The sequence below is a fragment of the Peromyscus eremicus genome, chromosome 2 (genome assembly GCF_949786415.1).
Source record: "Peromyscus eremicus chromosome 2, PerEre_H2_v1, whole genome shotgun sequence".
Lineage (NCBI taxonomy): Eukaryota > Metazoa > Chordata > Mammalia > Rodentia > Cricetidae > Peromyscus > Peromyscus eremicus.
In genome coordinates this window covers 25,313,938-25,458,116 of record NC_081417.1, presented here as the reverse complement: position 1 = coordinate 25,458,116, position 144,179 = coordinate 25,313,938, and positions in this window count along the sequence as shown.

The following is a 144,179-nucleotide window of genomic DNA, read 5'->3' as shown; positions in this document are numbered from 1 at the left end:
CATTATGATTTCGATGATAGGTGCCAGAATACCAGCAGATCTGATTAAGTCTAACACAGTCATGCCTACTCCAAACTAACGAGAAATGAGAGAGTGATCTGTGAAGGTCTCCTTTTTTTCTGCAGATGAGATGGTTATCACTTTGTTGATAAATGATTTTTTTCCTCTTGGTTATGTTTAGATCTTTTCCTTATAGGGTGACTTTTTTTCACTTAAAAGAACTTATTTATTATATAGTTCATGGTGACATGCACACACAATCAACATATTTTGCATTGATTACAAAAATAAAAACATTTCATATAAAAAGAAAAAATGTTTAAATAACTGTTTCATGAAAAACTGTTCCTGACTGGCTAATGCCTTTTCATTAAATGAAAACTTGGGGCATTTAAAAATAGATATCTTTTCATTTCCTATGTAAAATTATCTCTTGTATATACATGATATTCATCAAGATATGTGAATATGTGTAATAATTTAAATGGTTTCAATTTATCTAACAACTTACTGTCATTAATGCAACCATAATAAACTGTAATGAATAAGAAATTATTGAGTTAAAGCATTCTCTAAATTGTGTTCAGAGAAAATTATTACAAATCATGGCAGGACTTTTTTAACTTGATTTATTTTTCTTTTATAGAACATTAATTTTTTTCTCATGTAATATACCCTAATTACAGTGTACTTCCAGTTCTTCCCCACCACTTATATGATCCAGAGCAACCCCCTTTCTGTCTTTTATTAGAAAACAACAAGCTTCTAAGGGATTGTAACATAATACAATGTAATATAATATAATATAATATAATATAATATAATATAATAAATAAAATAAAATACAGCAATTTAAAACTGCCATTAACAGTAGTTGTTTCCCCATTGAGATTCCCTTGGAGAAAACTAAAGTTTTATTTGCAAGTGGTTTTCAATTAAAGGTCGCCTCTGTGTGAGGAATGGGTTGTGTACCCACTTCTCACTTCAGTTCTAGGACCCCATCTCGTACAGACTTGTATAAACATGCTGCATCGTCTCTGAAAGTTCTTATGTGCATCAATCAGGCTTATACAGAGGGAATTATTTTCTTCATGTCCTTCATTCCATCTGTATCTCACACTCTGCCTCCTCTTCTGTAGGCGTCCTCAAGCCTTGAGGGAAGGTCTTTGATGGAGACATCACTTTTAGAGCTGCATGTTCCAAGATCTCTCACTCCCTGTATGTTTATCTGTGGGTCTCTATTTGTTCCCATCTGCTACAGGAGGAAGCTTCTCTAATGATGATGGAGGAAAGCACTATTCTATGTGTATAGCAGAGTGTCGTTAGAAATCATTTTATTGCTATTGGAGGTGAAGTTTGTAAAAGTCTTTTCTCATTCTATACACAGCAACTTTGTCCTAATGGAAGTGTCCTTCATTGTACAGAAGGTTTTCATTTTCATGAGGCCCCATTTATTAATTGTTGATATTAATGCCATGTTAATGAAATTCTGGTCAGAAAGACTTTTCCTGTCCCAATAAGTTCAAGACTATTCTTTATCTTCTATCAGGTTCAGTGTACCTGGTTTTATGTTGAGGTGTTTGATCCCTTTGTTACTGTTATTTTTGTGTGTTGAGTAAGAAGTATGCATCTATTAGATTTTTCTATATACAATTGTCCAGTTTGACCAGAAAAAAGAAGATGCTGTCTTTTTTTCCAATGCGTATTTCTGACTTCTTTTTCAAAAATTAGATGTCTATAGGTCTGTGGATTTATGTCTGAGTCTTCGATTTGATTACATTGAGAGAAGTCACTGCTTTTGCATCTATTTTATGATATTTTTATTACCATAGCTTTGTAGTACAACTTGAAATCAGGGATGGTGATACATCTGGCAGTTCTTTTATTATTCAGGAATATAAGTTTTTAAAGTATGTTCTTTTGACCTTGGTGCATAGTTATATCCCCTTTCCATCTTCAATTGTGTTAGTTTGTGTCATCTCCCTCTGCCTTTTAGTTATTTTAGCTAAGGGTTTGCTATTCTTGATTTTATCCAAGAACCAACTCTTTGTTTCATTGATTCTTTTTATTGTTGTTATTTTTTCTATTTTATTGTTTTCAACTCTGAGTTTGATAATTTTTTGCTATGTACTCCTTTTTAGTGTGATTTTTTTCTTGTTGTTCAAGAACAGGTCTGTTAAGTTGCTAGTGTGAGACCTCTCCATTTTTTATAGGTAGTTAGTGTTATCAATTTGCCTCTTAAAACTGCCTTCATTGAGTCCCAAAAGTTTGGGTGTGTTGTGTATTCATTTTTATTCCATTCTAGAAAGTCTTAATTTTTTCCATAATTTCTGGCTTGATCCAGTTTTCATTCAGTAGTGAGTTGTTAAATTTCCATGAGTTTGTAAGCTTTCTGTAGTTTCTGTTGTTGTTGATATCCAGTTTTAATCTGTGGTGGTCAGATAGGATGCAAGGTGTTATTTCAATTTTCTTTTCTCTGTTGAGACTTGCTTTCTGTTTGAGATATGATTAAATTTGTGGAGAATTCCATCAGGTACTGAGAAAAAAAGGTGTATTATTTTGTGTTTGAGTGAAGTGTTCTGCAAATATCTGTTAGGGCCATGTGATTTATAGCATGAGTGAGATTTAGTATTTATCTGCTTAGCTTTTTTCTGGATGACCTGCCTGTTGGTGAGAGTGGGATTTTGAAGTCCCCTACTATCAATGTGTGAAGGTTGACATGTGGTTTAAGCTGAAGTAATGTTTCTTTTATGAACTTGGGTGCCCTTAGATTTAGTGCATATATTTTAACAGTTGCAATGTACTCTTGATGAATTTTTTTTCTTTACTGATTATCTAGTGTGCTTCCCTATCTTTTACAATTAGTTTTTGTTTGAAACCTGTTTAATCGGATATTAAAATGACTAAACCTGCTTGCTTCTTACATCTTATCGCTTGGAACATCTTTTTCCATTCTTTTACCTCGAGGTGATGTCTATCTTTGATGTTAAGTTTTGTTTTTTATATGCAGCAGAAAGATGGATTCTCTTTTGTTATCCACTCTGTTAGTCTGTGTCTTTTTAACTGAGGAATTGAGACCATTGACACATTCAAAAAAACACAAGGAATAAATAGTGCCAGAGTAGAAAATCAAAATATGGAAACAAACACACACACACACACACACACAAAAAAAAAAAAAGACCACGATTATCACCAACAACAACTAATAATAGAATCAACAATTATTGATTACCAATTCCTGTTATTTTGTTGTTATTGTTTTTGTTTGTTTGTGTGTGTGTGTGTGTGTGTGTGTGTGTGTGTGTGTGTGTGTGTGTGGTTAACCTCTACAGTTTGGAGTTTTCCTTATAGCACTTATTTCCTTATTTGCAGGGTTTGGATCTTTAGATAGACAGTGCTTTGGTTTCATCATATAATATCTTATTTTTCCCATCTATGTTGATTGAAAGTTGTAGCTAGAGATTTCCTGCCTGGCCCACAGTCAGGGCAAATCTCTCTCACCTGCCAGTCCCACAGCCGCTCAAACCCAACCAAATAAACACAGAGACTTATATTGGTTACAAACTGCATGGCCGTGGCAGGCTTCTTGCTAACTGTTCTTATAGCTTAAATTAATCCATTTCCATAAATCTATACCTTGCCACGTGGCTCATGGCTTACCGGGATCTTCACATGCGGCTTGTCATGGTGGCGGCTGGCAGTGTCTCTCTCACCCAGCTTCCTGTTCTCTCAATTCTCCTCTCTGTTAGTCCCGCCTATACTTCCTGCCTGTCCACTGGCCAATCAGTGATTTATTTATTGACCAATCAGCAACACATTTGACATACAGACCATCCCACAGCAGAAATTTTTCTGGATATAGTAGTCTGGGCTAGCATCTGTGGTCTCTCAGAGTCTGCATCATATACGTTCAATCCCTTGTGGCTTTTAGAGTCTCCATTGAGTTACGAGGTGTCATTCCAATAGTTCTGCCTTTATATATATATATATCTTGGTCATTTCCCCTTGCAGTTTTACTAGTATTTTCCATATGTGTGTGTGTGTGTGTGTGTGTGTGTGTGTGTGTGTGTGTGTGTGTACCTTTAGTATTTTGAATATTATACATCAAGGGGACTTTTTTTCTGCTTGATTTTTGGTTTTCTGTATGCTTCTTGTATCCTTATGGTTATCTTCTTCTTTAGATGGGGAAATTTCTTCTATGATTTGGTTGAAAATATTTTCTGGAACTTTCATATGTTTTCTTCTTTCTCCTCTTGTCCAATTATTTTTAGATTTGTTATTTTTCACAGTATTTCAAATTTCTTTGTGTTTCACACCAGATTTTTTTTTTAACTGAGGTATCCAATTGTTCTATTGTGACTTCAATGCCTGAGAATCTCTCTTCCATCTCCTGTTTTGGTGAGGCTTGACCCTGAATTCGCTGTTCAAATTTCTAAATTTTTCATCTCTCTATTTCCCTCAGTCTCCATTTTCTTTATGGATTCTATTTTTTTCAGGTCTTGAACTGTTTTATTTATTTCCTTCCAATGCTTATGTTTTCATAGATTTCCTTAAGTGATTTATTCATTTCCTCTTTAAGAGGCCCTATCATATTTATAAAGGTCATTTTAGGGTCCTTTTCTTGTGCTTCTGCTGTGTTGCAATTCTCAAAGCCCATTGCAGTAGGGCTGCTGGGTTTGGGAGGAGACATATTGTCCTTATGGTTATTGATTGTGTTTTTGCACTGGTCTAGTCATCTGGGTTCGTGAAGATTGTAATTCTAGGTGCTGATGTCTTGTCTTTGTTGGGTGGATGTTTTGTTCATTGGTTTCTATTGCTCTCTCTCTGATTCTTATGAGGGTGTGTTGACTGTGTGTTGACTGGTAGAGCATTTTCTTTTCAGGTATCTTGATAGGTTTGACCACTGGGTGTTCTAGATAAAATATGTTTCTGGGTATTGAGACTGACACTTAGGATTGGGGATGAACTGAGGTATTTACACAGGAGTGAGGAAAACAGGGTGCTCCACCAGGATCTGTTTGGTTCCCTGAAAATAAGTACAGAGTGTGAGGAAAGGACACAGCACCTAGTCTGCTATAGAGTTGGGATGAGACTAGAAGACGGGATTTAGAAGAGAGAAGGGAGAGTGAAAATCTGCAGTTAGTCTACCTGCTTGTTGCTGGCTCTGCAGCTGGGGTCCTGCTGTCTCTGTTTCTGGGTGTGGGTGGTGGGGAGCAGACACAGAGTCAATGACACACACTTCGGGAGGTTTTCAAGCAATCTCTCTCTCTCTCTCTCTCTCTCTCTCTCTCTCTCTCTCTCTTCATGTTTAACAATCTTTAATTCAAATGCAAATGTTCAGTACAAGCCAATTGTAGGGCTTTATTCATTTAAAACAAAACAATACAATACAGGAAATGCAACGAAATGATCTTTCCATTCTCAAAAGCTTTCAAGGAAAGGATCATAGATAGATAGGGCCATAAGGGATCATTTAACCCACCCCCTTTCTCTTGCTACCAGTAGTTTATATCCATTCTATAATCTTAGTACATGTTCCTGAATTAAGATTTACAGTTCAACTTGTCATTTTTTAAACAAAGGGCTGAGGTTTATATATGTGGATTTTTGGTGGGCTCTGCTCCTAGCTGCTGTGGCGTTTCTTGGTTGGCTCTAGGGGTGCTCATCATCACCGTTCAGTTTAGAGTCTATGAGTCAGGTTTCCTCTGGTTAGAGTCCTCTGTGTGCATGCCATAGCTCTTTGTTTGCTTAAGGTATGGCCAAGTGCTTTGGGCCTTACCTGCCTCATTCGCTTCCCTACCTGGAGTGGCCTGTGAATTTCCAGGGAATGGCATACAGGATTTGGGGGTCGGGATAAAGCCATGAGTAGGGAGAAGGATATTTGCAGGGAAAGATCTCTGTGATCCATTGGACATGGAATGGACAGGAAGGGGAGGCCATAGCAGGTGGTCTGCTATAGAGGTGGGGATGAGAATGGGGAATTGGCTTTGAAGGAGAGGGGGAGAGATGAAGATCTGTGGTAGGTCTATCTCCATGGTGAAATTCTCTATGGAATCCTGAACTTGATGTTCAAGAACTTTCTTCCTTGCTCTCCATGCTTACTGTTATCAGTAGGGAAAGCAGAGCTCTCACTCTGATGTTCAGGAAATGATGATAATGGAAATGTGAAAAAAAAAGTATGCTGTTTAGCTTGTATTTCACCATATTTTAGAAAATCAAAAATTGCATAGCTTAAATTTAGAAATAACATAAAATTAACATAAAAGTATAGATTTTATTTTGGAAGAAGGAGGCTAGTATTGCAGACATGTAGACCATTTACTGAAGAGGCTTTCATTTCTCCAGTACATGTATTGGCATCTTTGTTGAACACCAGGTATCTACAGATGCAGAGACTTTTTTTCTGGGATTACTATTCTGTTATATTGGCCCATGTGTACATTTTTAGGCTACTACTATGGTATTTGAATTGCTGTGACTCTACCCTGTGTCTTACAAAATATATGACAACTTCTCCCATCATTATACTGTTGTTGTTTTCCAAGACTAGTTCAGTTATTCAAGATTTTTCGTAGCCCTATATGAATTTAATATTGTTTTTCTACTTTTGTGAAAAATGTCATTGATATTATGAAATTGAGCTGGTAAGTCAATTATTTTTATGTAGTATTACTCTTCTAATAGCAATTTCTTTCAATCTATAAACATAATCTTTCTTGGTTTTTGTTATCTTGCTCTCTCTCTCTCTCTCTGTGGTTTCTTAAGTTTCTTTCATTAGTATTTCATAATCTTGCTTGTTCTGACTTTTTTTTTCATTATCTTAGTTAAATTTATTCCTATATGTATTTTATTTGGATTTTAAATATAAACTAGTTTGTATTCTAACATTTTCTCAGTGTTAGAAAAGACAAAGCAAGGGATGGCTGTAAGAATGACTGTCTGATTGTTAAACAAAAATAAAAGTTTGGAATGAAAAAAATATCAATGCTAATGTAACAAGCAAGCTTGTTGTTGATTGCCATTGTACTAGAAATTATCTCTACTCTGGGAAACTAGTGATCACACCAGAAATGATCTGAACTTGTTTCATTTTGACTTTTAATCAGAGTTAATTTTGTACAAAATGTTGAAAGACAAAATGATTATTTCATTGTCAACATTTAATCTTTATTTTAAAAATAACAATACAAATTATATTAGACAAATTGAGATAATTATCTTGTGTTAAATATTAACATCTTTTCAAGCTCAATACAATATTTGCAGCCAGCAGAGAATGAATCACAACCAAGATTTCTTCTAGTTTGTTTACCCTGCTGCTTATTTTATTGACTTAGTAGTAATTAATATCCATATGATTTATGATTATTTTTGTGTATTTATTGGATTTGTCTTTGTTGATCTTGTATTAATATTTTTTCCTAATTCATTTCTTGAACTCTTATTACTCCACAATAACCAAAATGAATTTTCTATGTTTTTTTTTAACAAAAACATGCCCTAGTCAAGCCAAAATAGAAACTTGTGGACCCATCTACTTGCTGCTGGTAATGACAAATTTGTCTTAAAGTTGAGATCCTCACTGGGATTTCAGGACTGCCTCACCAAACTTTCTGCATGCAGTGACTTATTAATGTGAGTGGCAGCATTTACTTTTCCTCACTTTTGTTGAAGACAGTATTGGACTGTCATTTCCAAAGGTCAGTGTTCCTGAATTTTTCTTTCCCAATTCTGTATTAATCAGATTTTTTACAGGTTTATGTCTCAAGAGTACTCCATAATAAAGCCTATGTTTGTTGTTGTTGTTGTTGTTAGCATGAGACAGTCCTTTCATACATGTAACATGGGCTTTGAACGGGCGATGATGCTTCTGCCTCTGCCTCCAGGTTCCAGCACACCTGGCCTCCAGTGAAATATGTTTTTGTTCCTTTTGATTTTTGTGAGGCAAGCCAACTTTAGAAAGCTTTCCTTTTGACACCGTTTTCTTTGCTCTGTTGTTTATTTACTTATTTTACATATATTTTTATGAGTTCCTTGAGAATTTTTAAAATGTATATGGCCTTCCAATGGAGTGTGGCTCACTTACCAGGAGCAACACTCTTAAACAAAACTGACTATCCCTCTCCTGCCAGCTTCAATACCACCTTAGCTAGGAGTGAAATTTCATGTCTACCTCCCCTCACCTAGCTTGAGTTTGGTGTTGCTTGAGTTTCCATAGGGCTTGCATATGCTGCCACAATTACTGTGATTTCATATTGCACTTGACATGATATTTCCATAGGACACTATTACCTTTTAGCCATCTACCCACTCTGTCTCTTACTGTCTTTCCATTCTCTCTTTGCATTGATCTTGAGCCTTGAGCACAATTTATAATTTTGGCTGTATTAGTATTTTTTCACTCATTGGTTAAATTTGTTCCTGGATATTGTTAATTTGTTGGTGACCTGTATCCTATGAAATAGACAGCAGAATGGGATTTTGAAGATAGACCTGTTGTTGGCATACAGTAATAGTCCCATACCTGGACACAGCAGTACTGCTATTGTCCTCAGCAGGTTGTAACAGTGAAAGCAGTAAACTTTAATCAGTAAGACAAAGCTTATGAAGGTGACAATGTCATGAAAATATAGGCTACCAAAATAAACTAAAAATACTAAGACAGTACATGTAGATAATTATTAATGAGTGCCATTGATTCATTAATGAGACATAATGACAAGCTGAGCACAATTAGTCACAAATGTGAAGAAAAATGTCAAAACTTAGAGTTTTCCTTGGAAAGCACTTAAAGTTTTCATTTCCTTAGGACAGAGGAGAGACAGAATAAATGATAACATCCAGGAGGCAACAAGAATCTGTAGTCCTTCAGAGACATTTAAGTTCTCAGACCCTGCTGAGAAGGACAATGTGAGAATATATATGAGAGTCTACATCATGCTGAGTACATTGGGACATAAAATAGGGACAATGCAGCTTTATCTATGCAATATACACACCACCCACAGGCATACATCTTACCAAATTCTAGTAAATGCAGAATAAAAACCAAAACAGAACCAAGACCTTATTACAGGATGATTAGAGGCTTTTGTTCAACAGAAAATACAGAATATGGATAATCAGACAACATTGTGCAGATGATTTATAGATATAGGAGTACAGCCTATTATACAGGATTTGAACATCTGACAGAAAATTCCAAAGAAGAGTATTAACATATTTCTGAGATGGGTACTGAAAAAAGTTCTAGCCTACATCAAAAGGAAAGCAATTCCAGAGTCTTGTGGCAAATCCAGGAAACTGTAAAAGCACAGTACTGAAATTACTCAGAATATCTAAAAGATTGAAAAGGAGTCCTCATTTTTCAGAAAAAAAAAAAAGGTGGTGAGGAGCACAGTGTTTCTAGAGGTAAGATGGACAACAACAATGACCTCATTGTTTAAACAAATAAATTAACTCCAAGATGACTTAAAGGAATGAAGGCATACTATATATATATTTTTCATATTTCACTTATTTTGTAAATGAGTCTGTTTTTGATTCAGAACCTTATAAAAAGACAGTGTTGCCGGGCAGCAGTGGCATATGCCTTTAATTTTAGCTAGAGTTTTCTCTAGTCCTGCCTGGCAATCTCTGTCACCCGCCAGTCCCGCAGCTGCTCAGACCCAACCAAGTAAACACAGAGACTTATATTGCTTACAAACTGCATGGCTTCAGCAGGCTTCTTGTTATCCACTTCTTATATCTTAAATTAACCCATTTCTATTAGTCTATAAGTTGCCACGTGGCTTGTGGCTTACCACTATCTTAACATCAGCCTTCCACTTCCCAGAGTTCTTCTCTCTCCTTATCCCACCTATACTGCCTGCCTGGCTACTGGACAATCAGTGTTTTATTTATTAACCAATCAGAGCAACACGTTTAACATACTGAACATCCCACAGCACTTAACCCCAGCACTCGGAAGGCAGAGGTAGGTGGACCTCTGTGAGTTTGAGATCAGCCTAGGCTACAGAGTGAGTTACAGGAAAGGCACAAAGCTACAAAGAGAAACCCTGTTTTGAAAAAAACAAAAGAAAAAAAAGGCAGTGTGAGGAAGACGTATAGGAAGCAAAGAAGTGACACATTATTAATTACCTCATTCCTTTGTAAGTTGGAAAAATACTCAGATTATTGGCATTGGAGAAAGACTTGGAGCTTTATTACATCATCTATTATAGTTCTGGAAGTGATAACTACAATCAACATTTAATGCTGTGTGGCTCTCTGTCTGGAAGGGATCAAGAATAAAGACACAATTGAGTCTCTCTTCAACTCTCCAATCTCTGGTAAACATTGTTATACTTTTAACTTCTATGAGATTAACTTTGTTTATTCTTTTTAAAATTAAAAATAGCTTCTTCTTTCATACAATACATCTGAGTCACAATTTCCCCTGTACATCCATTTACAAATTTGAGCATTCCTTTGCTGTCCCTCTGCACAATTCTGTGGAGAGCCTTCTGAACTTGCAACATCTTGTAAGACAAATTACTAAAAGGTCTTATTAATAAAAAGCCTGGAGCCATATACTAGGGAGAAACTGAGAGATCAGAGAAGCAGAAAGAAGCCAGCTATGTTCTTACCACTTGGAAATTCTCAGCCAGAGAGAGATCCACTTCCTGTATACCCATGCCTACATCCTTTCTGTCCCTCCCATCTTACTTCCACTCTCTGCCCAGCTACATCACTTCCTCTTTCTGCCCAGCTGTGCCACTTCCTGTCTGTCTGTATACACCTTTATGGTTAACTATTGTTGGAATTTAAGGGCCTGTGCCACCGTGTCTGGTTCTGTTCCTGATGTGGCTTTGAACTCACAGATTTCCGGATGAATCTCTGCCTCCTGAATGCTAGGATTAAAGGTGTGTGCTACTATTGCCTGACTTCTATGTTTAATATAGTGGCTGGTTTTTTTCTATGATCTCCAAGTAAGCTTTGTTTATTAGAGCACAAATAAAATATCACCACATTTCCCCTTTTTTTGTCTAAAATAAAAAAGTTATAACTAATATAAGAAAACCTATATAAAATAAGTACAATAACTATATGATATATATATATATATATGTATGTAAGCAATAATTACATCAACAATGTCTAGTCCTTTTGCATTTGACAAATTCAGATAAAATATTCCATTATCTACCTATTTTGGCAAGTCCAAAATGTACCTAATTTACTTTCTATCCTAACTTGTATTACCAACTGAAAACTGTCTTTTGATAGCTTTCAAACTTATACATTTTACACTTCTTTACTTTCTTTTACATTTTAATTTCTTTTCTTAATTTGTTAGTAAGGAAAATTTAAGCTATCTAATTTTTAACTCTCTCAGAGACTTGAAAAGGAAATAAATAATATTACCTAGTTAAATAGGAAGTTCAAAGAAGCAACTTCCAAAAAATGTGAGGAATGACAGAAACAGCTGACTGCCTGGACAGTCACCAAGATTTCTCTGCAACATTGGGGCATCCACGTTCAGCCTGCAGGCTTAGCATATCTGACAGACTCCTCTGTGAAGCAGGATTTTCTAAAAAGCCTTCCTACCTTGTCTTGACAAAGATTGATTGTCCATTTTGAACAGCATACTGTCAGCAGTCTATGCAAGGGCATTTTCTTGCCCAGAGACTAAATTTTGCCACAATGAAAATAACTCCATATGGAATTTAATTAATGCCCATCATCTTCTCTGAAGTAGTTTGGTGCTAACAGGAGAAGACATATCTCATAGTCATAAAAAAAGAAAAACAATTTATGTTATTAAAACATCTTAAATGCCATATAGTCTGTAGAACTCTGAAGTGTTTGAAGATGACCTGTATATCTAAGATATATCTCTGTTTGACCCTGATAACATACCTAATGTGATTACAAGTTTGATTGTAATGACCATTAACTTTCATTTCTTTATATCCTAATTAGTTGGTAATAATAACTTTCAGGGACTAGCAATTTGCGTTACATTTGTTAAATGAACTGCATAGGTACAACACCTTGAACAAGATTAGGAGTACACTTACAGTATATTCTAACAAAACCAATCTTAATTTGGTATCAATATACAAAATTAATTTGTATACAATATACAAAATCCAATGCAATGTAAAATATTTAAAACTAGTAGATGTCTTCTAAATATAGATTCAATAATCTACTTTTTAATTCAAATCCTCTTTTTTTTTTCAAACAAGAACCTTAAATCAATAGATTTGTTTAGCTTTTTCCCTGGCCATTAACAATAACAACTTGTAACTAACTGTCCTAAACAATGACAATTATTCAAAACCCATTGAAAAACCGAAAACCACCCAACCGACCTCTTGAGAATGTGGGCATCATGTTCTTAAAATTACTTTCTGCTGTCTGGGGGTGAAGGCATCTTTAGAAGATCCTGAAAAGAAAATTTGAGTTAATTGGCAAGTGCTGGGAGACTTAGCTATATCATTTGTTGTCCAGTCTCTTCATAATGCAAAAATGCAGGGCTTGTCTCAAGTCTTTGCTCAAGTAGTCTGTGAGGCTGGATCATCTCAGCCAGCCATCTCCAAATTGTCCTGAACAGTTTGTAGTCGAAAGCCAATATTTGGGTGGTGTTTGTCAGCTTAGTGGTGTTATTAACATCTGATGAAATTGTCATTGTGAGACCTTTTTGGAGACTTCAAATTTGCTGTTAGGCAGGGTCACAATTCCCTGAAGAAAACTGATAGAGACTCAAACATGAAAACATGTACAGGCAGGTAGATGAAGCCCTTTTTCTACAATTAGTTAGTACTCTAAATGATCATTAATATCATGACAAAAGTTTAATCTATATACATATGTATTAATCTTATAAATTTTGATATAAATTCATACTTTAAGAATAATTTTAAAGAGTCAAAATAAAACCAAAGGAATATGAGATTATTGGCAATAGAATAGTCCCTTAATTTTAATTTTCTTCTGTCCCATATCAGATGGCTCTTCTGACACGATACAGAGATTTATACTTTCTTTATTTTTTTATTGGCCATTTAGTTCTTTATTAGACCATCAAGTGTTTTAGACAGACACTGTATCACAGTTTCACAGAGTTAAACAAATGCAATATAAACAAAAGTAACACACCTTAAAATAATATTCTACAACAGAGAAAGACAAAAGAAAAAAATCCTGCATTGTTACAGGGTTTCACACAATGTTGAGTGCTTTCTATATTCTTGGAGGAGGTCTGGCTGGCTGGCATGGATTCTCCCATGAAGTCTGGTTACTGCATTGTAACTTGGCTTTTTTTTTTTTTTTTAATGCCGAATGTCATTTATTGAAGGAGGGAGGAGGTCTTAAATACAGGCTTACTGCACAATGAGAGAACCCCAGAGGGCAGAAGTTCGCTACGTATGTTTTACAATCTTGCATTAATTAATTAATTAATTAATTAATTAATTAATTAATATAATTATATATTATATAAATAATTATAATTAATATATAAATAATATATAATTAATTAATTAATTAATTAATTAATCTAAGCTGTTAATGCCCAATGTGCAGGATACACAGACATTCAGGAGGGTGGAACCTGGCAGGGAATTAGCATAGGGAGGATATCAAGGTCAAGGTCAGCAACATTTTCTTTTAACAAGCATGCTTGTGCTTCGAAAAGGAGAGAGCCATTCTCCAACTACAAAGCCAGCTTTAATTTTTAATTGAACTGGACTACATAAAGACCATTTACATTGTGTGTCTGTAGAGAACAGCAGAAACAAACATTTAGGAAGACTTATGAACTTTTATATGTGATATACCAATAGGCCAATTTACTCTTTTTCTTGGGACAATTTTGTCTGGGTGATTTGTCCTTTTTCTTCAGATGTCTCATCTGTCCAGTGTTCTTCACATTCCTTAGCCCTCATTCTCTAGAAAGACAAAAACAAAAACCCTTCCTCTACCGTAAATTTGCAGAGGTTCCCTTTTGGCAAGTTATTATCTGATTAAATAAAAAGCATTTATTAGTTTTATAAGTCAATTTAAATTGAATGGTCATGCTGGTTGATGAACTATCATCTCCTCTAATTAAGAGGTCTCTCTTATTCAAATTGAACCTTTATCAATTTTGATGGTATCCATAGTTTTTCTTCTCCTGTGGAAACAAAAGCAAAACCTTATCCCCAGTGTAATACACATCCTGGTTTCCATTCTAAATTCATCAAAATGAAACATATCCATCTTCCAGATTTCATTCCTGTGAGTACCCTTTGGGTTACATCCTGCCAGTGGAGTGTGATTGTAAAAGGAGCAAGTAGGACTTGTCTGATTTTTTTAACTTAATTATAAATACTTTGAACCACTTTACTTAAATTTTCTGATTTTTAAACTGTCTTTCCTTGTTTGTTCGCATCTGTATAAAATGTAGGCACTCCAGATACTGGTGTTTCTTGTACAATGCAAGGCAGGATATGATCAGCTCTATTTATAAGTTTAATTCTTTCACTTTGGGGATATTTGCTGTTAATCTCTCTCCCAAAATTACTGCAAGCTCTTCGCCAAAGTTTCTGGCCATAATCTGTCAACTTCATCATTAGTTAAAGGTCCTACAATTTCTGCTGAATCTATTCCTGTGAATTGATGAAGTCTTAATTTTCCTTTTAAAATTAACTCAGAGATCTTTTCCACAAAGGTTTTTAAAAGATATCACCACAACATCTTACTTATTTGTAATTGCTTCATCTTTACAAAGACCACTTAATTCATCAAAATCAAAATTTTCTATAGAAAATAATCTAGTCCTCAACCCAGTGCTTAGAACATATTTTTTGAGAAATGTTTCTTTTTTAATTGAGTGAAGAATGAACTGATTTTTTTTTACTATTTTTTAAAGAGGGCCAGCAACATTAATGAGATATTTTTGAAGTGTTTGAGAAGAAAATGTTATGAAAGATGTAGGACAGCTCAATTTAGTTTTAGTTTTAATTTTTATTCAATCACAAATATATATGGACCTCTGATGTTACAGGACATCAAAAGAAAAGATTGACACAGCTGAGGCACAGGAAAGATATTGACACATGTAAAGTCTCTGTGTGTTTTTAGCCTCTCATTAGGTGGTCGGAGTTCATTTCAAGGAGTTGCAAAATTGTGAAGCCCCTATGCATGAATCCTTCATATTTCTCTTTGAATACAAAAATGTCTCATATCCTTAGTAATGAATTATTTCAAATTATCCAGAGTTCATTAGCATAAATAATTGAGCCTTCACTGTGTATATTACAAGAAGTATGGATGGCGTGAGTCCAAAATCATACTAGAGGCACTAGCACTTCCCTCTGTCGGCTAGTGAAAGCTTTTTCTTGGGCTCTCAGCTGCATGCCCGCTCGTTAGCCTTTCATCAGTTCTGATTTTCCAGAGTGTCCACAAGTCAATTCTCTAGTCTGTCATTCACATACACAACATTTATTTTCAGTGAGCTACCACCATTACAGAGTAGTTTCAGATTCTTAGACAGAGTATACATTTTAAATAAATGAACATAATCTGAATTTTGTGATGGGTTTAATAAAACAATGGTAATAGAAAAATAATATATAATTCTTGTTATAGGAATATGTATGTGTGCATACACTTATCAAGATAGAAAGAATGTAGTTATTCATGAGGAAAATACATACGTGTGTGTGTGTGTGTGTGTGTGTGTGTGTGTGTGTGTGTGTGTGTATGTTATACTATTTCATGCTTCTGGGGAAAACATTTTAATATAGTTGGTAACTGAGGAAGTTAGACTTAAGCATTTTAGATTCCAAGGTTAGTTTAATAAGAATAATGCCTTTTAACCCCTTTCACATGTTAACAATTGTATCTTTATAATTTTTGTTTAGTATCTTTCCAAATCAAGTATAAAGTCCTCTAAAATAGTATCATCTCATAATAGTGTATGAGAGGAAATGGCATGAATTTAGCATGAAAAAAATGATCTAAGGAGTATATGTGAGTTGTTTTCACTCTCAGAGACAAAAAGAATTCTGTGTTTGTTTCTTAGAATACAATCTGGAAAAAATAATCAAGATTTTTTTTTGGTGTGTGTGTGTGCTTTAAAATTTCTTGCTTGAACTTCTGAAAACAAATGTATTCTAAATCACATTTTGAATGACTAAATGAAGGCAAATATTGCCTCAAGCTCCAACTGTCATGGATTTGATACCATGGTGAACTGAACCCTGTACTTCTGAGCCAGTATAAATCCTCGTTGTAAGTAACCTTTTCAGATATTTTCTTTTGCAGCAAGACTGGTAATAAATCTACCAGAGTATCAAAAATTGAGAAATAAATACCGTTTTTATAAGATAGATATGTTTAAGTATTTTGCTACAACCATATAAACAGAGTAAGAGACACTTTTAATAAAATGTATTGTTTGTTGTGGTCAGGTATAGTAGATATGGCTGACTTCTCTGTACTGACCATCCTTTCCTATCTTATCAGGACCATTTTTGGCTTTCTCCATAGTTACGAATGAAAAGATATAAACAACAGTTGCATGCATGCTGTAGCTCCTGCAAAATAGGCACAGATAAGGTTTGCTTGAAGGCAGTTTTAGTTGAGTAACTGTGTAGTCTCTCTCTCTCTCTCTCTCTCTCTCTCTCTCTCTCTCTCTCTCTCTCTCTCACACACACACACACACACACACACACACACACACACACACACACACATACATGCTGGGGATTTCTTTCTGTGTGTTGTGAATATGTTGCTCTGACTGATTGATATATATATAACACTGACTGACCAGTATTTAGGCAGGAAGTATAGTATAGGAAGGAGAAGCAGAGAAGAGAATTCTGGAAACAGGAAGGCCGAGTCAGGAGATGCTAGCCTGCTGTCCAAGGAGCACCATGTAATGACACACAGGTAAAGCCATGGAATACGTGGCCACATATAAATTAATGGAAATGGGCTGAGTTTAAATATAAGAGCTAGTCAGTGGTAAGCCTGAGCTAATGGCTGAGCAGTTTTAATTAATATAAGCCTCTGTATGCTTACTTGGGTCTGAATGGCTGCGAGACTATAGGGTTGCAGGGCCCAGGCAGGATGGGAGAAACTTCAGCTACACACACATATGCACGCGCACACACACACACACACACACACACACACACACACACACACACAGAATGTTTAGAGATGTGTATAAGTACATATATATCCACATTTTCTGAACTCTTCTTTTAGTGACAGCATGCAGGTTGCTTGAACTCAGGTCAGGAGTATGCACATGGAAATGGTATCGTCCATAAATCACTGACAATACTTGCCATAACCCTCCCCATTGTCCTAGATTGGATATTGTGCGAGTTACTGCTAATTACCCTTTTTATTCTTCTTACTAATAAAACAATGATTTAGGAAAGGAAGTACTGCATATGTTTGAAACATATTGAAACAGAGACCTGCCATTTTAGTTCTGGAAGGTCTGCATCTATACTTCTGGTTAAATAAATCTCCATTTATATATGTATTTGATGTCATCAGATAAGACTCTCAACAAGCAAGCCTGTGCTGTGTTTTATTAATTGATGCTTGATGTGAGGGTACAACTCACTGTGTGTGATGTCATGCTTGCACTGGTGATTCTAGCAATCATAGGAAATCAGACTGAGGAAGCCATGAGGAATAAACCAGTAAGCAACATTCCTCCATCACCTCTGCATCAGCCCCTGCCTCCGGGATCCTGCCTTGAGTTCCTTGATTTTTCTGGATGATGGATGACCAGCTGTAAGATGAAATATATTCTTTTCTCCATAAGTTGATTTGTTCGTATAGTTTTAATCACAGAAATATGACTTTGAACTGATATTAGAGAAATATCTTTTCCAGAAATTGTTTATTTTTATTGAAATGAAGATCAAGTGTTAATGAAGGTTTGCACAGAATTATCACCCCACTAAAAAAAGGGTGGGTAAAAGTGGGTCATCAAAGTTTAATTTTAGATAGGCAGAATATTTTGTCACCACACTGAATGATGTGTGTGCTATCTGGTATCTCACTTATGGGGATGCACATTTTAAGGAAGACATTATTGGAGATATAAGAATCTAGAGGCCATACATTGTATATAATATAGATGGAAGAAATTTACTAATAGAAATACTTACTAAAAAATATTTTCTAGTATATGATGTCATCTGTATTGGTTACTCTTTTTACTGCTATGAAAATATACCTAACAAAACGTAATATAAATGATGTTTCAGCTCACAGTTCTAGAATACAGGCCATTCATGTGAGGAAATAGAGGCAGGAGCTAGAGGCAGCTGGCCATATTATGTCTACACAGAGGAAACAGACGGAGCTGGTCTGCTTGTTTAGCTCTTTTCTCTGTCTTCTGTAGTCTCGAACCCCAGCCCATGGGATACTTATCACATTTAGGTGTGTTTTCCCACCTCAATTACCCTAACCTAGATAATCCCTGACAGATATACCCAGATATCCGTCTTCAAGGTGAGTGTAGGTACTGTCAAGTTGAAAACCAACACAAACATCATTTATCTATTTCGTGCCACTTACTCCTTCCCAACTATCCACATGAAAAGAAAGAAAACATGTAATTGATGACCAGCCACAATATGTAAAAATAAATCATAGCATTCCATGTAGATAGTTAATCCATTGCAGTAACAAGCCGTGGCTTGTGTAAGGAAAATTGCTACACATTGGGAAGAGTGATTAATCTAACACAGTATATTCAGTTTCTATCTTTCTCAAAATTATGTGCTTGGGAAACAAAACTTTATACCGTATACTAACAAGCTCAGAGAAAAGAACTTATAATTATGAAACATAGCAAAAGAATACAAGAGTCATTTGATAGATCAACAAATATAAATAACATGTCTTTATTTAAATAATGCAATATCTCCATGACTTATTTAGAAAAATTTATAAAGTGATTAGATCTGTCCAGTTATTTTGCATCACGTGTGGATGCTCATTCACCACCTTATTATATTATCATATAGGATAATAAAAACATGAAGCAGAAAATGATATATTCCTAATATAACTCCTAGAATTGTAATATATTTAAAAACAGAAATTGATTTATTAGAAGAAAAATACCACAGAAAGGAAGTAATAAAACATTGTATTTGTGTAAAATAATTATACATTTATAAAATTCTTTGATTTCCAAAGACTCAAATTAATAATAGTAAACATTCTTGATGCTGTAGTAGTGGATCATGAAACTGGAAGTAAAAGCAAAATATAGTATTAAAAAGCATTTAAATAAAAAAATAACAAAAAAAATGATTGACACATTGGTACTACAATTTGATTAACTTCTCTTGCCCCGGGAACATACAATTTACTCTCTAATACAAACCAATAAAATTTTAAAGAAAATATCTTTTCTTTATATAATGATAAGATTTTTGTGTCTGTAATAGAGATGAAAATTTTCTTAATACTATCAAGGACATGTTTAAATGAGGAAACATAAAAGCCAAGTAAACTTAAATAGTTATCTTTCTAAAGTAACTATTGCCCTATATGTTGAGTCTTAATAAACTTCACCTCCAATAATCCCGATTATAAGCATATGATATAGTAAAAGTGAAATCTTGGCAAAACTCAATGCAAATTTTTCTCCTTCAGTAATAATGCATAAGTTATAGAAAAGGCACATATACTAAAAGACCACGGAAAAGCAATAAATCATAAGAATTTTAATGCTATATATTTTTTCTAGAATTTCATATATGTATGCTATATAACGTAACGAGCCTAGCCACCCTCTATTCAACCCCTCCTACTCCTTGATAACTTCATGTCATACCCCCTTCTCCTCTTTTTTGTTTTTGTATTTGAGACAGGGTTTCTCTGGGGAACAGTCCTGCCTGTCCTGGAACTCACTCTGTACACCAGGCTGCCCTTGAACTCACACAGATCCACCTGCCACTGCCTCCTGAGTGCTGGCATTAAAGGTATGTGCCACCACTGCCCTGCCTTCCGTTTCCCTTTTATAATAATGAATTGAGTCCAATTAGTACTGCCTATGTGGACATGAAGTGTAGGACTCTACCATGTTGATGGGGAGCATACTAGGGTTGCCAGCTCTGACCCTCTCTTGCCTAGTAGCCATCAATAACATAGCTTTTCAAACAAGGATGGTTACTTGTGAGTCACTCTTGCATCTGTGATGGATTGTTGAATAGCTTGATCTTGTGCCATCAATCATAGCTGCTATGAGATCGTGAGTACAACAATTTGCCTTTCAACAAACTCTGCCTTCATTTTTATATTTTTGTTGAGCCTCAGAGAAGTGGTGCTTTGTTATACAGATATTCCACTAGAAATGAAAGAGAACTCCATATCTACTTATTCTATGTGCTTTAACCTGGTGCCTTTCTTCTTGTGGAGTACACCTTAAATCTAGTCAGAAAGCAGTCGGTTGCCCTGTACAAGTCATACCACTATTGCACTGCTGCTCACAATTATGGCCCATTGGAGGTACAGCTATGTATCATGATGATTTTTCTCTCCCAGTTGCCTGAATGGCACATTACAGTACTATTGAAAGCTATCCAGCAGAATTCTAATCTGAAATTGTATTACTTAATTAAAATGAGGAATGTTAATAGGGATGTTGACACAGAAGTCATTAAGTGAGAAAAATGAATTATTAAATGTAGTATGATAAAATATTGACTGAAATTAATAAAAGCTAGAACTATACTTCCTTAGTATTTTATAATTATCATATATTACTTTTACCATCAGGCCACTAAATGATTAAGACTGTGAAATAGATTTTGTTATATTAAAAGAAATTTGAGTGAATTCCATTGATGAGAAGTTGGCGAATACTAAGAAAATTTAAAACTACTTTTACCTCGATCCTAAGTTATCATTGTCAAAGTTTCCTTCCTGAAAAATTGGTCTACAAAAACACTTATTCCTGAAAATATGCTGCAGAATGATGATGGGAAACTGAAGACTTAAGATGACATTCATAAAGCATATTTACCGGGAAGGAGAGGGAAAAGAAAAATGCATCCAAATACATAGAAGAAATTTTAGCCATAATTAGCTCCAAAATATATACATATTTTTCAATAGAAAAAAATACTGCATGAATTATAGGTGATTTTGATTCATGAGGAGTGCTATGCAGTGAGTGTGATCTCATTTGTGTACCTGTGTGCCTCTGGGAAGTCAACTGAGGTGGACTTCCTCAAGAACTTGGGATGAGTGTGCATAGATCTGTTTGCTGATGCTGCTGGTAATAAGAGTCGAGGACACTCAGAAGAAAGGATTCCAAAAATTGGTCTACAAAAACACTTATTTCTGCCACATTCCATCATTAACTAATTTCCCACATCATATTAGTAAATAGTTCAATGTCAACTTTATAAATATTTCAGAATATTGAGCATAATCTTACTTGGAAATGCAGTCAACTTCCATTTTAATTTTTCTAGAGACTATGGCAGAAAGAATTAGAGTCAACTGCAAAAATGTCACATTTCTAATATTTAACATTTGAAGTTACATAAATAACTTATTTGTGAATTTTATATACTTTTAAGTATATTTCATAACACTTGGAGTGTAGCATTAATATTCTTCTCACACAACTATGCCCTATCTTATACTGTACAGTTCCTTAGAAAAATCAGATAGCTAAAGCACTAATAGAAATAGATTGCCACTACGTAAAAGGTTTCTTTTTTACTTTAATTGCTGCATGACATTTCAGTTTACAGGTACTACGTATCTTTAATATGAACAGCACATCCTTTCATTCACTAGAGTTAAACGCAGGAAAGAATGAATGACCTTATATTTTCCAAAGTCTAAGTCTGAGAAAGAAGTTTGACATTGAAGCATTCATCATAATAGCCAAGAAGTCAATTGAATTTCTTTTCCAAAGAAAAAGTGAATCACACTAAGCCATTTTCACTGAATTTTATCTTTCTTCACTTGTCAAAGTCTCAAAGAGAATTGTTTACATATTTAAAGTGCTCATCTAAAATACACTGAGGTGAGAGACTCTGAGAATTAGTATATATATCTATATCTATATTTATAGATAGATAGATAGATAGATAGATAGATAGATAGACAGACAGATAGATAGATAATTTGTCTATGGTTCAGTCATCTTTATAGAAAACATGAAATATACTTTACTAAAATGTTTCCAGCACAAATATCACACATAATTCTATCACAACAAATTTGTTCTGACTTGGTTTTGTTTGTAATTTTAGTGTTGATTAAAGTTCACATTTAGCAATATTTCCCATATATTTATTAATTTTCAAGTTATTTTACTGAGAAGTTTATATATACATTTAAAGTGTTTAAATTCATTCCCTATTTTATTCCCTCCTTTTTCTTCTCTATCTTCTCTACCACTTTCTCTCCAACTTCATATGAACTCTTTTTTTAACCCACTGAATGCATTTAATGCAGTGTGTATATGCATGTGCATAGAAAATTAAATTTGAATGCATTACTAAATTCCTTTACTCGGTTGCATTCAGGAAAAACAACTTTATAAAGAGAAATAATGAATATTATGTTTAATGGTAACTAAAACAGGCTACCTTAAAAATTATCAACAGAAGATAAAATAGAGTCATATAAGCCATGACATATGTTACAGCAGTTGTACAGATAAATGTACTGAAGAGTGGTTACTTATGCTGTACATTTCTTTTCAGCACTTTCAATTGAGCAAATATCCCAGGTATATGTATCAAGTGGCTGGTTAAGAACAGGTAAATAGATGGATTCTTGAGGAAACCTCTACCACAGCAGTTCTCAACTCATGGGACACGATCCTTTTGGAGTCAAATGACCCTTTCACAGGGTTCACCTAAGACCATTGGAAAACACGGATATTTCATTACTATTCATAACTAGCAAAATTACAGTTATGAAGTAACAAAGAAAATAATTTTATGGTTGGGGGTCACCACAACATGGAGACTTGTATTAAAGGGTCGCAGCATTAGGAAAGTTGAGAACCACTGTTCTACCATCTTTTAACCATGTATGGCCACACACACATACATACACACACACACACACACACACACACACACACACACACACACACACACACATGGCTAAATATACAAGGATACTTAGAAAAATCAGTGTTAAGTATGATTTATCATTATGGAAAAGAGGAAGACCTCTCACTAGCAGCTGGCAGTGTCTACCACAATCAACCTCTAGTCTACTTGAACATTTCTTTCATTGGTATACTGCTCTCATTTATTTTATTGCCTTCACCATTTTATTTGACATTTTCTAGAGTTTCCCTTTAGATTTTCTTTTCTATAGATTAGTGAACAGGTGCTGTTTCATGTTATCGTATTGCCATGTCTTCCAGATATCCAACTTTGACCCTTAATACCAAGAGAACAGAGTTACTAATTTTTTTTTTCGAGACAGGGTTTCTCTGTGTAGCTTTGCGCCTTTCCTGGAACTCACTTGGTAGCCCAGGCTGGCCTCAAACTCACAGAGATCCATCTGGCTCTGCCTCCCAGTGCTGGGATTAAAGGCGTGTGCCACCACCGCCTGGCTATAGAGTTACTGATTTCAACCAGAGAAAAATACCTAGAGTGAAAGTCTAATCTCTGTTAATGAACTGCTAAAAATTCAGGAGTATTAAATTTAAAATCCTAGGGGGAAAATGTCTACTATGAAGAAAATTCAAACTGGGAAAGCAAGTGTACAACCTGATGATATTCATATTCATTGTAATCTTGAGTTAGGAACCACTCTGAAATGTATCCATGTGACTATGGCTCCTTATTGCTAGGTAACACTGTCAACCTGGCCAACTACATGTGCATAGTGAAACCATTGATCTTGGAGGAGAATTTACTACTTCCACTTTCCTAAACCAACATATCCCAGAGTTCATTTAAATATAGATCACTATAGATATCACCCTTTACCAAAGTTGTTTCATTATTTGTAGGAAAAAGAAATCATTGCTGAAAGCCACACCTAGTCAAAATGAAGAGCACAATCAACCATGAGGTGCCCAGCTGCAACTAATATATCTGTAAACACAACTCTTGCATTCAAGGCTCAGGTAGCATCACGTAACAGGGTACTGAAAGATTGTAAGTGCCAGAAAATTAGGAAGTCTGCTGTGAGACTGTGCCATGTGGCCATGACGGGAAAGTAGCACCCATGCAATTTCAACAGCATGGTTGCCTAAAAAAGACCGGATTAATTCTAACAATTGATTTGCATCCCAATGTAGATATTGGGGAAATCTCACCTCTAGATGAAGTGCTATAAGCAATTAACAACTGGTGAGAAAGGAAGGCTTAGTCTTCACCAAACAAGAACCCACAGGTTGCTTAACCAAATGGTTAACCCCAGGAACAAATACATGCAGGCAACACTGGAAGGACTCAACAAAATATATTAATATCAATATAAAATATATATGTATTTACATATATTCAACAATGATTAAAGGATAAAGAAGAGTAAGCTTGAATTTGAGGACAAAGTGGGGAACAGACACAGAAGTAGAAGAAAGTAAAGAAAGGGAAGAAATGACATAATTGAAACTGTAAAAAATTATCTGTCATGTTAATGCATATTTGGAATGTTTGACCTTGGGCCCAGCTCTGAAGAACACCCGTGTGTAACAAAACATCATTATGCTGGTTAAGTATTCATGGCTAAACCTTCTTGTATATTTAGCCATATATGTGTATGTGTGTGGCCATATATGGTCAAAAGATAATAGAGCAATAGTTTTAAACCTTCCTAATGATGCAACCCTTTAATACAGTTTCTTATTTTGTGGTGATCTCCAACCATAAAATTATTTTCTTTGTTACTTGAGTAATGAAGCAAGAACATCTGTTTTTCTAATAAATTTGTTTCTCTACAGCTTCTTTCTGCAGTTAGGTTTTTAGCTCTGTAATTGAGTTCCAGTTTCTCCAATTCCTCACTGTTTGATATAGCATTGATGCATGTAATTTTTTTTTTTTTTTAGGAATTTAAAGGAGGTTAAAAGAATGTTTATTTCAAAATAATGTGCCACAATTTGAAGTACTTCTCAGACATCCATACATTTTTTCTTCTTTATTGTGTATATTGCTTGTAATTAAATAGACTGTTTTTCTTTTTCATGTTAGAATCACTTTCTCTATATTCTGAATAAGAGTGTATATTACCTATACTTTTATGTTTCAACATCAAATTGGAAAATTTCCATATGAAAAGAAAATTAATTCAAGTATTTTATTCATTATCATGTTTGTGGTTGATATGTGTGTGAAAGAGTGAGAGTGTGTATACTATGAACATATTTGAAGATCAGACAATCTGTTCTTTCCTTCTAGACTCAATTTATTTTTATTATTTTTATATGTAAGCCCATAATTCATTACAAAGCAATATTTATGCATGAATAAGTTCAAATGTTCACTACTAGATTTCTATGTAGAATCCATAAGTTTCAACATTTTCTTTTCTATTTTACTTTTACTGAAAATAGATAATTTTTATACAATATGCTCTGATTATGTTTTCCTATCCCCCCCACCAACTCCTCCCATAGCCTCTCCACCTCTCCTTTCATCCAAATCCACACTCTTTCTTTCTTTCTCTCATTAGAAAACAAATTGGGATGTGAGAAATAATAACAAGATAAAACAAAACCCAACAAAACAAAACAAAACAAGAATAGGACAAAACAAACAAACAGACGCAAAAGAGCCAAAGAGAAACCACAAGGAACACACATAGACAAAGAAAGACACATCTTCACACTCAGAGGGATCCTATTAAAAAACACAAAACTGGAAATCATAACATATACACAAAAGAACTGTAAGATATAAAAAAAAATCTGCTCTGGGATGACTTTCTGTATGCTGCGAATATGTGTTGCCCTGATTGGTTGATAAATAAAGCTGCATTCACCTATAGCAGGACAGGATGAATCCAGGTGGGAAAATACAAAAAAGATAGTGTGAGAAGAAAGGAGAGTCAGAGGGAGATGCAAGCCCACCACCCAAGGTGCAACAAGATGCCAGTAGACTGGTAACGTCACAGCCACATAGAAACATATAGATTAATAGAAATCGGTTGAGTTCAGTTATAAGAGCTAGCTAACAAGAAGCCTGGGCCAATAGACCATATAATTTGCAATTGATATTAAGCTTCTGAGTGATTATTTTATAAGCAGCTGAGGGACCTCGGGGTCTGGTGGAGCAGGAGAAACTTCCGGCTACAAAATCCAACCAAACAACCAGACAAAATAAAAACAACAACAACAAAAATCTCACCCAAAAAGTGACAACAACAACAAAAACTGCCCTGACAAAACTTTACGAGACAAAGAACTAGGCAGAGGGCCCGTCCTTAAGAGTGACCTGTATACCCAGTGGCAGGCCATTAGAGAAAACTATTTTCCTTTTGCAAGCTGTTATCAATCAGAGATAGTTTCTGGGTTAGGGATGGGGCTTCTTTCTTTTTCCCCTCTCAGCTCCAGAATCCTATCTGGCCCAGAATTATGCAGGTCTGGTGCATGCTTCCATAGTCTTTGTAAATTCATACGTGTGTTAATCCTGAGATGTTTAGAAGGCCTTCTTTTCTTGGTGTTCTCCATCTCTTCTTACTCTTACAACCTTTCCTCCTCCTCTTCTGAAGAGTCTCTTGAACCCAGAGAGGGAGATTTGATGGAGATGTGCCATTTAAGATTGAGTGTTACTCACTCTCTGAACATTGTCCAGTTGCGGGTCTATGTATTCTTTTCTGTCTACTGCAAGAGGAAGCTTCTCTGATAATGGTTGATCAAGATACAGATCTATGATTATAGCAGAATACTGCAGAAATAATTTTATTACTCTGTTCTTTGGCAAATCAACAATATTTGATTTGCCCCTAGGTTTCTGGCCAATCATACCCTTGTCCAAATTGTCCCCATGGGAGCCCCCAAAACAACCAAGTCTGTTGCCAAAGTTAGTGAGTGATAGCTCTTCACAAACTGACAGTAAAGCCATATTGCTGAAGACAACACCTACACAACTTATGAGATGCAGAGAAGTAGAGCTGCTGCCTACCTAGAGCCTTCACCCTCATGAACTAGTGCTCACTGATTTGCAATGGTACTCTGCATGCTACTACCAAAGGAGAAAAGGAAACAACAAAACAGCTACAAATCCATTGACCTACAATGGTGAGCTGCCTGAAAAATGCATGAGGAAAATAGTGGCACAAAGTTTGTGGGAGTAACCAAGCACTATTTGGTTAAACTTGAGGCCCACTTCATCAGATAGAACCAAACCCTAACACTGTTGGATGGTCAGGATCCAGTTTCAACCATTTTTAAGACCACGAAATGAATTATTCTTTGGCTAAAATACATACTTGATTAGACAACATCAGTTATGATGAATTTTAACACAATCTGTTTCTTCAACTTTTAAATCCATCCTCATTCTCTTACTACACTGGTAGATAATTATGGCATTAGAAGAATGCTTAAATTAAGATACTTTCTATTTCTTTTTCTTTGAAATTCCTTTTTGAAGTTTTATACTCAAGTACTCTATTTACATTATTTCTATTCTTCCTCATTACTGTAACTACTTACTTGCCCCCCATTCCTTCTCAAAATCAAGACCTTTTTTTCTTACAAAGAATATATGTGAGTCTGTTTAATACTGTTCTTATGGATATGTGTTTGTTTAGCAGTGACCTCCTGTAATTGGATAACCTATAAATAGGTGTTTGGTGGGAGCTCCACTTCAGCCCCTGGCACCCTGGCATCCATATACCCAAAGAGTCTGGAATGTTCTAGTGGAAGATCCACCTCAACTCCTCTCCCCCATCTCTTTCCCCAAACCCACCCCTTCAAAGCTGGCCAAACACTGCTCCTCCCCCATAGAGGCTCAAGACCACTCCCACAGGGTATTTAAGCTGCATCCCAGAAAACAGACACTTGGTTTTCCAGTCTCTCATCCCTGTCTCCTCTCTCTGGTGGTGGGAGTGGGGGGAGCTGGAGAATCACCTGGGAATGCTTTACCCATTAAACCGGGGCTTTTTCTAATTTGGTCTGATTTGATCTTATTTTGATTGCTACATCAATGGAGAGGTCTATCAGAGTGCAAAAAACTTATCAATAAGGAGACTTGTTTCTAAAAAAAAAAAAACAAAAAACAAAAAACAAAAAACTGATTCTAATGCTCCATCCAAGAGCCATGGACTATTAACAAAAAGTCTCAAGGCCAGGGATGAAAAACTTCCCATCAACTTGTTGGTCATGAATGTCAAAGAGACTCCTAAAAATATAGTCTATTGTCATCTCTTGATTGCCTCTCAAAACTTGAAGGTAAAGAACATATTGCTGAAGACACCACATAGTTCAGACATGGAACATGGGTACATAGAATGACAACTGATCTGGAAGAATCCCCAAGCCACTGGATCTCAGTATTGGTTTATTATTTGAAGTTGCTGTGCAAGCTCCTCAGGGAGAAAAGTAATCAATAGTCCTACCCAGTCCTGAAGCCAATGAATCGCAATGACCAGCATGGCAAGATATCATCTGTGATGAAATAACAATACTGTATATTGAAGTTAACCAACAGCTGTCCAGTTGGGCTTAAGGTATTCTCAACAAGAAGGTATTTGCATCTGATACTTATTCTTATACTCACATAAAGTATAACTCTCATCATTCAGGAAAGAAGTTTCTTTATGCAGCAGATCGAGGATATCATAGAGAGGGACAACTGGTGAAAGGCAGACTGTAAGTTACTGTGTGGTGTCCAGCCACAATTAGTACATCTCCAACATAACCAAAGCACCTAAGGCTCAGGGAACTTAAGAGAAGATGGGGCAGAAAGATTGTAAGAGTTAAAGGACCAAGATGTTTGCTGAGAGACAGTGTCTTCTATACACAATAATGAGGCTGCACTCATGGAATTTCAATATGGTTTCCTAAACAAGATGTATATGAGATCCACACCAGTTAACATGCCAAAATGGATGGAATAAATTTTTCATAGCACCCTCTTGGATTTTGTTATTCATAATGTTATATCAACATCCTCTTTGTACTCCAATATATTTTTGTATTTTTAACATATTTCCATAAATCTGCCAAAATTCATATTTCTGCACGATTGTTTAATTATCATAGTTAGTAAAAAGTAGGTATAAATTGTTATTCTAAGTTTCAAAATTTGATATATTTTTGCATGTGTTTCTAGTGACTATTCTGTTTTCTATGCATGCATGGTTGGTTTTGTTTCTATATATACACTTATTATTTTATTGCAGGGTAGATATTTTATGTAAAGAAACACTGAAAAATAAAGCTTTTCTTCACAAACTACAAAAAGTTTTCTAGTGGGCACAATTCTGCATGTTGTCCACAGAACTTAGTCTGAATCAGTTTGCTCCTGGCTGTAAGCACTGAGAGGCAGGTATTAAGATTGTATCTTCAATGGGTCCCTTCACATCTACCTTGGGAAACCAGCATACAAGCTTCCCACAGCATTTCTGCTAATCAAGGCTTAGAGGACTGAGGGAGTGGTGTTATAGTAATATTTTATTAGGATATATTGATTACAGAATACAACTTGTTTTCTTTAAAGGAAAATAAAGAAAACATTGGAAAGGTTTTAAAGACCCTGAAATTTTTTAATTGTTTTGTAAAATCAAAATTATAACTGTAAATGTCTATATGGCAAATGTGATGTCATGATTCTTGAATGAAATGTGGAATAATTAGATCAAACTTAGTAACATTTCCATTATCTCAAGCATCTATTATTTTGTTATAAGAACATGTAAAATTTACTCTCAGAAATATTGAAATACACAAAAATATACCATACAATATCATTAACTATATTCACCCAAATGTAATGTAGATCTCACAAAATGGCATTCATTTCCTCTCCATCTGAGCTTTTGTATCTCCTTGTCCATTGCTGCCTTTATGCCTTAGGGAGAGAAACGATCTCTACACTCAATTGTCCTGAGTTTGTTCATGTTTCAGTGAGATCATGCATTTATCTTCCTGTGTTCTGGCTACTTCATTTATTTTATTGATTACCAATTGCTTCTATGTGTTCTTAAAAGACAAACTGTTTCTTTTCATGTAAAGTTTGAGTAGTACTTCTTTGCATGTGTGTAATTGACATTTTCTTTATCCACCCATCTGCTAATAGACACTATTGCTTGGTTATGGTGAAACTGATTTCAAATTTTTAGGGTAAATATCTACAGGCTGATTACTCTGGATCATGTAGTAGTTCCATTTGAGTTTGAGGAAGAAATACCATGCAATTTTCTACAAAGGGTTATACTAATTTAAATTCCCACTAGATTGTATATAAGTATTGCCTTTTCTCCAAATCCTAAATATTAGTTAACTTCTATCATATGGATACTAGATATTATGCACTAATAAAACTTTATCTTTTGAACTTGAATTTGAATTTTCTAATGATTAACCATTAATTTTTCATGTATGTTAAGTAGCCTTTTGCATGTCTTCATTAAAAAAACTTGTAATGAGATCTCTAGCCTATTCTTAATTTGCAATTTTGTTTACTTCCTGTTAAGGTATGTTAGTGAATTCTGGATTCTGTGTATGTACCCCTTATCAGGTGTACACTTTGTAAATATTTGCTTCCAGCACCTACCTTGTCTCTTCACAGTGCTCTTTCTTTGCTGCACTGAAGCTTGATAGTTTGATAAAATCTTATTTGCCTCTTTTTCTCTGTAGCCTGATCACATCCAGGAGAATCACTAAGCAGAGTACTGACTCGATAGGTTTTCTCTACATTTACTCCCAGTATTTTTATAATTCTTTATCCCACAGTAAAGTCTTCAACCTGTGTCTATTTGGTCTTTAACATAATGTGAGGAAATAGTGGATTTCATTCTGCTGCATATAGATATTCAGTTTTCTTAATGATATTTGTAGTGGTTATCATTTTCTCATTATGTAATTTTAGAAATTTTGTCAAAAATCAGTTGAACATAGGTGTGGTGTTGTATTTCTGGACTACTCACTTTGGGGGAAATTTGACATTCATCACTGTATTGATAGAGTTTTAAAAAATATTTTGCTTTCTGATTAGTTTTCTGGTTTTTTTGGGAGGGATTTTATGGTGGCACATAAATTTTAATTATTATCTTCCTTTTATATGAAAATTACATTAGCATTTTTATTCTGAGAAGATTAGATGTTACTAACTTTGAAAACCCATCAACATGGAATGTCTTTTCATTGATTTGTCTTGCTCAAATTCTTTCAATAGTCTTCTAATTTTTAAATATATAGATATTTTGGCCTCTAGTTAAATTTATCTCTGAGTATTTTGCTTTTCTGGTTATTTAAATTATTTTGTTCCCTGTTTATTTTACAACCAGTTCATTGCTATTGCACAGAAAAAATATTAATTTTGTGTGAAAACTCTGGATTTTGCAGCACCATTCTATTTGTTTATTAGTTTTTATATATTATGAACCAACTGACAAGTTAATTTCTCTTTTTATTCATTTACCTTTCTATATTATCACTGTTCAGTCATAACTCTAGCTGTTATTTTAGTGTTGTATTAAGTAGCACATGTGAATAATTTGGTCCTGTTTGCTTTAGGATTAATTACATTAGATGAGTAATTTAATGCCATTTTTTATTTACAAGAATTTGTGAAATTTCAAACATTGTCTTGTTAATTTCTAGAGTTATACTATTGTGTTCAGAAAACCCATTTTTACACTTTTTAGGTTTTATTTTTGTGTTCTAATGTATTATCTGTATTGGAACCTTTTGCATGGATTTGAGAGGGATCCATACTTTGTTGCTGTAAGTTAGATTACCCTATAGATATACATTTGGTCCATTGTCTCTAATGTATTATTCAAGCCCAATGTTTTCTTACTTGAAACTCTTAATTTTTTATGAAGTATGTTGTTAGGGTCCCTTGCTGTTCCTGTATATTCTTCAGTTCTATTGTTTGATATATTGATATGGACCAGTGTTCATTGTACATTTGTTTATAAGAGTTATATCCTCCTGATAATCTGACTCTTACATAATCTCATTTGTTTACTTTTTAAGTCACTTACTTCAATTATTAATATTTTTATCAAACAGAGGTCAAGCTATCTCTGCCTGTCTGCACTTTCAATTCATAAAGTGTGATTACTTATCCTTCACTTTATGTCTATATATATTCTTAGAGCTGAGGTGAATCCTTTTTTCTCTTATGCATGGGCTGTTTTCTTTCTTTTCTTAACATTTTTATATTGTCACTATTTTTTCCTAATAAAATTAGGCTACTCATGTTAATGGCAGTTGCCTGTAGATAAGGATACAGTATTGTCATACTTGTTTTCTGTTTATTTTGACAGCTTTGCTGTCTTAGTGGCTTTTTTGTTTTGTTGTGTTTTGTTTGTCTGCAATATATTATAGATACCAAAGGTTTGCTCAAAAACAACAGAAGACTAAAGAGTAATTGTTCATTGGGATTAATATTTTTTTCTTAGTAATTCATATTTGACTGTACCACTCAAGAATCACTCAAATCACTCCTTGGATATAAACTCATGTTTCAGTCACATAGTTACTCTGGTATGATAAGAGACAAGGGAATCCACATGTAGAAATTAGGAGTTCTGTTCTGAAAAGTGTTTATAAACACTAACTGGTAAAAATCCACCTCGAAAACACCTCTGTAATCATTACTTGTAAACTTCGGATGTCAGTTTTGCTTAAAATAATGCTTGTTTGTTTACCATAAACCATACTTAGACAACATGATACAAAGGTTTATATTTCTAAATATGTATCTAATAAAATGTTTGAAAACAAGATCCTCCATAAAAATCTCCAGTTCATCATTGCTCTTATTAATGTTATCTCCCTTATTCTTTCATATACATTTATTCATAACTAAACATCTATGTTCCTCAAAACATTGACAAAACAAAATATCACTTTCACAGATTATTTCCCAGGGTATTTTTTGTTTTGTGTTTTTGTTTAGGTATGTATGTGAGTGTGTGTTTGTGAATTGTGTGCTTTAAATTCTAAGACTGTTTTTTGTGTGAGTTTCTGTGTATGTGAGTATATGTGCATGTGTGTGAGAGAGTGAGTGAGTGAGTGTGTGAGTGAGTGAATGAGTGAGTGTGTGAGCTTGCATGTGTATTATTGCCTTAAACTTTTGCTTTCTGAATTCTGAGAGATTTGCATAGAAACTTTAATACTTATAGGAGTCTTCTTCAACCTCCCAACTTAGTTTTGATTGCATGCTTATCTACACTTTTACTCTCTCTTCTACATTCTAACAGTTTTGAAGTCAGATTTAACATAATTTTAATATGTTATGACCCTAAATGCATCACTGAAAATGAAGTGTTGTATTTCCTTTGGAATCTTACAAGAATAGCTAATGTGCATTAGTGAAGAAGAGCTTAATCAATGGGTGAGAGCCATACTGAACATTTCTATATTATGGCTTCTTTAATGTCTTTGTGTTCTGCAGTTAGATTTAGATTTGTTTTATGAATTATATTTTAGTACATTTCACCATAAAATATAAGAAGAAATTATTCCCAGTAATCAGAAAAACTATCATCTTTACTCCATTTTGCAAATGTTTCTTACAATAATGGAGACTACTTTCAGAATTCATTTAATATTCATATTGGAATAAAGCATCTGTTGTGGCAGATGGAGCAAATGACATCCAGTTCAGCTGTTTAAATAACCCTTAAGGATCAATGTGCAGTTTACAAAAAAATAATTTGTAATTCATTTTGGATTAATTAATTTGAATTTATGGTGTTCTATAAAGGCATATTGCAGCTGTTCCCAGAACCAAATTGATTGAATTCAAATGGTTAGACCTCTTAAAACATGTGCTTTGACAGACAGAAGACTATACTCCTACTGATTCATTGTTTATGAATAAACACATCTCCAAAAATTTGCAAAGATAACATACCTGAACACAATAGCTCATTTGCATAATTATCTAGAGAATTGTATTTCCATACTGTGAATATTCTACAGTTCCATGGTAGCTTATTTTAACACAGTCAAAAGAGATTCTTCAAATATCTTCAAATGCATGCTTTTATTTTCTTTAAATGTACTCAAATACAAAAGGGGATATTTTGTATCATAGCCTTACATACAAAGTGTAAGGAAGCATGATGAATTCAAAAGCAATGATAGCTATTATTTAGCATGAGATAATAAAAATATATTTCATATCAATTACATTGTTAAGTGATAATTTGTTGTCTAGTATGAGAATATATTAACAGTTAAAACAATCAGTCAGTCCTCATTGAGAGAGGTTAAAACACAGAAAGCTCACCAGCAAATACATGTGTGCACTAAATGAGCTATTTTTAAAGAAAGAAAGCATTAAATGTGGAACCATTATACAACTCAGTTTTTTCTTGTGTCCTGGTATCTTAACTGTTTTGTGCTTTACTTCAGTTTTCTTTCTATAACAATTATTTTTAATACTGAAAATCAAATAACCCAAGAAAAGTTAATAGTACCATCGAACTTAAAAACTGAAAATCAACAAACAAAATTCAAAGAAACAAACTCAATAATCCAAAAACTGTCAAATTTAACCAAACCAACGCACACACACACACACACACACACACACACACACACACACACACACAGAGGATTCAATTTTGCAGATTCTCTTTTGTGTTGGACAAATACTCCTACATATGGTCCCTGCCATGAAGTTTACTGATATACCCAATGACACTCGGTTGGAGAAGACTGATTCTTTTTCCTTCTCAGCAGGTATCAGTTACAAATAAATAGCTTCTTGGTTAGGAGTGGGACTTTGTATTTACTTCCCCTTTGCTATGCTGGGATTTTTTTTTTCTGGTTTGAACTTGTTCTGGTTTTGTGCACACAACAAATCGTGAGTTTGTCGGGAAGGTGCTGTTGCCTTGGGGTCATTTGCCATCTCTGGCTCTTCTGACCCCTATTCAGCATACATCTTAGAGCCTTGCAGGAAGGGGTTGATAAGGCCATCTCATTTAGGGTTGAGTGCTCCAAATTCTCACCCTCTGCCCATTGTTCAATTGTGAGTCTCTGTGTTAATTACTATCTAGTACAAAAAGAAACCTTTCTGATGACCGTTTAATGGTGGGCTGATCTATGACTATAGCAATATGTCATTAGATGTCATTTTATTGCTATGTTCTTTTAGCAGAATAGTAGTAGCCTTTCTCCTGTGGCCCATGACCTATTTATTGTCAGGTTCTTAGCCACTTTAATGAGTGTCCTTCAAATTCAATCAATATGTGGTTGGTTACTTGCTTAACATTATTTTCTACTTAGGCACCAGTATATCTTTCAGACAGGTTAACTGGTGTGGGTCAAAAGGTTGTTGTTGGGGTTTATTGATGATAACCTTTCTTCTTTGGTATGGGTAAAGTACCTCCCAACACTACTGTAATGTTAGTCAGTAGGGGTGAAACTCCTAGTTGGGGTTTCTCCATGTTCAGTAACATAAGAAAGTTGTATCTTCAGCAAAACTATCTTACTCTCAGGTTGCTAAGAGCAACCAGCATCCTCAGCAATAGGCAATCATCTGAGATGCCTGGGAATGTCTATAGAACCCCTTTGGATAAAACTCATCTAGGTGTAACCCATTCATGATGTTAGGGCTTTTATTGGTGGCATAGATGTCTAGTTGGGGCATTGTATCCCTCATTATATGGTGAATGTATTTAAATTCCTTTTATATGTGTACATATTTGGTTATATAAAATTCTTTCCTATATTATGTGACTTTATTTAATGCAAAAACAGTTCAGTTAGCACAAGTTAAAGAATATAAATAGATACTTTGACTTCTACCAGTGCTAGATTTATGCATCGTATGCTTCTGTCTTTTGGTCTGTCAAATTTTTTGTTTGTTTTTGAGACAGTATCTCACTGACAAGGAACTTGTTATGTCCAAAGTATTGAGATTGAAGTGTACAACACAGTACCAAGCTATAATTTTCTTGAGAGGTATTTTATAATAATCTAAATAATCACATACTCAGGATATTTCTTCATTTAGTAACTTACATAATACTAAATGGCTTTTAATTGTGGGAGATAGAAGTAAAATCTACCAAATGAATATTATTATGGTCATTTTTTAAATAAAATACCCATGTTACAAAAATCTCCAAATGACTGTTAAAATCATTGGTCTAATTAAAATTTTTTTGTTGTTGTGAAATTCATATCTTCCCAAAGAAGAAGCCCTTGAAATTACACTTTCTTCACCATTAAATGTTACAAATGAACAACAAATACAGCTCCTGTAGATAAATAATCTATGTGATATATATCTGTTTCTTTGTTTTGGTTCCTTTCTCTGATTATGTAAAAGGTGGCAGTAATAATTTCCAAATAAGCAACAAGTCATCCCTTCTTGTCAGCTCTAGATGCATGTAGATGTTTCCTGTGCATCATCCTTCTCTTTGATTTATTCTACATAAAGATTCCCTTTCTCAGAAGTACCTATTTCATCATTCAGGTTAGACTTGCTGTTGATCTAACCTTAAGGATTTTGTTGCAAACCCAGTGGATGGGTTCTTGTATTGCTTTATCTTACCAGTTTCACTATAATATCCTTTAAGAAGCATTCTTCAAACAAACCAGTGCTTACTGGTCTCAAGCATCACACAATCACATAGACCTATTCAGTTTTTAAATCATTACCTCATCATCACGATTAATCACCATAGAAAATTTCCTAAATCATTACTAGTATTGAGTAGCTTTAACATTAACAGTTCAGTAAAGATTATATTAACATCTATTAAATGAGTAAATTGTACAGTGTAGTATCTATGAACCTCATTAAAGTAGAACATATAGACAGATCTTCAAACAGAAAAAAATTAGGTTTCAATGTACAAAAATTGCATAAGCAATTTAATTGTATTACAAGACATGAAGAATATCTAGTGAATAAATCAAAATTTAGTAGACATATGCACACATTAAGTTAAAACAACATAATAGTTTGCCACATCAAAAGAAATACAGCAAAGATTATATAGAGAAAAATAAGGAACTACAAATGATTAATGATCATATGCAAAGGTTGGCAAGCTTCATTATCTGGAAATAAACAAATATTTCCCTTTGAATTGATAATTATTTAAGCAAACACACACTGACCACATCCATGATTATTAAGAATAGGAAAAATAGGCAACCTTAGCATTCTATTTCTTTCTCTTTTGTTTGTTTGTTTGAGAAAGAGTTTCTCTGTGTAACAGTCCTGGCTGTCCTGGAACTTGCTTTGTAGACCAGGTTGGCCTCAAACTCACAGATATCCACCTTCTTCTCTCTCTAGAGTTCTGGGATTTGGCTTTTATTCCCTTCTTAATGAAACAAAGACTTCTCTGAATAATTTTTGACAGATAACATGTAACTAAACATCTGCTTCTCTAAGCAGGTCAATCCTAATGAATCTACAGTGTAGAGGATGTGTAAACAGCCTAATTGCCCTTATTCTCTAATGAGGCTTTGTAAAATATTCATTACTTCTTGTAGAATGCTAAGGTTTTCCATTTCTCACAAAACTGACTTTAAATCAACAGCAGTTAGAAGAGACAAGGAGGGATGTTTCATACTTATCAAAGAAACAACATATCATGAGGATGTTACAACTCTAAGAATATACACAGATGCATCCAGTTTCACTTCAAAGTACTACTAGGAGGAACACCAGAGATTAACCACAACACTTTGGTGGTAGTTGACGCCACTATACGACCTCACCAATAGACAGGTATTCTGGACAAAATTATATACAGAAAAACTAGTCATAGCAGTCATGCAGAATGTCCTATGAAAACAAGACAATATATACTCCTTTTAGTTACCCATGGAAATTTGTCCACATTTATCATCTATTAGGATACAAAGAAAATCTCAACAAATATAAGAACATAGAAATACAATTCTGCATTAAATATGATCACAATGGAACATCAACAATATTGCTAGCTATCAACAGCAATAAAAACTACATAAAGTAAATGAGCATACACTACTGAATAATTATTATTGAATAATAATTATTATTGAATAATAATTGAGTCAAATAAATTAAACAAAACAATCCTAGAATTGAATGAAAATGAAAATAGAACATAACAAAACCTATATGACACAATAAAGACACTCTTTTGAGGAAATATTTTAGTTATAAGTACTTACATTAAAATTTTGAGAGATCTCAAACTAATAACTGAGTAATGAATCTGAAGGCCTTGGAAAGAGAATAAACTAAACAAATCCCCAATCAGAAGATAAAAAAGTAACCAAACTCAGATTTGAAATTAGTGAATTTAAAAGAATGAAAAAAAAAAAACAGAAAGAAATTGTGAAATGAAGAATTGGTTCTTTGAAAACATACACAAGGTTGACAAACTCTCGGCCAAATTAACCAAAGAAAATGAGAGAAGCCCCAAATTAATAAAGTTAGAAACAAAATACCGACATTCCTAAAGATTTCAATGAGATTTAAAATTCCCAAGGACATATTTTAAAATCCTATATGCCATGATGTTAAAAAAGAATGACTTCCTAGGGATATACAACCTACTAAAATTAAACAAAGATGGAATAAATAAATTAAACAGATCACTAGCCATCAACAAGATTGAAGTAATAATAAAAAGTTTCTAACACCTGCTATTACGGACATGCTATTTACATAAAACATGCAGTTTTCCCACACAGGCAGATCCACTACATCATTCTCCAGGACATAGCATGATTAATTTTCCTGTCTAGACATCCTAGCCAACTCACGGATCTAACAAAGATGGCCAAAAACATAGGCTGGATGATAAAATGTCTCTTCAATGAAAGGTACTGTGAAATTGCAGTCTACATACAAAGGATAAAATTAGATCTTCATCTCTCTAATTGCACAAAACTTTCTCCAAATTAATCAAAGAACCAAATTTAAAATCTGAAATACTGAAACCACTAGAAGAAAACAGGCAGTATCTTACTTGATACACATGTAGGGAAAGACTTTCTTACTAGGATTCCTCTTGTCCAAGAATTGAAGTCAACAAGTGAAAACTATGACATCATAAAACTACAAAGTTTCTATAGAGCAAAAGGAAGAATAAAAAAGAAAAATATCCAAAAAGTAGGCTGGCAACAAGAACAGATAGTTCTCTCTGTTGAGCACAGATTTAAATTTTCATTAAAATATTGTAGTGCCATGACCAGGAGCAGGCATCCAACATTAAAAAGTACTTATTATCCTTAGTCATTAGGTTAATACAGATTCAAATTCTTTAAGATTTCATGTAATTTTAAATATATACATATGTAGAAGACTACCTGAGATAGAGACATCCAGCTTTATGGTGCTCAACAACTACAATGTTCTGCTCAAAGCTAGCCATTGTTGAATTAGTTGGACTGCAGCCTGTAAGTCATTCCCCCAAAAATCTTTTTTATATACTGTATATAATATGTATAATATATATTATATATAACATGTATAATATCATATATTATATATAATTTCATCATATAATACACATATAATATACAATACATGTATATTATATACACATATATAATACATACATATTCCATAAGTTGTGACTCTAGAGAACCTTGAGTAACACACCTTCTAAACATCTATGTTTATACCCATAGATCTGTGATACTCTCAACTTCTGAGTGAGAAATTCCTTTTGTAGTAAAGAGAAGTCTATGGAGAGACACTAAGAATAAGAAACTAAGGTCTCATTTCTAAATGAGATATCTGTATTAATACCATCAACCACAAGGGCTCAGAGAACATCATAGAAGAGGTGGCAGAAAGAATGTATGAACTACAGCTAGGAGAAATTGCTGTTGTCTTCAGACTATAACATGGCTTTCTATCTCAACCACCAGCTCATAAAAACTAACATTTCTATACATGGTCTGTACAAGATGAAACCAACAATATTCTGGCATAGATGGGGTAGATGATCCTCCAGGTCTTCCCCTTACTGAATAACTCTAGACACTGGATAGTTGCTTGGGAAGGGAGGATCATTCTCTTTGGAGGATTTGGCCAGTTTGGTTTCCCATGCTCCACTGGACATCCTCACACCCATGCAGGAATGTGCAGCGGTATCTTGACTTAGTGAACTATTAAAAAAAGAAAGAAAGAAAATGGAGCGTGAATGTTGAAGCAACATGAGGAAGTTGAAAAAGAGAATGTAGAGATAGATAATATTTCAACATATCCGATCATCAGAGTAGGTCAGCTCAGGCACTCTCTCGACCATTCATTATCAGTAGTCTATAGTGGAGGTATCTTTGTGGATTTCTGGGGACCTCTCTAGCACTCTGCTTCTTCTTATTCCCATGGGGGTCTTCATTTATCATGGTATCTCTTTCCTTGTTCTCCCACTCTGTTCCTGATCCAGCTAGGACCTCCCGTTCCCCTAAGCTCTCTTTCCCCCGACCCTTGCCCTCCATTACCCCTCCTCACCCCAAGTTTGCTCATGTAGATCTCATCCAATTCTCTGTCATTGGGCAATCTCTGTGTCTTTCTTAGGTTCCTATTTACTAGGTAGCGTCCCTGGAGTTGTGAGTTGCAATCTGGTTACCCTTTGCTTTATATCTAGTATCCACTTATGAGTGAGTATATACCATGTTTGTCTTTCTGAGTCTGAGTTACCTCACTCAGGATGATATTTTCTAGTTCTATCCATTTATTTGCCTGCAAACTTTGTGATGTCATGTTTTTTCTCTGCTGAGTACTCCCCATTGTGTATATGTACCACATTTTATTTATCCATTCTTCAGTTGAAGGGCACCTAGGTTGTTTCCAGGTCCTGGCTATTACAAATAATGCTGCTGTGAACATAGTTGAGCATGTGTCCTTGTGTGTCCTGGTGATCGGATGACCGAACACCCTAACTGTCATGATAGAACTGTCATCCAGTGACTGATGGAAGCAGATGCAGTGATCCATGGCCAAACCCCAGGTGTAACTCCAGGAGTCTAATTGGTGAGAGAGAGGAGGGATTCTATGAGCGAGAGATATTGAGACCCTGATTGGATAAAGCACAGGGACAAACAGCCAAACTAGTGGAAACACATGAACTATGAACCAATAGCTGAGGAGCCCCCATGGAACAGGACCAGGCCCTCTGGATAAGTGAGACAGTTGATTAGCTTGAACTGTTTAGGAGGCCCCCAGGCAGTGGGACCGGGACCTGTCCTTGGTGCATGAGCTGGCTTTTTGGAACCTAGGGCCTATGCTGAGACACTTTGCTCAGCCTTGGTGCAGGGAGGAGGGGACTGGACCTGCCTCAACTGAATCTACCAGGCTGGGCTGACTCCCCAGGGGAGACCTTGCCTTGGAGGAGGTGGGAATGAGGGGTGGATTGTGAGGGAAGGCTGGGGGGTAGGAGGGGAGAGGATAGGGGAATCCGTGGCTGATATGTAAAATAAAATTAATTATAAAATAAAAATATTTATAAAAAAAGAAAATTCAAACCAAAAAATATTTCAACATATACATGAAAGAAATCATAAAAAACAAACTAATAAAACTTTTTTTATTTTTTATTTTTTTATTTTGCAGTACAATTCAGTTCTACATATCAGACATGGATTCCCTTGTTCTCCTCCCTCCGGCCCCTCACCTTCCCCCCAGCCCACTCTCCATTCCCACCTCCTCCAGGGCAAAGCCTCCCCCGCCCATGGACTGAGATCAACCTGGTAGACTCAGTCTAGGCAGGTCCAGTCCCCTCCTCCCAGGCCAAGCCAAGCGACCCTGCATAAGCCCCAGGTTTCAAACAGCCAACTCATGCACTGAGCACAGGACCCGGTCCCACTGCCTGGATGCCTTCCAAACAGATCAAGCCAATCAACTGTCTCACCCATTCAGAGGGCCTGATCCAGTTGGTGACACCTCAGCCATTGGTTCAAGAAGAAAAGAAAGGAAAAGAAGGAACAAAAAAATGGAAAGAAAAATTCTAAATATATATTTTGTATTATTCTAGTATGCAGGATGGAATGCTATTTGAAAATTTGCAAACACCTATCTCTTTAGAAGACATCATGATCTTGCACAAGTAATTTCCTTATATAAATTTCACCCATAACTTTGGTTTTTAAAAGATTTAAAATATAATAAAGTGTATTTTTCCTTTTATCTCGTTTTAAAAAATGAGTATTATAATTCCATGTACACACACACACACACACACATATATATATATATATATATATATATATATATATATATATATATATACATATATATTTTCCCCATCATATCTTCATATCTTCTCATAAATGAAACCACTATTTAAAGTGTTAAAATGTATTTTCTCAAAAACTATTATGACAATTTATTCAGTAGTAACTTATGATCTCATTTGGGAGCTTATTTACAAAACTTATCTTTTATAAGGATTATGAGGAAACTAACATAATTAAAGGTCAAAGATGACATTATTAAAACTTAGTTTTAGAAAATAATACTGTAAATTTGTGTTTGATCATTTGTTTTTGAGAGAAGGTCTCACTACAGATCCCTACCTGGCCTGGAACTCTACTATTTCCATCCTACAGACTTGGAACTCTTAGAGATTTACATGACTCTGCCTCCCTAGTGCTGGGATTAAAGGTTGTGCCACCACTTCCAGAAAATGATTGGCTTTTACCTGTCAGTTAAGAATTGTACTACCCATGAGGCATGAACTGACTTTCTGGAGCCCATTACCTGTGGCTGAATACCTTACTCACCCTTGATGCAGTATGGATGGGGCTTGGTTCTCAACTGAATGTACCAGGTTTAGTTATCCCCCCATGGGAGAACTTACCCTGTTGAGGAGGGAATGAGGGGGTGAGTTAGGGGGCAGGAGGCAAGGGGCAGGGGGAAGCTGGAGGAGGGATGATAGGGGGATCTGTGGTTGGTATGTAAAATGAATAAAAATAATGTAGAGCCAGGCGGTGGTGGTGCATGCCTTTAATTCCAGCACTTGGGAGGCAGACAAGGTGAATCTCTATGAGTTCAAGGCCAGCCTGGGCTACAGAATGAGTTCCAGGAAAGGTGCAATGCTACACAGAAAAACCCTGTCTCAAAAAAACAAAACAAAAAAACAAAAACAAAAACAAAATTGTAAAATCATCATAAAATTATCAGACAGTGGTGGTGCATGCCTTTAATCCCAGCACTTGGGAGGTAGAGGCAGGCAGATCTCTGTGAGTTCAAGACCAGCCTAGTCTACAGAGTGAGTTTTAGGACAGCCAGGAGTACACAGAAAAAACTGCCTTGAAAAACAAACAAAAAGAATTATACAAACACTATTTTTCAGCTTGTTTAATAGTACATTTACAAATATTACTTAATTTCCAATTTTTTTCTACATGTCCTTTTCATCATGAAATTGCCCATCTATGTTTATCAAGCGAGTGCACATCAATACTTCTAGCCACAAATATAGTGTGGTAAAATATGAACATCATCTAAGACCTGGATTTTATCTTCATTCTTTCACTAAAAAAGTGTGTCTGTAGAGAAAATACACATTTTATGGAGATATCAACTCTTAAGTTCCAAAAGAAAAATTTGTGTCTTGATATTACCTAACTCTGACATGTTTCCAGTTACTCACTAATTTGTGGAAAGTGAATTGGGAGCGCTTTCCTTTCCACTAAAGCTATCTTTTTTGGGTTCCTTAGCTCTCCTTAAGCTCCTTTTAGATTTCTTCCATCAATAATCTCTTAAAATGCTGACAGAAGAATCTGTCCACAGGTGTTTTATCTATACTTATATGATTTCATTTACTGTGTGCTATGATGGAGCTGGAGCAATTTGCTCATACAGCACCTCAACTTTAAATTGGATGAAGACAAGCTTTGCAACCATTTTAGTACCCAATGAAGACATTAAATGTGAAAGTTCTACACTGTTAAACTATCAATGTACTCTTTTATACCGATAGCATGGAGCAGAGTTTTATCCTCAAATGATCTTCCTGTGGAAAACATCCCTGTTCTTTTTGACACATTTAAATTATACTTCATGAGTTGAATTTTTTAAAAAAATTAAGGAGGAAATTTCAGAAGTATACAAATGCAGCAATTACATGCTAAAACTCATTTTTATACTCATGTATACTTGTATTTTAAGTACTCCTATCACTCTTGAGAGCACATACAACTTCAGTGTCTCTGATATGTACTTACGATCCCCAGAAGCTGGTATGTACACCTGAAATATAAAGTAAAAATGTTTGAAAGCTGGTTTATTACATTCATTATTCATTCGCTTATCATCATTTCCTTGAAAACTATCCTTCATGCAGCTTATAAATACTAAGGTCTACGTTCTCCTATTTCATTCTTATTTATTTCATGAACTAAGATTCAAAAAGTTTTGGTGAAGTTGACAGGTGATGTGCCATTTGGTAGACATCACTGGGATTAGTAAAAATCGCTTTGTTCTTTAAAAACACTCCGTGCTGTGAAATCATTTGTATATTTAAATCTAATTTGAAAACTATCTATTTTTTCTTGCCTTAAACAGATTCACTCCCTGGGGTAGAGTGCATTTTACATGTGCACATTATGGTGTCAGAGAATAGTCACTACTTTGACACTATTCTTTTTAATTCTGATGCATCCAATTATAATCTCCAATCTAAGTTCTACATTTGACTGTATCCCATCTATTCTGCTTTGTTTGTGTACTGTCCTTACACACAAATTAATGTTAAAATGTTGGGAGTCTTTGGAACCTTATCTTTTTGAAAGAGGGAATTAAATCATAAAACATGGACGGTTTAAGTGATAGTTTTTTTCGCAGAGCAAAGCACACATTCTCACAAGAGCTTAGTGCATCCAGCCAAAAGTATGGAGCTACAAAAGTGGTTCTGCATTTTGGGTTTTAAATTAAAATTTTGCAAACATGTATGAAGAGTGTGGCGTATTTATGGGTTAAGGCAATCTTTTTATGCTCCCAATAAATGATGAACTGGAGACTGTCTTCCATTTGTTTCTTTCCATGATTCTCTCAAAAAAGAGGATATCAAAATCATAATGAAATTGATGTAATGACTCCAGTTCTTCTGAAAGAGATACAGATCTTCATTACTACACATGCCTTAAGAGAATGCTCTGGTTCCTTAGTTTCTTGTATAATTGCAGAATATAAGTATGCTTGGAGGATATTTAATAATAAATCAGCATTCTGACTATCAGAAAATACAGTTACCAAGGTGCAGCAGCAGTATTACTCAGCTATACCCTAACTAGTTCCTTGCCTATGCTGTTATCAGCTATTTTTTCTCTTCTACTGTGATTTTATTTTGAGACAATAGTTGTTTACATATATGCTTTAAAAAGAATACTTGAATTACCAACTTTGCTGCTATTACTTCTTTGTAATTTAATACTATTGTAGATGAAGAACATACTTTCAATATTTTAAAATCCTTAAATTAACTATAGTTCTTTTGTCACCATTTACTTATCTATCTTGGAGAAAACCTAACACATTCTTATGAAGCACATGTATATGAGACTGTTTATAGGCTTACTGATATATCTGTTGGGTCTAGGTGGTTGATAACGTTGTTCAAATATTCAATTTAATTTTAGATCTGCTACTATTTTCATTTATTACTAAAATTAGGTTGGTAGAGAATCATTTATTTTAGAATTTTCTTATTCTCTTTTTCACTTTTGGGCATGAAATAAAATGTCTTTGTTTAAAGGACTCCAAATCAACATATCACAGGGTAATTTAAACATTGGTGTTTATTAGCATGATATTAACAATATCTAACTTAGAGATCCAAAGTAGATGTCCAACAGGATAAAGGTGGATAAAAGAACTGCGTGATATTTCTGAGAGAGATAGATATAAAGAGAAATCACCAGATAAGCCAATATCAGAAAAATAACTACCATGATTTCTCTCTTACGTGTTTCCAGGAAGGTGTATAAAAATCATGTATGTACCCATGACATGAGGAAGAAATAAAGTCTCACCCAACAATACCCAAGAAAACACTGCAATTCTTAACACCTGTGCCTCAAACACAAAGCACCCAAGTCCAAGAGAATCACTGTTACAGCTAAAATAACATATTTACTGTCATACAATGATAGTGGGAGACTTCAACATCCCACTCTCAGCAACAGACAGGTCTTCTAGAGAAAAAAAATCACAGAGAAATGCTGTAGCTAAATGACAATATAAACCATATAGACCTAACAGATATTTACAAAACATTTGACCCAAACACAGATGAATATTGCTTCTTCTTAGCACTTCATGGGACTTTCTCCAAAACAGACCACATACTTGGACACAGAGAAAGTCTCAAGAGATACAAGAAAATGGAAATAGCACCCAATGTCATATCTAAGAACCATGAATTAAAGATGGATATCTACAAGTACAGAAACAACAGAAAGCTTAAAACTCATGGGAACCGAATAAGTCACTACTGAATAAAAAGTAGTTCATGACAGAAAAAAGAAACAAAAAACAAAACAAAAAAACCCAACTCTTTAGAATTGAGTGAAAATGGAAACACAACATGCCCAAACTTTTAGGATGAAGTGAAGATGGTTCTAAGAGGAAAGCTCACAGCACTAAGTAACAACATGAAAAAATTGGAGAGATCTCATACAAGTAACTTAACAGCATACCTAAAAGCTTGAAAAAAAAGAAGTAATAATGCCTAATAGGAATAGATAGAAAAAAATAATTAAACTTGCATCTTAAAAAAATAAAATAGAAATAAAAAATAATACAAAGAATCAGTGCAAGAAAGAGTTGGTTCTTTGGGAAGATCAATAAGATTGACAAACACTTAGTCAAATTAACTAAAAGGCATAGGGGGAAGATCCAAATTAAAAAAAATATAGATGCAGAAGGGAGTCATAACAACAGACACCATGGAAATCCAGAGACTCAGAAGCACATACTTTAAAAACTGATATGCTACCAAATTGGAAAAATTTAATAGAAATGGATAATTTTCTTAATATATACCACCTACTGAAGTTAGTTCAAGGTCAAATAAGCAATTTATGCAGACCTATACCACCAGGAAAATAAAAGCAGTAATCAAAATCTACAATCCGAAAAAATAAAGAAAGACCCAGGGCCAAACAGTTTTAGAGCAGAATGCTACAAGAACACCAATACTCAAATTACTCTACAAAATTGAAACAAAGGGAGCATTGTCCAAGTCTCTAATAAGATCAAAGTTACACTCATACCCAAACAACAAGCCACATAAAGACCCAACACAGAAGGAAATTACAGAACACTGTCCCTTAAGAACACAGATGCAAACAAATTTTCAGTAAAATACATGGTAACTGAATTCAAGCACATATAAAATAGATCATGCATATTATCAAGTAGGCTTCATCCCAGGGATGCAAAGATAGTTTAATAATCTATGTAAATAAAAAAATATAATATACCATAGAAACAGACTAAAACCACAGGGCTGACCCCACCTTGGACTGCTGGCAGTAATCGAGGGGGTGCCTGGACTGATCTACTCTGGCGACTTGTCTAACTGTCATCATAGAGCCTTTATCCAATGACTGATGGAGGCAGATACAGGGATCCACAGTTGGGTGCCAGGCTAAGCTCCAGGAATCCAGTCAATGGGAGAGAGGAGGGATTCTGCGGGTGGGGGACATCAAGAACATGATGGGAATATATGCAGAGATGACTGGCCACCCTGGTGGAGACCCATAAACTGTAGACTAGTAGCTATGGAGCCCCCAAGGGCCTGGACTAGACCCTCTGGATATTGGAGACAGTTGTTTAGCTAGAACTGTTTGGGGTACACCTATGGGGGTGGGGAAATCAGATCCATCCCTGGTGCATGGGCAGGCTTGGTGTGCGGGGCTCTGTTGACTCTCCATGGGAGACCTTGATTTGGAGGATGTGGGGATGGGGGATGGCTTTGGAGGGAGGGCTAGTGGTGGAAGGAGGGAAGAAGGAGGAGGTGGGATCTGTGGGTGTTATGTAGGGTGAGTAGAAAATTTCTTAATGAAAAAAAAATGATCATCTAATTATATGCATAAAATGCCTTTGAGAAATCCAACCCCTTCCCAGAGATACTATTAACACAAGGGACATGCAAAACATAATAGAGATGATTTACCGGAATCCTGCCTACAACATCAACCTAAATAGAGAGAAATTCAAAGCATTTTCACTGAAATCAGGAGCATGACTAGGCTGTCCACTCCTTCCACACCTTTTATATTTAGTAGGTAAAGTCCAAGCTAGAACAATAAGACAACTGAAGTAGTTCAAAGGGATAAAAATAGGAAGAGGAAAAGCCAAAGTGTGTTTACTTGCAGATGATATAATTGTATACATAAGTGACCATAAAAATTCCACTGAGAAAATCCTATGACTGGTAAACACTTCCAGTAAAGTAACAGGATACAAATTTAACACACACAAATCAGTAGCTTTCCTATGTACAGATGACTAAGGTATTGAGAAAGAATTCAGGGAAATAATACCTTTCTCAATACTCTCAAAAAATATAAAATGTCTTGAAGTAACTCTAATCAAGGAAGTGAAAGGCTTATGTAATAAAAACTTTAAGACATTGATGAAAGCAACTGAAGATATCAGAAAATGGAAAGATCTCCTCTGCTCATTGATCAATATGATTAATATAGTAAAAGTGGCTATCCTAATAGAAGCAATCTATAGATTCAATGCAATCCCCATAAAAATTACAACACAATTCTTCACATGTCTTGAAAGTACAATTTCATCTTTATATGAAAATGCCAATAACCCAGGACAGCTAAAACAATTATGAATAATAGAAGAACTGCTTCAGGTATCAGAACCTTATCTTCAAATTGTATTATCAAGCTATAGTAATAAAATCAGGTTAGAATTGACAAAAACCAGATATGTTGACTAATGGAATTTAATTAAAAACTCAGCCATAAGCCTATGGACACCTGACTTTTTTTTTTTTATAAAGAAGCCAAATATACACCCTGAAAAAAAGATAGAATCTTCAACGAATGGTGCTGGTCAAACTGGATTACTGTATAAGGTAAAATACAAAAAGATTTACAGTTCTCACCCTACACAAAACTCATTTCCAAATGGTTCAAAGACATCAGCGTAAGTCCAGATGTACTGAACCTAATAGAAGAGAAAGTAAGGAATAATCTTCAAGTCATTGTTACTGAAAGGAATCTTTTTAACAGAACACTGATATCACAGGCAGTAAGAACCACAATTAATAAATGGGACCTCATGAAACTGAAAACTTTCTATATGGTAAAGGGCATAATATCATTTGGCCAAAGCAGTAGGCTATACAATGGGAAAAGATTTTTACTGACTACAATCTGATAGAAAGCTAATACAAAAAAATATAGAGATCACTAATGAAAGCTAGATATTAAGAAAACAACATAATTAAAAATTGAGGTAGATTTACACATGATATTCTCAAAAGAGGAAACACAATTGGCTGAGAAGTACTTAAAGAAATGTTCAACATTCTCCATAGTCATCAGGGAAATGAAAATAAAAAATACTTTGAGTTTTCATTTTACACCAGTCAGAATGGTTAAGATCAATAAAACAAATGGTAGTTCATGCTGGTAAGAATACGGATTAAGGGGAACACTCATCCATTGTTTGTGGAACTGCAAACTTGTACAATCATTATGAAAATCAACGTGGCTGTTCTTCAGGAAGTTGGGACTAGCTCTACCCTAAGATTCAGCTATTCCATTCTTTTTTTTTTTTTTTTTTGGTTTTTCGAGACAGGGTTTCTCTGTGTAGCTTTGCGCCTTTCCTGGAACTCACTTAGTAGTCCAGGCTGGCCTCGAACTCACAGAGATCCGCCTGGCTCTGCCTCCCGAGTGCTGGGATTAAAGGCGTGCGCCACCACCGCCCGGCCAGCTATTCCATTCTTGAGCAAATACCCAAAATACTCTGCATCCTATAGAGAGACACTTACTCATCCATATTATTTGCTATTTTATCATAACAGCAAGAAATTGGAAATAGACTAAACACCTATTAATGGATAAATAGATAAGGAAAATATGGTACATTACACAATGTCATTTTTTTCAGCTGTTAACAAATAAAATTATAAAATCATCTGGTAATGGATGAAGCAAGAAAAAAATCACCCAAAGAAGGGTAACCTGAACTCCAAAAGACAAATATGTTACATATTCACTTATATGTGGAAATTAGCTGTTAAGTCTTCATTAAACAAGCTATAATTCATATAACCACAGAGATTAGGTAATGAGTAATGGAATGTCGGGAGGATTGGATTATCCTAGAAAGGGTAAATAAAATAATTATGGGTGGATTTGCTGGAACTGGAATGGGAGAATTAAGTGGATTAATTTTTTAATTCTTTAGACAAAAAGATGGAAGAAATAATTTTGAAAACGATGCTGTAACAATTGAGCATTCTTATGCATGAAACAAATTTCCAATTAAACAGCGCTCCATTCAAGGACATTTTCCCTAACTTTCAGATTTACTTGATGTGTCAATGTTTTGACAGTCATGATGTTGGTAAACATAATTCACCCACTAAACGGTAAAATTTGTGAACTTCTTTCAATCTTTCCTTACATTTTTTAAAAAATCTGATTGGTAGAGATCAGTTTGTCACCTTTAATAAAACAATGGATATCTATCATGAATTCTTCATACATTAACCACCCTGTCATACAATGTAGATGCATTAACTTTAAAAAAAAATGTACTTTAAAATTTTTATTTCAAGTTTATGCCTGAGTATATGTTTGCATACCACATGTGAGCAGACACCTGCTGAAGCCAAAAGAGGGCACTGGATCCCATGGAACTGGAGTTCTAGATGGTTGTCAGTCACCTGCTGTGGGTACCGGGAACCAAACCTAAGTGATCAATAAGAGCAGCTAGTGCTCTTAACCATTGAACCATATCTCCAGCCCCACATCCACTGTTTAATATTATGACACTCTAATTTTACAGAAAGCAGTATCCTTATGGGTTTATAAAGTGAGTTAAGGAAATAACAAAATGTCACACAGCTCATTTATTTCAGTTTAAAATCACTATTTTTAAATGTCCATGCCCACTCTCCAAATCAAAACTCTTAAAAATATAATGCAATGGTGACTCACCAGTTTGCAGTGCTTATTCTTGGTGGCTCAAATGTAGACAATTCTGTTCATTTCTCTGGTTCTGTTGAGAGGTTTGATCACATACACACACTTTCTAAAGACTACATGTTGCTTTATACATTTACATGAGAGTTTCACAACCTTTAAAATGAAACTATATCAGTGTAATAACTAAGCATTACAATTCTATTTGAAGATAAGACTAAATATTTTATGATGTGTTTGATACCTTTTAAAACTCATGACATAAGAGAACTTTATCCTTACCTTGGGAAACACAGAGGCTTAAGCAACTGTTTAAGGAAAGCACATCTCTTTAGAGTTTGTAAGGAAGACATCATAGAAGGTTTCCAAAGTTTGGGTCCCTGCTTATCAGCAAAATCTACTCTTTAAATTTGCTAATTTGGGGTAAGAAAATATAGAGAAATAAATTATAAAATGAAAATCATCTTAGTGATCAATGTAAAGGGTAATCCATTCAGGAAAAACTAAATGAATGCTTAGTTGAATTGCTTCATAACATGTTCATTCTTCACAATCTTGTGCTGATGTCACTGAAAGATTCTATTTCCATAACTCAGAACTTTTGTCTTTTAACTTCTTTTTCCCCCTCATGATGGCAACAGATAAATAGATCGCATCTAATGAGCTGTTATAATTTTGGCTCCATTTAAAAATCATTAAATTGCTTAGCAAAGCTGCTATATTTCCACATAAAGTTGTTTTTTTAAGGTCAATTTATCTTTCTTCCCAGGAAGATAAAATGAAGTGTTCCTTTATTTAAATAAGCTACCAGAATAGACAAGCACATTTAATTATAGATTTAATTTGTGTCTCCTTTACAGCTATCCTGCCCTTTATTGTTTTGAAGGCAACTTCAATTTCGTGGAGCTTGCCTTACATTTTAAAATTCACAAATACAAGATGTTTTGTAACATATTTTATTCCTATATTACATAAGTTGCTGCACATAATTTATGATATACATTCTAAAATTGGTTTTACATTGAAATTCTAGCCCTTTAAAATTTTTGATAGTACTAGTCTTGATTATCTTTTACGTAACATTGTCATGATAACCAAGTAAAAGCTAAAGATCTTCTAATGTTTGATTTGGTGAATTGGTGCACATATATGATGATATTTAGACAATAGAGAAAATCTACTGTATTACGTATATATGTCTCTTAGAGACTGTAAAATATTTCAAAATAAGATATTGCTTTGGGGATATGATCTGAATTGAATAAATATAAAATATTATTTAATAAAATTATAAATATCTGATTTAAACTTTCTTGCTTTAGGGGATTTTTGAAATCTTCAGATAATGAAATTCCATGTGTAATATAGAAACAAATGAAATGAAATCAAATTAAAATACATGGCTTGTCTTTTACAGAACCTTGTGGAGGAGCAGTGACTTCCAGAGTTGTGTTTTTCATTTAGGAATGAACATATAGTAGGTACAATGTGACATGGTCTAGACTATTTTGTTACTTTCCTATGAACAACCTAAACTTAACACTGTAACTGAAAAATCTATCCCTAGCCAGGATTGAAAATTCACTAATAGTGTCATTTGCACTCAGTGTCATGCTGAGAAAAATCCTAGAGTTATGTTAAATTTTGTTGGAATATGAATGATTTAATTAATTTTGTTCACATTTTTTGTGTGTTGTGGGAAGAAGCATGTCCATGTGCACCACCATTCATGTATAGAAGTCAGATAACTCTCTGGAGTTGACTCTGTCTTTCCCCCATCTTGATTTTGATGATGGAGCTCCGGTCAGGCAATCAGTCCTGTTAGCAAGCTCCCTTAACCCTGAGCCATCTAGCTCGGTGGTTTTCAACCTGTGAGTTGTGACCTCTTTGGTGATCACACATCTTGTGTCCTGTATATCAGATATTTACACTATAATTCATAAAAGTAGCAAAATTACAGTTATGAAGTGGCAAAGAAATAATTTTGTTTGAGAGTGACCACAACATGAGGAAATGTACTACAGAGTCACAGCATTAGGAAGGTTGAGACCCACTGACCTAGAGGCACCCTGTGATTTAGTACTTTGAGGTACAGAAAATGCAGAAGATAGGTCATTTATTTAGCAGTACATTACCAAGAATTTTGTATCTTATAATACAGTTCATTAATATCATCTCACAAAAAATAACTTCTTATAAAACCCGTATAAGAACAAAGACAAGACACCTTTTTTTACCTTTATCTTCTTACTGAAATCACAGTCCAAATAAAGACTATAACATAATTACTTTTCTATGAGTAAAGTCATATAGGGTCAGCAGACTAGAAACAAACCCAATAAATAACATACTCCTTTTCCATTTAAGAAAAGTGTCCTGAAGCTATGGAAGTCTAGCCCATACTTTTCTGTAATTAATGGGAACTGTGGAAAGAGAAGGCTTATCTGACATCTAGCTTAGAGAAAGTCATGCCCTAGCTACAGATACCACAGTGCAGACTTTATGACTAGTTTCGGTATAGAACCTTACCACCTTCCACTGACTAACCAGGAGTACCATAAGGACACGCAAACCTTCCTCTTTCTGGGAGAGGTATCTGCTCAGATCTGGTTCATTTCAGTGATGACAAGTCTGTGATCCAGATGACCCAGCAAAAGTCACACTGTGTCCCTGTCTCCTGGATCTTTTGTGTCAATATTGCACTGTTTTATTTCTTAGGTCAGGAAAACCTATCACTAGAAAGAATGTAACATGAGTGTATAACAACAAATGCTGAGTCCTTTTCCAATTCTCATTTTCAAAATTCAACTGAAGTAATTCTCCTGACAGCCTTTACAAGTATGCAACAGCAGTTTCAAGATACAAACTTTTAATTGTTACTTTCCTGTCAGAATCTCTTCCAGGAAAATGTCTCCATGAATGAAGAAAATAAAAGGCTATTTTCTAGGAGGGCTGTTCTGTCCCCAATAGCTAATACATTTTTTTTCTCAAACAACATAAGGAAGCAATATGAGCAAGCAGTTCTTTTTCCTTAATTCACTTAAATTACCTTCTTTTATCTCATTGTTGTACAGTAGTTCTTATGCCAAACTTGCATTTATTTTATATTGTTTTGTAAGCTCTAAAGAAAAATACTATCTCCAGATCTCCAGGAAGCAAGTGAAAGCTAACATATCTAGGGAATTGAGACAGAAGATTATAAGTAAGAAGAAGAACAAGAAGAAAAAAGTTTTCAAGATCCCAGTGAATTACATTCACTTGGATAGAAATTGAATGAGAAATCACTTTTGAGGTATTTAAAATAAATTGAGAAACACAGAGCATGCCATACAGAAGCGCAATAGTGAATATGCAGTTCATAAGCTTGTACAGTTTGTAATGTTCAATGGATTTCCTGTTCCTTTTGATTTAACTGATTATTTTGATACATATAAAAAGGAACAAATGATTCTATTGTTTAGGTTATCATTTGATTATCACTAAATGAACATGTTCTCTAAATATAAATAGAATTTTTATCAAATCCCACAACATGAAGATTGTAGTATTGAATGGGAGCCAATTACATAGACTCCTTGCTCTGATCCTTTTTTCTTGACTTGTTCTCTTTGCTTTAAGCCATGTCTTTAATTATTACTAAAAGTAAAATATTAAAAAAAAATTGAGGGCCAGCAATATGACCCAGCAGGTGCCTACTGAGCAAGCATGGTAACCCGAGTTTGATACCTGGAATCACTAAAAGATTAAAGTAGAAAACTGAGCACATTAAATTATGCTGACCTCTGCTGCACACTGTGGCACATCTACCTTATATACGTACACAATAATAACAAATACAAACAGATAAATTGATTGTGATACTTAAAATAGTTTGTGAAAGCTGTCTCTATACTGTTCTCTAGCACATTTGTCAACAGCATCTTATCCCTCTGAATGACTTTACTTATTATTCTTTCTGCATTTATACCCTAACTCTCATCTACTTTTTACAATAGATTCAAAATTGCTACTCATGAGCATTTTGATATGATTTACTCTCTGTTGCCTAAAACTCTGCACTGCTTGCAAAAATAATGCCTACCCATTCAACAAAAACTATAAAAGTGACAGTGTAACAGTTCTGTAAGTATTCTGTTTGTCTGGGCACTCATACCAAACTCAGCTTTCCTTGTCCACAGAGGTCTCATCAGCAGATTTATCTTGATGTTTAGTCTGGAGAGTCTTTTGTCCCATCTATCTCTGCTTGCTGTGCAATGATCATACCCTAGAGTTGATGATTTCATCTCTTAGAAGACCTAGGAACTTTTAGTGGTTTCTGCTGCTGCAGTTTTATTTTCTCAGTTTATTGAGTAGCAAGTTATTTCTTCAATGCCATTCATTATTTATATAGCAACATTATTAAGGTTGTGATTATGTGATGTACTGGCGGAAAAGAGAAAATCATATAGACTGGTCTTAATGTATATCTGTGTGCCCAATCCACACTAAATAAATGTACCTTCCAAGCAAAAATATGTGACTGTTATATACACTAAGCTCTTTGAAACTCTCTTTTCTTTTTTATGCAATCCAGGTTGCTCCATTGGACTTCTGGAATTAAAATTTTCAGTTCATTGTTCCCGTATTTTGGAATACTGGCTTCTTCATTGTGTTTTCTGTAAAAAGTGGAAAAATGCTGAGTTTCTGTTCATTGACTAAATGGAAAAGGAACTTCTAATATGCTATGTTTGAACAATAAAACAAATCTAATGTTTTAGTAATGAAATATATGTTGCACTAACCAAGTTAGAAAACGTCTTCCATAGTTAATGCAAACAGTATCATAACCCTTTGTAATTAATAAACCACAAATAGTCTTGAACCAACTCATTGAACATCTGGAAATCAGGTCTTTATACCTTCTTATAAAGTATATTAAAGCCGTAATGTTCTTCTATCTGTGGCCACTGACTACACAATTATAGGTAGAGGATTAAAAACAAATAAAGAAGGATACTTTTTCTTCAAATAATAGTTATGTTTGACTTAGGAGTTTCTCACAACAAACAGAATTGTAAAACACGAGCTTAGAAGAAATAAAGGCAAAAACATGCAAAATCAGTTTTCTTCAATAGCACCTGATGATATGGTGACCTAACAAATGAACTACAAGACAAATACACAGTTTTTATTAGCAATTCTTATGACTAGCTTTTGAATCCTGTCAGTAAACCTCCAAACAAATTGTGATAATAAAGAATCTTGATTGAAAAGAATCAGCACAGTGTATTAATGGTTTATCTCTGAAATATGAAAAATAATTATGATTAAATCAGACTGGAAATAACTTCTCTTTTTCTCGGAATTTGTTCCCTAAAGTCTGTTTTTAAGTTATTGTCTTCATAATTACTGTCTTTAAAAAGCCAGAACCTAACATCATTATTTTTAATATAATGTCTGTCCTCAAAAGATTGCCTATTGTTAGAAAATAAAGGATGATGATATAGAAAGGAGGCTTACACTGGCAGTCTTCTACATCTGCATTTTCTGGTACATTTTATCATAATACCACAGTGAACAACAAGAAGAAAGAACAAAACTACTGATGCTTATCTTATGTCATTAAAAAAAAAAGAGATGTAGAGAACTGAAAATCACAAATTGAGTAGGAAATAAACTCAACCTACCAGAACCAACTCCAAGAACCCAGAAATAGGTTGGAACTAAGATGTTTATTTTTTTTTTAATGTAGGGAGAATGATAAAATTCCAGAGGACTTTTCAGGAAGTCCTGAAAAGTGTGGAAAGGAGAAACATCAGATGGATAGTGAGCACTAACAGGAAAGAAGAAAAATAGAGAGGTTTAAGAGTCTCACAACACATCACAATCAAGGAAGAATAGCATAGTTGACCATAGCAAGGAAGTGGAAAGAGGTAGCTGATAAGCAGTTTTATAATTCCTATTGAAAATACATTCCAAAATAAAAGAAAAAAAACAAAATCTTTACAAATCCATCACATGGATGAATTAGGAGAACAAAACAAAACAAAATATTTTCTATGGCAAAACTTCACCTAATATAAATGAAAAGAAAATATACAATGTCTAACATGATTGAATGTCCTTAAAAAACATTTTACATGCATGTAAAAATCCCCTCAGACTTAAAATGCAAAATATCAAAGTAAAATGGTTAAAAGTTGATTAAAAACTTGGCCACGCTTGTGTTGGAGAAAGTACAGATATTGCCAGCATCGTATCATTCGGGCTAGTGTCACCAGTCAAAGTTCATGTCAATATTGGATAACCTTTCTCATAATGTGATGAAAAGGGCACTTCGGCTCCATGATATTAGTCTCAAAAATCTATAACTCACACTAATAATGAGAAAATATCAAGCAAAACCAAATTAAGAGATATTTCTATGAAATGCCTGACTCCTTGGCTTCCAAATGTTAAGGTCATGAAAAACAAGGCAAGACTAAGAAACTCTCAGATACTAAAGGACACCAAAGAGTTAGAGTACATAAGATGCTGAAGTTGAAAGACCAGACTAACAGAAAAGCTTGGAAATACAACAAAACTCACAATTTAGTTAAAAGCATTTCATTAATTTTACATTATTTAAATGAAATATTACAATGGTTCAGAAACAATGTTGGCATTAAGCCAAGATGCATGAGTAGAACAAAGATATCCTGTTGTTGTTTGTTAGTGCAGTAAATGCAAAATCATTTCACAATATAAAATTAAAAAATAGCAATGCATAAACAGTAAAAAGTTAAAAATTAATAAATAGTATGGAATAGATATTAAAAACAATATTCTTAAATAGAAAGACATTACCACGACCCCAAGAAATAATAGATTCATCTGCAAACTCTATTTTGTCACACTGAATCACACTGAATAAAAGTATAAAAACACCAAAGAAAATAAAACTAAAATTAAGAAACATTAAATAACAGAGGGGATGTGGCTAGTGTGAAAGACAGGTAAGACAGAAAAATCAGTTCAGGCACTTGGGCTTTTCAGGCATACCTGAGTTTTACATTGTGCATTTTAAATTTTCTGAAGCTAAAGGAGAACCTAAATCAATTCACTACCAAGGCCACAACTAAGATTTGTTAACAAACATTAGATTTAAAATACTCAAGTGTCTCTAATTAAAAACATCAAATCTCAGGCAAGCTGGATTCTATGGAGCAGAGCAGAGAAGGCAATTCAAAGCTGGGTGGGTAGGAAGGGCAGGTGGAGAGCACAGAAATGGCAGGAGTTTGGGGATTTGTGGGAATATGACAAAAATACATTGTACAGGGTTTTCAAAGTACTATTAAAACATTCTTAAAGTATTAGAGACAAAAAAGGTAAAGTAAGCTGGCATTGTGCAATTTTTACATGTTTAAAGATGTTTTGTTATTAAAATTTAAAACAGGGCCCAGGAATTTATTCTGTGGGCTAGCCAATTTTTAAGTTTTCATACTCATTTATTTTTATTATTATGATGTCATGCTTGAGGGTTGGAATATAATGTATGTGGGGAAATTAAGATAACAGAATGGTGAACCATTGCCCATTAGTAGGAGGCATCTTGGTGAGGACAGACGCAGGACCACAGTGACGATGGGGTTAGCATGATCAACCTGAGCCACTCTCAGTGGTGGTAGAATTTGGGATTCTTTTTGTTTTATTTTATTTCATAATTTAATTTAATTTTACATATCAGCCACGGATTCCCTTGTTCTCCCCCTCCAACTTCTCCCCAGCCAATCCCCCATTCCCATCTCCTCCAGGGCAAGGACTCCCCTGAAGATTGAGATCAACCTGGTAGACTCAGTCCAGGTAGGTCCAGTCCCCTCCTCCCAGGCTGAGCCAAGCGTCCCTGTATAAGCCCCAGGTTTCAAACAGCCAACTCATGCAATGAGCACAGGACCCCGTCCCACTGCCTGGATGCCTCCCAAACAGATCAAGCTAATCAACTGTTTCACCTATCCAGAGGGCCTGATCCAGTTGGGGGTTCCTCAGCTATTGGTTCATAGTTCATGTGTTTCCATTCATTTGGCTATTTGTCCCTGTGGTTTATCCAACCTTGGTCTCAACAATTCTCGCTCATACAAACCCTCCTCTTTCTTACCAATTGGAATCATGGAGCTCTACCTGGGGCCTGGCCGTGGATCTCTGCATCCGGTTCCCTCAGTCATTGGATGGGGTTTCTAGCATGACAATTAGGGTGTTTGGCCATCCTATCACCAGAGTAGGTCAGTTCAGGCTGTCTCTCGACCATTGCCAGTAATCTGTTGTGGGGGTATCTTTGTGGATTTCTGTGGGCCTCTCTAGAACTTTGCTTCTTTCCATTCTCATGTGGTCTTCATTTTTCATGGTCTTTTATTTCTTATTCTCCCTCTCTGTTCTTGGTCCAGCTGGGATCTCCCGCTCCCCTAAGCTCTCTTTCATTCAACCCTTGCCCTTCATTACCCCCACTCACGTCCATGTTTCATATATATCGCATCCATTTCTCTGTCATTGGGTGATCCCTGTGTCTTTCTTGGGGTCCTGTTTTCTAGGTAGCCTCCCTGGAGTTGTGAGTAGCAGTCTAGTCATCTTTGTTTTACATCTAGTATCCTCCTATGAGTGAGTACATACCATGTTTGTCTTTCTGAGTCTGGGTTACCTCACTCAGGATGATTTTTTTCTAGATCCATCCATTTGCCTGCAAATCTCATGATGTCATTGTTTTTCTCTGCTGAGTAGTATTCCATTGTGTATATGTACTGCATTTTATTTATCCATTCTTCAGTTGAAGGGCATCTAGGTTGTTTCCAGGTTCTGGCTATTACAAACAATGCTGATATGAACATAGCTGAGCAAGTGCCCTTGTGGTATGATTGAGCATTCCTTGGGTATATGCCCAAGAGTGGTATAGCTGGATCTTGGGGGAGATGGATTCCCAATTTTCTAAGAAATCGCCATATTGATTTCCAAAGTGGTTGTACAAGCTTGCATTCCCACCAGCAGTGGAGGAGAGTTCCCCTAACTCCACATCCTCTCCAGCATAAGGTGTCTTCAATGTTTTTGATCTTAGCCATTCTGACAGGCATAAGGTGGTATCTCAGAGTTGTTTTGATTTGCATTTTCCTGATAATTAGGGATGTTGAACAATTCCTTAAATGTCTTTCAGCCATTTGAGTTTCCTTTGTTGAGAATTCTCTGTTTAGTTTTATAGCCCATTTCTTAATTGGACTGTTGGGCATTTTGATGTCTAATTTCTTGAGTTCTTTATATATTCTGGATATCAGTCCTCTGTCAGATGTGGGGTTAGTGAAGACCTTTTCCCATTCTGTAGGTTAAATCCAGCTACTCTGAACCTGATAGAAGAGAAAGTAGGAAGTAGTCTTGAGTGCATTGGCATAGGAGTTCACTTCCTAAATATAACACCAGTAGCACAGACACTGAGAGAAACAATCAATCAATGGGACCTCTTGAAATTGAGAAGCTTTTGTAGAGCAAAGGATACAGTCAACAAGAATTTGGGATTCTTAATGGCTGGATATGGTAAGGAGAAGTCATTATATGAAACACATAAATTCCTCCTATACAGTTAAATGTATGTAATGTTTAAGGTTACTGTTAATTCTAAACATTTATTTAATAATTACATTCTCCCCATCAAGAGTATGCACCATTACAAAGTACAAGTTAAATACCATATCGTTTGCTAGCATTGTCTTGTACATAGCTACATGTATATAGTACAACATGTAATGTTAACATATATAAACTCAATTTTCTTTATGGGAGTGCTTGGTTAATGCAGATACTCACACATATTCAACTAAGAATTTTTTACTAGTTCATTGTTTCATTTACAATTTATTGCCATATCGTACAGCTTGGAATATAATATTGGATTAGTTAGTCATTGTTAATCATAAAAATCACAGTAAAATGCATGATAACAAACTCAAGCATTTCTATATATAACACATAAAATTATAAAGTTAATTATATTAATTTTATTATACAGATATAATTTAATATTAGCACTTAAATTATCTATTGAAAAGGAAATTTCTCTATTAGGAAAAATGTAGTTAAGAAATATTAATAATGAAAATAAAATAAAAATAAACTACATTTTTAAATGCTTAGTATTATATAATCAACAATGACTATTTAAAAACTAAGTTATAGGATATTTGATAGTGGTCAATGGAGCAATATGAGTATATTGAACAAATTAAAGTAGTAATATTTACAAATAATGATAAATTCTTCATAAATTAAATATGCATCAATATAATTATGTATTGAAATATTTTTCACCAACTGAAGAGGGAAATGAATATGGCCTTTTTCTCTGTAATGTGTGAATGTTCTAAACTCTACTAAATCATCTCTCCCAGGTGTCAGCTCTACTGCAGTGATTAATGACATACTAATAAAATTCACCTGGCAGGTTGAAACTGAAATGTCATTTCCAGGGGTAAGAATAATTTTCCAGTAAGTAGAGGTTTCTGTCAAGTGAGATGTATGTTCCTTGAAATATTTTAAATATCTTTAAAAGCAACCAAATGTAAAAGTAACATAGTTGGAATTACTCTAAAATAACATTATTTGAAACATTGCTGTTTAGTTACTTACTAATGTATTTTATTTGTTGCTGTTGATTTTATTTATTTTGCTGAAACTTTTAATTTCTCCTTGTTTCCAGGTGTTAGGGAACTCACTATTAGCATAACCAATTAACCACAATCATAATCTTGAACATGTCTATCACTTATGGGCCTAGTTCCTGTTTCAATATCGGCCTTTAAATGAACCAAATCAACATAATCCTTTACTACATGTGGATTTATCAGTATGCTAGTCTGACTTTTCATTTATTCTCATCAGAAATATTTTTGAAATGGAAGGTTTCATTTTTCTCACCTTTAAATTCTTTGCACATAAAATACACATGACAGTATATTTAAATTTGAAATGACATGATCTTTGAAAATATCAAGAGGCTTATTAGTATACAGGACTCTAGATAGTTTATAATGAATATTAATTTATTACACTTTTCCTATAGAGAGAGTGCACAGATGCACACATTTTATTTTTGTCACATTTACAGTTGTTGTTTTAACAAAATCGATTTGGATTTCCAGAGTTTATGTCATTATTTTTTTCTCTGTATTGTTTTACATATTCAAAATGCAAGAGAACAGGCAACATTAGTTCTCACAGGTTCAAAACTTTGCAATAATTTTTGTATTAATAGATGCCGTTTTACTGCCAACTTTTTCTAGACTCCTTTCACTTTGCAATTCATTAGCAAAGTTTACTTAACTGAATTAAACTGTATTGTCAAGGATTGAATTCCTCAAATTCTGTCCTTTAACATACAACTTCATGTAAAAATACAGCTATCAATAACTTATATTAGCTTTGTTATCATTTTACGAAGTCTTTTTATACACTTAAAATGCACAGGACAACTTTGGAAAGTAAGACAGCCATTCAGACTATTTTAAGCATATGAACATTTGATCTAATAGTTGTTGGTACTAATGACATGGAATTAAATATACAGTGGGAGATGAACTAAATGACCTTTAAGTACTAGTTCGATTTCTTCTGCTATAATAAAATACACACCAGAGTCAACTTGGGAAGAAAAGGTTTATTTCATTATCCACTTGTCATGTGAAGGATAATCAAGTTGTTTCCATTTCTTAGCTATTGTGAATTGGAAAACCATGAGCATAGCTGAGCTTGTTTCTGTGGAGTAGGGTGTTGAGGTTGTGGGACATATGCCAAGGAGTGAACAGATCTACTTTTGAATTTATGTTTAAAATAATTTCTTTTATTTTTTGAGATCACGATGAATTGTATCACTCTCCTGACCCTTTCTTACCTCCAAACCCTCCCATATAATTTTCCAGTTTTCAAATTCATGGCAATTGGTTTTCATCAATTGTCATTTTACATACATACATAGACATACAAATACATACATACATATTTGTACATTCTGAAAATATATACATATATAATATCCCTAACAGACACATTTTATATATATATATGTGTGTGTGTGTGTGTGTGTGTGTGTGTATTAACAAACATGTATGTGTATGTTTCTAAATACATAATGAAAATCTGCTTAGTCTCTATGTTACTTATATGTAAATCTTTTCACATCTGACTGTTTAGTAACCAATTGGTATGCTTTCCTTGGTAATACCATTTCTCCCTTGTTAGCATTCCTTAGTTGTCTGTAGTGCTCTGTCTAGTATTGAGGCCTCATGAGCTTTCCTCCTTCCATGTTAGTATGTATATTGGTGTCATTCTGATTCAGGTCATGTTTGAGATACTGTGCTGGTGAAACTTCATTATCAAAGTAGTTTTAATTTGCAATGTCCTAGTTACTAAAGATGTCAAATGTTTTTAAAGTTATTTCTTAGCCATGTTTATTTCTTGCTCTCTAATATGAAATATTAACTTCAAAATATTTTGTTAAATTTCATTTTATGATCAAGTCAATATGTTTATGATGCTTTTTTCATATATATATATATTAGGGTTTAGTTGGCTTTATTGGTTCAAAGAAAGGGGAATATAGATTTTTAAATTTTTTCAATATATTCCTGTATTTTCTAATTGACTTATTATGGCAACATAACATTTATTTAACCATCTTAGCTATGCCCAAGAATTTCTTCACTAGTTCATTTGCATTATATAAATTCCTAATCTGCACAAGTATCACCATTACCACCATTTATTCAGTAACTTTTTCATCTTTAAAGACTGGAAGTATACATATATTAAACAACTTACCATTCCTCCTGCCCATTTTGAAGAAACTCCTCTTCCACCTTCTATCTATTGATTGACTATTTAAAGTATTCGAGTGAAATCTGTGATATTCCCCTTTTTCTATTGTCTTACTTTACAATGTCCTTACATTTCATTCTGTTGTAGCATATATTATGACCCAAATCCTCAAGATTGAAATCATTCCATGAATTAATGTATAAAGAAATTATGTTATATATTTGCACTTCCATTATTCTATAAGGCTTTACAATAAAGATAACTTTTTTTCATAGCAATGTTGGCAAAACATGAGTACATAATACTTAGGAAAATTAGGGAACTACTAAGTGGTAAATATTATGCACTCCCCCACATTGAAAGTTTCTGGAAATACTAGGCTCACAACTATAAAGTACAATGTCATGGATGGACATAAGAAAGAAAAATCTACTATCTAGAAAGTACAATATTTGAAGTTTTCATGATGAAAATTTTATTGAGATCTTTTGAAATCAGAGCACATATACCTAATATTTATACTCATGCTCTTCAAAAAAGATGCTATCTTGTAGGCTAGCATGATGACTCATTCAATAAAGGCATTAGCTGCAAAGTAGGTTAGCCTGTTTTATCCCTGGGACACACATGGTACAAAAAGATAACTGATATTACACATATGCTATGTCACCCATTTGTCCCCACCATACACACACAAAAAAATTAAAGATATTTTGTTTTCTGTAATGATAAAAATTAAAAGAAAATCTAATATTTTCCAAAATCTAATCTAATTATCTTAACAAACAATCATTGGTCATTAATATCACTGAACATCAATAGAATCAACACCCCCAAAAGACACCAGTTATCAGAATGAATGCAAAAACAGGATCCATCCTTCTGCATCCAAGAAACAAATCTTGATATCAAAGACAGACATAACCTCAAGGTAAAATTTTGGAAAAAGCTATTACAAGAAAATGAACCTAAAAAGAAAGCTGGTGTAGCCATTTTAATATCTAACCAAACAGACTCAAACAAAATTAATCAACCGTTGGGGAAGGATACTACATGCTTGTCAAAGGAAACATCCACCAAGATGACATTGCAATTCTTTTTTTTTTTAATTTTTTTTTAATTTTTATTTTGCAATACAATTCAGTTCTACATATCAGCCACGGATTCCCTTGTTCTCCCCCTCCGGCCCCCCTCACCTTCCCCCTAGCCCACCCCCAATTCCCTCCTCCTCCAGGGCAAAGTCTCCCCTGCCTGTGGACTGAGTTCAACCTGGTAGACTCAGTCCAGGCAGGACCAGTCCCCTCCTCCCAGGCCGAGCCAAGAGATCCTGCATAGGCCCCAGGTTTCAAACAGCCAACTCATGCAATGAGCACAGGACCCCGTCCCACTGCCTGGATGTCTCCCAAACAGATCAAGCCAATCAACTGTCTCACCCATTCAGAGGGCCTGATCCAGTTGGTGACCCCTCAGCCATTGGTTCATAGTTCATGTGTTTCCATTCATTTGGCTATTTGTCCCTGTGCTTTATCCAACCTTGGTCTCAACAATTCTCGCTCATATAAACCCTCCTCATTCTCGCTAATTTGACCCCCAGAGATCTATCCGGGGCCTAGTCATGGATCTCTGCATCCAGATCCCTCAGTAGTTGGATGGGGTTTCTAGCACAACACTTAGGGTGTTTAGCCATCCCATCACCAGAGTAGGTCAGTTCGAGCTGTATCTCAACCATTGCCACCAGAGTAGGTCAGTTCGGGCTGTATCTCGACCATATCCAGCAGTCTGTTGTGGGGGTATCTTTGTGGATTTCTGTGGACCTCTCTAGCACTTTGCTTCTTCCTATTCTCATGTGGTCTTCATTTACCATGGTCTCCTATTCCTTTTTCTCCCTCTCTGTTGTTGATCCAGGTGGGATCTCCCACTCCCCCAAGCTCTCTTTCCCTCGACCCTCGCAATTCTTAACATTTATAAATCAAACATAAAGGTACCACTTTTGTAAAGGAAAAGCTACTACAGCTTAAGACATATTGGCCCTCACATACTGATAGTGGGAAACTTCAATATCCCACTCTAACAATTAGAGAAGCCATCCAGACAAAAATTAAACAGAGAAATGTTGGAGTTAACAAATGTTACAAGCCAAATATGCTTAAGAATTGTTTATAAAATGTTTCACCCAAACACAAAAGATTAAAGATTAACCTTCTCATTACCTCATGGAACTTTCTCCAAAATTGACCACATTCTTAGACAAAAGGCAAATATCAACAGATGCAAAAAAATTAAAATAATTTCCTGTTTTCAGACCACCATTGATTAAAATTTGATAGCAATAACAACAGAAACAACAGAAGTCTTATAAACTCTTGGAAACTGAACAACTTTCTCCTGAATGAAAAATGGGTCAAAACAAAGCAAAAGAAGAATTTAAAGGATTTCTAATGAAATCTAATGAAAATGAATACACAACATATTCAAACTTATTGTACAATAAAAGTGGTACTAAAAGGAAAGTTCACAGCAATGCATGCTTACATAAAACAATTTGAGAGATCTCATACTAACAACTTAACAGTACACCTGAAAGCTCTAGAAGAAAAAGAATCAAGCACTCCAAAGACAAAGACATAAATTCACACACCCATGGACACCCAATTTTTGATAAAGAAGCCAGAAATACAAACAGGAAAAAAGACAGCATCTTCAGCAAATGGTGCTGGTCAAACTGGATGTCTGCATGTAGAAGAATGCAAATAAATCCATACTCCCCTTTCTGCACAAAACTCAAGTCCAAGGGGATCAGTGACCTCAACATAAATCCAGATACACTGAACCTGATAGAAGGGAAAGCGAAGAAAAACCTTGACTTCATTAACACAGGAGAGGACTTTCTGACTAGAATACTGATAGTATAAGCACTAAGATCAGCAATTAATAAATCGGACCTCATGAAGCCAAAAGGCTTCTGTAAAGCAAAGGACCTCATCAACTGGAAAAACCAGCAGCCTACACAATAACAAATAAGGAATTCTCAATACAGAAAAATCAGATGACTGAGAAACATTAAAGAAAAGTATAACATCCCTAGCCATCAGGGAAATGCAAACTAAAACTACTTTGAGATTCCATCTTACACCTGTTAGAATAACTAAGATCAAAAATACAAGTGATAGCTTATATCAAACAGGGCATGGAGCAAGGGGAACACTCCTCCATTGCTGGTCAGAGTGAAAACCCATACAGCTACTATGAAAATCAATATGGCTGTTTCTCAGAAAGTTGGGTATCTATCTACCTCAAGACCCAGCTATGACACTCTTGGGCATATACCAAAAGGTAACATGATCCTACCACAAGATTACTTGCTCAATTATGTTCATTCTGGCTTTCTTCATAATATCCAGAAAGTGGAAACACCCTAGGTGTTCCTCAATCAAAGAATGGTTAAAGAAAATGTGATACATTTATACAATGGAGTATTACTTGGCTGTTAAAAAAATAACACCATTAAATATACAGACAAATGGATAGAACTTGAAAAAAAATCATCCTGAATGAGGTAACCTAGACCCAGAAAGACAAATACGGTATGTATTCACTTAGAAGTGGATATTAACTATTAAATAAATAATAACCAAGCTACAATCCATAGACCCAGATAGAGGGGTATACATGGCCATCACTAGGAAGGGGAAATAGAATAAGTTTTAGGGTGGATTGAGGACATATGGGGACAGGGGCTGGGGGATCAGGTGGGGGGAGATGTTTTGAAGGGAGAGAGTATGGGGAGAGACAAATATGGGGGCCCTTGGGAGGAGTTGTGTTAACCTAGTACAGTGGAAACTTCCTGGAATCTTTGAGGGGATATGGAGTCTCAAAAGGCCCCAAGCTGTGGGGATGGCTTGCATTCAGTTGAGCTGATGCATTATAATACATGCAAGTGTATGTATGCAGATATATACTTAACTTCCTATATTTTTCCAAACATTTTTATGTTATTTATTTATCTACCTTCTTTTTTAGTTTGCATTATCCTTCCTCCCTGCAGATATTATTTTGCATGGCATCTTTAAGTACATGACAACAACAATATATTTTAATGTACAGCAAACCTGCAGAAAACTCTAGTTAGCCATTTACAACAAAGCAACACCAAACTGAACATAAATTCCCTGTATCCGAGACTTACTCCACCCTTTTTCCTTTTCCTTGATCTCTCTGCTGGATGCATTACCCTGACTGTGCAAAGGGGAAGCTGACACAATTGAAGAGCTCCAGTAGGATGTTCTAGTTCTCATCCAAGGCAACACCGAGAGGAAATCTGAACACTGCGAGACAGCGTACTAATTCTCCCTTTATTATCTTTTTTTTTCCTTTTCCTTTCTTTTGTGCATTTCTTATGATGCTGCAGGATGCAAACGAAAGTCTCCATTATTTCCGGAGTTTATTTTTCATTTTAAAGACATGGAAATTAAGAATTTCCCGGGGTCAGGGGAGCAAGGAAATGCCATAGAGATTAAAAAGGTTTGTAGCTTCTTCTGAGAGTTCAGTTCCCAGAACACGTGGAATCTTTTGGCCTTAGCATGTTCCTCACCATCCTGAAGCAACTGGGCTGATAGAAAGAAGGGCCTTTTGAAACACAGCTACAGTGCCAATTACGTGGCAGCAGCCTGGAGGGCTGGGGCAGGGTTCTCCGGGAGGCATGGGTCCCGGAATTAAGGGGTGGAAAAGGGAGAAAATCCATTTACTATCACTCCTCGTCATCCACTAGGAAAAATTTTCCTCCATGTTCCCTTGGCCTCAGATTCTGCTGTTTGGTTCTAAGGGCTGAGAAGTGCTCTTGTCATGAGCCACATCGAACTGAACTGGAAGCTCAGACTGCCCCCAGGCACTTTGGGTTTTTAAAGCCCTTAACAACCAACAGGCTAAGAAAAGAATAACAGTATTAGGAGGGGCGGTTGATCCAGATTACCATTGAATTGCTTCTCCACAATAAAAAGCAAAAAGTTTATGTCTAGAATGCCGGAGATCCTTTAGGGCGTCTATTGGTGCTACCATGCCCTGTCTGTGATTAAAGCTGATGGGAAACTACAGCAATTTAATCCAGGCAGGATGACAAAGGGTACAGACCTATTAGGAATAAAGGTATGGGTCACTCTTCCAGGTAAAGAGCCAAGACCTGCTGAGGTGCTTCCTGAGGGTGGGGGAAATACAGAATGGGTAGTAGAGGAAGGTAGTTGTAGTACTACCTGAGGCCATGTGACCAGTTACAGAAGGGGGATTACAATTGACATGAGTGTTTCTATTGTATTTTTTTAAAGAATTTGTTTGTACAAATATTTGTGTTTTCTTTCCTCAATTTCTTTATCATATGATGTAATATCAGTTAGAGAATATCAATGGCTTTCATATTTACATTTGAGATACTAAAAGAATGTCCCACAAAAGACATTGACACTTATTCCAAATTTCTATTGCATTTGTGCTTCTATGAGGGACAGTTATATCATGTTAGGCATAATTATGACCTGATTGAGTAGATATAGCATTTGCAATTATATGTGGGATTATAAATATATTATAATTAGGTGTTACTATGGCCTAGGTATTGTTTTCATTTGAAAACCAATCATGACAAAAGGAGATATGGTTGTATGTCAAGTAGACAATGGGTGGACTTGTGATGGTTATTCTTGTTTGTCAACTTGACTACATGTGAAATTAACTAGACCCCACAAATAGAGGGCACATATTTAAGGGAATTCTGTTTAATTGGAAGCGGGAAGATCTGCTTCTAATCCTAGTATTTGAGGTAACAAGACTCACCTGTAATTCAGATCTAATCTGGGATATACCCTCTGCTGTAAGCCTATGTATTATACATAGTGTTTCTCAACCTTCCTAATGCTGAGACCCTATAATACAGTTCCTTATGTTGTGGTAAGCCCCCCCCCCCAGCCACAAAATCACTTTTGTTGCTACTTCATAACTGTAATTTTGCTACTGTTGTCAATCAATGTAAAGATCTGTTTTCAGAAGGTCTTACCTAACTCCTGCAAGAATGTTGTTCAACTGCACAGGTGTTGTGACCTATAGGTTAAAAACCACTGCTGATTAAGAACATGGAAGAAGAACGATTTTACTCCTTGTCAGCTTGCTCTGGTCTTGTTAGCAAGTCCATCCCTTCACTGGTATTAAAGCCTAAGTGTGGTGATATTGTATTCCCCAATATATCGAGCACCCTAATAAATTTATCTGGGCTCAGAGAACAGAACAGCCACCAGATATAGAGGCCAGAAAATGTTGGCACACACACCCTTAATCCTATCGCTTGGGAGGCAGAGATCCAGCTGGATCTCTGTGAGTTTAAAGCCACACTGGAAACAGCCAGGCATAGTGACTCACGCCTTTAATCCCAAGAAATGAGCCTTTAATCCCAGGAAGTGAGGGCAGAAAGCAGAAAGGTATATAAGGCATGAAAACCAGGAACTAGGCTGGTTAAGCTTTTAGGCTTTTGAGCAGCAGTTCAGCTGAGATCCACTTGGATGAGAACTCAAGAGACTTCCAGTCTGAGGAAACAGGTTCAGCTGAGGAAATGGCAAGGTGAGGTAGCTGTGGCTTGTTCTGCTTCTTTGATCTTTCAGCGTTCACCCCAATACCTGGCTCCAGGTGCCGGGCGGTGGTGGCACACGCCTTTAATCCCAGCACTCGGGAGGCAGAGACAGGAGGATGTCTGTGAGTTCGAGGCCGGCCTGGGCTACCAAGTGAGTTCCAGGAAAGGCGCAAAGCTACACAGAGAAACCCTGTCTCGAAAAACCAAAAAAAAAAAAAAAAAAAAAAGACTATTTAAGATTCATGCTACACCTATGTCTTTGGGATTCAAGCATACTGAAGACCAGCTGAGACATCCAGCCTCATGGACTGAGAAGTGACTGGGTTCTTGAACTTTCAGTTAATAGCCAGTCATTATTTGATTAGGGGATCACAGACTTTTGTCATTCTAATAAATCCTCTTTTATCTATTTATCTATCTATCTATCTATCTATCTATCTGTCTGTCTGTCTGTCTGTCTGTCAGTCTGCCTGTTTGTCTATCTATCTATATATCATCTATTATCTATCTATGCTTAAATATCCATCCACCTATCCATTTATCTAATCTGTCCATCTGTCCATCCATCTGTCAAGAAAGAAAGAGAGAAACAGAGAGAAATTAATTCTGTAAGTCTTGTTACTTTAGAGAACCTGACTAATACTTGCACCTTTATGAAATATACTTTAAAATTTCTCATGAAGACAACTTTTGCCTTAGCTTGATGTATTTCAAACATCTTTGGATGTGGAGAGGATATATTTTCACATTGAGTCACATTTGTGGTGGACGTGTTTCATGCATGATATCCTTCATGGGATACAGTTCCACCATGGCAAATATTTTCTCAGGAAGTTGTTTTTGGACAGTTAAACTTTGCAAGCATGAGTTTCTTTTTATGAATTGCTTGACTACAATCAACCTGTACTTTTTTGTGCCTAGGTCTCTAATTTTGCCATTCAAAACTACTTAACCATTGTTCTACATTTATGTAAAAGTTAATAAATTATTTCATATACTACCTTGTTCAAAACAAAATTTTGTGAATTCTCAACATTGTTTGTACAAAATTAAGAATAGCAGCTTTTGAATCCTCTGGATTTTAGTTATTGGCCTCACTTGTTTTACTGTCCATATTTTACACATGAATGATAATATTCAGTATCATGATTCGAGACACTGTTATTATGGAATGCATGCTCAAATTTATTGTTCTATTTTCCTGCTTTATTCAATGCAATGCTGTGTGGCCAACAGAATTGCCTTATTGATGCTTTACAAAAATCCATCTTAAAATTTTTCTGGTAAGATTAAAAAGTTCTTGCTTCAGAACAAAGATTGGTTTAATATATATCTGAAGACTATGATTATTCTTAGAAGGAAATAAAATTGCTCTCTCAATTCTACTATAAAAGGTCTGAGGTTATGCTTGACTCTATTCATACTTGGGATAAATATAAACAATCTACATAAAATATTTATGAAGATTTTGTCAGAAAGCTTTGTGAAAATATAGAATTTTAGAAAACATCTTTATGAATTTTCTTAATCACTTTCCAACTTTGACACCATACTTTTGATTTGGATATTTAATAAATTATTTCCCTAGGTAGAAATACTTATAGTCATAGTTTACTACATTTATTTACACTGATATATAGTTTTACAAGTATACAACAAGTGGTGTGCTTATGATGAATAAGTGTATGAAGTGTAATTGATTAATAATCTGTCAAACACTTATTTTCAAAATTGAGACTTTTTAAGCACAAGATTTGCAACTTTCTTATCTTAAAGCCAGGCAAATTGATTCATGCCCTTGAGAGCCAAAGGTCAGAATATTATGAATTCAAGGTCAGCTTGAGAAAAACATAAAAATCCTATCTCACCATCTCCCAAAGACCCTATGTGCCTGAAGTTCACATCATTCTCCATCTTTCTTCATTTATGAATAAATTTAAATATATTTGGCCACTATCTATTTTGTGAACCACTATAAGACTTTCCCCTTGGCTTTCTGAGAAATTAACTGTTATACCCAGTGGGTGGTCCTTTCAGATATTTCTAATCTATGTATTACCCTTCTTATTAACTTTCATCACTGGACTCTCCTGGCACTTGGTTTTTCTCTTTTTTTTTTCTTTTCTTTTTCTTTTCTTTCTGCCTGAATATTCCTCCTGGGTGATCTCAACAAGTTCATGTAACTGCAGATAACCCTATGAAAATTCTCTCAACTGCCCCAGTATATCCTTCTGTTTTTTGCTTTACTATGCATTGGGATTAATAGTTTCCTGGGAAATCCTTTTATTAAATTGTACCATCTGAATTACTTTATGATGTGTATGTCCATCTCCTTTGGTTGGGCCTAAGTTTCCATAAACTTTTCAGTATCATTTGCTTCTGTCACCACTTCATCCTGTATTTCTAAAAGACAGGAGTCAAATAGTTATCTTCCAACACACATTTGTTAAATGAGTAAATGCTTTTAGGTCTTTCCTCATGCTATACATGGATTCCATTGAGTTTTTCCTTATTTTATGATTACATCATCCAGTTTTATTTTTTGCTTATATGTGGTGAGTTTTATAATTGTATTCCTACTTGTGAATGCCTGGTGATATGGAAATTGTTGCCTAGATTTTCTTCTAGAGCATCCCCATGGTGGTTCTCAGGGCCTATATGGTAGCTCACAACCATCTGTACTTGCAACTTTAACCATTATAACTCCTGTTTTAGAAGATCATTGCCCTCTCCTCAGCCTCTGCAGGCATCGGTACACACATGGTACACAGAAATATATGCAAAAACACACACATATATGTAAAATAAAATTATAACTAAAACTAAATGTAAAAAATATTCTCTTAACTCTGTACTTAGGCTCTAACAATGAGTTGTTTAAGACAAGAGATATAGATTGTTAGTATTTTAAAATATAAAATTGTTATTTTAAACCATTCAAATCCCATTTACTATTGTAGTAGTTCCCCTTGAATCATCTTCCTGTGTATCTCGACATGTTGATATGAGAGCTCCTATTTTGAATAAATAAGAAATTAAAGATAACAATTAGTGATCAAGTACTGAATGTAAGAAATATTCATAAAGTATCATATGAATTGATTAATATAAATTTTTGTTATAGTATTATATATATATATCCATTATAATTTATGTATAAACTTTATAAAATTGAATTTATTAAGAAATAATAAAGAGTATAATGAACCAGAATTGATCATTGCATTAAAAGTGTGCTCACAAAGATCTACCATGGTATCCCTGAATTACCCACATTATTTTCTTTGGGGTATTTACACTGAAATAGTTCTAAAAATAGAGAAATAATGTGGAGAACTCTCAGTAGTTTTATGAGTATTTGGTCTTTTATCTACTTGGGAGTTTTAGAGATACTCACTTGAGATAAAAAATATAATTTTTAAAGACTAGAAATGGGTTTTATAAGTTATAATTAATAATTTCAAATTTAGTCTATCATCCTGAAGCTTATGAAATTAAAAAAAAGGTAGACATTTGTAAAAGTATTTTCCTGGATTCATGAATGATACTAATGTCTAAAAGACAAACTTTAGTAAAATAATATATTGTTGACATAATGTGAGACATTCTAAAATGATTTGTACTAATTCATCAGCATTGGGACTTTACAGAATTGCAGGTAACATGATTTTAAACATACACATTAAAGCTATAATTTTATTCATATATATTTAAAACACTATAAACTATTACAATAATACAAGAAGTATATAATGAAAACTAAGCATTCTGTAAGACACATTCTAGTCATATTCCCTCAAATTACAATAGCTGATAGCAATCTACAATACTTATAAAAATGTGTGTGTTAGCCAGATGGTGGTAACACATGCCTTTAATCCCAGCATTTGGAGACAGAAGCAGGTGAATCTCTGAATTTTAAGCCAGCCTAGTCTGCAGAGTGAGTTCCAGGACAGCCAGGGCTACACAGAGAAGCCCTGTCTTAAAAAAATAATATGTTTGTATGATTATGTGTGTGGCTGCACTCTTATATGAGTACATATATGTGTATATCTGTGCATTATCATTAAAGCAAAAAATAAATAAAGCAAAAAAATCACACAGCACATAATTCTTAAGCTTTTATTTTGTCTTCTGAGAAAAGATCTCATTGTGGAGCATAAATGGCTCAAACTGGCAGGGCATCATGAAATTGGCCTGGTTAGCTGCCTCGAGAAGCGTGCATCATAGGTTTCTGAGGTTCGAGTCCACAGTTCTTGTGGCACTGTGTGCCTTTCAGTTCCTGAGAAACCGAGGCACTCCCTCAGACAGTGATGCACTCAGGCCACCTGTGTGTCTTTGTGTTCCTTAGAAGTTGACAGAAAAAATTAGTATTAGACACTAGTTTATATGATTCATATAACTTGCAACCACCATTATATCCTGGAAACCACAATTTTATTCTATTTTTATAAGTGTATAAAAAGTCTGAGTACTTGGAAAAAACTTGTGTCAGCTTCAGTCTTGCTGAGACCCCTCCAGTCACACCTGGTTTTATTCCCACTGATCATGTAAATAAGAAACTGCCGGTGCTTACACAAACTCATAATTATGCCTTAGCCAAGTGCTGAATACAAGCTGTGCCTCTTCTTTTTTCCTTTACATTCAAGATACATTTTAGGAACCATTATAAGAACAAGCACCTACAAAGCAACACACTAAGCTTTAACAGGGTATACTACCTCATTGTGTCTATAAGCTTGAATTCGTGGCCACACTTTCCTACATGTGGACATGGTGGTAGTTTTGTTATTCAGACATACTATAAATCACACCTCTTGGCCATAAAGAATGCATAATGAATCGATTTCTATATTCCAGAAGGTTTATATCACCAAAGTATTTGTCCTTCAGGCTCACAGCAGTATACATTTTCCACTAATAACTCTTCTTTACGTGATGTTGCTTCCAGGGTTTTATTTAATAAAATGAATCTTTTTAGTTTATTTCTATCTTAAAAATAATACTTATATATTTTTCTTTTTTTTATTCTGCTCTCATACAATACAGCCCAATCACAGCATCCTCTCCCTCTCTTCCTCCCTCTACCTCCTGTCTCCCCTAGATCTACTGCTCTTCTGTTTCTCTTACTAGAAGAGCAGGCCTCTCAGCGATATCAACTGAACACCACATAACAAGATGCAATAAGATTCAGCATAAACCTTCATATCAAGGCTGGACAAGGCAACCAGACTGGAGGAAAAGAGTCCCAATAGCAAACAAAGGAGTCAGAGACACCCCCATTTGCACTCTTAGGAGTCCAAATAAACCTCCAAGCTAAACAGCCGTGGAATTTATGCAGAGTGTCTATTGCTGACACATGCAGACTCCTTGGTTGCCACAAGTCCCTGTGAGCCCCTGTGAGCCCCTGTGAGCCCAGTTTAGTTGATTCTGTAGGCTGTATTCTTTTGTGTCCTCGACTCCTCTATCTCCTAATCTTCTTCCTGCCCCTCTTCTGTAGGGTTCCCCTAGCTTTGCCCAATGTTTGGTTGTGGGTCTCTGTATCTGGTCCCATCAGATGCTGGAGGAAGCCTCTCTGATGATGATTGGGCTAGGCACCAATCTGTGAGGATGGCAGAAGATAATTAGGAATCATTTCATTGACTGGCCTTCTTTTTTGTCAATTGTGTTTGGTTCTATCCTAGGTCTCTAAGCCATCCAGCTTCTGGTTCCTGGCCATCCAGACATTGTCGGACATGGACTCCCTCTCATGGCTTGGGCCTCAAGTTAGACCAGTCATTGGTTGGCCACTCCCACAAGCTCTGAGCCTCCATAGTCCCAGTGTATCTTTCAGGCAGGGCAGGTTGTGTGACCTATGTTTTGTGTCAGGTTTGTATCCTGCCAATGGAGCCAAGCCTGGTTACAGAAGATGTCTGGTTCAGGTTCCATACCTTCCATTACTATGAGTCTTTGCTAGGGTCTCCTAAGTTCCGGGATTCCACTGCACTAGCTTTCTACATTGCCCCCTAAATGCTTGTCTACTTCAGCAGTCTCTCCCATAACTCTCTCACTCTGTCCCTCCATCCTGCACCTGATTCTTCCTGTTCCCATCCCCCTGCAACCCCAAATCCACTTGCAAAATCTATTCTATTTCCCCTTTCCAGATAGATCTATTTGTAGCCCCTAGACCTCGGTGGCAGAATATAAAAATATCATATGAAAGTCTATATCCTTTCTGTACAGCAATAAATACACTGAGAAAGATATTTGGAAATCAATCTAATTCACAAATTTCCTCAAAAAAATACTTGAGAATAAAGTAAGAAAGGAAGTAAAATATCTTACATAGAAAGCTTTTAACCATGAGGGGGTTAAATATGAAAGAAGATACATTCTGAGAAAAATGAGTGATGCTGGAGATAGTCCCATGCTCAACTTCATTATTCTTCAAAACAACATGAGTCTGGCAAAAAAAAAAAAAAATCACACATATATATCAGTAGGTTAGAAGACCCCAATAAAAACTCAGGCAACTATAGCCACCTGATGTCTAAATTTTTATATTTTATTTTATTTCATAGGTGTTTTGTCTGTAGACTGTTTTCATGCCTAGTGCTCACAGAGGCAAGAAGGAAACATCAGATCCCCTGAAACTGAAGTCTCTGGTAGTTGTTGACACCATGCATGTGTTGGGGTTTGAACTGGGGTCTCTGGAAAAACAACAAGTGCTCCTAATATTGAGACATCTCTCCAGTCCCAACTAACTTAGTTTTCAAAAAGATGATGAAAATATACATTGACAGAAATACAGTGTCTTTAACAAATGGTGTTGAGAAAATTAAATGTCTATACCTAGAATGAAAATTGAACTTTATCTCTCACCCTGCACAAACATAAAATCCAAATATATCAAAGACTCCAAAATAAAACCTGAAACTCTGCAATTGCTAGAAAGGTAGGGAGTATATTACAACATATAAGCACAATTTAAGGACTTTCAAAATAGGACTGAGGTGGATCAAGAAATAACGTCAACAATTATCAGTTGGGACCTCATGAAAATAAAAGTCTTGGGTACAGCAAAACAAACAAACAAATAAAAAACAGTGACAAAATGAACCATCAAGAAAACAAAAGAAAAAAAATAATCAAGAATTGGGATATAGACTTGATAAAAGATTTATAAAAATGAGACACAAATGCTTAATAAACAAATGAAAAGTATTTAAAATTACTTGCCATGAGGGAAATACAAATTAAAAACTACTTTGAGATCCATGTTACCACAAACAAAATGACTACTATCAAAAATTAAAATGTCAAATGCTATCTTGGATGTGAGGGCAGGAAGTGTTAACTTACTATTAGTGTGAGTGCAAACTGAGTGGGAAGCAGTCACTATAGAAATCAATTTGTAGATTCCTCAAAATGGTAGTTAGAAAGCTACTCTGTTTCCCAGCTATTCCACTCCAGGGCATATATCAAAGAGACTCTATAATGTACTGCACAGATACTTGATTAATCACATACATTGCTACTACATTTTCAGTGACTAGGAAATGAAATTAACATATATGACCATCGATTGACGAATAATAAAGATAATATTGTACATATACACAATAAAATGCTATTCTACTAAAAACAAAAAATGAAATTCATAGGTAAATACATAAACTGAAAGAAATTGTTTCAAGTGAGATAACTAATACACAGAGAAACAAATGCCATATACTCTCCTAATAATTGGATCCAGTTTTTGACAATTTTGTGTGTTTGTCATGGTATTCTTATAGAAGTCAGGAGACTAAAAGAAGCATATTGGGGAAGGGTGCCTTAAGGAAGCAGGTTAGTAGATTTAGTTAATATGAAAGCAGAGAAGGAAAATACTTGGGATGGAAAACCCTAAGCAGGGAGGGAGGAGATAGATAAACAAAGGAGACAAGATAGCAGGGAACAGTATTAACCAAAATAAATTAGGTATGAAAAGGGATATGGAAAGCTACTATCTTGTAAACAGTTTTAAATATAATTTACATTAAAAATGTTAGAAGGGAGATAAACTCACTCCAGAAACCATGGATGAACACTGCTTTCTGTTTTGTTTCCCATGGCTTGCTCAGTCTGACTTCTTATACACTCCAGGACAAACTGCTCAAGAGTGGTACAATCTACACCGAGCTGGGCTCTCCAACATCAAACATTAATCAGGAGAAAGACCTGCATTCTCATCTTCAGACCAACATTTTCTCTATTAGGATTCCCTCTACCCCAAATTGTCTATGTTTGTGTCAAGTTAACAAAAGCCAGTCGGAACAATGTTGCTGAATATTCCACAAATCTCGGTTGTAGGATGTATCTAAAGCAATTTGGAACTGAGCCATAAGCTTCCTCCGGGCAGAAAAGCTTCCATAGTCTTGGAAGTTCCTACACAGCAGGGTGGGGAGAAATGGAATCAATGGTCTTATACAGCTGAGACTCCTGTGATGGATGAGATCATCTTGACAGGTACAATACGCTCACTTGTGCTACTTTAGCACTACTATTATAAGAGTAACCAACTGCTCTTTGACTGGATTTGAGAAACATGCCCCAGGAGTAAATACATGCCTGGTACTATAACCTTGGTCATAATTCTTGCACAGAAATCATAGGTCCCATGGGAGAACTGAATACTGTTTCTTAGCTAAGTCATCATAGCATCAAATTGTCTTTAAATATTTATGCTTATATTTATATACACACTGTCAGTCTTAGTAAGAGGAGTGTCTTTCCCTTGAACTGTGGTTAATGCAGATTACCCATTGCTGCACAAAGTACTAACCATAAGTGACCAATGTTTGTCAATATTAAACAAGATAGTTATAGAGTCCTTTCTAAGGTTCAGGGAACATTGTGAAAAAAAGAGGTAGAAAGAATTTAAGAGAGAGAGAAGACTGAAGAAATTACTACAAAATACCATCTTCTAGGCAAAACATTGTCATAGCAATTATGATTCACAACAGCTGAGGATACACTGGGTATGCATGAGCACAGTCCTATGAACAGCTAGGCATGGCTGAAGATGGGTCTTAGAGGTCCCTAACCCTCACTGTTGAATTACTTGTTGCTCATACCTTTGAAGAAAGAGGGATCATTTTTACATGTCTTCTCTGGGCAAGTACCCTAAGCACACAATTTATCATTTGCATGTGTATCTTTCAAGTGAAAATTATGCTTGTGCTTAATATAAAGTTAATCACTTCTGAGAAAGATGATGAAAATTTACAGCCCTTCATTCTTAAAAGCTGGAACAAGCTTTCTTGTCCCAAAGGAAGCTCCTGTATACTATATTATCCATTTTCTCTGGCTGAGAAAAAAATGAATAGTAAAATAACAGATAGACTAGGCATTGAGTGCATACTTGTAGTCATCTGTACTCTGGATCTGAACTCGTGGTTTAAGATCATCTTGGGTAATTAAAGTGTAACTCCACCTCAAAAATAAAGGAAGAAAAAGGAAGGAAGGAAGGAAGGAAGGAACGAAGGAAGGAAGGAAGGAAGGAACGAAGGAAGGAAGGAAAGAAAAAGACAAACAAAAGATGACTGATTAAAATAAAGAAAATCCCTGCAGTTTCTGCACAGAATTTGCAAGCCCAGTTTTCTTTTAGATATTAGTTATAGAAGCAAACAGACTTCTCCCTTTCATTATGCTTGAGGGAAGAAAGATGAAGACCCCTTAGAACACTTTCCTGACATTGTACCATGAGTACAATACATCTGATTAAGATTCTCTTTTCTTTCCAGAAATATTAATAGTTATTGTTTTATGAATAAGTGTCCCTTTATTAAAAGTTAAAAAGGCCATGAAGACACTTTATTTGAAAGCTAGTAAGTTACCACTTTACATTTAAGATAGCAACATAACAGTTGACAGTTATAATTTTCATTCCTTGAGAGTTTAAAGTTTTGTGTATGTTTTGATCTCATTCACAAGACTCCATGTCTTGCAAGGCCAGTTGTTGTTATAGTTTGTAGAGTTCACAGGTAGGTAAGGTAGATGACTACTTTGCTTGTCCAGTACCTTGCTTAGCAACTTCAAGCATGATGAAAACTATCCAGAAGGGATGAAGCTTGTAAACCCATACCAGAAAAAAAAACAGACTTTAAAAAAAAAAATCACATAAATTTGAACGTAAACTACAAAATGTGGGAACTCTAATCAAAATAACTTTGGGAGTGTGATTCAGTATATTGCTGTGGTATGTTTTGTATGGCAAATGTGTTGCTAATTAGTCAATAAATAAAACACTGATTGGCCATTGGCTAGGCAGGAAGTATAGGCGGGACAAGGAGGAGAATAAAGCTGGGAAGTGGAAGGCTGAGTCAGAGAGACACTGCCAGCCGCCCCGATGAGAAACAGCATGTGAAGATGCCGGTAAGCCACAAGCCACGTGGCAAGCTATAGATTAATGGAAATGGATTAATTTAAGCTGTAAGAACAGTTAGCAAGAAGCCTGCCACAGCCATACAGTTTGTAAGCAATATAAGTCTCTGTGTTTACTTGGTCGGGTCTGAGCGGCTGTGGGACAGCCAGGTGAGAGAGATTTGCCCTGACCCTGGGCCAGGCAGGAAAACTCAAGCTACAGTATATGGGAGTGCTATGACCTGTTACCATGGGCTTTTCTCAGAGTGTTTTCTCCCCAGCCACTGTAAATGTTCACCCAACGGTGGCAGGCAGGCCTGGCAACTGCGAGGATGAGCCTCATTCAGGAGCTGTATGATTTCTATTCCCAGTTCAGAGTCTCTAGAATTCCTGAGTGTTTGGAAGAACTGAGGACCTTTGATGAGCTAGGTACAAACTCCTGCCTGCCGTTAGGAACACTTCCAGGAATGAGTGTTTCACAGTGCTCACTAGTCATCTTAGGTGCTGCTAAGAGGCTGTATGCAATGACAGTTTTCTTAAGTTAAAGGTCGAGTTAAATGCTTAGCTTCATTTATCAGATGAAGAACTGAAAAATTAGCCTGAGAACTTTCCCTGAGTCTTTAAGATAAATTGATAATATTGGACTGAGCCTAATTGCAACAGAGAAAAATAATGGCAAGCCAGGTGAATTTGATGAACAGAGAAGCTAAAATTTAGCAATTAGGCCTTGGTTTAAGAACAGTACTCAAGAGTACATAAAATTAGTAATAATTTTCTTCAATTATCTCAGACAAAAATCAATAGAAACTAAGTTTGAAGAAAAAGCTAATGAGAAAAAGCTGCATAATTTTAATTACCCCAGAATGATAAATGGCTTTCATTGTAAATTACCATCTGCAACTTCTTTCCTTTTCTCTCTGAAAATAATATTTTATGTTTCTACAACAGTTTGTTAAAGAAAAAAATTAGGAAAAACTGTTAAAAGGCATTACAGCCTAAGAAAAAAGTTTATGTTTAAGTACAATCATGTTACTTAGTGCTACTTTAGGCTTCCCAAATAACACAACACATCAATTGAAGAGATAAATTAATACTAATTTTTGAGTGCATGGCTTAATTTCTCATTAGGCCCTATGGGAAATGAAGGGTAGCATATGACAGGAGTTTGCCTTTGTGGAAATACAACTCATGTTAGAATGATCAAAAAGAAAAATAAAATTTTAACTCATACACATATTGTATCTTTAATTATTGAAAAAGCATTCACAATATAATCATTAACATGAAAATATGTAGACTTTGGTAATATAAAGAACTTACTTCTGTTTTTGGCTCTTCTACTTGTTTATAGTCTGTTATGTAGCATGTTAATATTTTTGAGCTTAAATTTCTCAATACAATGTAGTTTCTCTATGCTATTGATATTAACTGTAAAAAATGCTATCAAACAAGTATGTCCTAAAGTGTTACTTTTTTATACCAAGGATTTTTTTCCATAGGAGACAAGGAACGTTTTATTCAAACAACAGTCAAAAATGAAATTAATTTGCTTCTTTTCTTCAGATAAATACAGCAGATTGAATGATTAAAAGGTGGTTGTAACTGATCATGAATTTTCATCCTCACTGGAGAATGTACTAGACAATGAGCTATAGCTAAAATCGATTAGATTGCATATAATTAGTACAAAGGGGATGCATAAATTGTCTGTAGGCTTAAATTACAATAGCCTGACAGAACATTGTTATTTATAGTTCTGGTGAGGGAAGGATGCAATTTCTTTAAATCCCTGGATATTTTCTTATTTGGTAATGCCATAGATAAGAAGAACTACCACTTACATTATTATGTCTTATACTAGAATATTTCTCTAGAAGTTTATCTTTCATAAAGAGAAAGTTTTAGTTATGTAATTCTTTTTGTGGCCTTTGAGCATCTTTAGTACAGGAAAATCTCTGATCAACTGGTATGGAAGACCTGTCTAGTCTTCAATACTTCTGGTTTCTTAATGTTATCTCCTCCAAATAAACAGTTTCAAATTTGACTCTTCCTATTCTTCCTATATTCTCTATAAATTCTCTCTCAATTTTACAATGTTAGGTTAACTGATCAAAATAAAGCATTGGGGCATTATTTTAAATAAATATTCTAGGAAATACATGAATAACTAGAATGTTTTTATCTAAGTGGTATAATATCTTCCAAAAGCCTATTTTTTATTCAAATGGTGTAGAACATTCTTGTTTAACAAATGTTCACAACTGATGTGAATTCTCAAAGGCTTTTTACTCGCCTGTAAAAATTTAAAAAAAATCAAAACAAAACAAAATTCTTCAATAATCCAAACCTTGTGTGAACATGTCACTTCCATTTCCTCTATTTCTTCCACTCTTCATCCTCCCCACACTACTGCTTTTCTCTTTTTGACTACTTTACCTTTCCTACTTCATTTCTACTTCAGAGGGTGAATGACAATCATTGTACATACTCTCCCAGTTTCCCTACATCTGTAGAATAAAGAACTCTGAAAACCACTGTTATCTTTTCTGAAGGGAAATGAAGGAGCAGTGGATCTGGGGGAGAGGGGAGGCAAAGGGGAAATGAGAGGAGAGGAGGGAGAGAACACTGCAGTTGGAATATATTGTATGAGAGAAGAACAAAGAAAAAGAAAAAAAGTTAACTCTTAAAATAAATCTGTGGTTTATTTTGCTACTTCCTCAATACAGATATCACATTGTTGTGGAGGAGAAACAACAGCATGAAGCACTTTGATGTGAGATTCTGTGGTGAGATTCTGTCTGTCAGATACGTTACCATCTTTTAGGAAAACTAAAATATATTATTCACATAAAAGTGCAGTAGGTTTTTTGTTATCTATTATTATTTGATTTCATACGTAAACTACAACATGTCTACATTTTTTTATTAGCAACAGCCAATTCATGGCTGGGATATATATCAGTAATTGGGACTTTATACTATGTCTGAGGTTCAATCTTCAACTCACAATTTCAAGATAAATTGGATATGTTTTGTTCATATTTCACTTTAAGTTGTATATAACAGAGAAGACACTTAAATATGAACTCTTAAATTCTTTAAAATGTTGATTTGAGTTCAATTTCTCATTGTGAGAAGAAAATATAAAACACACACACACATACACACACACACACACACACACACACACACACACATGCAAAAGAAAAGCATCATCCCATAGAATACATGCTACATGCCTCAGTGTCATTCTTTAAGCAAAACATAACTTCCCTGAATACTAATTTCTTTACAAAATTCTTTACAAAGAGGATAATTATTTTCTTTAGCATCTATCTCAATTCTCCAGAGTGCTGGAGTAATTGGATATATTCATTCTATTTAACTTTTCTAATTGTCTTATTTGACTAATTTAGAAGATAAAATTATTATATTAAACATTTCAAAGGAGACATATTTTATTCCTTCCCAAAGCTTTCAATACCATAAAACAAGTTAGTTAACTATACTTATTTTTAATTAAAAATTTTATTTGAAAATCATCTACTTATTGTGCCTGTATGTTTATATGTGTGCATGTTTCAAGGCATGTATGTGGAAGTCAAAAGACAACTTAGTACAGTCAGGTGTCTCCTTCTAAAATTTGCATGGATTCCTGTGATTAACCCCAAATCATTAGATTTAGCAACAAGCAGCCTTATCCATGGAGCCATCTCATTGGCCCAATTGTCTTCCTTTTATTCCTCATGAGATTTTTGAATTCACAATTCTTCATATTTACTTGTACTATGTATATCTCTTAATCTTTTATTGTAAATTTTATTTAAATTATTCCAGAAAAATCAGAGTATGCTACATTTCCAAGAAGAGATAATGATTTACAGAACTCAAGTAATATATAGCATTTGAATTAGGAGAAATGAAATAAAGCAAATCTCATGAATATGTATTGAAATAACAAAACACGAGAGAAACGGTCTAACTGCTGTCCTTCACCTCTCTTGGGCCTGCAGATCCAATTCATCCAGCCTCATCCCCAGCTCTGCAGCAGAATGCATGTTGTGCCTTTCCTTTTTTCCCTTCCCACAAACACTGTAGGCTGCTTGCAGACCTCCTCTTCTCCCTCTGTTCCCCCAGACCCAATTGCTTAGTCTCATTCCCTAGCTCTTCAAAAGAAGACCATGGCAGCTGCCTTCTCTGCTCCCTGCTTCCATCCTCTTTGGATCCCACAGATGCCCCCTTTTAATTCTCTTCCCTCACTCAATCCTTTGTCACAGTCCCCCACTCTGGCAGGCAGCAGGCAACCCCTGCTACCTCGAGGGCCATTCCTCCTAGGTAAGAAGTAAGCAGAAAGCACATCCACACCTCTCCATCTTTTCCTCCAGTTTCAGTCCTTCCCTAAGTCTCATCTACAGCTTTGTGGCAGAACGCCTGCAGCAGTCTCCCTTTACTCTCTGACTCAGCTGGTCTCAAGATCTTCTCCTTCAACCCTTCCTTCCCCAACTTACCCCATTATTCCAGCCTCCAATACCAGCAGGCATTCACCGGGAACACATACCAGCTGAGCAGGCCAGGAAAATAGGTAAGCCAACTAAAGATCTTCACTACTTCATCCTCACTTCTAAATAAAATACCAGTTGTAGCCTTCCTTCATCCTCTGCTTGTATCTCCTTTGGATCCCATAGACTATCTCTCCTAACCTCTCTCCACCAATGCTATATTGCAGTCACCAGTTCTAGCAGACACCCTTTGCTAAACCGCGGGGAACCTACTATGCCTGTCATGAAACCAGGTAGACTAACTGTGGATCTTCACCTCTCTTTCTGTTCCTTCGGTGCCAATCCCCTAGTCACAAGTTCAGATCAGCAGGAGCAAAACTGTGGCATCCTTTCTGGCACCCCTTCTGCCATCTCTGTGGATCACACAGACATACATCTTCTATCCTCCCTCCCCCTACCTGTTTCTTTGGAACAGCCTCTAATGCCAGCAGATAGATCTTGCTAACCAAGGGCAGTTCCTGCCAGGGAAGCAAGGATGCTGTACGCTGATCTTCACTTCTCCTGCTCCTGCAGATCTAGTCTCTCAATTTTCATCCTAACTCTGGCAGAACACCCTCTTTGGTCTCCCTTTCTTCCCCAACCCCGCTCCTATGGATCAAAAAATTCTTCTCCAACCTCTCTTCATACAACTCATTCCATTATCTCAGCCTCCAAAAACAGCAAGCATAACCTGGGAGCACATCAGCTGAGGCCAGAGAAACAGGTCCACAGAAAATTTCCTACCAGTCAACACACAGCCATGAAACTCTCCTAAAGTCCAGGAAGAAAGCAGAAACCAAGGAACAAAATACCCACCTAGCAGACACAAAACCAGATATTAGCACCTAGACCTACAATCATCCCCAAATCAGATGCCTAGATGCCAGTGTAAAAACACAATTAATAACAGCCAGGACTGCCTCCACTAAATCCCACCAACCCTACAACAGAAGGCCATGAGAATTCTAATATAGCTGAAACACACACACACACACACACAGAGAGAGAGAGAGAGAGAGAGAGAGAGAGAGAGAGAGAGAGAGAGAGAGAGAGAGAGAGAGAGAGAGAGAGAGAGAGAGAGAGAGAGAGAGAGAGGGAGAGAGAGAGAGAGAGAGAGAGAGAGAGAGAGAGAGAGAGAGAGAGAAAGAGAGAGAGAGACGACCTTAAGACAGCCCCTATGAAAATGATACAGGTCTTTAAGGAAGAAAGGAATAAATCCCCCAAAGAAACCCAAGAAAACACAAACAATGAAAAGAAATTAAAAAAAAAATGTTCAAGAACTAAAGGTGGAAATAGAATCAATAAAGAAAACACAACCTGAGGGAAATCTGAAAATGAAAATTTTAAGAGCTAGAGCAGGAACTGTGGAGGCAAGCCTCCTCAAGAGAATACAGCAGAATCTCTGGCACTGAAGATATGATAGAAGAAACAGATACCTTGGCCAAGGAGACTGTTAATCTAAAAATGTCCTGACACAAAACATCCAAGAAATCTGGAACACTATGAGAAAACAAAAAATACAAATGCAGAAAGAAAAATAACCTAATCAAAGGTCCAGAAAGTATTTTTCACAAAATCATAGAAGAAAAATTTCCTAACCTAAAGAATGAGATGCCTATAGAGTTACAAGAACCACACAGAACACCAAATATTTCAGACTAGAAAAGAAATTCCACTTGGCACATAATGATCAAAACACTAAACTTACAGAAGAAATAAAGAAAGAATAGTAAAAATTATAAGAGGGAAGAAGACCAAGTAACACATGGAAGCAGATCAATTAGAATTATACCAGGCTTCTCAATAAAGACTCTAAAATCCAGAAAGGTCTGGGCAGATGATCTGCAGACTCTAACAGACCACAGATGCCATCCCAGACTACTCTACCCAGCAAAACTATGGCCATGGATGACTAAAATAAGATATTCTTTAATAACACTAAATTTAAGCAACCTAGTGACGTTAATTACAACAATGTAAACACAGGGAATAATCTCAGACCAGAAAAATCAAAGGAAGGGAAGCACTCTTGTCTTCCTTTTTCTCTCTCTCTTTTACACACACACACACACACCACCACCACCACCACCACCACCACCACCAAAAACAACAACAAAAGAGTATAATAATGGGAATCAGTAATCTGTATACCAATGGTCTCAATTCCCAAATAAAAAGACACAGGCTGACAACATGGATACAAAAACACTACCATCTTTCTGCTGAAGCCAAGAAACATACCTCTGCATCAAAGTTATTTCAGGATACTGGGTTGAAAAAATATATTCTAAGCAAATAGACCGAAGAAGCAAGAACAATAGTGTAGTCATTTTAATATCTAAGAAATTAGACTACAAACCAAAATTAACCAAAGATAAGAAGAAGAACACTATATATTCATCAAAGAAAATTCCACCAAAATGATATTTCAATTCTTACCATCTATGCCCCCAAACACATGCGCACCCAGGTTTGTAAAATAAATACTATTACAGCTTATATCACATATTGATTCACACACAGGAAGCAGGAGCCTTCAATACCCTGCCCTCACCAATGGATAGGTCATCCAGGCAAAAATTAACAAAGAAATTGCAGTGCTAACAGATATTATAAACCAAATGCATCTAACATATTTACGAAACATTTCACCCCCACACAAAAGAATACACATTCTTCTCTGAACTTGATAGAACTTTCTTCGAAATTGTCCAAATACTCAGACACCTCCACAGATACAAGAAAAGTGAAATATTTCCCTACATCCTATTAGACCACTATCAATTAAAGCCCAGTATCAACAAGAGAAACAACAGAAAACATGCAAAATCATGGAAACCAAACAACTCTCTACTGAATAAAAAAAGGTTCAATACATAAATTTAAAAAGAAATTAAAACCTTCTAGAACTGAATGAATATGCAGCATATCCACCTTATGGAACACAATGAAAGTGGTGCAAAGAGGCAAGTTCATAGCACTAAGTGCCTACATTAAAAAGAAAAATGGAGAGATCTCATATTAGTGACTTAGCACACTTGAAAGCTCTAGAACAAAAAGAAGAAAGCACACCCAAGAGGAGTAGAAAGAAAGAAATACTCAAACTAATGGCTGAAATCAATAAAATAGAAACAAAGAGAACAATAAAAAGAATCAATGAAACAAGTTGGTTCTTTGAGAAAATAAACAAGATAAACAAACTTATCCAAACTAAATAAAAGGTAGAGAGAATACAAAAATTAACAAAATCAGAAATTAAAAGGGGGACAAAACAACAGACAGGGAGGAAAGCCAGACAATCATAAATCTATACTTAAGAACTCTAACAAATTGGAAAATCTGAAAGGAATATATAATTTTGGTCCCCTTTGCCAAAGTTAAATCAAGATAAGACAAGCAAATTAAATAGACCTCCAGTAAAATAGAAACAATCCTTAAATCTCTCTCAACCAAAAACAAAAGAAACAAACAACAACAGCAAAAACAGGGCCAGAAAGTGTTAGCCCAGAATTCTACCATAATTTTAATGGAGTTAATGCCAATACTCCTCAAATTATTCTACAAAATAGAAACCAGGAACATTCCAATTTATTTTACGAGGTCAAAGTTAATCTGATACACCATCCACATAAAGACCCAACAAATAAAGATCAATTTCCCTTATAAACATAGATACAAAAATACTCAATAAAATACTTGCAAAACAAATCCAAGAATGCATTTAAAAGATCACTGACCATGATCCAGTAGACTTCATTGCAGAGATGCTGGGATGATTCAATATATTAAAACCAATAAATGTTATTGAATATGTAAATAACCTGAAATAAAAAAAAATGATCATTCCATTTGATGCGGAAAAGTCTTTGACAAAATCCAACACCCCTTCATAATAAAGGTTCTGGAGAGATTAGGAATACAATAGACACATTTAAACATAATTAATGTAGTTTTCAGCAATCCTGTATTCAACATGAACTTAAATGGAGAGAAACTCAAGGCAGTTCTGCTGAAATCATGAATAATTCAAGGTTTTCCATCCTCTCTATACCTATTCAATATCAGACTAGAAGTCTTTGCTAAAGCAATAAGACAACTGAAGGAGATCAAGGGGATACAAATTAAAAAGGAAGAAGTCAAAGTATCCTTAATTGTAGATGATATGATAGTATTCATAACTGACCAAAAAAAATTCACCAGAGATTCTTATAGATGATAAACATTTTCATCAAAACTCATAAAAATCAGGATCCTTTTACAAGCAACTGGTAAACAGTATGAGAAAGAAATAAAGGAAACAACACCTTTTACAATAGCCATGAATAATATAGAATATTTTGAGGTAGCTCTAACAAGCAAGTTAAAGACATAGATGATAAAACTTTTAAGTCTCTGAAGAAAGAAATTGAAGAAGATGTCAGAAGATAGACTGATCTCCCATGCTCATGAATCAGTAGTATTAACAGTAAAAATGGTCATCCTACCAAAAGCAATATACTGATTCAATGTAATTACCATCAAAATTCCAAAACAATTCTTCACAGATCTTGATAAGACAATTCTCAGCTTCATATATACAAACAAAAGACCCAGGATAGCTAATAATCTTGAATAATAAAAACTGCTGGAGATCTCACCATTCCCAATTTTAAATTGTACTATAGAGCTATAGTATTAAACAAACAAACAAACAAAAACCAAAATACCTACCCACACATTTTTCTTTTTAAATTTGGAGAGATTTAGCTGGTACCGACACAAACCCTTCATCCCCAAGATCTAATGTCTTACGTATGGGAAGGTACTCTGGAAGCTACCAAAAAAAACAAAAACAAAAACAAAAAAACAAAAAAACCATAAACACCAACCCAGTCACAACACCTTTTATATACAATCTGTCCTGCCTGCAAAATATACTAGGGCAATGGTGGTACAAAGCTTGTGGGAATAAACAACCACTGTCTGATATGTCTTAAGGTCCATTCCACAAGATGGATCCCGTATATGACACTACCTAGATGACAATGGACCAGAGACCAGATAGCCTTAGTACTTAGGATAAAATAAATACTCCTTGTAAGGAAAAAAATAACAATAAAATCACTCCTAAGGGTATTCTGTTATATTCATAGATCAGTACATTATTCAGCCATCCTCAGAAAGGCTTACTCCTGCAGCAGACGGGAACCAATAAAGAGACCCACAAACAGATGTCTTGCAGAGAGAGAGAGATACCCTGGAATGCCAGGTTTTTCTCTATCAAATCCCTACCCTCAGAGCTCAAGGAATTCCAAGGAAGAGAAAGCAGAAAGAGTGAGTGTATGAATCAGAGGGGAGGTAGGACACCAGGAGAAGAAGGCCCTGTAAATAAACTGAGCAAAACTCATATGAACACACAAAGGCCGAGGCAGCAAGTGCAGCATCTGTACCAGGTCCTCTGTGTATATAACTTTCAGTTTAGTACTTTTATGGGATTCCTGAGTGTTTGAACAAGTGAGTCTCTGATTCTTTTGCCTTCTCTTGAGGCTTTTTTCCTCCTGTGATTTGCCTTGTTTAATTTTGATGTGATGGTTTTTATTTTAGCCTATGATATTTTATTTTGTTAATAAATTAAAATGTGTCTTGGAGACTCTAGAGAAGAATTCTAGAGATTTAAAATAACTAATTAAAAAATATAAAAGAATTCATAAAACATTAATTATCAAAATGCATCTCTAAATGTAGGATTGTGCTATAACCCTTATTATAGAGATTTATTGTAACAATTGTTTTATATTTATATGCCTCCATTTCTTCTGCTATAAATTTTTCTATATTAATAAAAATAGACTTTGGGTCTGGTTAATAGTTGTGTGAGACGTTTTTATTTATTTGCAATTTTTCATAACAAAATATATAAAATTAAAAATAATTCTACTTGATCATTTATTCTACCCTTACCACATATATGAGCCATGATTAAGATAGAAAACATTGTTAACATCTTCTACATGACTTGATCTCTAGAAGTATATAGTCTTGCAAATTTTACCCCACTGAATGTGGAAGCTGGTACAGTAGTGAATAGTCTCAGAGGATTATGTAGAAATAGTAACACACTGATGGGCTGGCTGGTGAAGGTGTGTAGCTATGAAGTTTGGTCAGTCCTGCCAGTTCATAAAAATACCCTTGTCTCTTTGAGCAGATCAGCCTCAGGTGTGCTTTAGCCCCTCTGTGATTGTTCCATCCAGCCCTTCAGACAATTGGTCACTCTCTTCTGGTCTCATGTTTTTCACCCTTTTTCTTTTCCTGAACTCAAGACCTCATTGGTGGTGTCACATATGCTGACTTAACAGCCTAATTGTCATAGAGTTATTATAGGCCTGTGGGGGCTCACTCCTGTCTATTTGTCTTCTAACCTCCACCTTGGCCTTCCAATCTGACCAGTTCTAAGACCTCAGCAAAGGTCACCATCTTCATGTTTGAACAATTTGCCTCATCTGCATCCATACACCACATGTCTCAAGACTCAGTCTCTGCTTATCAAAGGCAAGTCATGCCCACTGCAACCTTGCTTTTGCAGACAACTCCCACTTCTTCCCTTAGGTGCATATCTCAGTGATATACAGCATCTGCTGTACTGCATGGATATTTTTGTTGTAGTCTTTTGCCTAGTTCCTGCTGATCATGGTGTACTATCATTCTGAAACAATGGAAATTCTGGCTCTAACCTGATCTTTCCAATGAGTCAAGGAGATATGAGACAGGAAATAGAGTGATCCAGAGAGAAAATCATCATCCACTTCTACTCAGATTTGTTGAGTAGGCTCATATATTTGCATGTATGGCCTACATGAAGAGCTGCTTGGAAGGCTTGGGAGGTATAAACTTGCTGGAGTGGGTGTGGCTGTGTTGAAGGAGGTGTGTCACTGGAAGTAGACTTTTAGGTTTCAATAGACCATAATGGGCCCCATGGCTTTCTTCCTCTGCCTGAAGTATCAGGATGTAGGTCTCAGCTACGTTTCTATCACCATGCCTGCCATGGATATCTCCATGTGCTTCACAGTGATCATAACGGATTAAAATTCAGAACTATAGGGAAGGCTCCAATTAAATGCTTACTTTTATAATGGAAAAAGAAAACAAAAAATTATATCTAAACTATTTTGTGCATGAGGAACTTTTAGTAAGAAGTACTACAAACAATTTTTCAATGTAATATTACATACTATGTTGTGTATGCCACTTGGTAAGATAATTCTTTTCTTCACATTTAATGTGAGTTTTCCTGTATATGCTAAAGTAATTGTTGTAAGCATATGTTAAATATTATCAAAAAATTTAAGAAATTCATGATGAATGTTCCCAGATATTATTTCTATAATTTAGATAAAATATCAAATGCTTATGTAAAGCACTGTGAGGAAGAGGAACGGAAGGAATGCACAGGATGAGCCTTTGACGCCATAATGTGCTGGCATCCAGTGTGAAAAAAAATCAACTGTATACAATTTGAAAGATATTCTTCAAAGAGAAAAATCAGCCATCAGGGATGATCTTTCTGATAGGCTATCTATTTTTAAGCAGTCAGTTTTAAACACACTGTACACAAACACACTTGTATACACATTTGAATGCACATGAATGCACACATGCATGTATGCACGGACACATACACACAAAAGAGCAACAGTAAAAAATCTCAGAAGGTTGCATGTGTATGCACATATATGTAATAATAACAATAAGAGATCATGTGTTTGAGAGGAAGTACAACCAGAAGATGACAGAACCTAGAGGGGGGGTGAAATAGTGCCAATAAAGAAAGAATATAGGACACCCATGTGACTCTAGTGAAGATCAAAAGGCTGAGACGATCACAAGAGCATTGATAACTCACCAGGAGCTTCCTCTTCTATCATTAACTGCACACAAAACTTCAGGAACACCTGCCTCCTTCAAGACGTGGCGTCTAACATTGTGCAGATCTTCTGCATGTCTTGTCTAAGAAACCATGGTTGCTGTGAGTTAAGAGTGCAATAGCCATGTCATATCCATTTTCAAGGCCACAAAGTACTCCTCATATTCCTCTGCTGGATCCACTCATTGTGCCCCTCACTCTCTATTGTTTCCTGAGTCTGAAGAGTGAGATATATGAGCATCCCAGTGGTATTTAGTGAGCCTTTAAGAAAAAGTTATGAAAGTAGAAAGAAGCCTATATAGAATGGGATGGAGACTGGTAGAAGAGGAAGGGGAAAAGGGAATACATATTTAGTTCTAAATGTCTGTAAATAAATTTATATTCCTTATTTTTCTATTCTCATTATGGAGTTAACAGAATTTTTGTCTTAAAATCATAAGAATATTATTAATATGTAAGTTAATTTTTTTCTCATTGGCTTTGTTGATAGATGCACATTTCTCTCTTTCCATGGCCACTATATATATAATTTAATGATTGTCATTTCTTTCTAAGATTCTAAAATCAATTGTTCTCTCTCTCTGTATATATATACTCATTGTCTTTCCTTACTCTCTATTCACTTCAGACCATTGATTGACATACAATGTACATGTATATGTAATGCAAGCATGCATAACTACCTACAAGAAAATAATATGCAACTAGGATACCAACCCAAAGAATTATTGCATAAATTCTATGTTGTAGAATATTATTTAAAGTGTGCTTCTTTTGTTTATGTTGCTTTTGTTTAAGTCTGTGAAGCTGTGCTATTGTGCCTGTCTAAAACATCCGATGGTCTAATAAAGAACTAAATGGCCAATGGCAAGACAGGAGAAAGGGCTAGCAGGCAGAGAGAATATATAGAAGGAGAAATATGGGAGGAAAAAAGAAGAAGAGCCGTAGAAGGAGTACTCCAGGGGCCAACCACCCAGCTACACAGCAGCAAGCCATCACAAAGTGAGAACAAGGTTTACAAAAGCAAGAGAACAGGAAAAGCCCAGAGGCAAAAGGTAGATGGAATAACATAAGTTAAGGAAAGCTGGCATGCAACAAACCAAGCTAAGGCTGAGCATTTATAATTAAGAATAAGACTTTGTGTATGATTTATTTAGGAGTTGAATGGCGGGCCCCCCAAAAGAGAGAAAACAAACAACAATTGTATGCTTTCAAATGCATTTTAATCCCTGATTGTGTAATACACTGTACTAAATTCAAGGGATGCACGTAATTGGGGCTTCTAATTTTTCTTTTAAAGAACATGTGGTTAAATATAGAAGACCAATAAAATTAATAATGTCATGATTGTTAGGGATATTTAACAACAACTGACCATAAGATTTCACAAAAACATTCCATTTTTATATAATTGACTCACTGATACAGCTTATTTCAAAACTGCATATGTTTGGCCCATTTCCTAATGCCATATTTGCTAAAAGGCTAAGTTAATTGGAGGAGTGAAGTAAGTTATGCATTTAATTAAACTGAAGAGTGGGGCATGCGTTTATACCAGGAAATGTTTCCTTAGAGAAACAACTGATAAGGCCATCCTGATTTAGACAATATCTGGGTCTTCCACAGGTGTAGAGCTTGGGAGACACTCTCGCAGAGGGAATAGGTATTGTGGAACTGTGATCATTTCACAGGGATGGGTGCAAAGGAGGACTGGGAAGCATGAAGGCTGAGGTGCCTCATAGATCTTAAGGACAAGTTGAGAGCCTCTTAAATTGCATTGGAGCATCCTGCTCTATTCTGTGTAGCAGAAATCACAAAGTAAAAATGGCACATTTTTTTCCATTCATCCATCCTGAGAATTCAGGGTCCTTCTCGTCCTGTCATCTATGCTGCCACCAACAATGTTTTTGAGTAGTTATGTCAGAAGATGATTGACCAGAAGCCACATTTGTTAAACAATTAAATAATGGTAACAAAGTATATAAGATGATGACTTTAGCACTTGGAAAATTTTCCCAGGGGCAGCCTGGAGGATGAAACATAGGGAGCAGAGAGAAGATAACACATTCTTTTATGCTTTAGATCTTGTCAGCCCAGTATTTGTCTGCTTTGTCAGAAAAATGTCTTGACTACTGAAAAGACTGAGTATTTTCAAGAGTATATTTAAGTAGCAGTGAATATATAATGAGGTGTGCTCAGTTCCTAAGTTGCTAAGGGCTATCTATATTTTAAATATTTTTATATTAGAATTTTATGCATTCAATTCGAGAGAAAATCTGGATTTTAATCAGCAGGAGTAGAATAAAAGCAGTTGGACAACTCCTCAGTTCAGTTTTAGCTGTGAGTCTAAGGGCCAGCAGCCAGGTCATTCACTAGAGAGTGTGGTGTTTGTGCAGCCACAGCAGACCTAAAAATCTGGCACAAGAATCCAAGTATATCTACGGAAATCTCACCATCAATATGATAAATCTTAGTGACATAATAGACTCGTAGTTTCTCCTAGTGCTACTGTACAGATAATTTGAATTCTTTTATTAAACTTATTTTCCTCTTATGGCAAATAAATATTTTTTTCTCATATAATACGTCCTGATGTGGTTACCTTCCTTCTACCCTTCTACCTTCTCCCCACCTTTCTTTCCAACCAGATTCACAATCTTTCAATCTTTCATTAGAAAAACAAAGAGGTTTCTAAGTGATAAGAATAATATAACATCGCCGGGCCACGGTGGCGCATGCCTTTAGTCCCAGCACTTGGGAGGCAGAGCCAGGTGGATCTCTGTGGGTTTGAGATCAGCCTGGTCTACAGAGTGTCTCAAAAAACCAAAATAATAATAATAATAATAATAATAATAATAATAATAATAATAAAAGAATATAATATGATACAGTATAATATAGTAGAATATATATAATAATGTGCTATTAAAAGTCTAACATATCAGAATAGTACAAAACAAATGAACAGAAGGAAAATAACCCAAGAAAAGACAAAAGAAATGGATATAGATTCAGAGACCAACTTGTCTACACATTCAAGAATCTCATAAAAACACTAAACTCAAAGTTTTTAATATATACTCAAAGGATCTGTAGGGTCAACAGAGGAAAATATATAGGTAAAACTTAAAATTAAAAATGATAAACTAAAAAAAAATCCTTATATGACATTATATGACAAAGAACATGCAAAAATGCCTGAGTGCATTTTCTGTTGCCATTGGCTGGACATGCAGCCTACTCTTAACATCTTGTTTCCCTACCAAGACTCACTTGGAGGAAACTAAATTTTGATTTTTTTTTTTTTTTTTTTTTTTGGTTTTTTGAGACACGGTTTCTCTGTGTAGCTTTGTGCCTTTCCTGGAACTCGCTTTGGAGACCAGGCTGGCCTCGAACTCACAGAGATCCACCTGCCTCTGCCTCCTGAGTGCTAGGATTAAAGGCGTGTGCCACCACCACCCAGCGTAAACTTTGATTTGAAAGTGTCTATCAATTGGAGATAGCATATGTGTTATGGATGGAGGCATATGTCCACCTCTCTATTCAGCTCTAGGACTCTACATCATATAGATGCATGTAATCACTGTCCATGCTGCCTCAATCATTGTGAATTAATATGTTCCTTAATCCTATTAACTCAAAGGGCCTTTTTCCTTGGTATACTTCATTGCCTATGGCTATTACACTTTTTCTATTTTCTCTTCTTCAGCTCCGAGAGGATGAATTTTGTGTAGATACCTCCTTTCAGGTTTAATCTTCCAAGGTCTCCCAATCTCTGTATATTTTCTGCCTGTGAGTCTCTGTGTTTGTTCCCATTGGCTACAGGAGGAAACTTCTCCAATGATGGCTGATCTATGAGTGTAGCAGAATGTCATTTTATTAGGACACACTATTGATACATTCTTTTCATAGAACAATAGTATTTGGTTTTATCCTGGGTCCAAAGACTATGCAGTGTCAAGTTCTTGGCACCCTAAGCAGTTTTTGATATGAATTCCATCTCCTAGAGTGAGCTTTAAGTTGAATCAGACATTACTTTTTGCTACCATAGTTTTTTGTCACCATTACCTTAGCATATCTCGGAGGCAGGATAACATTGTGGATCAAAGGGTATCCTCTGTATCTGGATTGGAATTTACAGTTCTCCTTTGGTAGATTACAGAATACCTTCTCGTAACAAGGATGCTAGCATGTAGGGATGAAGGCTTAATGTAGGTACCAGCTCCATGTCTTCATGTTCAATGAATTGTGTAGGTGTTATATTTAGCAATAATACCTTGCTGTCTGTTGTGGAGAGCAACCTACAGATTTAGCAACAGCTTCGGTTGCTTGGAGATTTCCACGGGACCATTTGACCAAAAACTCAATTAGGTGTATTCCAACCCCAGTACTGGAAGCTTCATTTGGTGGCAAGAGATGTCCAGCTGGGACTCTCTGTCTCCTCATTATTATTTGATGCCACTTAGAATGCCTTCATTTATGCATATAGTTTTGCAATCTTTTATTATACTAGGCTTCCATATTACTTCTCAAAAGGCCCTTATTTTATCTCTCTACATTTTTATTTCCTCCCATTCCACCCTCCACACCCATTCATAACTGTTTATTCTATTTCTCTTGTCTAAGGAGATTTATCTGTCTCCCCTAGTCCCATACTCTATACCTAATTTCTGTGGTTCTAGAGATTCTAGCTTTATTACCATTAATTTAACAGCTAATGAATTCTATATTTGTCTCTCTGGGTCTGGGTTACCATTGAGGATACTTTTTTTTCTAATTTCATCCATTTACCTGAAAATTTACTTCTTTTTAATGCCAGAATAACATCTGATTGTATAAATTCTGAGGCTAGCTGATATTATAAGCAAAATAGACATAACAGATATATACAAAACATCTCACCAAAACACAAAAGAATATAAATTCTTCTCAGAACTTCATGGAACCTTTGCCAAAAATTAAGGACATTAAAAAAAGTCTCAACAGATACAAGAAAATTGAAATAACACCTTGCATCCTATCACACCACCACAGATTAAAGTTGGATATCAAAAACAGAAAACAATAGAAAGCTTAAAAACTTATGGAAACTGAAAAAATCAGTACTGAAAGAAAAATTGATCAAGACAGAAATTAAACATTTTCTAGAATTAAATAAAAATGAATACACAACTTACCCAAACCTATAGGACACAATGAAGATGGGTGTATGAGGCAAGTTCATATCAGTAAGCACTACATTTTTAAAAAATGGAGAGAGCTCATGCTAGCAACTTAACAGCACATCTAAAAGCGCAAGAACAAAAAGAATAAGTCACAACCAAAAGTGGAGAAGACAAGAAACAATCAAGCTAAGGGTTGAACTAAATAAATTTAACAACAACAACAAATATACAAAGAACCATGGAAACAAAAATTCTCAGTAATATGCATGCCAAACAAACCCAAGAACACATCAAAACTATCATGTGCCAGGAATAAGCAAGTTTCATCCCAGAGAAGCTGAGATGGTTTAATGACATAAATTGATTGTATGTCTCCTATAGAAATAGACTGGTGACAAAAACCACATGATCATCTCATTAGATGAAGAAAAGGCCTTTGACAAAATCCAATATCCCTTCATGATAAAATCCTAGAGAGATTAGGGTTTTTAAGGGACATATTTCAGTAAAATAAAGACAGTTTACAGAAAGCCCATAGCCAATAGCAGTTAAAGGTAGAGAAATCCAAACAATTCCAATTAAATTGGGAAGAATCAGAGTCCACTTGCCCACTTTCTGCCTACTTTTTGATGTAGTACTTACAGTCTTTGCTAGAGCAATAAAAAAACTGAAGGAGATCAAGGAGATACAAACTAGAAAGGAAGAAATCAAGGTATCTTTTTTTTTTTTTTTTTTTTTTGCAGATGACAAGATGAAATACACAAGACCCTAACATTCTACTGGGAAACTCCTACAGCTCATAAACATTTTCAGCTAAGTAGTTGGGCACAAAATTAACTACAAAAATTAGTAGCCTTGCTGTATACAAATAAACCAATGAATAATTTTAAAAAATCAGAGAAATATTATCTTTCACAATGGCCTCAGAAATATAAAATATACTGGGGTAACTCTAAGCAAATGAAAGACTTGTAACAATAAAAACTTTAATGCATTATTTTGCTGCCTGGAGGGCCAATGTCCAGCAGCACCCAGGATTTGAAAAAAAATACATGAATGTGATGAGGGCTAGACTTTCTCTATCTGAAGGGAATAGGAAAGAAACACACACTTTCTCTTTTACTTCATCTTGAAAAAATCTTCTCTGAAAATCGTTTTGTCTCTACAAAGCTACATATGTCTCCACACAGCTACATCTCTCCACACAGCTATTTCTTTCTTCAACTAAGTAACACATTTCTATCTCCACACCGTTACATACCTGCTCTTTTACACATCTCTCTCACCCAAGAAAAACTCTGGACAAATATGTGTTACATTTTGAGGGTCAGAGGCATTCTGATAATGCATGAGAAATCACACAGTTTCTCTCGGACTTGGGCTGTCATGCCAACCATAATCATGGCATCACTTAGCTGTCAGCGAGGTTCCGTGATATGCAGTCTGTAAAGCAAGGAGGGAGATATGTAGAGATGGAGTGCTCCACATTGTCTCAAGGGACAGTAACCTTAAAAGCGTCCCAGGACCTAAACATAAAGAGTTAGTTGGCTGAACCTTGAGTCTTGTGTCATAAAACTGAGATTTTATGCAAAGTCAATTGCTGGGAGAATAAAGTCTGTTAAAGTTGCTTCATGCCTGACCTTGGTTCAACAAATAGACCCTTGGGAATTTATCCTTGTACAGTCATATGCTAGGGCAACCAATTTGCTATCAATTTGTTTTGAAGTCTTAAGTCAACTAATGGTATAAAAAGCTATCTTTGTAACTGAGAATATTGTTATTTTTCTATGTCTGTCTGAGCTATGAAAAATACCCTAGTGTTATTTCTATTCATCAAAATTATATAGCTTAAGAAAAACTCATCTTCCTGACCATCCACAGATATATGTGTGCCCAGTAGATGGAAAATATACATGTGATAAACATACAGGCAGTAGGGAAAATATCCATAGCTGTTTTTAGGGAAGAAATGTAATGACCCATGAAAAAAATTACAGATACAAACAACCAGTTTTCAGAGTCTGTGGTCCACTAATCTTGCTTGACAAGGTTCTTCCATCAGAGAGTTATTGATCGAGTGGGTCGACACCTGAATTATTAATTGCCATCTGTTGTATTTATGTCAATGCCCATGACAACATTAAATAAACAAATTGAAGAAAATATCAGAAGATAGAAATGGATCAGTAGGGATAATATAATAAAAATGGACATGGTAGCAAAAGCAATCTATAGGATTAACTCAATGCCCATAAAGATTCCACACAATTCTCCACAGACTATGAAAGAATGGTTTTCAGCTTCATGTGGAAACACACACACACACCTACACACACACACACACACACACACACACACACACACACACACAGAATAGCTAAAACAATCCTGAACAATAAAAGTACTGAGGGTGGTATCACTGTCTTGACTTCAAGTTGCACTGCAGAACTATAGTAATAAAAGCAGCATGGTATTGGCATGTAAATAGACATGTTGCAATGCAGTCAAATTGAAGATCCGGACATAAGTCAACACATCGATGGATGGACACCTGGTTTTTTATAAAGATACCATAAATACACACTGGGGAAAAAAGATAACATCTCTAACAAATGGTGTTGCTCAAACTGGATGCATTTAGAATAATTCAAATAGATTCATACTACCCTGCACAAACCTCAACTCCAAATTGATCAAGTACCTTACCTTAATATCAGACATACTGAAACTGCTATAAGAGAAAGAGGAAAGGAGCTTTGAACTCTTTTGCATAAGAAAATACTTTCTGAACAAAACACCATTAGCACAGGCACTAAGACTAAGAATTAGTGAATGGGACAGCACAAAACTGAGACAATTCTGAAAGACAAAGGACATCATCATTTAGAAAAAGCAGCAGGCTAAAGAATGAGAAAATACTTTTTACCAGCTTCACATTCTATTTGTGATAATATCCAAAATGCATAAAGAACCAAACCAAACCAAACAAAACAAACTAGACATCAATAGAATAAATAATCCAATTGAAAAGTGGGATACAGAAAATTATTAAAAATGGAAACTCAAATGGCTGAGAAACATCTAAGAAATGTTCAGTATCCTTAGTCATCAGAGAGATGCAAATCAAAACTACTTTGAGATTTAATCTTACACCGATTATAATGACTAAGATCAATAAAACAAGTAACAGCTCATGCTGGCAAGGATGTGGAGTATGAACTTCTACCATCACTCATTCTTTGATGGTAGGAGTATGAACTTCTACCATCCCCCATTGAAGTCAATGTGGTGATTCCACAAGAAGATGGAACTTGACCTACCTCAATATCCAGCTATACCACTCTTGGACATGAAACCAAAGGACACTTTGTCCCACCACAGAGATTCTTGATCAGCCATGTTCATTGCTGTCTTGTTTATAATACCCAGAAACAGAAACAATCCAGATGTCCCACTACAAATGAAAAGTTACTTATCAATTTTAATTGGACTTCTTTTCTACAAGAATTATTATCAGTGCTTTAGTCCTTTGGCACAGCTGAGAGTCAGCATTTCATCTCTAACTGAGGAGAGTTTGCAGTAGCTAAAGCTCAGACATGGAGACAAATGTTACAGTCTAAAGCTCAGACATGGAGACAAATGTTACAGTCTGTCACTTAATGTGTACAAAAACTGTCTGAGAATGTGATCAGAATTTTACATGAGTTCTCAATGGACCTGCTAATTATGAGGCATTTCTTGTTAGCAGTAATGCTAAGATCAATTTCATTTTGGGATTAAAATATTTTAAATAAGGTATCGAGGCTGCAGTTGAATAGCTGAGTGCTCACCCAGAATGTTTAAGGCTCAGGTTCAAGTTTCTGCACTAAAAAGTATGTATATTTTAACTACATTATATAAATGTATATATATATACATATATAATCTATAGTTATGTATAGACATCTATTTGTTTATCTATATTTCTATATATGTGTATATAACTATAGATTATCAAGTCATTTGATTTATTTCATGTAATTTTTCAGAACAATATTACAGTGTTATGGTAAAAGTCATCACACACAGTGATAGGATCCAAAACCCAATCAATAGAATTTGGAGTAAATTTTTAATTATGTAATATCTAAGCTCCAGTATTTTAGAAAAATTATGTGTTTCCTGCTTCAAATTTGCTATTATTATCTAATGTAAATTGTTAATGATAAGACTATTTACTCTCTGTAGTTAACTACGGCTATTTGCAGTATTGTTGCCACTGGTTGCAGTAGTATCTAGGTAGAAATCAATACACTGAGTTGTTTTTAATTGCAATTCAATCACAATTTACTTTTCATTTGAGTCACTCTATTAATGTACTGGAATTAAAAATAAAACTGTCTTATTTGTGTTGTCATTAATACTTGCAAATGTAGCTTTTTTTCTGTGTGATGGCAAAGATCCACACTGTGAAGTGTGTGCATAGCTTGCATAAAGGTACAGTTTTGCTGATGCTCAAATTTAAATTGTCAACAATTTGACTGCTCTCATCCATAACTATAATGTGAGAAACTAGTTATATTAAAAGAGATCTACAATTTTTCTTCTATGTTCTAATGGAAACAGATACAGGAACAACAGCATGCTTGTCTCAGTGACAATAGGAATGAAGTGTAAAGGACCAGGGAAGAGATAGGTGAAATGAACTCAAAGTAGTAGAGTGGACAAGGAAGAGAAATCAATAGAAAAGTGTGATATAAATCCAAGTAATGATGTGGACACCTGGTGTTTGACCTCAATACATCTTTGGAGAGATTCTTGTTTTCAGATTCTACCCAGGGTGAAAAAAGAAGACAAGATAAAATTTATGTTGTGAATACAGATCCCTCTTCTGTTTAAGAATGACATAGTGGGCATTTAATTTGCTTATATTCCAGATTTTGTAGTTATAAGAAATAAACATTGATGAATACAGGGGTAAATATGTTATGCATTTTTGTTGCATCAACAGAGAAGCCCAGAAAACACAAAGCAAATACTGCAAGAAACAGAAATGAGTCCTTGTGAGACGAAGTGAGCCCATAGAATGTTTCATGCTATGCATTCTGGGCTGGGTGCAATTGTCCGAAACTTCAAACCCTAGATTTCTAGGGTCTGGAAAGACATTAAAAGCAAAATATTTTTAAAAGATATCCCTCAATTTTATGATTTGAATTTTTGTATTCCTCTACAATTCATGTGTTGTTAACATGTCCTTTGAAGAAGTGGACTTATAAGAACTGGTCAGTTGAGAGGGTCTCTTTTTTCAGGAGATTAAGGCTTTTATAGCATAGGCTCCATGCCACATTCAGGTCTACTCCCTGCTACATACTTCACCAAACTCTGGGCCTGTACCTGATCTTGAGCTAAGAGAAATACTGATGTCTATTCTTTATAAATGGCCTCATTTCAGGAATGCTATAGCAGCGCATACCAAGAACGTTGATTTAATATGAGTTATATTCACAAACACTCTTTGGGTAAATTTTATTAGGTTCCATCATTTCAGGAGTTATATGTAGCTGTGTGAGTGAGAATTACTGGAAAGAACAATGACTTATTCTTGATTCTTATCTGAATGACTGACTAGAACTTCAATGATGTGGAGAAGTTAAAATGTTGGAAGTCAGGACACAAATTTTCTCAGGGTATCTTTAGCCCCTTCATGGCCATTTATTGCATTTCTCTGTATTGGATCTAACATCTTTTGTGATTATTAGACAAATCATTTTTAATACAAAAACTGATGCCCTAGTTTCCACCAACTAAATGCCTATGGCACTAAGCACACCATAGCTAAGGCCTATAGCAGAAGTATTTCTGCCTTACTATAACCCACTGGTTTAATATACACACTGATGAATTTGAAAAGTGTCTTGATGTATAACTTGTGACTATTGCTCTGTTACTATGAAAAGCTCATGAAATTGCTCCCTCATTGGAGCATGTTATTGCGGATGACCAAGCTGTAGCCACTCATATTTGACTCCACTATAAGCCATCTATTTCTTTTCCTGTGAGGTGAGAGACGTTTCTTTTGTGGACAAAGGTATAGAGATAAAATATTATGGAATAATATTGAGAAAATACATTTAGGCTTTCTATTTTATGAATTATTTTCTTAGTTTAATTTGAGTTAGGAGGCTTTGTTCTCTTATCTGTGTAAGAGAGATTCCATCAAACCTCCTCTAATACCACTTTAAATTACATTATGCTGTGAGATTTCTTGAAACAGAACAGCTTGCAATGTGCCCTACTATGTTTATTCCAAATGAAGCAGAACTAGTATTCCTTGAGTCTTTGTCTGCAACCCACAACATGCAGTTAGACCATATATCCAAGCCTCGGTTTCCAAAATGTTATTTAGTGTCTGTGTGGCCCTGACTGTTCCTAGCATCTTCTTGCCTTTTCTGTCTGACATTTTACCATTTATAGGGATTTCTGTTTGAAACAGAATTATAAATGTGTTGAAAGTATTTCACAGTCTTCTTTAAAAACATATGTAAATGGCACTGACTTTCTAGAGCTTATAATCATAAATGTTGACCATATAATAATGTTTTATAGGTTTCATTTTATGTTCTGCCAAAAGCAATTAAAACTGCTGGTTTATATCACTTATTTGACTCAGGAATTTTTTTTTATCATTTAAAAATGTTCCATTTAAATTGTGGAAGTAAAACACTGTGCAGCTTCTTATTGCTCACTGTCATTTTGAGAGACATAGTTTGGTAAAATATTAAAGAAAATTCAGTAATAGCATTAGCAATGCAGGTTTTCTGAGCCAGGATGACAGGGAGTAGGGAATTTACTCATGCTTAATGATTGCTTCATGCAATGTCAAGTTTATCGGTTAATCTTAACTGTTACCAACATTGCCTGCAACAGAACTATTATAACAACATTCTATTAGAAATTCAGCAAATTGGCAAACACCAATTTGGAGTGCATATATAAATATAAATATAAATATATATATATATATATATATATATGTATATATATATAATATTTTTTGTGTAATATTTTTTCTTTCTTAAAGCTGAAATCTTTAAAAGACAAGGCAGTGAGGACATTTACAATGAAGCAAGATGATGCCAGGTGATGATTAAACACCCCATAGTCTCCCACTGGTGGTAGCACTGTGAGCCCAGCATACTGCATAGGATTTTCAAGGCTGAACAAGATGCTGAATGCTGTAGTTCCTGGATCATCACTGTGTGTTTCCCTCTGGCAGCTGTTACCACTATTAGCTTGTTGTAATGACAATGATTCTGTGGATACCTCTTTGGCTCCTCTGACTGGACCCCTCTGAGATCCATGAGGGCGACAGTAGCAAGCTAGTGTTTTAATTTGCTTGGATATTTGTGGGACAAAAGATTAATAATTGCATTTATTAAGCACAGAGATAAAATGAAAAATATGTAAACTGATGCTTTCTTTGTCATTGCTAATACCTTTAATGAAATATGACAGTGCTTAATCATGTGAAGCACACAGAACATTTCAAACCAAATCCCTCATCTCCCGTTGTCTTTTGGTCCTTTATTTTGTTATTTTATTCATGGTGTCCTAGTCACTGTTCTATTTCTGTAAAGAGACACCATGAGCAAGGCAACTGCTATGAAGGAAAACATTTAATTTGGGGCTTATTTACAGTTTCAGAGCTTTAGTCTATTATTGTCATGGCTCGGAGCATGGTGGCATGCAGACAAGTGCTAGAGCACCTGGTGAGAGCTACATCCTGATCCATAGGGAGAAAGACAGAGAGAGAGACTCTGGGCTTGACATGGATATTTGAAACTTCAAAGACCACTCCCAGTGACGCTTAATCCCACAAGGCCACACTTTCAAATCTTTCTACTCCTTTTAAATGGTACCATTCCCTGGTGACTAACCATTCAACTATATGAACCTATAGGGGTAATTATTATTCAAGCAAGCACACTCTACTCTCTTGTGGCTGTAAGTTTTCTCAGGTCCCTCTCAGATCCGCAGTCCTGTGGTCCTCCGATCCTACCCAGCCCTGTGGTTCCTCAGCCACTTACAAAATAATCATTCAGAGGCTTAATATTAATTACCAATTGTATGGCTTACGGCAGGCTTCTTGCTAGCTAGCTTTTATAACTTAACCCATTTCTATTAATCTATAAGTTGCCACGTGACTGTGGCATTACCAGGTTGCTGGCATCTTGCTGCTCCTTTGGCAGCAGCTGGCATATCCCCTTGTCTCCTTTCTTCTCTCCATATATCTGTTTGGATTTCCTGCCTGTCTCTAAGCTGTCTTGCCATAGGCCAATGCAGCTTTATTTATCAACCAATCAGAGCAATACATATTCACAGCATACAGAAAGATACTCCACAGCACTTTCCCTTTTCTGTCTAATCAAAAAGGAAGGTTTTAACTTTGACATAGTAAAATTACACATAATAAAAGAGTTTTCCAGCAGGAATGACAGTTACATGTCTAGTCTATTTGTATTTAGCAAAGTCAAAGAAAATATTTTTTTCATCTATCCTATTTTAATGAGTCTAAAATTTCATATATAATTTATCTTTTATCATAACCAAGGAAAATTATAATTATAACTATTCAGTCTTCAACTACATCAAAGAACCCAGAAGGATATAATGTTATTTAAATAAACAGGAAGTGCATTGCAAGCAACTTCCATAATTCTAGAAGTGACAAAGACATCTAGCTTCCTGGAGAGTCATCCAAAGTTTGTCTGTAACGTGGGAGCATCCATCTACAGCCTGTGTCCTGTAGAATATCTGGCAGTCTCCTTTGTGAAGCAGGAACTTGAAGGACCATCTAGCCTTATTTTAGCAAAATTTAGTGGTCATTTTCTTATGGGTCCTGCATATTCAGTTTATATAGCATATTGTCAAGCAATCCAGGCAAGAGAAGTTCTTTGCCCAGCAGGCCATTTTGTGCCAAGAAGAAGATAAACTCCATATGGAGTGTCTTCAATGCCCATTTTTCTCTGTTTTATCCTATCATGTAGCAAAAGTGCTGTTGGATATCTTTCTGTATATTGTGAATATGTGTCGCTCTAATTGGTTCATATAAATAAAGCTGCATTGTCCTATGGCAAGGCTGCTTAGAGGCGAGCTGGAAATCCAAGCAGATATATGGACAGAAGAAAGGAGAGGAGGAGAGACAACAGCTGCTGCCAAAGGAACAGCAAGATGCTAGCAGACCAGTAATGCCATGGCCATATGGCAACATGTAGATTAGTAGAAATGGGTTGAATTAAGTTATAAGAGATATCTAACAAGAAGCCTGACTCATAGGCCATATAGTTTGTAAATAATATAAGCCTCTGTGTGTTTACTTGAGATCAAGCAGCTATGGGATGCAAGTGGAAGAGATTCAGCCCAACTGCTGGCTGGGCAGGACCACAGAAACTTCTGGCTATACTCCCCAGCCCCTAAAGGCATGTAGCCTTATGATAATGTAAAATTCATCCTGTTCAACTTTGTGAAAGTATCAAACTTGTTTTTAAGTCCAAAATTAGAAATCTCCTCTGAAACTTATGGCAACTTATTTCTAAACTTATTTCTTAACTGTAATTCCTACAAAATAATAAAAAAATAGACTGTATACTCTCAACATACAATGGCACAGAGTATGCATTACTATTCCAAAAATAGAGGAAAGGGAGCATAGTGAAGAAATAATGAAGTGAAAGAAAACCAAAAACCAGCAGAGCAAACTCTAAATTCTACATTTCCCTGTCGAATGTCAAAGCACTCTTCAGATCTCCAGCTCCTTTCAGTTTTGTTGACTGCAACACACTTCTTTTTTGGGCTGGTGTCACACTCAGTCTTTAGGTGTTCTTACGTGTATCCCATGACTCTGGCATCTCCAACATCTTGGGCTCTCTAATACAATCCAGGTTTCAGTTTCACAACATCACATAATGGTCTCATTGAACCTCCATGGAGGGACACCACGGACACATCACTGGCCTCAGCAGATTCCTTTAGCCATGGGGAGAGATTACACAAAACCTTTCTTGTATCTTTGACTCTAAAGGCAGAACCATGTGACCAAAGCTGCCAAGTTCTGCTGCTTGCTGGGGCTCAAACATCACCCTCCTGCTCAATTACATTTGCTTCACCTTTCTGTCCTTGGTATTTTCCTGCACGGTTTAGTTTGTATTTAATTTTTTTCAAAATTTGGAAGCTTATCTGGGCGGGGTCTTGACTGGAGGTCACCACTTCCTTTATTCTATTCAATATCTGGCTTTTCTTTAAACATTTTATCTTGTTGAGCACTGCATTCAGCTCCATTATACTTGCTAGTGCTCCTTTTCTCCTCAACCTGTACTTTTTGCATTTATCTTTGCTCAGCTTGCTTCTTTCCTTATAGATCTGTGTAAGACTGGCTACTAACAACTATAAGATACAGTCAATATTAGGGTATCTTGAAATCTCCTCTGCCAAAGCCATTAAACTATTAATACAAAACGCTTCAATTTCACCTAAGGCAGATTTTTAGGACAAGGACAAAAAGTAGCCATATTATTTGCCAAAATATTACAAGAATTGTCTTTAGGACAGTTACTAATATTGTTCTCCTCTGAAACATCTTGATCCAGGCTGCCATAATCTACATTTCTCTTAGCACCTCTGTCTTCCATCATTATACTAGTACAGCCCATCAAACTCTGCTTAAAACATTCAACTGTTTTCATAATCAGAAGTCCACATTCTTCTAACAACCAACATGATCAGGTCAAAATGGTCATGTCACAACAATATTTCACTCTCTGATTCTCTGGTACCAACTTGTGTCTTAGTGGCTGTTCTGTTGTTGTGATGAGACACCATGACCACTGCAACTCTTATAAAAGAAAGTATTTAATTGGGAGCTTGTTTAACCTTTCAGTAGTTTAGTCCATTATCATAATGCTAGGAAGCATATGGCATTCAGGTAGGTCCTGGGGTAGTAGCTGATCTTGGAGCTACATCTTGATCTGTAAGCAGAAAGAGAGACCCCAGGCTTAAAATGGATGTGTGAAATCTAAAGCTCACCTCCAAACACACCACATCTCCCACTCCTTCTAATCCTTTCAAATAGAGTCAATACCTGGTGTTTAAGCATTCAAATATATAAGCCTATGAGGGCCATTCTTACTCAGAACACCAAACATGGCAATGCATTTCTTCTGCTTATTTTTTATTTTTGAGATTGGATTTTAATTAAATTCTCCTTTTACTTTCCTCCTTTCAAATATTCTCATATACTCTTCCCTACTCTCCTTCAAATTCATGTCTTCTTTTTTCTTCAATTGTTATTGCATTAATATATGTATTTGTATATACACATATAGTCCCAAATGTAACCTGTTGGTTATATATAATGTAACTTGTAAGTATGGTTTCAGGGTTGACTGTTAAGCACTTGCCAAACAATTGGGGTGTTCTTCTGCAGAAATAACTGTCTCTCCTGTTCCTACATTTACTCAAATCCTACAATTCTTTTTGCAGGTTTGAGGTTTTTGGGAATTTTCCCCCATCCAAATTGGCATGTTCATTGGTGTCCTCTGTTTCACATATGGAGTGTAATGTTGGTAAACATTTACAGGTATACTTTATGATATTACTAAAATACACAATCAGATAAAGTATGTACATAAGAAAATAGCAAGAAAAACTTGATTTTTCAAGCTTTTTGAGCCAAAACTTGAATGATGTAATATAAACATATTTTTAAATTTCATATTTTTATAAATCTACAAGCCTTTATCCTAATATTCACAGGCTGTCTTATATTATATTCAAACAAATATATATATTTTGAATAAATAAATTGGATTTTGAACTCACATTGTGCATGCTAAGTTTGATCATTCTCCAGTATTTGTCAGTACTTGAAGCCTAGATTTAAAATACATAAAGAAAGTGTCTCTAAGACAAAAGCAATGAGATTTGGGTATATATTCAAGGTAGCTTCATAAATTGACGTACATTGCACAGGCATGAAACTAATCAACTGCTACTACTTCTGTAAAATTAATAACTTTGAAGACAAATCACCTAAATCCAAATCCTTCCATTATAGTATCATTTTTATATCATTTGTATACCATTTATATCATTCATATAGCAATGTCTAATGTTAAGCGTCCTTGAGAAAGTCTCACTGGTGAAAACACATGCCTTCTTCATATTCAGTGCAAAATTATGAAAAATCTCAATGGCTAGTAAATCTGAACTAGAAACTGTAGAATTGTTGTAAATCTCTACAGATGAGTTTGCATAGTTTTGGTTACCATGTAACTGTTGGAGCTAAATAGTGCTTTTTTTTCTTTCCTGCTTTCTCCTCCATTCCTCCCTCTCTCTATTTTTTCCTTCTTACTTTTTTCTTTTCTATTTTGGAACAATTTGACACAATGCTTCATGTACCTCACAGTAGACTTGAACTTACTATGTGCCTTAGTGTGACCTTAAATTTCTGATCCTCCTTTCTCTACCTCTCAAAATCTTATATTATAGCTCTGCATTACTGATCCAGTTTATGTGATGCTGGACCAAATCCAGGGCTTTATGCTTACTAGGCAAGTACTCTACCATCTGTACTGTACCCCAACAACTCTACTGAACATCTTTCTAAAAGATATGTTCAAAATGATTTTTTAAAAGTGATATAATGAGTTGATTTTCATTGTGTGACATGCATAGGTCTTGAAATATGTTTATTATTTCTATTTGAATTTAATATTAAGGTATAAATTATATATAACTACAATATATACCATGATTAAAAATTATTTGGTTATATGTAGGTATGTTCTAGCATGTGGTATTTCCATGTTCATGCATGTGCCTGAAAAGGCTAGATGAACTGGATTCCCTTGAGGTGAAGTTATAGATGGCTTTGAACTGCCATGTGCATGTTGGGGATTGAACCATAATTCCTGGATGAGTTACAAGTGATCTTAATCATGGAGCCATCTCAGCATCCCATGTGACCATTTGGCATATATATTCATGATTTTTGATACATACATACACAAACATGCACACACACATACACACAAGCACATTTGAGACATAAACCCTGTCATATAAGAGATGACAAAGATTTTCTGTAATTACTTTGTCTGCCTTCTTCTTCAATTCATAATTTCCTTTACTGTAACAGAGCTTTTTAGTTTCAGGTCATCCCTGTTGTCAATTTCTAGGGTAATTTCTTATGATACTTCAGTCCTATTTAGAAAGTCCTTACTTGTCTATAAGTTAAAGTACATGTAACATATTTTTCTTTCTTTTTTTAAATTTTTTTTAATTTTTATTTTGCAATACAATTCAGTTCTACATATCAGCCACAGATTCCCTTGTTCTCCCGCCTCCTGCTCCCCTCACCTTCCCCCCAGCCCAGCCCCCATCCCCACCTCCTCCAGGGCAAAGCCTTCCCTGGGGACTGAGATCAACCTGGTAGACTCAGTCCAGGTAGGTCCAGTCCCTTCCTCCCAGGCCGAGCCAAGCGACCCTGCATAGGCCCCAGGTTTCAAACAGCCGACTCATGCAATGAGCACAGGACCCGGTGCCACTGCCTGGATGCCTCCCAAACAGATTAAGCCAATCAACTGTCTCACCCATTCAGAAGGCCTGATCCAGTTGAGGACCCCTCAGCCATTGGTTCATAGTTCATGTGTTTCCATTCATTTGGCTATTTGTCCCTGTGCTTTATCCAACCTTGGTCTCAACAATTCTCACTCATATAAACCCTCCTCATTCTCGCTAATTGGACTCCCAGAGATACTTTTTCTTTAGAAATTTCAGAATACTGTGGTTTATGCTGATGCCCTTGGTCTTTTGCAGATGAGTTTTGTGCAGGGTTAAATGATAAGAATGTAGCTTCATTTTTCTCCATGTTGAAATCCATGATTTGCAGCACCATGGTAGAAGATGGTTTTTCTCCATTCTATATTCTTGGTATCTTTGTCAAAGATCATGTAGCTGTAGTCTAATGGAGTTTTGCCTGTTCCCTCTATCCTGTTTCATTGATGTACCTCTCTTTTTTGTATGTGAACACAGTGCTCATTTTATTACTATTGCTTTGTAGTGTAGTGTGTTTCAGGTATGCCAATACCTTGCACAGTTTTGTTGTTGTTATGTATTGTTGTCAGAATTGCTTTAGCTGTCTTTGGTCTCTTGAATCTACATGAAGATTTTTGGATTCTTTTCTGTATCTGTATAGAAAGACCCTAGTCTTTTGATTGAGATAGTGTTAATCTGTACTGCCAAACCATGACTACAGAAGGTCTTGTCATTTTCTAGTGCCCTCCTTGTTTAGTTTTCCTCAGTGCCTGAAAGTTTGGTTGTATATTTTTCTTCCATGCTTATATTTATTAACAGGCATTTTATTCTTTCTCTCTCTGTGTGTACAGGTGTGTGTTATTGTGAAAAGAACTGTTTTTTCTTTCATTTTCAGACTTTTTGTCATTGATTTAGAGGAAGACTACTGATTTTTATATATTAATTTTGTAACCTGCTACTTTGCTGAAAATCTCATCTCTCAGAGGTCTGGTCTTTTACTGTAATCTCTAGGGGCTCTTATATGAAGAATCCTATTATCTGTAAGTATGTATGTATCAATTTGTTTTCCTATTTATATCCCCTTAATTTTCATTTCTCACTTCTCTAGCTATATTGATTAAGAAGACAGTGCTTCTGTATAGGTAGTAGGCACTTTTCTCTTGTTCCTGACTTAGTGTCTCCTCTGAGCATTTCTTTAGTACCTTGATAATGGCTATAGGCATGGCATATATAGCCTTTATTATGGTAAGGTATCCTCTATTTCTAGAGCATTCCTAACTTTTCTTATATAAGTATGTTGGATTTTGTCCAAGACTGTGTACCTCATGAGATGATCTTTCAATTTGCTTTTAAAACCTATTTGTACAATGATAATATGTATTGTTTGATATATTGAACCATTCTTGCACATCTCATGCGAAACCAAGTTGGCCATGATTAATGACATTTTTTTAGATGAGCATGATTTTACCTCATTAGGAAGAATGCATTGTATTTTGTTGTTTAGTTTAGATTTGTTTCTTTTTTCTTTACTCATTTTTGGTATTAGGGTGATACTGGCATTATCAAAATTATTTAGAAGCCCTTCTGTCTTTTCTATTACAGGGAATAATTTGAGTACTATGGTTATTAATTCTTCTTTGAGGTTCTGTTAGAATTCTTCTGTAAATACACCTGGATATGGGCCATTTTTATTTGAAAACATTTTACTACTGTTCAAATATCTTTGGTGAATCTGTTTAAATAATTCATTTCATACTGGTTTGATTTTGAATATTGTACACTTTGATGAACTCATCTGTTTTTTTATTTTATAATTTTGTTGAATAGAGGATTTTAAAAAGTGTGATCTTACCTTATTCTAAATTTCATATGGGTTGGGGTTAGAAATACTATTGCTTTGATGAAACACTCTGGCTGTCAGCACAGGGTCCAAGAAGGGAGTCCTGCAAGGGGAATTCTGAGTGCTTGTGAGAAAGCACCCAAACAAACAAACAAACAAACAAAAAAACAAACAAACAAGTTTCTCGACCTTAGTTTCTTCAAAATACAAAATTGTTCTTGAGATATGCTTTAATGCCCCTTGTGGCGAATATTAAGTTTACTTCAGGTTATTCATTACAACTGGCTATTGTTATTTCTTTATATGCCTCCATGGAAAAACATGTTTTTGCCACATGGAGCTTGTCCTCATGATTGCACACTTTATTCATGTGATTTTTATTAACTCTTAGAGTATAAATTGTCTGAATAAAGTTGGCCATGAGACTTCAGTCTGTCTCATTTATTGGCTCCATTCTCCCATGTCCCACCATCACTTAGAGTAGTAAATACATGACCAAAGTAACTTCGGGAAGAAAGGGTTTATTTGGCTTTCAATTCCATATCAGTTCATCACCAAAGGAAGCCAGGACAGGAACTCAAGCAGGAAAGGAACCTGGAGGCAGAATCTGATGCAGAGGCCATGGAGGGGTGCTGCTTACTGGCTTGCTCCTCATGGCTTGCTCAGCCTGCTTTCTTATAAAACCCAGGACCACCAGCCCAGGATTGGCAGCACTGAAACGAGGCCGGGCTTTCCTCCATCAATCTCTAATTGAGAAAATGCCTTATAGCTGATTAAGAAAATGCCAAAGCAGTCACTCTCTCAATTGAAATTCCCTCTTTTCAGATAACTCTAGCTTGACATGAAACTAGTCTGCACAACATGTATCTGTCTTAGTATCTATCTTTTATTTCTAATTTATTGATTTGGGTCCTCTATTTACTTGGGTTAAGTTGGTTAAGGGTTAATCAATCTTGATCTTCTTTTCAAAGAGCCAACTCAATCTTACATTAGTTCATTGTTTTGGTTTTGTTCCTATTGCACTATTTTCATTTGACTAGCCTGCATGTTCATTACTAAATTAATAGCTGTGATCTGATTCATTTTTAAATTTTATTTTATCATTTCCCTTGTATGACTCTTGACTAATTTTTGTCTGAAGTCTTACCTTTTTTAAATTGACTTTGTAGGTTTTTCTCTTAATTAGAGCTGATGTAATTGTGTCCCATCCATTTTAACATGTTGGGAATACATGCATATTCAATTCTAGTAAGTTTGAAAATTTTCTTCTTGATTTTTCCATTAATCCTACAACCATTCGGTGAAGTGTTGTTTAGTCTCTGAGTTTATATGAGATTGAATTACCAATGATATTCATAGCAAAACAGTTACTGAACTTATGTGTTATGAATTTAAATATTCTCTTCTGCTTGCTAATACCATCTCTGAGAGTTCTGTACAAGTGTGCTGTTTTGAATTAAAAATGCCTTTATAATGTCTTTTTCTGACTTGTTGCCTTGAAGAAATTGTGCCCCATTCAGATATAAGATTACAGCCTGTGAAAAACGTAGGCAGCCATTACAGAGAAACTTGCTGTACATCAATTAAAGATTTACAATCATTATATCTTTCCATATAATTATTCAGATTTTGTAACAGGAATAGTACTATAGGAATGCCAGTTAGTGTCAACTGTTTGATCACCATATTAGAAAAATACTCGTTATATTTTATTCTGTAGACTTAACTGCAACTATGCAACTTTTCTTCGTTAAAAATGTGAAGAGACACACAGAAAGAGAACAAAGGTGCGACCAAGAATTAAAATGCATTAAGTAATAAATGTCCAAAAGCTTGTCTTATACCACCATTAGGTAGCAACAAAAATACTATAATTGTGTCAATATGGGGTCTGAGACATTGGTATTTTAGTCCCTATATGCTCTAAACATTGATAAAGAGTAAGCTAGTTTTCTAAATTTGCTCTAAGAGTAACTGGGGTCATTTGACATTTAAACCTAAATTATGAAGCAGAAAAAACTATTTGGAATAAACAGAAGAAGTAAGTTGTCTGGAATATTTATTTCTCTTTTTCCCTTGTATTCTGTTTTTTTTTTTATTCTATAGAGGTTTTAGAGTGTCCTTTTTATTGCTTTGAATACTAGCATTGGTGTCTTCATACATACTGAATTGAATTTGGCAATTGTTTAGTGTACTTAAAGCCCTGGAGATACATATACACACACTCAGGTATATTTTCTCTCTATATATGTATGTGAACATGCAATATTTCTAACACTGCTTATTAAAGGTAATCTTTCCTGTTTTATATTCTTCAGTATTTTTCAAAAATTTGTTGATTGTGGATGTGCAACTTTATTTCTACAATCTTTATTTTGTTCTGATGGTTTATGTGTCTGACATATGGATCACACCCTCAGAAGCAAAAACTCTGTCTTTAGCTTGTATTTAATGAAAGGGTTCTAACACTAACTACTCTGGAAAAATGCCTGGTTTTGCTCTGTGCCACAATGATACTTGGAGGTCAGATAATGAATCTTTGTGTTTTGTTGCTGCTATTACTTGGAACACTTTAGTTTCTGATTGATGTATTTGCATGCAAGAACTTCACTTAAGTTGAACAAAACTGCCTACTATGTAGTCAGAAATAATGGTGATGTGTTAAAATTATACCTTTTGTGTACTTTCCTCAGGAAAAAGTGAGCATTAGTGTGTTAGAGTCTGAAAGTTTCCTTGTATTGCATGATGACCTTGTCAAGATATTGACAAAAGGCATCAGATGAGTATATTGTGTATGGGTCATCAAGCTTTAGGCTTGTCAAAAACAAGATCCACTGCTGTGTCTACCTTTCATTTCTTAGTAAGAGCCTGTCTGAAGATGTAGCACAAGAAAAAGAATAAAACTTAAAAGAAACAAAGAGAAATAAATAAGGACAGGAAGCAAAGAATAGCTTCTGTCTACACCTCTGATGTTTAACTAAGTCTACTGTCATTACCAACTTCTAAATTTTCATATTAGCCACAGATGATCTATAATTGCAGACATTTGAGCTTCCTCATCAATGACTTTAAATCTACCTCTTTTTTATAATTATGTTTTCTATGTAATATTTTCTTCATACCAACTCTAAATCACTCAAACATATACTAGAAATTCCAGCATCAGTAGATAGATACATTTGTACTACCTCTAAATTTTTTACACACATTAATAATGCACTTAATAAAAATTATTAGCTTGTGTGTTAACTGCCAACTCCAATTATCAACTTGCTTCACAGCTGGGCTGAAATTACTTGTCTCAGCTGTCTTCCCTGATCATCAAAAACATATAGCATCTGACCTGGAAATATTCTATGGTGTCATTATGATTTGCTGTCCAGATGTTACTTCCATCCCATAATCACATTTTCTCTCATTCCAACACCATTGCCACCAAACAGACTTCAGATGTCAGTTTTAGACTTCATGGAATTGAAGATTCTCTTCGGGTCCTCAATCCCATCCCATTCCTAGGTTCACGCATAACATATTAACAATTTACATGATTCCCTCTAGCTGAAAATCCCCAAAGCCCCTACAAAATGTGTACCATTTTTGAGGCTGTGTTACAGCATAACTTCTCCTCAATCCTGACCAATCCTGCTTCCTTCCTTTCCACTCATACATAGTGATATTGAAACCCTTCCCCGATAAGCTTCTCAGAAACCTATTTGACCTGAGTTACTTGTCTGGAAAGTTAACCTAAAAGAAGACCCATGGAACTCTGTTATTATCATTACACTAAGAAGTATGTATGAGAACAAAGTTTATTAAACCAATTCTAAAAATTTATATGTATGTATCTACTGGATTAAAATGTGTATCTGGGCCGGGCGGTGGTGGCGCCGCCTTTAATCCCAGCACTCAGGAGGCAGAGCCAGGCGGATCTCTGTGAGTTTGAGGCCAACCTGGACTACCAAGTGAGTTCCAGGAAAGGCGCAAAGCTACACAGAGAAACCCTGTCTCGAAAAACCGAAAATAAATAAATAAATAAATAAAATGTGTATCTGGAAATATTTAACTTGTGATATGAAAAAAATATTTTGAAAAGCTTTAAATTCTTTACATTTCACTTGCCTTTTTTGTACTCTCCCTATTTATCTCGCAACAATGTCTACATGAATATGCTCTACATGAGATGTACTACACTTAATACACCTGTGAACTACACACAGCTAAAACATTAGGGCTCCTTGTTTATAGGTATAATAATGATAATTACTCAGATACTAGAGAAAACTTGTTCATATAAATTAAATATATATCTATAAATATATATACTGAGATAGACAGACAGACAGATATTGGAGGATTTATTAAGGCAACTCCACGTAGTTAAAAAGGTTCATTTTGGGGGGTAACTTACAGTTAGTAAAGGGGTTGGTTACAGGATCCAAGAGGGTGAGGTGCAGTCCAGCAGTGTTCTCTGGAGAACTCCACTCCACTGGGTCTACCATCCACTGTCCAGGATCACCAGGAACCAAGAGAGCTGGCTGGTACATCTGGATCTTGAGTCACCAGGAACCAAGAGAGCTGGTACATCCGGATCTTGGGTCTTAAGGGCTCCTGTCTTTGTCCCGCCTCAGGAACAGGCCTTAGGTAGGCGTGACAGTTACTGGAAGCCTCAATGGGGCCAGTACTTCCAGGTAGAAGCTGGAACAGCTACCCACTACAGACAGGTAGTTTTGTTGTTTTATTTTGAAACAAGGTCTTACTGTATAGCTCTGGTTGTTCTGGAACTCACTATATTAGACCAGTTTAGTCCCAAACTCAGAGCAATACATCTGCCTCTGCTTTACATACATTATTCTTGATGTAAACTTGAAAGATTTTTTTTATACTTCAAATTATGAATGACTATTTAATTGAATTAATGATCAAGACATTTCAGGTCATAATAGTGAAGAAGTTAAATTAGTGATTACAGTACTGGGTTCTTTTGATACATGGTGGTGTGGACATCTGCATGCAAATGCACTATACATTCTTGCTTTCTGCTCTTTCATTTGGGGGAGAGATATGCCCATAATTATATATAACAGCCCTAGAACAATCCAAAATTCTCTTTGAGCAACTGTTATATTTCTTTCTTGCAGTTGCTGTACCATTTTACATTCAACATACAATGATCCTAGTTAAATTCTCCACATATCTTCACTAACCTACCATTTAGGTTTTTTTTATGTTTTTCTTTACAACAATCACTCTAATTGATATCCAATGGCATTTCATTTGGATGTGGGTGTAATTTGCATTTCTTCATGCTGCTTGATACTCCATGCTTTTCATCTTTCTCTTGGCCATTTGTGTATCTTCCTCAGAAACTCACTTACTTATAAGTTTTACTAGTGTTTTATTTCTTTTAATTGGCTTGTTTCTATTGTTGTTGAAGTGTTGGAGTTCTTTGCATAGTGTATATATTATTCCTTTACACATATGTTTTTTACAAATATCCTGTGGATATCCTTTTCAGTTTGTTATTACCTATTAATGTACCAGAGTTTTCCATTTTAATCAAATACATCCATTTGTAGTTTAAGGATTTCTTGCAGAGATAATATATTTTAAAGGGAATGCAAAGATGATTTAAATGTTATTTACTGCTTTGAGGCTAATTATTCTCTGAAATATCATATATCATTTGTCTTTAGAACCCACCTACTAAGCATCAATAAGAAGTGGTTGTTATTAAGACTGCATGATGGAAATTCTTATAAAAATAGCAATTTTTAACCTTCAATTTTTCCACTCTGAGGAAATACAAACTTTCCCTCTATATATTTATGTCTCCATACACTGATCTTGGAATTGCTTAGAGAACCTGAAGGTCAATGACTGCAACTAAACAATGGAACTATGCCTATGCTGCTAAAAACAAAACAAAACAAAACAAAACAAAACAAACAAACAAACAAAAAAAACAAGCAAGCAAACCCAACCAACAGCAGTGGTTTAGAGGATAAGGATCAAGCGCAGATCCCTACTTTACATACACAAAGCACAGAAGCAAACAATATCAACAACAGAATCATAGCACTCTGATAAATATTATCCAATGCTAAATAAGATCTACAGTACTATTGTGAATCATAGTGTTTTTATCAATTATGATTCGGAAACCAGAGAATTCCATGTTCATCAAAGTAACAGCTGGCAGAACTGAGAGTCTAACTTAAATGTGTCTCTCAAATACCATATATTCACCAGTGTGTCAAATTCTCCTGGGCAAACCAGGTCAAGTTTCATGGAGTGTGAGTAAGAGAAACATAGCTGATGGAGAAAAGCGAATAGAATGCAATGAATTAGAGCAAGTGCAGTGGAGAAACATGAATTAGATTAACAGAGAAGTTATTTTTACCTCCCAGAGCAATCATCAGCACCTTTTCTTTGACTTGTTAAAGACTGCTCTGACTTCCTACCTGACTTTGTCCCTTCCCTTTGATTAAAATGGGAAGTTTAGTTAAATCAATCATAAAAGTTAAGAACACTGGTAAAATGCATTATCACATTAAACTACAATCATCAGATATCATTTTATTTTTGTGTGGCTGTGACTCTTCCATATTAATATGTGAGGACTTGATGAGCTCTCATTAATAGGTTTGGCAATTGTATTAATGAAATATAAAGCAGAATTTCCTTATCTTTGACATAATTTCATGGTTACAAGCCTAAGGGTTGATTTGACTAATGAGAAGAGTATTTAGACTAATAATAAAGCACAGATAATGATACTTTCGTTGTATAAGACAGTGAAAATATTCCAAATCATTGTCTTGGGCTGGAACTTCAGTACAGAATCTTCTCAACTGACTAAATTAGATCTACCCCATAGTGTAACTAATTAAAACAAAGCAGTTAATCATGAATTGATTACCTTTAAGGAAATATAAAACAAAGACAGTAAATTCAATTATTAGAAATATTCTATCCTACTTTCATTTTGAAGATAGTTTTAATTGGATTCAGGATTGTGTTATTAAATAAGTCACCTTTTATGTCGAGAAGTCTAGAAGAATGAGACCACAGAGTAACAAACTGAAATTCAGGTATCTTATTGACTTTTCCCTGAGTCATTTAGACAAGAGAAAGGAAGGAAAAAGGTCCCTTCTTTCCTAACTCCTAGCTTTTCCTGCTGGTACACGAACATTTTTACAAGCAGGCTTGACTAGTTGGAAAAAACATACAACATATTTAATAATGAATGGGAAGGAGCTGATGAGATAGCTCAGTAGGTGATGCCAGGCCTGAAGATCTGAGTTCAAACTTAGGACCCACATGGCGAAATGAGTAAATTAAATCACTCAAGTTATCCACTGAATTATGTATGTGTCCATGGCATTCAGGCATGCATGTGTGCTCATGTGCACACATACACTAAAATATAATCAAACACACTAAAACATAACCAAAATGTTTAAAGAAGAGAATGAATGGGCAAATAAGCGTGCTTTTATCAGTAGTAAAAATGATACTAAATATACAATTTCAAAATAAATAAAAAACTTTTGTATTAAGTAATATCAACAAAATGCTGTAGAAGAACAAGAAAATTCTATACATGAGCTGCATTATAAACATTTCGAGAGACAGGGTAATTGATTTAATATATCATTTTTAATGGCATTGCTTGCATTATTTATGTTTATGTCTGCAAAGATATTACTGGATATTACAATTTTTTTATTTTATATAAGAGATTTTCTAGTCATTTTATATATCATATTCCCCTGTCCTCTCCCCTTCCACCCCCCAGCTTTCCCCCCAATCCACCCCCCATTCCCACCTCCTCCATGGCAAGGTCTCCCCTGGGGCATCAGCCCAGCCTGGTACATTCAGTTGAGGCAGGTTGGATATTACAATTTATATAACTGTGATCAGTTAATTAGAAACTGCTGTGCAGTGAGGTCAAGTGTCACCTAACTTACTTAGGGATGGGGTGCAATCAAATAAAAGTAGGGGGGATTCTTTTTGGTCTCCTGCTTTCTTACTTAAACTGGGACATTTCATCTCTATTCTCTTGTCTGAATTTGTACCATTGTCTCCTTGGGTTCTCAGACTCTAGGACTTGCACTGGACTATCACTTGATTTACTATGCCACTAGTTTGCAGACATAGAAACACAATATCATTGCTGCAAATGGTTAAGAATATTTTGAGGGTGATAGAATATTGATCAAATGGTGGAAACATTCAGTTATATAGGATGAACAATATGTAGAGATTTATTCCATACAATGTGGTAAACATCATTAACAATACAGCATGTCTGAAAATTACTAACAGCAGATGTGACATGCTCTTGCTATTTAAAATGTGTTGGCGCCGGGCGGTGATGGTGCACGCCTTTAATCCCAGCACTCGGGAGGCAGAGCCAGGCGGATCTCTGTGAGTTCGAGGCCAGCCTGGGCTACCAAGTGAGTTCCAGGAGAGGCGCAAAGCTACACAGAGAAACCCTGTCTAAAAAAAAAAAAAAAAAAAAAAAAAAACACGAAAATAAATAAATAAATAAATAAATAAAATGTGTTGGCAAAGAGAGATAATACGTATATTAGCCTGATTTCATTATTTTATTATATGTATATATATATATATATAAATATATATATATATAATACATACTGCATATGCATTACAGAAACATTGTATTTTCTTTTCTAATTGTATACTATTTTGTCAACCATATCTTAGCAAAGTTAGTTTTAAAATAAGAAAAATAATAGTCAAATCTAAGATGGAAAATTAGAAGTGACGACAAAGGGGAAGAAGAGACTATGAGGGACAGAAATTCAGAGGTGATAAAGGTGACACTGCTTACGGACCAGGTCACATGAGCAGGCACTAGTGAATACAAGCTAAAGCTAAAGCAGAGGCACAGAAGAATGAGCCAAAACAGAGAGGAAAAGTGGAGAGAACGTGAAAGACAATCTAGAATGCAAATCAGCAGGTGACGATAGCCCAGCAGATGTCTTTTTGAAGATTTCTTAGGGACGTAAAACATATATTCTTCCAAATTTGCCTCTTTTATGATCAGCACAGACAGTTAGTGCCTAGAAGGCTAACTGTAAGGGTGATAGAACTACTCTGGAATTTTAATGTGTAAACAAAGTCCCTCCTCCCCCTAAACCAGTGTATAGTTAATGAATGTGAACTGCATAGTTAAACACATGTGTGGCTTCTCTCTATGGTCTAATTGCCTTCAGAGCCACTTTACAGAATGAAGTCATGAAGATGGTAGAAATTTCACTGTCTCATGAGAGTTGGCTCACCATTGACTTCTGTTAGATCCCAATCCTGTTGGCAATATGGATGGCTAACGGTAAGCTTGCTGAGAAAGGTGACCTTGGTCCTTCAGTCTGCACTTCCAAACTTAAAAGGTGTAAACATCTTATGCCACTTTTAAAGGAGAAAGTTCATGCAATATTAAAGGTAACAGGGTGTTCTTTCAAGTCATGTCTTCACTCTTGAGTGAGTAACTCTTCCACAGAAGAGGGTACCATTTGACTTTTGAAAACAGTCATGTATCAAATGGAGTCCTCAGCATGCCAATTCACATCTAACTGATAAGCACTTTACTCACTGAAATAATTCATTGCCTTGTTCAACATTTGCCAGAGTGACATTTCTTCTCTGACAATGAAATCTTACTCACAATAAAATGTTCTATTCAGGGTCATGCTACACAGATCAGCATGGCATGTCTCTTCCAAGGTTCTTGAATTAATTTGTATTAATGTTGCTTGTGACAGATACTGAGGACTTAGTCTTAATTACAGAGAATGGATTATCTATTTCACATGGACAGGTTTCAATGATAGCTTTAAAGTCTTGTTTTCTATCGTGTCCAGATGCTCAGCTGTCAGGGTTTACCAAACAGACGCTGGTAAAAATGTTTGTTCTTCTGCATTCATGGTTTGAATTCTGTCCATTGCCTTCTGGCTGCTTTTTAAATGAGATTCACTTCTGGTCTGCAAAATCCCAGACAAAGCCGTTAGCTCCATCAGAAGGTCCAGTCCCCCATATTATTTCATCTACTTGGATATGCAGATAGGTAATTTTAAAGTTTTTAAATGATAATAATTTAAACAAAAAATTAAAACTCTAATTAATTTTTTAGAGTGCTTACAAGATGTTTGACGGAATTGTGCAATGCATAACTGAAGACTATTTCATTTCTTTTTTTTTTAATCCATTTTTAATCCATGCCTTCAGAAAAGTGTTCTTCTAAGGTATGACTATGTATATATGGGTCATATCCTTATGCATGTGGTCAAAATTATTCATACTGTATGATGTTTGGAAAAATAAAACTGTATTAACTCCTTTAATGCTCTCTAATCAGATCTTCTGAGGAAATGTTAATTTATATTATTTGCATAAATTACATCAAATCACAGCTTGAACTTTTGCTCCTCCTGTGATCTTGGGGAAATTATTTTACCCTTTTGTTGTACATCTCCTTATTTGCTATAAGTAAATATAATTGCACAGGGAATGTGCAAGTTACATTGTATTATTTATGCCTGTACAGCATACACACAAGCATGCATATTAAGTATTAATTGTGGCATCACTAAATCGAACATAATCCTAATAAAATATCTAATGCTTATTTTTTACTTAAAGCAGCAACTTTTAAATATGCCTTTCTGTGAAGTTACTTTTGCCTACTTTCAAAACAGTGTTTCCAAATGTCAGTGACCATGTCAATGTTATGTTGTTTGAACACATGCTTGTCATATAAATGGCAACGTTTCCTTTGTCTTTATGCTCCTACAGCATGAGCAGTGTCCCAGACATCTCTGTATGCCTAGTTCCAGAACTGAGCCTAACATGTAATACCATTTAATGTAATAAACTTTTAATTCATAAACAGAAAGGTCTTGTTATCCTTTCATAAACACAGTTCAATGCAGTGGAATACATGGAGGTTAGTTCAAGCTCTAATTATATCAAGACTCAACAAACTAAGGCTTGTAAAAGGTTTGCATCACCTGAAGAATGTCCTGAAGATGCCCAAGCTCATGCAGGGGAAGTGTAGTGTAACTGTCATTCAAGTATAAAAGCTCAGAATGCTGTGAGTACCTATCCTAAGAGAGAATTAATGTTGAGCTTGTTCATATTCCCTTAAGAGCAGTGGTTCTTAACCTTCCTACTGCTGCAACCCTTTAATATAGTTCCTCAAATAATAAAAAAAAAATATTTTCATTACTAATTCTTAACTAATTTTGCTACTATTATGAATTATTATGTAAATAACTGTGTTTTCCAACGGTCTTAGGTGACCTCAGAAAGGGTCATTTGACCTCCAAATGGGTCACAACCAGCAAATTGAGAACCACTGCCTTAAGAGGAACTGGAAAGGGTTATTAGATCCTCATCAGACTCTCTAAGCACTCTCTCCTTGTCTTTCCCCTCAGCCGCATGTAATTCTGAGTCACAGATATATGACTTCCAGAGGTGTTGGAGGACAGAGACTGTTGAAGATTAACTGAAGGTGACGCTCCATCTTTGTGGTCATGGAAGTGCCATCATTCATACTAGAGTTAAGCTTTAAGTGATGTGGCCATTTGGAGACCACCCACAGCTCCTGTAATTAAGCCTTTGTCCATGATCCTCTAAGCCTAGTCAACTTGTTACTTCACCAAGATAGACTTCTGTGGAATTGTTACTTTGATCTGTCATTGTTTCCTTCTCTGGAATAAGTGCACATTTATTTGTTTATGTCTTCTGAGGAGAGGATTATGTAACACCAACATATAAAGGAAGGATGGGCCCATATTTTCTGCAAAATCCAAGGTGATGTTGGAGTTCTTTATGGAATCCTGTTTTGTGTAGGAAATAACTGAAATACACAAATACTTAAATTATATTAAGTCAGTAGAATTGTTAGTAGATAAAACAAACATAAAATCTGAGCTAGTTTGTACCAAGACCTTTATTTCTGAAAGCTCGAACTTCTTCCATACTTAGTTGATTCATAACTATTGAACTTCAGTTTATTGAAAAAAATTTCCCAGGTTTATGGAAGTATAGTCATGGATAGAACATTACGTAACATGAATTTCTAAAATGGTTTTATTAATAAAAAACTTGGGGCCAGATATTGGGGGCGAATTCTGAAAGATCAGAGAAGCAGAACAAGCCACATCTAACCTCACCTTGCCAACTCCTCAGCCAATCCTTTTTCCTCAAACTGGAAGCCTCTGAGTCTTTGTCCGAATGGATCTCAGCTGAACTGCTGCTAAAAGCCTAAAAGCCTAAAAGCTTAAAAGCCCCTAGTTCCTGGTCCTCATGCCTTATATACCTTTCTGCTTCCTGCCATCACTTCCTGGATTAAAGGTGTGTGTCACCATGCCTGGTTGTTTCCATTATGGCCTTGAACTCACAGAGCTCCAGATGTATCTTTGCCTCCAGAATGCTAGGATTAAAGGCATGTGCTATCACTGCCTAACCTCTATGTTTAACATAGTGGCTGTTCTCATCCTCAGATAAGTTTATTGGGGTGCACAATATATCAACCACAACACTAACCTATCAGAAGGCTTGAACACCTATACAACTGTGATAAGAAGGGCTGGGAGAAGGGATGGGGGCATATTGAAGAGGGTTGAGGCCCGTGTGTCTAATCAAACAAACTTCCCTTGTTCTCTAAGTTCTAGTTAAAATAAATAACATTCTAAAAAGAATGTTATTATAAAATTTTAATTTCAATTTTCAACTTTGAGAACTTCACACTTGAGTCACCCTATTTACATCATTTCTACCACCCACCCCATTCTGTTCCGCCTCTTCCCTTATTTCCCTTACCATCCTTTCAAAAATTTACAAATTCTACTGCTATGAGTATTACTATTCAATATATTTATACACGCATATACACAATGTAATAAGTCTGATTAGTGTTATTCATATGTCCCTTTGCTTACAGATGAGCATTTAGGATTGGGATATCAGAAGGCTCTACCATGGAAAAAATGATTCTACCTGCTTCAGCAGCCATTGACAGCCTATCACACATTATCTAGGGGTGGGACTTGTTAAATGTCCCCCAGTCATGTTGACATGTCAACTAGTATGATCTTGTGTATGTCTTTTGTAGGTTATCATATGGTTGATTGTTCATGTATGTAAGCATCCTTGTCATATCTAGTTTTGTCCATCTCTTTTGACACATACTGAACAGATCAAGAAACATCTACTTGTCAACAAGAAAGAGATTTAAGATTTTTTTCTGTTAGAGATTTATTTTATTTTTCCTTTTATTGAAAATCCATTTTTTCTTACACAATATATCCTGATTAAATTTCCTTCTCTTTCTACAACTCCCAGGTTCTCCCCATATCCCCTCCCATCTGGATACACTAATTTCTATCTTTGATTAGAAAACAACATGCTTCTAGGAGATAACACAATAAAACAACATAAAATGTAATAAGATGAAACAAAAACCATCTCATCAAAGTTGCAAAGACTGTAGCAGGGTCCTTGCTGTTGTTCCCTTCGGGGGCGGGGCCAAGTAGGTGCAGAGTCAGACCACACAGACTCCGAGAGAATGTGGAAACAACAAGCTCAGTTTATTCATGAAGAAGCAAGCCTTATATACCCTCCACCCCACCCTGGGGGGAAGTCTGATGAATATGCATCTGCTGGTGTGACATTGCTGTCTCTCATTGGTCCAGGTCATCTCCAGATCATGTTTCAGCTGCTGTTGCTAAGACCACCAGGCAGACCCAGGCTGGCTCTCAGAAAGTATCTTTTTTACTTGTTTGGGCCTTCTGGCCCTCAAGCCCTTTAGGGATGAGTCATCTCACATATCCACCCCTTTTTATTATTTCATAGGACATGCTCAGTGGGAGCTAGGGTGCATTGCCCTAACCTTGTTGACCCCACCTCAGGAGAGCTCAGCATAATGGACTGTGCCTGTCTTAGATTGGCTTGCCAAACAAGCTCGTATCCGTCATTGACTATCAGCCCTGGAAGAGCATCAATCCTGGAGAGCTGTCTGGGTGGTGGGCTTTAGGCAGTAGCCTTGTGTATCTCAATGAGTCATATATGCATTATCTCTCTAGAAGGACTTTGATCTAGGTATCTGAGAGCCAATAAAACCTGTAGAGTCACCTTTGTGGCCGCCTTTCATTGGTGAACCTGTTGTAGAAGATATTTGAACAAGAGAAGGATTAGTCAAAAATTTCAATCTCAAGGACATGGATGGGACCCCAGTCATTTTTATTGCGCCAATCGAAGTCCTTCTGGTGATGCATTAGCGACCTTGTAGGGAGTGAGGCAATTGCTTAATGTCTAGGGTCACATGTCAGTGATGATATGACCTTTACTAATAGCACAGTATCAGGGTAAATCATATATTACCCTTCTGAAGCTTTTTCTTTGTCCAAAGTCTCTTGGTCTGTTGCTGGACACACATCTCTGGAGGCTACCCATATTGATGTGGTGGTATCCTGGGGAAAAAAGCAAGCATACCCTTGATCCCAGGTTAATAGGGGAACAGAGTGTTGCCACTAAAGGGTGATGGGATGCCTTCAATGCAAGAACGGCAATGGTATCTCCCAAGGCAAGTAAATAACTGTGTTGTCCAATTTGGTCTTGTGTGTCAGGGTTAACATATGGTCCTCGGCCTGTCAGCATCTCAAGAGAAATAGCCATGTTGTGTTGTATATTAAAATGTACCTGAGCCTCAGCCTGGTTATCATAGGCAGCTCGCCAATTAAGGAAGACCATAGGCTCCAACACACCCTTAATCAAATGGTGCCAGTCATAATAAGTCTGTAAATGTATTACTCATTGCCGTAGGACTTGCTCAAAATATGGTGAGTCAGGACCTGATTCATTAGCAGCCTTACGGACCAAAGACAGGTCTGCAAGAGGGGTAGGTATCCATGGCTGGTTGGTTCTATTGGGGCCCACATTAACTGGAAACTCCATGGTGGGCACGTGTGGCACCATAGGTAGAACAGGCTGGGTGGGAGGTATGCAGAGCAGCTGGCTCGGCAGACAGGCATCCAGGCAAATCACTCCATGGATACTGTAGTGGCGGGGTAGCCATTCGAGGCATGGGGGAAGCAGAGAGAAGGGCGCCGGTAAAGGCTTAGATGCTGCTGAAAGCATTTCCTCTCTCTTTCCATCTCTTTCCTTTACTTTACGCCTATTCTCATGCCTCTCCTTGCCAGCAGAGGCAGAGGAAATAACAGTCATGGATGGAATGAAGGCAATAGATCAGTTAGTGTTACATTGTTTCTGGTAGTGTTTATTGTGGGCCTCAGTAGAGGATGACTTTAGGCCTGCGATTACAGTCAACAAAACGGGCATAACAAACAATTGGAGAGTTACTCTTGAGGCTACTTCACTGTTTCTGGCCAGGAACAGAATTCTTATCCACAGATCAGGTTCCCACATGTTCTCTGAAAAGATCTATGGAGCAAGCATTACCAACTACTGACCCATCTCTCCAGGCATCACAACCCACAAGCACACGCATGCATTCACAAACACACACATACACACATACATATACATACACACACATACACAACTAAAAATAGTCAGACTGTGGCTTTTTCCTGAGGGTCCAGCCCTTATATGGAAACACTAGGCAAGCCTGAACAAAAGTATATGCCACCCTACCGTACAGACAGATTCACAAACAAGACAAAGAGAAAGAAGAAAGTGGGAGTCCCAGCATTTACCTGCTGAAGGGACCGAATTTACACAACGTAGAGGGGCCTACTCACCAAAATATACCACTCAAGGGGGCTTCTCAACCAGCGCCGCACATGAGTAAGGGGAGACAAATAGACCCTGTTCAAGTACCAAATTTCCCGGGTTTCGGCAACAGATGTAGCAGGGTCCTTGCTGTTGTTCCCTTTGAGGGTGGGGGGCCAAGTAGGTGCAGAGTCAAACCACACAGACTCTGGGAGAATGTCAAAACAAACTCAGTTTATTCAGGAAGAGGCAAGCCTTATATACCCTCCACCCTACCCTGGGAGGAGGTCTGATGAATATGCATCTGCTGGTGTGACATGCTGTCTCTCATTGGTCCAGGTAATCTCCAGATCATGTTTCAGCTGCTGTTGCTAAGACCATCAGGCAGACCCAGGCTGGCTCTCAGAAAGTATCCTTTTTACTTGTTTGGGCCTTCTAACCCTCAAGCAGGTTAGGGATGAGTCATCCCACAAAAGACAAACCAATAGAAGGAAAAAAAAAAATCCCAAATAGAAGGCACAAGAATCAGAGATCCACTCATTCACACACTCAGGAGGCCCATAAAAATACTAAACTGAAAGCTATAGCATGTATGCACAGTACCTGACACAGACCTGTGTAGGTCCTGTGTTTGCTGCTTCAGTCTCTGAGAGTTCATATGAGCTGAGCTCAGTTAATTTAGAGGGCCTTGTTCTCCTGGTGTCCTCCATTCCATCTGCCTCTCACACTCTTTCTGCCTCCTCTTCCTAGGAATTACCTGAGCTCTAAACAGGAGGAATTTGATGAAGACTTCTCATTTAGAGCTGTGTGTTCCAAGATATCTCTCTTTCTCAATCTGTGTAATGTCTGTCTGTAGGTCTCTGTATTTGTTCCTACCTGCTGAAGAGGAAACTTCTCTTATGATGGCTGAATAAGAGTATAGCAGAATGTAATGAGAAGTCCATTTATAGTTTTCTTTGGACCAACAGTATTTGGTTTTACCCTAGGCCTCTATGCTATCTAGTTCCTGATTCTTGGTCACTGAAACAGTGCCAGATATGGGTTCCATCTCATGGAGTGGGCTTTAAGTCAAAACAAACATTGGTTGGTTACTTCCATAAACTTTGTGCCACTATTGCCATAGCACATTTTGCAGGCAGGATAGGATTGTAGATCAAAGTTTTGTGGATGGCTAAGTGTTTATATTTCTCTTTTCGTAGCCTATATAGTACCTTTCCATACCAAAGACATTAGAATGTGGGATTGAAGGTTTTCTGTAGGCACTAGCTCAATCTCTACATGGTCAGAGTTGTGTGGGTGTTGTTTTCTACAATGGGGACTTGCTATTAGTTTGTGGGAAGCAATCTATTGTCTTGGCAACAGCCTGAGGTCTTTGGAGATTTCCACGTGACCCCTTTGGCCAGAAACTCAATTGAATATAACCCAGTCCCAGAGTATTGGAAGCTTTGTTTCATGAGAAGAAATGGCCAGATTTGATTCTGTCTCCCTCATTACGTGGAGACTTCATTAAGATCACTTTCACATATTTTAGGAAGTTTCCACTGAACTACGTTTGCACACCACCCCTCAAATGCCCTTCAATTCTGTCTCTCCTCCCATTCCTTCCTACTCTCAGCCTGATGCTCACATAATAGTACACTCTGCCCCAAGTCCACCCATAAAATTTAACCTATATTTCCCTTCCAGAGAGATTCATATGTCTCCTCAGTCCCTTCATGTATACCTAGCCTCTCTGGGTCTATGGATTGTAGTTTGTTTATTATATTATTTAATGGCTAATATCTACTTATATGAGAATACATACTTTAATCATTTTTCTGGGTCTGAGTTAACTCTCTCAGGATGGCTTTTCTCTAGTTGCATCCATTTACCTGTAAATTTCATGATGTCATTATTTTAACAGATGAGTAATAGTCCATAGTGTTAATATACCACATTTTCTTTATCCAGTCTTCTGTTGAGGGACATCTAGGTTATTTTTTCAATTTCTGGCTATTGTGAATAGAGCAGCAATGAGTACGGTTGAGCAAGTGTCTTTGTGGTAGGATAAAATGTCCTTTGGGTATATGCCCAAGAGAGGAATATCTGGATCTTGAGCTAGATTGATTCCCATCTTTCTGAGGATTGCCATAATGATTTTCATGGTTGCTGTAGAAGTTTGAGCTTCCACCAGCAATGGATGAGTATGCCACTTGCTCCAAATTCTCTCCATCAGTAGCTGTTATTGTTACTGATCTTAGCAATTTTGACAGGTGTAAGATAGACAAAAAGGGTTAAGAAACGCAGTAAATGGATGCTATGTAGTAAGTGGCAGGGTGAGGATCTGGGAAGAGGATTCCCTCCCTTTTCCGCATCCAGGCCTCACCCAGTTGACTGGGTCTTTATTCTTTAAGAGCTATTGGTGGTTCAGACCCAAAATGATTCTGGATGTCATAAGATGGTTTGGCCATTCTTCATGGCTCTGAGGAGTGAAGTAAAGGTTCTCAACACCTGCTGTCCATAAAGTGAATGGTGGGACTCAGAAAAGAGAGAGCAGATAAATGTGTGTGTGTGTGTGTGTGTGTGTGTGTGTGTGTGTGTGTGTGTGTGAGAGAGAGAGAGAGAGAGAGAGAGAGAGAGAGAGAGAGAGAGAGAGAGATCACTTTGAGATTGAAGCCAAATAGCACATCTTTGTCACAAAGAGGAAGAAAACTTTTATGAACCAAGATAAATAGACTTTAAACATATAAATGCCAAAGGAATCAGAGGGCCAAACCTGAGGTTTTGAAGACAGCACAGAGAATGACCTTTTAAAAAATAGTATCAAGTCCACCAAACCACAGCTCAAATATTTTAACCCACTCAACAATACTGCCAGGAAAACAAAGAATATGTGAAACAGAATGCTACCTCTCAAAATGGTAAACAACTTCTTTGGTCCCCATCCCTCCTATGGAACGTGGGAAGCTGAGAATGTATGTCTCACATGCAGCTGAAGCGAGGGGTTCTATGAAAACTCTAACAGACTCTAAATAATGGCCAGAGTCTGTGTTCCCAGTCTAGGCCCTTCCCAGGATCAGGCATGCAGGGATGGGCAAGGAGTGTGGTTCTGCAGCAACGCTCAATCTCTCCATATCTAGCTCAGGGGTTACTGGTCTGTGACTGGCCCTATGAGTGACCCCGGGCTGTTCTCAGCGGCTCTATAGTTCCCCCCACAGGTAGCTCTTCCTCTCCCCTCCCCCTCCACCATCGCTTTTCTTCATCCTGGGAATAGGCCTGAACAGATCCCCTGACAATACTCAAGGCGGGAGAGGCTGGAGTCCTGCCAAGCCATCCCCTCTTCACAGTGTGCCAGGCCTGCCTGGAAGGTGTACCAAAGACCCAGGTCTTTTTCAGTAGTCAATCCCATCTCCTGGGTTGTCTTTTTATTAATTCATGTTGAGTGAGGAATAGCATTAGCTGTTTCTAGCACTCGACCTACTCAAAAGTATTTCGGGCACAAAGGACAGTGTACTCAACTCTCAGAGCCCTGGCTTGTGGTTTCCTGAATTTAGAGACCTCACTTCTTAGTGGCAGTAATGGAGGTTGGGGTCCAAAGGGAAATACTTTTAGATTTCTGCCCCAAGTCTTCCAGCCATGGTCCCAGTCCCTCTCTGAAATATGCCACTTAGGAAGAGTGACTCAAGGGGAAATGAGACTTAGCTGTCCTTCAACAGGTCAAGACACCAGAAAGGAGGCTGGGGAGACACTAGAAGAATCTGTCACTTACCCACGTGCATCTTGTGAGGTGGGAGCCCATACATTTAGGGGGAGTCCATCCTCTGAGCACATCTCTGCAGCAGGTCAGAACACTGAATACAGAATGTGGATGAAATCTGGAGTCACCTTTGGGACCTCATGATTAAAGTACCACTCATCACATGTGACCTCTCCATTTCCGGCTGCAAGTTCCACTTTTTTAAACAGAAATTTTCACCCTGTGCTTGTCTAATGTCTTCTCTGAACAGTTCCAGCCTCCGTAACTATTTTAAAATACATGCCTAATAAAATGAATCTCCAACTGGAGGACAAAATAAAACTCAGAAAGCTTAAAAAAAATAAAAGAAACACAGTAAAAACAGATTCAGACAGAAAGGCCTCTAAATGGATCATGGTGTGTTTAAAAGACATACTTAGGCTTGAGAGAGAAAAGAAAAAAATATATACAGACATAGATTAAAAATATAGATTTAAAATAATAAAACAAACTGCTTATAAAGGGGAATAAAGCAGGCTTTTCAGAGCCCAGTGCCTATGGTGGGACACCTTACATAGACTTGGTGCAGGGAGGAGGGGCTTGGACCTGCCTCAACTAAATGTACCAGGCTCTGCTGACTCCCCATGGGAGGCCTTGCCTTGGAGGAGGTGTGAATGGGGGGGTGGATCAAGTGAGGAGGAAGGCTGGGTGGTAAGAGGAGGGAGGAGAGGGGAATCTGTGATTAGTATGTAAAAGGAATAGAAAATGTTTTAATAAGAAGAAAAGAAAAAAAATAGAGTCATCAAACAAAACAAAAACAAAAAAGGGGAGGAGTAAAATAATATAAAGAAAACGAGACACATTATGGCAGAAAATACAGTCTGGATGATGTATATTGTTATGTTTTCTTTGGATTTTTTGACTGTTAATTACTGAGAGACATTTTATTGTGGGGACTGCTAGGTTAAACCAACCTATATAATTTAAAAATATCTTGACTTCAAAATTTGAGTCTGGGGATGTGATACTTTGGGAAGGAGATTCTGCTTTTGTTTCCACGAAAGATGAGAGTGTATGGATTCATTCCAGGTTGCAATAGATCAGGTTTGATTGAGAAAGGCCCCCTGAAAATCCTGACTGCAGACATGGGAAAATAAACCTAAATTAACTATAAGACATGTGATGTATATTTTACCTGCTCAAACATAAAACAAAAAATTATCTTTGGCTGGATTTTATACAATACACAGTTTATACTTATATTAACAGAAATATATATGTTACCTTTAAAAGTTTATATATTTTCAGAACAAGTGGATGGATGACCCAAATGATCCAACATTTCAATATACCTCTGTTATAGTTTCCTCTGAATTCTGAATCCAAAACAGCTCCAAGGCTGCTGGCTGAGATGTACCAGCTGCACAAAATATCCAAGTCAGGACTTGAGAATAATTCCAAATTTTCTCAGGGTCCCCATAAAATTATTAACACCTCCAATCAACAGGAAATGGTCTAGAGAATTATGCCCAAAATATTGTTTATGAATGTTTGTTTTTATATAAGGGGGATTGGTTATAAATTATTAGTGGTCATAGTCAACCTCTTTCTGAAGAAGGGGGATATGAAATAGAAATGGTGGTGAAAAGGCTAGATTATTATGATGAAAAACAGGTTAGATTATTGAATCTGTTTTAATCCAAAAAATAATTGTTAATATCAAAATATTTTACAATGATATATATTTTAGTTTATTGATACACATTTAAAATCAACTTTGTTATACTGTATGTTTATTTCTACTCTTTAAGGTATTATGTTCATTTGAAAATGTAATGTATAATTAAAAATAGAGATTCATAGTCATCTAAAATAGTCAAACTTATAGCCATATTAGTTAGGTTTTCTAGGTATACAAAGATGTATTTCAATTAGATAAGTGATGTTTAAACAATTCAAAGTCCTATAAAATATGTCATTTAAAGTGTTTTAATAATGTACACTTTTCTCAACAGTGAGTCACATCTGCTGAGGCAGCATCAATTACTTCAAAGAGGATAATGGACACTGAAGAAACTCCTTAGGGAGTTAGCTTTCAATATGGCAAGACTAGCTGCTTGGGAAAGATATTGCTCTTGCCTGCACTGATTGACAGTATTCTGTATAAAGTGGACATGCAGGACCCACAGGAAAATGACCACTAAACTTTGCCAAAACTAGGAGAGATGGTCCTTCAGGTTTCTGCTTCAAAGAAGAAACTACCAGACCTTCTGCAGGAAACAGAGTAAAGCAACTGATGAACTTTACCAACACAGGCTGGACAGTCCTTCTAATTTCTTGCTTCACCAAAAAGTCTGCCAGAGACTCTAGGTACTGTAGGCTGAAAATGGATGCTCCAAAATTACAGAAGAGCTTTGTGTGATTGTCAAGACAGCTAGATGGCTCTGCCATTTCTAGAGTTTTGGAAGTTACTTGTAATGAACTTCTTGTATACTCAGGTAATATTATATCCTTCTGGAGTCTTTGATGGAGTTGAAGACTAGACAGTTATAATAATTATAGTTTTCCTTAGTTATGATAAAGGGTAAATTAGATATGAAACTTTAGATTAGCAAACATATGATAGATGATAGAATATTTTCTTCGATTTTGTCAAATACAAATAGACTAGATATTGTAACTGTAATTTTTGCTTGATAACTGTTTTGTTATATGTAATTTCACTGTGTTAAAATTAAAATCTTCCCCTTTGATTAAAATGAAAGGGGGAAATGATGTTGGATGTCTTTCCATGAGCTGTGAATATGTGTTGCTTTCATTTCTTCATCAATAAAGATGTTTTGGCCAATAGCCAGGCAGAATAAGGTTAGATGGTACAATTAAATTGAAGACGGCAATGAAGAAGGGTGGAGTTAGAGCAGATGCCAGCCAGCCGCCAAGAAAAAAAGACATATAGAAAATGTGGTAACAAGCCATTAATCACGTGGCAAAGCATAAATAAAAAAACATGAGTTACTTTAGATGTAAGATGCAAGCTAGCTAGTAATAAGCCCGAGACATCAGCCAAACATTTATAAGTAATATAAGCCTCTGAATGGCTATTCAGGAATTGGTGGGTGGGAGAGAACCATCTAGTTACAAGATCCCATTTACTAAATGTGGATCTTAATGCCTGTGCTAACAGAATTCTGTTCAGAGAGGCTCCCGTGTCAGTGAGTTCAATACTATGCCCCACTTTCACTTCTATCAGGTTCAGTGTATCTGTTTTTATGTTGAGGTGTTTGGTCAATTTGAAATTGAGTTTTATACAGCAAGAGAATTATGGATCTGTTTTCATTTTTCTACATGAAGACATCCAGTTTGACTAACACTTTTTGTTGAAGATGTTTTTTTTTTTTCCATTGAGAATTTCTAGTGTCTTAATCAAAAATTAGGTGTCCATAGGTGTGCAGATTTATGTATGGGTCTTAAAGCCAATTGCGTTGATCAATGTGTCTGTTTTTATGCCAGTACCATGCTATTTTTATTACTATAATTTGCAGTAGAATTTTAAATCAGAAATGGTGATATCTGCAGCATCTTTGATTATTCAGAATTGTTTTAGCTATCCTATAATTTTTTATATGAAGCTGCAAATTGTTCTTTCAAGCTCTGAAGAATTGTGTTGAAATACTGATGGGATTTCATTGAATATACAGATTGCTTTTGGTAGAATGGCCATTTTTCTATGATAACCCTTCTGATCCATGAGCATGAGACACCTTTCGTCTTCTGATGTTTTCTTCAATTTCTTTCATCAAAGACTTGCAATTTTTATCACACATGACTTTCATTTGCTTGGTTAGAGTTACACCAAAATATTTTATGTTATTTGAGGCAGTTGTGGAGGGTGTTCTTTCCCTGAGTTCAATCTCTGACCATTTGTCATTTGTTTGTAGTAGGGCTACTGATTTTTAAATATTTTGTATCAACCTACTTTGCTGAAAGTGTTTATCAGCTGTAGGAGTTCCCTCATCAAAATTTTAGGGTCACTTATGTATATCATCATATTGTCCAAAACCAATGATATTTTCACTTCTTCCTGTCCAATTTGCATCCCTTGAACTTTTTTCAGATCTCTTGTTATTCTAGCTAAGTCTTCAAGTTCTATATTGAATAAGTATGAAGAGAGTGGATAACCTTGTCTTTATCCTGACTTTAATGGAATTGCTTTATGTTTCTTTCCCTTTAAGTTGATGTTAACTATGAGCTTTTTATAAAATGTTCTTATTATATTAAGCTATATCTTCTGTTTCCCTAGTTTATCTAGGACTTTATCATGAAGGGGTGTTGGATTTTTCAAAGGATTTTTCTGCATCTAATGAGATGACTATGTGATTTTGTATTTCAGTTTGTTTATATAGTGGGTTGCATTTAATGATTTATGTATACCGAGCCATTCTTGCATCTCTGGGATGAAGCCTACTTTATTATGGTATACTTTCTCTTGGATATGTTTCTGAATTCAGATCACAAGTTTTTATTGAGTATTTATTTGTGCATCTATGTTCATAAGTGAAATTTGTCTATAATGTACTTTCTTTATTGAGTTTTTATGTGTTTTGGTATCAGGGTAGCTGTAGTCTCATAAAATGAATTGGGCAATGGCTTTTCTGTTTCTGTTTTGTGGAATAATATGAGGAATATTTATTGGTATTACCTCATCTTTGAAAATCTGGTCTAATTCTGCACTAAATCCATCCAACCCTATGCTATTGTTTTGGTTGGGAGATTTTAATGACTGCTTCTATTTCTCTAGATCTTTAAAAATTGTTTATCTCACCTTTATTTAACTGTGGTAAGTACTATGTATAGAAGAAATTATTCACTTCTGTTAGATTTGGTGGGGCACGGGTTTAGAAAGTATGTTCTTATGATTCTCAGTATTCCCTGGGTGTCTCTTGTTATGCTCCCCTTTTGTTTCTGATTGTGTCAATTTGGGTATTCTCTGTCTGCATTTAAGTTAGTGTTGATAATGGTTGTCTTATTGATTTTCTCAAAGAGCCAACTCTTTGTGTTCATTGATTGTTTGTATTGTTCCCTTTGTTTTTAATTTATTGATTTCAGCCTGAGTTTTATTATTTCTTTCCAATTGCTCCTATTGGATGTTTTCTTCTTGTTGTTCTAGTGTTTTCAGGTGTGTTGTTAAGTTGTTAGTATAAAATCTCCATAGATTTTTTTAAGTAGATACTTAGTGCTGTGAACTTGCCTCTTAGAACCCTCCTCATTTTGTCCCTTCAGTGTGGGTATGTTGTGTATTCATTCTCATTCAATTCTACAAAGGCTTTCTTTCTTAACTTCTGTTTTGACATATTTTTCACTCAGTAGTGACTTGATCAGTTTCCATGAGTTTGTAAGCTTTCTGTTGTTTCTGTTACTGACATCCAGTTTTAGTCTGTGGTGTTCTGATAGGATGCAGGGAGTTATTTCAAGTCTTTGTGTCTGTTGAAACCTGCTTCATGTTCTGAGTATGGGGTCAATTTTAGAAAAAATTTTATGAAATGCTGAGAAGAATGTTTATTCTTTTGTGTTTGAGTAAACGTTTTGTGAATAGGTTAGATACATGTGGTTTATAATGTCAGTTAGCTTCATCATTTCTCCATTTATTTATTTATTTATTTTTTGTTTGGATGACTTATCTATTGGCAAGAGTGGGGAATTGAAGTCTCCCACTATGAGTATGTCAAGGTCAATATGTGATTTAAATTGTTGCAGTGTTTCTTTTACATATTTTTGTGCCCTTTGTGTTTGGGGCAGAGATGCTAACACTTGAAATGTCATCTTGGTGGATTTCTATTTTGATGACTATATAGTGTCCTTTCCTATCTCTTCTGATTAGCTTAGTTTGAAGTCTATTCTATTAGATATGAAATTTTCTACACCAGCTTGCTTCTTAGTTCCATTTTCTTGGAATATATTTTTAAACCCTTTATCCTAAGGTAATGTCTATCTTAGATGTTGAGGTTTGTTTCTTGGATGCAGTAAAAGGATGGATCCTGTTTTTTGCATCTCTTCTGTTAGTCTGAGTCTTTTGATTGGAAATTTGAGACCATTGGTATTTATTCCTTTTATTTTGTTTTTGGTGGTGGTAGTGATGATAGTGGTGGTGGTGGTGGTGTGTGTGCATGTGTGTGTGCATGTGTGTGTGCATGTGTGTGTGTGTGTGTCTGTGTATGTGTGTGTGTGTGTGTGTGTGTGTGTGTGTGTGTGTGTGTGTGTTTCCCTTCTTTTGATTTGCTAGTCTTGGATTATATATTCCTTGTGTTTTCGTAGTTGTAGGTAACTCCTGTAGGCTGGAGTTCTCCATGTAGCACTTTCTGTAGGGCTAGATTTATAGATTGATATTGCTTAAATTTGCCTTATTTTCTCCCTCTATTATAGTCAGATGTTTTCTCCAATCCTGCCCAGCCCCACAGTCCTGCATTTCTCCCAACCCCCCGAGGTCCCATGGCCACTTATAAAATAATCATTCAGAGGCTTAATATTAATCACCAATTGCATGGCCTATGGCAGGCTTCCTGCTAGCTAACTCTTATAACTTAAATTAACCCATTTCTATTAATCTATGTTTTGCAACATGTTCCATGGCTTACTGGTCTGCTGGCATGTTGTTTCTTGGGTGGCAGGCTAACATCTCTCTCCCTCATCTCTTTTCTTCTCTGTGTATATCTGCTTAGATTTCCTGCCTGCCTCTAAGCTGCCTTGCCATAGGACAACACAGCTTTATTAATAAACCAATTAGAGCAACACATATTCACAGTGTACAGAAAGACATCCCCACAGCAATCTATGATGATTGAATATTTTCCTGGGTATAATAGTCTCGACTAGGATTTGTGGTCTCTTAGAGTCTGCAGCACCTCTGTCTAGGCCCTTCTGGCTTTTTGAGATTTCATTGAGAAGTCATTTGTAATTCTAATAGGTTTCCCTTTGTATCTTACTTGTTCTTTTTCACTTGCAGATATTAATATTCATTCTTTGTTCTGTATGTTTAGTGTTTTTATCATTATATGCCAAGTCTTTCCTTGTCCAGTCTATTTGTTATGTATGCTCCTTGTACCTTTATGGCATTTCCTTCTTTGCATTAGGGAAATTTTCTTCTATGATTTTCTTGAAAATGAAAATATTTTCTGGGCCTTTGACCTAGATTTCTTCTCCTTTGGCTATTCCTTTTATTCTTAGAGTTTGTCTTTTCATAATGTCCCAAATTTCTTGGAGATCTTTTCAGGAGATGTTTTTTAAGTTTAACCTTTTATTTGACTGACATATCTAATTTCTTCTATTCTGTCTTCAGGGACTGAGTCTTTCTTCTGTGTCTTGCATTGTATCTGTGAAATTTGTCTCTGTAGTACCTGATCAAATTCCTAAATTTTTTATTTCCAGAATTTCCTCAGTTTGGGTTTTCTTTATTGCTTCTATTTTTATTTTCAGGTCTTGAATAGACTTATTCATTTCTTTCCAGTGTTTATTTGTGTTTTCCTGTATTTCTTTAAGATATTTACTCATTTCTTCTTTAAGAACCTCTATCATATTCATAAAAACTGTTTTAGGTCTTTTTCTTGTGCTTCCACTATGTTGGAATATTCAGGGCCTGCTGTGTTAAGGTTTCTGGGCTTTAGTGGAGATATTTTGTCTTGGCTACAATAGATTGTATTTTTCCACTGGAGTCTTAAGTATATGGGATAGGGAAATTTATAGTTCTAGATGCCAATATCTGTTTTTGTCTTTGGTAAGTGGTTGTTTTGTGTCTTTGTGTTTCTTTCCTTTCTGGATTTTAGGAGAGTGTGGTGCCTGTGTTGCCTTGTAGCAAATTTTCTGAGGACCTACTGTCTGTGGCCACTGGAGCTTCCACTAAAATATTTTCTAGGTATTGGCAGCTTAAAGGTAGGAATGGGGTGGGCTAGGGGTCTGAACTAGTTCACAGGAGAGAAGAAAGAGGAGTGTTCCATAAGGATATGCTTATTCATTCTCCTTAGGATGGGGCGGGTAGAGAGAGTAAAGCTACCCCAGAAAGTCTACTATTGAGCTGGGAATGCGACTAGGGGATCAGATCTAGGGGAAAAGGGGAGGGGATGATCTACACTCAACATAACTGCTTCCCTGGAAGCAGTGTCCTGTGTGCAAGTGCTTGGGTTGGGGGCTGAGATAAAGCAACATGTGGGCGATAAGGAGATGAGGAGTGAAAGATGTATGGGATCTACAAGGAATGGGCACATAGGACCAGGAACGCTACAGCTGGTGTTCAGTTGCAGAGCTGAGGTGAGACTAAGGGATTTAGTTTGGAGGAAGAGGAAGAGTTGAAGATCTGCACTCAGCATACCTATTTCCCTTGAAGGAGTGACCTCTGGATTAACAAGGAGTACCTTTTGGAGTTTGGAGACTGGGATAAAGCAGGGAATTGAGCCAGGGGAGTTAGGAGGGGAAGATCTGTGAAATCCAAGAGAGAGATGAGGGGGCCAGCGGCAGGTGCTCTGCTGCAGAGCTGGGAATGAAACTGGAGAATTGGATCTGGTGAAACAGAGTGAGAGGTGAAGCTCTACAGACTGACTATCTGGTTCCCCGGCAGGAGTCTTTTTTAAAATCTTTAATCCCTAAATTATTTTATTAACACGATTATCATGTAGAGAAGCACTGTATAGATATGGATGGAGGGAGAGAGAACTAAATCAAAGTTCTAAATGAATCCTAGCCAGTTATGTTCTGAACTGATTCTATGTCTGCTGAATTTATGTTACTAGAATAGGGCTATCCACTTGCCAAGATTACATTTTCAAAAATTGAACCAGCTTTTCAAAAACAAAAAAATGTACCTCAGGCTATAACCTAGGGTGCACATGCAAATCCCATAAAATTATTTAGTGAAGGTTATAATAACTGCTTGTGTGTTTGTTACAAGCAAAGTAATAGGATTAAAATGTAAGTGGGTTTGCTTCCATTGAGGCTCTATTTTAGCAGGAAATTCTCTCTTCAGAAGGGAACAGAAATCTATGCATGGACAGTCTGCTTCTGAAATTCAATGCATCATCTACATCACCACAAACTCTACTTTTGAGTCAATACTCCATGTAATAGCACCAGAATATAATAGAAGTTCATTTTGTTTTCACATGTTAATACATGAGGAAAAATAAAATATGCATTTGTTTTAATTGAATAAAATAAAGTTTAAAGAAATTATGATGATGCGGGCAGCAGTGGTATACACCTTTAATCCCAGCACTCAGGAGGCAGAGCCAGATGGATCTCTGTGAGTTCAAGTCCAGCCTGATCTACAGAGTGAGATCCAGGACAGGAACCCAAACTACACAACTACACAGAGAAACCCTGTCTTGAAACCCCCCCAAAAAAAAGAAAGAGAGAGAGAGAAAGAAAAGAAAAGAAAGAAAGAAAGAAAGAAAGAAAGAGAAAGAGAGAAAGAAATAAATCATGATGATGAGAATTGTTATTTTTTTATTTTTTATTTTTTTGGTTTTTCGAGACAGGGTTTCTCTGTGTAGCTTTGCACCTTTCCTGTAACTCACTTGGTAGCCCAGGCTGGCCTCGAACTCACAGAGATCTGCCTGGCTCTGCCTCCCGAGTGCTGGGATTAAAGGCGTGCGCCACCACCGCCCGGCTAGAATTGTTATTTTTAATGGACATCTGTCTTCTCATTTATTTTTAGTACAAGTAAATAGTTGCTCAAGATAAGAGTATATGGGTATCATGAGGCACTTCATATGCAATACAAGGAATCAAGAAGGCATTCTCCACAATTTACTGAAAAGTATCATTTTCTACATTTTGAATCTTCCTATTATATATCGTATATTGCTAATTGAATGGAAATAAAACATTCAAGATGCCTATTGGACCTTCTTAAGGCTAAACTAGGGGTACTTATTTTATAGGTATCTTAATTTTAGTATCATAAATAGAAACATTTTTCTATTTATATATTTTTCTAAAAGGTACAAAATACATTTATCAAGATGTTATTAAACGTCATACTTATCTAACAGAAATACTGCAGCAATTACTCTGAAGCATCCTGGAAGACACATAGTGTGTTAGATCTCCAGCTTGCATGAACACCTCACTGTGCACAGGACGATGAGCCCAGAAGCATCTTAATGGGTGGTATTAAGTTTTGTATGCAGAAAACTTAAACAAATGAAATGGAAGTGCACCTAAATGTGTCTGGCAATAATTCTGGTTACTTTCTTTACAGTTTAACAAATAGTGATGTTTGAATGTGAAGGAGCTATAAGTAAGGTTCAATTCTTGATAGTGATACTATTGCCCAGTTCCAAAATAGAGTGTTTTGTGATTACATCACACTATTTAGAAAGCCAATAGATTTAGAATTTCATTAATGAAAACTGCTTCAAAATTCAGTTGTTTTGCACAAATCCATGTGGTAAAATTGGTACTCAAATGAAAATTTATGCAAATACTTTTGAAAGCTCATTGAATTACTGACAGTATATAATGTATGTATTTGATACTTTAAGTTTATAATAATTCCTTTCAAATTATCAAAAGAAAGACAGTATGGTTTTGGAATAGGACAAATAAACTGTTTC